General features: G+C 44.2%; 2 protein-coding genes across 2 annotated transcripts; one reads left to right on the top strand and one right to left on the bottom strand.

Annotated features, from left to right (window-relative positions):
* Nucleotides 1-61883: 61883 nt before the first annotated feature.
* GSG1 (germ cell associated 1) lies at nt 61884-79900 on the top strand. Its single transcript, XM_058282821.1, is given in 6 exon segments — nt 61884-62094; nt 74347-74659; nt 75946-75993; nt 77405-77516; nt 79509-79798; nt 79801-79900. Coding segments are annotated over 6 exon segments (843 nt in total). The 5' UTR covers nt 61884-62046; the 3' UTR covers nt 79833-79900.
* An 806-nt stretch (nt 79901-80706) lies between these two features.
* FAM234B (family with sequence similarity 234 member B) lies at nt 80707-115585 on the bottom strand. The gene is made up of 13 exons (XM_058282820.2): nt 115239-115585; nt 103014-103412; nt 100839-100937; nt 98092-98280; nt 96963-97093; nt 93161-93308; nt 92652-92793; nt 91552-91695; nt 91350-91431; nt 88219-88374; nt 85846-85963; nt 83782-84002; nt 80707-83229 (listed from the first exon to the last, which is right to left on the bottom strand). The coding sequence occupies exons 1-13, from the start codon at nt 115273-115275 to the stop codon at nt 83224-83226; spliced, it is 1872 nt and encodes a 623-aa protein (XP_058138803.1). The 5' UTR covers nt 115276-115585; the 3' UTR covers nt 80707-83223.
* Nucleotides 115586-144179: the final 28594 nt, after the last annotated feature.

The following is a 144179-nucleotide window of genomic DNA, read 5'->3' as shown; positions in this document are numbered from 1 at the left end:
TAGAGTTGACAGAAGAATGAATTGAAAACTTGCAAAAATAAATATTGTAGAAATTAAGAAATTTATCCTCCCCTGTGTAACAGAGTTAGACTCATTTATTAATTTCCCTACACATGGCTCTTTTGCCCCTCTTTTTTGAAACTATGATTAGCAATATACTTGATAAATATATGCCCCAGAGACTTAAATCTTTGGTCCATCCATGGGCCATTTGAGCCCTGAATCTCAGGAAAGTTGTAACACCTACTCTGCAGCTCATTGGACTCACCCAGGACAAAAAGAAGAAGATGATAATGGACAATGACCATCCCAAGGAACAGAGAGTGTCTACAACTGCAAGCAAGATAGTTCCATCCATCTGTCCCATGGAATCTAAGCCTCCTCTCAATTAGAAACAGAGTGGGCATCACCATTCCCAAATCCTCAGGATTGGGGAATGAACAATGGACTAGAGTAGACTTACTATTATTCTGTTATAGACATTATTATTCTCGGCAATGGAAGAACTCTTATCATTGATATAAGGACAGTGGCCATCAGAGGTTTAAGGGGAGGGAGATGGAAGAATAGGGATAAAATGGGGCATTTTTAGGACATTGGAATTGTCCTGCATGACATTGCAATGATGCATTACAGACCGTTATATATTTTGTCATAACCTACAAAATTGTGCAGGACAGAGTATAAACTATAATGTAAACTATAATCCATGATTAGTCACAGTGCTTCAATGTGTGTTCATCAATTGTAATAAGTGCACCATACTAAAGAAGGATGCTGTTAATATGGGAAAGTGTGTGAGGAGGAAAGAGGTGGATATATGGGGATCCCCTATATTTTTCATGTAACATAAAAATGTTATGTTACAATCTTCTTTAAAAATTAAAATTATAATTTTAAAAGATGTTATAGAAATGAAACATTATAGAAATTAAAACAAAAACTTTGATGAAGCTACTAAGTATAGCCTTGCTTCCAAAACTGGATAAAACAATAACAGAAAATAATTACAGTATCTATATATATAGATAATTACGTACCTAACATAAATAAGAAATTCCTGCAAAACAACATGAAAAAGATAGGAAATCCAAAAGAAAAAAAATAAGCAAAATATGTAATACAAAATTTAGGGAATGGCTAACAAGTATGAGTCAAATTATGCAACCTCCCTAGAAATCAGAGAAATACAAATTTAAAAGCTGTAATATACTATTCTATACATACCCAATAGACATAATTGGAAAGCTAGATGTGATGGTTAGGCTAATGTTCAACTTGGCCAGGTAATTGTGCCCAGTTGTTCAAGCAAGCACTGAGCTAATTCTAATACAAGGACATTTACGGACATTTAGTCACCCATTGAGTTTACTGCATAGATGACTGATTACATCTACATCAATCGGAGATTTCCATCAGCAATGAGGGATGCTTTATCCAACCATTTGAGTTCCTTAATAGGGGAAGTGATTCCAGCATTCAGAGAGAATTTCTCACCTGGTCTTTGGACAGCCCACATCTCCCAGAAACTCATCAATGACCTTCATTGGACTTTTATCGTAGTCCCTGGTTTGCAGCCTGCCTCCAGTACCTGGACTTGTGCATCCCCATGGTCATGGGAGAGATTCATAAAAGCTCATACTATTGACAAATATCTTGCATTGATTCTGTTTCCCTAGAGAACCCTGACTAATACACCAGATAATACCAAGTTCTGGAGAAGATTTAGGGAAGTAGGCTCAATCATGCTGTTGCAGTACTAAGCTGACACTGCCACTCTGGAAAGCAAGCAGACAGTGCTGAGTGAAAGTAAGTGTTCATATACTTTAAGGCCCAGCAATCCCTCCTGCTAGGTATTTGCCTGGAGAAGGTCTTGAGGAGTCTATAGGGGCACTTGAACAAGGGGACTCTTGCCAGCATTGGAAAGGGTCATATATGAGTTGGGGATAAGGGGCATGGAGAAAAGGTGGCAGGCAGAAGGGGAATGGGAATACAGATTGGGAATGAAAGGGGCAAGGCAAACCAACAAAATGAAACCAGAATGGGCCTTACACAGCCTGCCAAAGCCAGTGAGAACTGTGTTAACTCGGCCTTCTGCATCCGAGGTCACACAAAACAAAAACCACCACATTTACTTACTGCCTGGTATACTATCCTGGGTGTGGAGACTGGGAATTGAAAAACAAATAAGCAACTTCTGCCAAGCTGCTTCACTTGCTTCGACAGGTGATTGTGGAGTCACAGGGACCTCTCCTTTCCTTGGCCCTCTGACAGTCTCACTTCCCTGGCATCTCCATTCACCTGGCCTCGCCCTCTGTGAATAAGCCCCTCCTTGCCCTCTGTCATCTCCAGGCTTGGTTTATCCCAGGGCTGCAAGCCTGTTTCCCACCCAAACCTCATTTCCTTCCACAGAGCTCTTGTGTAGCTGGTTCCTCAGTCTCTGAGTAATCTCTGCCCATTTCACCCAGGAGTCAAATTAGAGCCATGTCAACATCTGTCACCTGCACTCACTCGAGCATCAGCAAGCCATTTCATGGGCCTCTGGCCCATGTGCAGAAGAAGGGCTAAGGCCAAGGAGGCCAGGTCCTGGGTTTTCAGGAGGAAATTTTACTTAAGTAACAGTGACTTCTGTACCTCCTAAGTAATCAAAATGAGCAACTGGACAAAGAGGTTCCACCTCCTACAGATAATACCCAAAAACCATGATTTGTTGAAGTTAATATGGTAATGTGCAGAAGGAAGCACAAAGGTGAACTCTAAAATCTGGTGAAGTTACAAGAGACAGCTCTTCAAAACAGGCCACTGCAGCCCCTTCATTCTTGCATATGTGCTTGCCCCAGAATTCTCTTTAGGACCAAAACCTCAGTTTTTATATTTCCCTTAGATTTCTATCCCATGCATCTGGACTCACATGGTTCCAGAGCTCAGAGACACACACTGCACCTATCTTCTCCACCTCCTTCAACTACCTGGAGTCAGGGCCCCCCACCTCTGGGCTTCTCAAGACTTCATCCAGAACACAAAATGGCCCTGACTCCATTTTAACTTGCTTGTCCATTTACCAAGATGGTCAGTCAGCAGTCCTCATTAAGCCTGTGCTGAGGTCTTATGGAGAAAAACTAAAGAAATAGAAGTTATAGTCCCTGCCCTTCAAGAACATGCAAACCAGTGTCTATGGATTATCTGTTAAATGCAAGCCATTACCCTCAGCACTCTCATATGCATCTCATTTGCTTTTCACAATAACCCCAGGAGGTCAAGTACCATTTTCTCTGTTTTCATACGAGTAAACTGAGCTTGTCAGAGTGTATTACTTTTCTAGGGCCACCTTAACAAAGTACCACAAACAGGATGGTTTAAAAGAACAAAAATGTATTGTCTTGTAGTTCTGGAGGCTAGAAGTCCAAAATCAAGATGTCAGCAGAGTCATGATCCATCTTAAACCTGTAGGGAAGAGTCCTTCCTTGCCCCTTCCTAGCTTCTGGTGCTTGCCGGCCATCCTTCATGTTCCATGGCTTGTAGTTGCATCTGCCTCTGTCTTCACATGACCTCCCCTGTGACCACGTCCAAGTTTTCCCTTCTTAAGAGAATGTCAGTCAGATAGGATTAGGGCCCACCTTAATCTAGCTTGGCCTCATCTTAACTAGTCACACATTCGAAGACTTTATTTCCCAATAAGGCGACATTCATGGGACAGGGGGTTAGGACATGAATGTACCTTTGGGGACACACAATTCAACTGATAACACAGAGGCTGAGGAATTTGCCTAAAGTAACAGCTGGTAAGTGACAACAAGTCCAGGACCTCTAGTTCCAAGTCCACAGCACTTTTCACAATATCATAGTTGCTTTAAGAGAATCCATCTCACTGGGAAACACAGAGCACTGTGCCCTGGAATGGACTCAAAGCATTTTCAAACCAGCATGTCAGCAAGATCAAACATATGTTCAACTTTGAGCTTATGTATTTGGGTCTCTTGTGGACAGTTGGGTTTCATCAGTGAAGGACTCCTAAAGGCAACTTTGGAAATCTAGTTTGAAAGAAAGAGGGAATTATAGTGTGGGCAGAGAAGAGAAAATTAAGTTGGAATAAGCGTCTTCTCTTAAGGTTACTTAGACATTCCTACTGTCATGGAACAAATTTTCCGTTCTGTCTACCAGAGCAAGAATCATGCTTAAACGTGGCAGGGTGAATTCAGGTCAGATATCACAAGAAAATATTTCTGGTGATGAGGTAGTTAAATACCAGACTATTTCATTAAAGGAAGTGGTGAAATGTAGACTTTTTTTCCCTCAGATGACTTTGGCCTCCTCCCGTTGGAGGCAAATATGGAATACACGGGCTCTGGAAGTTTCATCTGAAAATGGCAATTCTGTGGCTGTATGATAACTTTATAGTACTCACAGTTCAGGGCGACCCGTACAACCACAACGTATTGCTCCACCCCAGACCCTCCCAGAGAGCTACTGCAAACTCTTTTCTCGCCTTTCCTCCCTGGCTCCCAGACTCTGACAAGCACAAACCAGAAAGGGCCTGAGTCACCAGGCCACGTGACTGAAAGTGCACACGGGGCCTCGCCAAGCTTGGCACAGCCACATGAAACCGACATCGCCTGTGCCCTGCAAGCCGAGGAGCACTTAGCAGCTACGGGTTTGTGTCTGGAAACATCCCGGGGCTGCCGTTCAGCCTGACCAGCTTTAGAGAAAATGCACATTTGGGAGTGAGTCATTCCAAGGTATGGGCACTTCCGCGGCCCGTGTATGTTGCTCTTGTTCGCCTTGGGGTCTACTGGGCACTGCAGTTCTAGGGTTGCTGAGGGAAGACAGGGAAGTCACTTCCCCCAGGTTTTCACTGCCTTTTACTTTTTTCCACAAAAGAGGATACTTGCAACAGCGTCTCCCCTTCCCTCTTGCTGCTCATCATGGGTCTGCTTGTTTTGGTTTTGTTTGTTTTTTTGCAAATGGCACAAGGGAAGAATCTACCCCAGGAAAGCCATGTCCTTTTACTGGGCCCCCTGATGATTTTACCGCCCCTTCTTTGAGTAGTAAGTCCCCATGCAGGAACTTTTCTCCAGCTGCTCTAATGAGCTCCCTCTTGCTAAGAACCGCAGCCTCGGAGGCTGCTCGAGCCAGTCAGAACCTCAGGACTCCTCCAGGGCAAGCCTTTCATTTTCCAGGGAAGGAAGCCTGAACCCAGAGAAGTGAAGTGACTTGTCCAGGGTCACACATCTGGCCTGTGCCCTTTACCTGGGAGTGGATGAGCACACACCCGAGGTGAAGGGGGAGGAAACAGTCCGTTTTCCTCTCCTGTTTCAAGTAACAGCATTTGCTTAAGATACAGAAGTACAATTTCAGGCCCTCTCCTTCCTCTCCTTCCTCTCTTTGTCCCAACCAGCACCTCCATCAGCCAACACGCACATAAATTGCCTGCTCTATGCCTTCTAAGAACTCACTCCCCCTTTTACTTCCATATGAAGACTTAACCATAATTTAAAAATTGGAAATTGGAGATTTGGTTCCCTCCACCATTAATTCTCTCTAGCAGAAATGTGAATGCCTACTGACCCGTGCACGGAGGCGGCTACCCTGCAAGGGCAGGCCAGAAGGAGGACGCAGGGTTCTTGCCCGTCTCACCTTCCCGTTCCCAGCACCCACCTCCTCGCAACCAAAGGGGATCAGCCACGTGGAGCCAACGTGGGACGCTGAAAAAGCCTGGGTTTCCACATCAGAAGGCCTGCACACCTGTGTAAGCCGCACGGTCACGGTCATCGCACTCAACAGCTGGTGTCTTTAGGGTGGGGACGGCAATGCCTGGTGCTGTGAGGATGAGATGAGAGCATATTTTGGGAAAGCCCTTGTGCAGTTGTTAGGAGGAAGGTAAGGGATTTTCATCACTGCTTCTAGCTGCCCTGGGCCGGCGCAGGCCGTAGAGTTCACGGCCCACGGAAGGGTGTCGGCGCCCGGGCTGGGCCAGAGGCGGCTGGAGATGGGACACGGCGCCTCCTGCACCTGTGTACTCAGGAGGGCGCCTCTCCCCACAGCCCTCGGAGGGGCACGGCCAGGCCAGGCCGCGGCTGGGGCCAGCTGTGAGACCACCCCAGAAGGCACCGTGGTGCTTCTCGGTGTCAGCCCCTCGAGTTGCCTGTGCTTTATTTATTTTTAATTCTCATGGCTTCTCAAGCATATTTTTTTTTAGTAAAATTTTTTGTCTTCTTTTTTTAAAGATGCCTAGATCACAGAAAATGTTACATTTTAAAAAATAAGAGGCTCCCATATACCCCACTGCCCACCCCGTCCCCACTCCTCCCACGTCAACAACCTCTTTCATCATTGTGGCACATTCCTTGCATTTGGTGAATTACATTTTGGAGCGCTGCTGCACCGCATGGATGATGGTTTACATTGTAGCTTACACTCTCCTCCAGCGCATTCAGTGCGTTATGGCAGGATATGTAATATCCTGCATCTGTCCCTGCAATATCATTCAGGACAACTCCAAGTCCCGAAAATGCCCCCACATCACACCTCTTCTTCCCTCTCCCTGCCCTCAGCAACTCCCGGGGCCACTGTCTCCACATCAGTGATACAAAATCAATGATACAATTTCTTCCATTGATACGAATTGAGCAAATCAAGCTGTCTCAGAGAGCTAGAGACTGGACCACAGGCTTACAGGAAATGGGGGGGCCAGAGAGGAAGGTTGTGAGCTGACGCCTATACGGGCGAAATCTATGACAAAGTGGAGGTAAGTAGCTGTGCTGTGTTCTCAAGCATTACAAAGAGCCTGTGTCACAACTGGCCTGGCAGACAGACAGCCTGCTCCACCGTCTCAGCGAGACAGCCTTCTCTAGGGCCCCAGGCTAACCGCACCCCTGGGCTCAGGGCCCTTTTCCATCACTTCCTGAAGCCTCCTCCCTCGAGGAGCAGAGCTGGCCACAGCCACTTCCCCTTCCCCGGCCAACAGCACCTTCGATTTCTCCTCTCCACAAACTTGTTCTCCTCTGCAAATGGGAATGTTCAGACCTCTCCTAATTTGAAAAACGACTCTTGGTGTTTCTTCTGGTAGTCGTCCTGTTTACACTCTGTTTATTTCTATTTCCTTTCTTGTCACACTTGTTAAATCTGTGTTCTGTTCAAGCGGTCTCTTCTTATCCTGAGACTGGTATTTTGTCCCATGACATGCTCTTAGAGAAGCTTTATGCTCCAAGTCACTATGGAATTGTCTCAGGGCCGGTGACCGATTTTGGGTCTTCATTCTTCCTCCGCGATGTTGGCGCTGCACTGGTGGGTTTCTCTTCCCACGCGCCCCCGCGCGGCACGCAACCCTGGCGTCCCCATCTGTCTGCGACTCCCACGTCATTTCGCCAACTCCTCTTCCTCCTTCTCCCTCCTCCATGTGGACGTTTGTCAAGATTTTGTTCTCAGGGCCTCTGCTACTCTGTTTATCTACTCTTGCCCTATTCATTTCATCTGTTCTCTTGAATGGATGGTTACCTCATTCTGAAAACACATCCAAAATCTGAATGGTCATACGTGACTACTCTGGCCTGCAAGTACCTATTGAATGCTGCCCCCTCAGGGTCTTGCAGAGAGTTGATGTATATGAATTTAAACTCATCATCGTCCCGGCTTCCCTGTTTCTGTTAATGATGCAATTTCTCTCTTAATTAATCACAGAAACTAAACTTGGGTCACTCATGAGTCCTCCACCTCACATGTCCTTCCTTAGTCACCAAGTCAAGTCAGTTCCTCTTTCTAGTAACTTTCACAAGCCCCTCACTTTTTTAACATTTACTGATATATATACAATACGATGTGTATATATATATAAAATAAGAATCAGCTTCCGCCACCACGGGGATTGATAAATCCAAATTCTATAAGGCAGGCCACAAGCTAGAAACACCAATGAAGATGAAATTATCATCGTCCCCGGAGAAACTGACGGGCTGAAGAAAGAACAGAAATCCTTTTTTTCTGACTGCTGAAATCTTCATCTTCTCCTTTCCTTCTTACCTATTTTATCCTATTATGTCACCATGCCTATTTCAAGTGATTCATTCTTTCATTCATTTGTTTAACAAAGACTCACTGAGTGGGAAACGGACTGGGCCCAATGGATAGGGCGTCCACCTACCACATGGGAGGTCCGCGGTTCAAAGCCCCGGCCTCCTTGACCCGTGTGCAGCTGGCCCACGTGCAGTGCTGATGCGTGCAAGGGGTGCCGTGCCACGCAGGGGTGTCCCCCACATAGGGAAGCCCCACACGCAAGGAGTGCGCTCCACAAGGAGAGCCGCCCAGCGCAAAAGAAAGTGCAGCCTGCCCAGGAGTGGCCCACACACACAGAAAGATGACACAACAAGATGACACAACAAAAAGAAGCACAGATTCCTGATGCCGCTGATAAGGATAGAAGTGGTCACTGAAGAACGCACAGCGAATGGACACTATAAAAACAACTATATTTGAAATGAGTACCCTGAAAGAGAAGAACACAATTAGGGGTTGAAGTATCAAGCATGAGTAGGTGTTCACTAGACAAATGGAGATGAGAGGGAAAAAGAGTCCCCGATTGACTTGGAGTTGTCCTAAATGATATTGCAGGGTCAGATGCTGGCCTTTATATATCCTGCCAAAACCCACTGAATGTACTGGGGGAGAGTGTGAACTACAGGGTGAACTATTATCTATGTGGTGCAGCAGTGCTCCAAAATGTGTTCACTGAGTGTGATGAGTGTGTCACAATGATGGAGGAGGTTGTTGGGGTAGGAGGAGTGGGGTAGGGGGATGGGGGGTATATAGGAACCTCTTATGTTTTTTACAATGTAATCTTTTTTGTGATGTATGTGTTTTCAAAAAATACAATTTACAAAAATGATGGGTGGGGGGGGATGGGGAGTGGGTTATATGTGAACCTCTTATGTTTTTTTAATGCAACGTTCTATGTGATCTATTAATTTTAATTTTTAAAAAATAATAAAATAAAAGAGTCCCTGACTGATGAACAGTTCATTCTAAGACTCTGGTCAGAAGGAACCTAGTAGGTTCAAGGAAGAGCAAGAGGGTGGGTCAGTGAGGCTGGAGCCACAGGGGCAAGGAGCAAGATGAGGCTGGAGGTAGGAAGAGGACAGGATCGACAATCTCAGGCCTGGCCAACCAGCATAAATTATTTGGTTGGAATCCATCCTAAGAGCAATGAGGAGCCGATGAAGCGCCCTCACTATTGCTCTCTTGCACTGTTACACTAGCCTTCTACTGGAGAGTCTGGACTCCCCTACTCCAATCTGTGCTGCATGTTATCACAAGAATTTTTTTTTACTTTGAAAGAAGCTTTAGATTACAAAAATGTTCCATGGAAAATATAGGGAGATTCCCATATACACCACCCCTCCCTTTCCCTCATGTCCTGCATGGCATTGCAATGACAGATACAGGCCATTATACATTTGGTCAAAACCTATAAAATTGTGTGATATAAAGTGTAAACCATAATGTAAACTATATACCATGGTTAGTAGCAGTGCTTCAACATGTGTTCATCGACTGTAACAAATGTACCACACTAATGAAAGACGTTGTTAATGGGACAAGAATTTTCATGAGGTAACCTCCCAACCTTTCTCTCCAAATTGACTTTCCGAGACCATCTTACACAATTTGTACATCACAGTCAATTAAGATATTGTTTCCTATAATAACCTGTGTTTTTCTGACTCCACACCTTTGCTAGCTTTCTCCACCTTCCTTGTTTTCAGTTGTCCTCTACTACCTCTCTCTACCTAATGCCTGCCCAATACTGAAAGGATCATTTAAATCCAAATTTTTCTGGAAATCATAAGTCCAGACCACTTTAACTTAAAATGACCATCCATTCTCTCAATTCCCATGATACTTTGCCACTTATATATTGCAAGAGTCTGGCCTTTAGAGTTAGAAAGTCTTAGTTTGAATCCTGGTTTTGAGCAAATCACTTAATTCTCAAATCTTGAGATTCCTCATCTATAAAATGGAGAAAACAATTGCACTCGTTTTATAGGGTTGTTGGAAGAATCAAATCAGAATACATTTTTTTTTAAATGATTTTTAAAAAATTTATTTCTCTCCCCTACCCCCCACCCCGCCCCTCTATTGTCTGCTCCCTTTGTCCATTCACTGTGTGTTCTTCTGTGTCTGCTTGCATTCTTTCAGCAGCACTGATAATCTGTGTCTCTTTCATTCGTTGCGTCATCTTGCTAAGTCAGCTCTCCATATGTGCAGCAACTCTCCTGGGCAAGCTGGACTTTTTTCATGTGGGGCGGCTCTCCTTGCAGGGCACACTCCTTGTGCATGGGGCTCCCCTACATGGGGGACACCCCTGCATGGCACAGCACCCCTTGTGCACATCAGCACTGCGTGTGGGCCAGCTCACCACACGGGCCAGGAGGCCGTGGGTTTGAAGCCTGGACCTCCCACATGGTAGGCAGATGCTCTATCAGTTGAGCCAAATCCGCTTCCCCAGAATAGATTTCTAAAGTCTTTAAAATTGTACCTGGTACATAGTGAAAATGGAATCCCTACTATTCACCTTCTCCCTTCACTTTCTCTTATTTTTCTAAGGAAATTGTGGGGTTTTTTTAAAAAGTACCGTGTGTTACTAATCTTCGTATTTCTACACTTTGTGTAGTGCCTGACCTATAATAGATACCCAATCAATAATATTAAATGATTAAAGAATTGCTTAATCAAATGGAATTCAACATTAGAAAATCTTTCAATTAGCATACCGCATTAACAGATTGAATGAGAAAAAACGATCATCTCAATAGATGCAAAATCATCAGTCAAAACTTAAAACATAGTCATGAATAAATCTTAAAAAATAAATATAAAGTTCTTAATCCAAAAAGTATTTCCATGAACTATTATAAATAACATATATGAGGGCAAAATTTTAAGCAATTACATTAAAGTCAGGAACAAGACAAGGATCTTTCTTCTATGGGCATTTCTATTGAGTATTAGAAGTTCTAACCAACGAAATATGACAAGAATTAGAAATAAGAATTGTACAAAGTAAAAAATAATTTTGAGAACTGCTCTTATGGGCAGAGGATAGGATTATCTATAGAAAATCTACATAAAAAACAAATTTCAACGAAATTAATAGAAGCATCCAGCAATGTTATTAGAAACAAAATCAACATATAAAATAGATATAATGTCTATAAATAATTAATAAACAATGAGAAAACTTAATGGAAAAATCCCACTCATCAAATTAACTAAAACTGTAAGATGCCTAGAAATCTATGCATATTATGAGAAATTATAATATTGAGGGGTATATGAAAAGGCCAGAAACAAAACATGTTCATGGATGGAAGACTTAATATTGAAAAAAATGTCAGTTTTCCCTAAATAAAATCAATAGATTGAATGATTTTATTCAAAATATTTGTTTGATCCTAAAATTCCTATGGAAGGGAAACAGGCAAAAAATAGCCAAGACAGTCCTGAAGTAGATAAATAAATGGAAGGGCAGGGTTTAACCTACCAGAGACCATGACTTATTATAAATTATAATTATTAAGACACAGTATATTTGTAAGGGATGGCAAGGGGGCCATGAGCTTTTCCTACTGTCTTTAAAGTTGTGTTTTCTTGACCAGGCACTCACCAAGTTATTGCAACCTTTATCTGGTCTGTGGAGTTTTGAGGGAGATGTTTCTGCCAACTTTTGCTAGTTGTTCAAAGACTCTGTGGCAGAATGACATCCTGGGGTGTCTTACACAGTCATCTTGGTCGACTGGAAATTCTATACACATTTTTAACCTGTGAAAAACAATACTCCGTATAATTTATAGACATATAAACATGTAATAAAAATACAAAAACAGGGAAGTGGATGTGGCTCAACTAGTTGGACACCTGCCTACCACATGGGAGGTTCCGGGTTCATGTTCTGGTGCCTCCTAAAAGAAGACAAGCAGATGCCACCCCTGCCACATGAGAAGATGCCACAAGTCAGCAGATGCCACAGCCCTCGGGGAGCAGATGAGGCTCAGGCCTCTGGGCATTCCCCTCTCATGTGGGAGGTTCTGGGTTTGGTTCCCCATGCATCCTGGAGAAGGTGAGCAAACAATGAGCAGATAGACGAGAGAACCATCTAGGGGGAGGAGGGAATGAATAGAGAAAAATAAAATAAATAAATCTTTAAATATATATATACATAAAAACATGGGTGGGAATGACAATCAGACGCAGAAAGAAGTTCCACAGAGAAGTCAACAATTTCTGTAATGTTTTGCAAAATATGATATAACTTAAGATTTTTAAACTGGTGGTGAGCATCCCCCATATATATTCTTTATTTATTTCTATGAGTTTGACATATTTAATGATAATAAAAAAAAAGTAAAGACCTAGCTGCATACAAATATTCTAGACAAAGGGTTAATACCTTTAATACATAAAGGCTTGTGCAAATAAAGAAAGTACAAAAGATCCACCATAAATGAAAAAAAAACAGCAAATATACAGAAAACACAATAGTTAATACGTGCATGTTTGTAACTGTTATTTGTTAATAAATACAAATACATTTTTTCAAATATATTTTTTAAACTCAAATTTAAAATTAACAGGCATGATGTTCACATATCAGATGAGCAGAAAGATTTTTCTCAGTAATATTACTGGCAAAGGTATGATTCCATGAACACTCATACACAGCTGATAAAAATATAAATTACTATAAATATTCAGGAAAATTACTTTAGGATATGGATAAAAACATTTATAATTTTTGACCTTGTAATTTTACCTCTAGATATCTATCAAAAACAAAAACAGAAGTGTTATAAAGATTTGCACTCACAGATATTCTTTGTTGCATTATTTATAATAGCAGGAAAACAGGAATAATTCAAACATGCAATAATAAGAGAATGATTCAATAAATTATAGATTATTGACTACCCATAAGATGTCATTTATTAAAATGATGTTTATGAAGAATTCTTAAAAATATGGAAAAATAATTGTGATGTAGTATTAAATGACAACATGGCTATAGATCTGTATGTATGGTATTTCCCCAGCTACGTTAATATGAAGAATCCTCATTATACACTTATTTGTTCTCCAGGTCTCCACAGTGGTAAGATTTCATTAAGTCAATGAGAGGGAATTTGGAGGGCTGCACAAATCACATGCAAAACCACTAGCAAATGAGGATCTGAAGAGCTAAACCAGTAAAAAAATTTTGAAAAGAAAAATTTTTTAAGGATGATGACAAGATGGGCTTTGCAAAAGAGAATGATTTGACAAAGTATTATGAGAAGCCATTGAGGAAATTAATGGATACTCCAAATGTTTTTACAAAAATTGATCTCTTCATGATCCTGTTACCAAAAAATCAAGCATTAAGCAAAAGATGTAGTATTAAACTATCTTACATCTTCTTTGGAAAAATTATGTCCTCACTCAAAAAAATCACAGTTTATTGACATTTTCTAAAAACTTATAATAAACTTATTTTTACAATTATTATTACATTTTCAAAATAAAATCGTAATTGACCTTTTTAACTCCTTGTTATATTGTGATTCCCATTTTAATTGATGACCTTCAGATTACCCTTTTCTGGTACATTTATCCTAGGTTAACAAATATTTCCTGTTTACTATGTATAGAATATGAAAAGTAGAACAGCACTGTCCAAAAGGAATATAATGTGACCCACTTGTGTAATTTAAAATTTTGTCAGTGATGGGGAATGCATAGGAGGAGGTTCACTTATAAGGCATATGAAAGAGTTCAAGAGTTCATGGGGCATTGTCACGATGGGTAGAAATCCACACAATAACCAAAAGAATATCAAATTCCCATCCTGGTGAGTTCTGCCACATTCTCTAATGGGAAGGCAAGAATCCACCAAGTACAGGGCCAGTGACTAATAAAGGAGGATGGACTATTGCCAGGCCCTGGATATTGATGACTGTACTTATAAACCTTTTCTTATGAAACTGCAACTTAACCTCACATTATAGGTTGTCTGAGAGTTACCTCCTGAGAGTTTCCTTATTGTTCAAATGTGGCCTCCCTCTAAGCCAAACTCAGCATATAAATACATTATCTTCCCACCTCTACCCCAGCATGGGACATGACTCCCAGGGATGAGCCTCCCTAGCACCAAGGGATTATTACCAAGCACCAACTAGAAATGCAACTGGAAAAAGACCTTGACCAAAGTGGAGAAAGGGTAAAGATAAAAGAGTTTATATGGCTAAGAGACTTCAAAATGAGTCAGGAGGTCATAGCAGAGGTTATGCTTATGCATATCTCAGCAGGATCTCATTGACTGCCACAGTGAATATTGCCTCAAATAGAGGGGCTCCTGAGGATTCTGGAGATATCCAGACACTATAGGCAGGGCTGAAAGTTCAGGAATTTGACAGCCTGTTAGTGGGCCCTACTTTGGAATTTATGCTTCCCAGTGTGACAGAGCTGGCTCAGTTGTGGTTCCCTACACATGACTCTTCTGCCTCTATGAGCCTATAGTTAGTACTAGAGTTGATAGATTTGTATCCAAGCAACTTAAATCTTTGGGCTTTCCATGTACCCAGCCAAGCCCTAAATCTCAACAGATTTGCAACACCTACTCTCCAGTTCATTGGACTCACCCAGGACAACTAACAAGGAAATGATAATGGACAATGACCCATCCAACTGCCTCATGGGATCTAAGCCCCCTCTCAATTACAGGAGTGAACATCATCATCCCAGCATCCTCAAGATTGGAGAATGAACGATGGACTAGAGTAGACTTCTGGTATTCTAGTAAAGACTTACTGTGATTCTAGCATTGAAAGAACTTTTATCATTGATGTGGAGGCAGTGGCTACCAAAGGTTCTGAGGGGAGGGAAAGGTGAAATATAGGTGTAATATGGGAACATTTTTAGGACATTGGAATTGTCCTGAATGATGTTGCATTGACAGATACAGACCATTATATATCTAGTCATAACTTACAAAATTGTGCAGGAAAGAGTTTAAACTATAATGTAAACTATAATCCATGCTTAGTGATAATGCTCCAATATGTGTTCATCAATTGGAACAAATGTACCACACTAATGAAGGAAGTTGTTAATGTGAGAAACTGTGGGAGGGGTAGAAAGTGGGGCATATGTATCATTTTTTATTATCATTTATGCATTTTTATATATTATTTATGTAATCTAAGTTATCTTTAAAAAATAAAAAAATTAATAAAATAAAAGTATCAGGGAGCTACATTAAGAATTTTTAAAGAAATAGGTGAAATTAATTTATATATATAATTTCACTCAAATATCCATAGTTTATATATTCAATATGTAATTGATATGCAAATTATTAGTGAGATATTTTACTTTTACTTTTTTTTTACTAAATCTTTAAAATCCAGGGTGTGTTTTATACAGACCACACATCTCAATTTGGACTGGCCCCATTTCAAGTACTGTAAACTTCAGGTATAGAAGAAAATGCACCAAAGTGTTTTTCAAAATGTGCACAAAATAGTCATATATGAATGGAGGAATTAGATGTGTGAAATTACTTTCAAAATTAAAAAAAATAACTTTGGGATTGAGGTACCCCATATTATTAGTTTTCATGTTCTATTTTTGAAGGGTAATGTTTTACTATATCTTTCATTTATGCCTAAAGTATTTAAATAATGCAATTTGTTGTTTCTATTTATGTCCTTTTCTAGTTGAATTTCATATCCTGCTTTGGCTTTTCTGGATTTTCAGCAAATTACTTCCATCTTTTTCCATGCTTTTCACTGGTAGCCTGGACTACTTCCCACTTCTGAGATCATTTTAAATCAGTGTTTGGCCCTGCCAAGTTAATTCCTTTCTACCCTTCCCCGCTTTCTCATGCATTAAGATAGTTTAATCTTTTATTTCTTATGTTATTAAAAGCATATTGTTTTCTTATAGACCAAGCAGTTCTCCTGGACCTCTTTGTCTTTTGAAAAATTCTTCCCAGGGAACCCTTTAAGCTATTGGACTCTACTTGGTTGATATTCGTTCTTTCGTTCCTACAGATTTCCTCCTTTCTGTTCTTCTTCAGATCATACCTTTTATAAACATACAGTCACTTTCTACCAGGTTGCTAAGTTTAAAGTTTCAAATAGTCATTCCCTAAGCATGAGTATCACATCAAGAGTATGTTCTCACTCCTGTGACTTGATGTCTCCACCAATTGCCAAAAAGAACTATTTCTCCTAAAACAGCCTACAAAAGTCCTAAATATTCTCCTAAAGAGCATCACTTCAATGCTCTTTTCTCTTTTCAAAGAAGATGTAAGAGAAATTGTTGGGCTGCCCCCATTGCTTTCTGTACTGAAAATCTTTGGGTAAATTGTTCAAAGGAAACTGAGGCTCTTGGCTAAGAGATTCTCTGTGCATCATTTTGAGGCTAACTCCTGCTGAATTACACCTTTCTGATGTACTTAAGGTCCCAGAACTGGTTGAGAACAGAGTTGTCAAAATAGGTAGGCTCTAACTAATGTTCAGCTCTTCCCTGGACATTAGGCAACTGGTACCCTAGTGGAAGAAATTACACATTAGAAATTCTTCTAATATAAGAAATTACAATCTTGAGGCTTTGGGGATGGTGGTTCCCACTCTGCTTCTAATTGAGAGGGAGCTAAGAGGGGCAAATAACTATCTTGCCTGCAGTTGCAAACATTCTCTGTTCCTTGGAATGGGTGTTGTGCATCATCATCTCCTTGTTAGTTGTCCTGGGTAAGTCCAGTGAACTGGAGAGTAGGTGTTGCAACTCTGCTGAAATTCAGGGCATAACTGGCACATGGACAGATCAAAGATTTAAGTCTCTGGGATATATATTTATCAAGTATAGTGCTAATTATAGGTTAAAATAAAAGGGGCAGAAGAGCCTTATGTAGGGAAACTATAAATTATCTAACTCTGTTACACTGTGGAGCACAAATTCCAAAGTAAGACCCACTGACAGGCTGCCAAATCCCTGAGCTGTCTGGTCTGGTTATAGTTTCTGGATGTTAGAGATTGTATTTTTAGAACAGGTTTTTTAGAGGAGGAAAAGGGCAAAATAATGACTACAATTCCATTAAAAATTTTTTTTTTAATTTTAAAACTTATCGAGTACCTGCTCTATGCCAATTTGTGCTAGGTACTAAGGAGTGTCCCAGGACAACCAGAGCAATTAGATCTCCATACAAGGCAGACTTCTCCTCCCTGCCTCCTCCATGTGCCATCCCATCACAAGGCCAGAGATCCTCCCCAAAATGAAGACCAAACCAACCTCAGGCAGTTTCCAATCTGGAGGAGCCTTAGATGGTAGGAATGATTCTAGAGCTCATCTGACGCTTCTAGAAGTGACATTAATGTTGGTTTATTGTAAGCTCACCTTGCAATTGTCTCTTACCATTCCAGGATTTGCTCTGTCTTCTCATTAATTTCTAAACGGGCCATTCCTGGGAATATCCCAGACCTGAAGAGAGTGTTTAGGGAGAATGGCCTTGTAGTAGTTAGATATAGTTATGAATTCCAAAAATAGATATTGGATTATGTTTGTAATCTGGTCAATCACTGGGCATGATTGAGTTTTGATTAGGGTTTTGATTGGGTTACATCATTAGGGCATAATAAAAGGCATGACAAAGGACAGAGTTGGAGCTTTTGATGCAAGTGTTCTTAATGCTGGGTTTTTTTGTTTTTGTTTTATTTTGTTTTGTTTGAAGATTTCTTTCTTTCTTTCTTTTTCATTCATTCATTCTTTCTTTCTTTCTTTCCTTTCCCTCCCCCGTTGTCCATTCTCTGTGTGCATTCACTTTGTGTTCTTCTGTAACCTCTTGTATTCTCATCAGGCAGCACTGGGTATCTATGTCTCTTTTTGTTGCATCATCTTGCTGCGTCAGCTCTCTGTGTGTGTGGCACCACTCCTGGGCCAGCTGTGGTTTTGCACGGGGTGGCTCTCCTTGCACAGGGGCCACTCCTTGTGCAGGGGGCACCCTTACACGGGGGCATCCCTGCATGGGCTGGCACTCCATGTGCACAGCAGCACTGCACATAGGCCAGCTCATCACATGAGCCAGGAGGCCCTGGGTATCGAACCCTTGGACCTCCTATATGGTAGGTGGATGCTCTATCTGTTGAGCCACATCTGCTTCTCAATGCTGGGGTTTTGATGTTGGAGTCTGATGCTGAAGTCTTAAGCTTTCCCCAGGGAAAGAGACAGAGCCGTTCACCTAATAGTCTATAGCTGACCTTATGGAGAGAGGCAAAGCCTAGAGAACCTCATAGTTTACACCTGTCCTTGTGGAGAAAATAGGAGCTGAGACCAGAGGAACCCAGGAAGCCTGAAGCCTCACAGCCATTGGCAGCCATCTTGCTCCAACATGTGAAAATAGACTTTGGTGGGGGAAGTAACTTATGCTTTATGGCCTAGTATCTGTAAGCTCCTACCCCAAATAAATACCCTTTATAAAAACCAACCAATTTCTGGTATTTTGCATCAGCACCCTTTTGGCTGACTAATACAGGCCTCCACAACACTACAAAGCATTATTGCAAAAAATGCTGCAGGTTAAAGGAAACCCCAGTGTCTGGGGCTGAAGAAAAGAGTTCTGGAGACAGGAGAAAGCCTGAAACCCAGGTGGAAGAGCAAGTGACTACTGTGTGATATCAGGCGAATTGCTCAGCTTTTCACAGCATCATTTCCACAGCCTTTGAATGATGGGAACAATACTTACGTCACAGGGCCACCTTGATGATTAAATGAGATAAGACACCTGAACATTCTGGAAATGATAAAGTCTGAGCCAGACATTAATTAATATTTACATAATTGTGACAGACTCTCCGGAGAGGCGAGAGCACAGATTGCTTAAGCAGCTGAGGGAGTGAGCTTGAGCTAAATGGGTGAGGTTAGAACTGCTCCTAAGAGAGCCCCTGGAGACCAAGAAAGGAGCAGACTCAGGAAGTTGAAAGGAAACAGCCAAGACAGTTAAGGAAACGGTCCAAAAACTCAAACTCTCCTCTTAACTGGTGGACCTCTGATTACATACTTGGAATCATGTTACACCTAAACTCGACCGAGCTGTCTGTGGTAGAACCACACCCAGGGGCACGAGAAGACAGCCTGAACCCCCGCTGCCCAGCGCTCGGAGGCTGGCGAGCGTGGGGCTCCTGGAGCCATAAACAAGAGGGAGAGGCGGCAGGAGGGGCAGGGAGCTGGCGGCAGCTCGGCCGCGCCCTCCTCTCCTCCCGTCTGAAACCGCACCCCTGGGGCTGGCCGGATGCTGAACCAGAGTCCACAGGAGTTGGGGTGCAAAGTGCCTTTTCCTGGGCAATCGCCCAGGGAAACTCAGTGTTTCTTCTTAGGTTCCAGCCCTGCGTTTCCTTTCCCCTCCTCTTTGTTAATTTTGCAACTTACCTTGTTGCCCCTTTTCAGCACACCAAATAAAACTGCGAGGAGGTAAATGTTGAAAAGTAGGGCTACACCATTGAAATAAAAATAGTCCTGGGGGCCCCATTCCTGGAAAATCCTCGAAATACCAGCTTTTCCCTCATTTATATTTTCCTTCCTGTCAACCTAATGCCGGTGTTTCCAAATTTTACCTCTGAGACATTGTAAAAATTCTGGGCAACTAAAGCAGGAATTATTAATAAACTGCCAGTCGCTTTGGAAATTTAATCCAAGTCAATAATAAAAGGAATAATACTTAATAACTATACACCAGGTATTAAGTTTACCAAAATTCCTATCCATTGCCTTATTTGATATTGAAAGTTATTGTGGATGGCAGACTTGGCCCAGTGGTTAGGGCGTCGTCTACCACATGGGAGGCCCGCGGTTCAAACCCCGGGCCTCCTTGACCCGTGTGCAACTGGCCCATGCGCAGTGCTGATGCGCACAAGGAATGCGGCGCCACGCAGGGGTGTCCCCGCGTAGGGGAGCCCCACGCGCAAGGAGTGCGCCCCATAAGGAGAGCCGCCCAGCGCGAAAGAATGTGCAGCCTGCCCAGGAATGGCGCCGCACACATGGAGAGCTGACACAACAAGATGATGCAACAAAAAGAAACACAGATTCCCGTGCCACTGGCAACAACAGAAGCGACAAAGAAGACGCAGCAAATAGACACAGAGAACAGACAACCGGGGTGGCAGGGGAGAGGAGAGATCTAAATAAATAAATAAATAAATCCTTAAAAAAAAAAGAAAGAAAGAAAGAAAGAAAGCTATTGGGTGTGGTTTGCCAGTTTCCAAGATGGCTGTAAATGATTCTCCCGTCCTGGTCCTCATGCCCTTGGGAAGCCCACTCCCACACTGAGTATGGCTGATGGGTATAACCAATAGGATAGGATATTGCAGAAATAACAGTGGGACCTCCAAGGCTAAGTCGTAGGAGACATTGTCACTTTGCCTCACTTGGTCTTGGGTCACTCACTCTGGAGACACCAGGCTCCCTGTTGTGAAGACACTAAGCAGCCCCATGGAGAAGTCCACACGATGAGGACCGGAGGTCCTAGGTAACAGCTATCAGCAACTTGGAAGTGGATCCTCGGGTCCCTGTCAAACCTTCAGATGACTGCCACCTCCACCAACATCTTATTTTTAATAGCAGCATTATTGAAATATAATTTACATAGCATGCAATTTGCCCATTTATAGTGTACAAATCAGTTTTTTTTAATATTCACAAATATGTACAACCATCACCACAGTCGATTTTAGAACATTTTCATCATCTCACAAAGAAACCCAGTAGCCTTTAGCTATCATCCACCTAACCTCCTACCCTACCCCTAACACTAAGCAACACCAATCTACGTCTGTCTCCACAGATTAGCCTATTCTGCACATTTCGTATAAATGGAATCATCTCATATATGACTTTGTGACTGGTTTCTTCCACTTAGTATTATGGTTCGAGGTTCATCTATGTTGTATGTATCAATTCTTCAATTCTTTTATGTTCAAATAATATTTCATTGCATGTATATACCATTTTGTTTATCCAGTCATCAGTTGAGGAACAGTTGTGTTCTTTTCATATTTTGGTTATTTTAAATAAGATTGCTGTAAACATTTGTTTGCAAGTTTCTGTGTGGACATATGTTATCACTTCTCTTGGGTAGATACCTAGGAGTGGAATTGTTGGGTCATATGGTAACTCTGTGTTTAACTATTTGAGGTGAGGTTTGGCCAAACTGTTTTCCAAGGTGGCTGCCCCATTTTACACTTTCATCAGCAGGTTTTGAGGATTCTGATTTATCCATGTCCTCACCAACATTTGTTATTATCTAACTTTTTGATTCTAGCCATCCTAGTGAGTGTGACACGGTAGCTCATTGTTTTGATTTTCATTTTCCATTTCCCTAATGACTAATGATGTTGAGCATTTTTTCATGTTGACCATTTCTATATGTTCTTTAGAGAAATGTCTGTTTAGATCCTTTGCTCATTTTTTAATTGAGTTATTTGTCTTTTATTATTGAGTTGTAAGTCCTTTATATATTCTACATACAAGTACCTTCTCAGATATATGATTTGCAAATATTTTCTTCTATTCTGTGGGTTGTCTTTGCACTTTCTTAATAGTCCTCTTTGAAGCACACAAGGTTTTTATTTTGATGAAGTTCTTAAAAAAATTTTTTTATCTAATTTTTCTTTTGTTGCTTGTCCTTTTAGTATCATGTTTAATAATTCATTGCCAAATTTGAGGTCACAAAGATTTACCCCCTATGTTTTCTTCTAAGGGTGTTATACTTTTGGCTCTTACATTTAGGTCTCTAATCCATTTTGAGCTATTTTTTGTATCCACCTTCATTCTTTTGCATGTGGCTATCCTGTTGTCCTAGCAACATTTGTTTAAAAAACGACTGTTTTCCCCCATTGAATGTTCTTGGCACTCTTTTTGATAATCAGCTGGCCATAGGCACATGGGTTTCTTTCTGGACACTCAATTTTATTTCACTGATTTCTAAGTCTAACGTTATGGCAGTACCACACTATCTTGATTACTGTTGCTTCATAGTAAATTTTGAAATCAGGAAGTGTGAGTGCTCCAAAGACGTTTTTCTTTTTCAAGATTTATTTAACTATTCAGGTCCCTTGCAATTCCATATGAATTTTTGAATCAGCTTGTCAATTTCTACAAAGAAGCCAGCTTTTTTCTGATAGGGATTGCACTGAATCTAGATCAGTTTGGGGAATACTATCATCTTAACAATATTAAGTCTTCTGATCCATGAGTATGAGTTGCTTTTCCATTCATTTAGATCTTCTTTAAATTCTTTCAACAATGTTTTGTAGGTTTCAGAATATGTTTTTCACTTATTTTATTAAATTTATTACTAAGTATTTTATTCTTTCTCATGCTATATTAAATGTGATAGATTTCTTAATTTCAATTTCACATTGCTTATTGCCAATGTATAGAAATAGTTTATTTTTATATATGATCTTGTATCCTGCAACTTTAATGAACTCACTTGTTAGTTCTAATATAGTTTGTGGATTCCTTAGGATTTTCTAAATATAAGTCCATGTCATTTGTGAATATAGAAGGTCTTACTCCTTTCTTTCCAGTCGGGTGCCTTTCAGTTCTGATTATTGCCAGGTTGCTCTGGCTAGACCCTTTAGTACAATACTGAATAGATGTGGTTAGAGCAGGCAGACATCCATACCTTGTTCCTAATCTTAGGGGAATAAAATCAGTCTTTCATCCTTAAGGATAATGCTATCTGTGGGTATTATCACATCTTTTATCAGGGTGAGGAAGTCCCCTTGTATTCCTAGTCTGTCAAGTGTTTTTTAGAATGAAACAGTGTTAGACTTTGTCAAATCCTTTTTCTATAGATACAATATATTATGTTAATTATTACATATACGTATAATTAATTACATTAACTGATCTGCCAACATCTTGACTTTATCTCCTCATGAAAAATCTTGACCCAGGACCAACTAGCTAATCTGCCCCTGAATTCCTGCCTCACAGAAACCCAGATAACAAATGTTTATTTTTAAGCTGCTAAATTTTAAGGTAATTTGTTATACAGCAATAGATAACTAACACAGCATGGTTATCACCGCTTCATAAATGAAGAAAGTGAGGCTTGGAGTGTTTATCTGCCTTATAACCTAGGTTACAGAGTTAGCAGCGGAAGTGATTTGAGCCAGGCGTTCTGGCTTAAATAGCAGGCCCTCCACCCAGCCAGCCACAAATTCCCACTATATGCAATGACTCAGCCCGTGTTTACTACAAATGGTTGCCTCTTTCATTGGCAGGCCGATCTCATATGGCCAGGCAGGTTGTTTACTGCACTACAGCCACTGGCAGAGGGACGAATGGAGGCTGAAGTCTGACCTGTGCTCAGCCTGCCAAGCCATGCCCTCTGGTTCAGGGTTGCGTCTGCCCAGAGGAAATGGCCCCTTTTTCAAATGTGACCCCAAAGTGTGTCTGATTGCCCGGCAGTATGCCCAGAGTTCTGAGACTGCCCGCCCAATGGAGGCACCTTTTTCTAATTTGCACAAAGACGCAGTATGAGCCTATTGGTTGTTCCAATAGAATAATTGTAAAAGTTTTAATGTTTCATTATCCAATAGTCTCACGTGCCCATCAGGCAAGAATAGCCCACAGGACTAGCCCTGGTCAATTTTAAAAATTTATGTCAAAAGTCTTTGTCCCTCCCAAGCACCCTGTCCTGAGCTCTCCCACCTTTCCTTCCCCCATGCCCCGTCTCCTTCCTAGGAACTTGGTCTTAGGAAGGAGAAGAGCAGGGAAAAGTCCTCACATTATCTGAGCAGCTCCTGTGTGCCAGTAGTTAGCTGGGAATCCTACGTGCTCAATACCACTTAATGCTCCTAATTCTGAGAGGCAGATGTTCATATGCCCACTTTACAGAGAAGGAACCTGCTGAGAGGGGGCACATGATGTATCCAGAGTCACACAGATGGCAAATGGTAGAACCAAGGACCCCCTGCCCCCAGGATCTCTGCTCCACCTAGCACACCTTGCTGTGCCATCGTACGCACCAATCCAAAGGCAGCATTCTGCCGGAAGCATTGACATTCTCGCAGAGAACGCCAGCTACACAAATAACACTCAGGGTCCAAATAAATTAAAATGGTGAACTGATGATCCTGGGAATATGGGCTTATTTGGAGAGTTAAGAACTCCCAACACCCTTCAAAATATACCATCAGGAAGCGGATGTAGCTCAATTGACAGAGTGTCCATCTACCATATAGGAGGTCCAGGATTCAAACCCAGGGCCTTCTGACCTGTGTGATGAGCTGGCCCATGAGCAGTGCTGCTGCGTGCAAGGAGTGCCGCAGAGGGGTGGCCCTCACGCAGGGGAGCCCCATGCTCAAGGAGTGCTCCCCTCAAGGAGAGCCACCCCGTGCGAAAAAAGTGCAGCCCACCTAGGAGTGGCACCACACACATGGAGAGCTGATGCAGAAAGATGACGCAACAAAAAGAGACATGGATTCTCGGTGCCACAGAGAATGCAAGCAGACACAGACGAACACACAGCAAAAGGACACAAGAGAGCAGACAACGGGGGGAGGGGGGAAAAATAAATAAAAATAAATCTTAAAAAAAAACAAAACATACCATATAATAGTTGCAACATGGGGGCATTTTGGGGACACTGGAATTGTCCTGTAGGACATTGCATCAACACATACAGGCCATTATACATTTGTCAAAAACTATAAAATCGTGGGAGGCAAAGTATAAACAGTAATGTAAACTATAGTCCATGATTAGTAGCAATGATTCAATATGTGTTCATCAATTGTAACAAATGTACCACACTCATGAAAGATGTTGTTAATGTGGAAAAGTGTGGGAGGGGGAGCAATTCAGATATATGGGAATCCTCTCTCTCTATATATATATTTTTTAATATATATATATTTTTTTAGATTTATTTTTTATTTATTTCACTCCCCTTCCCTGCCCCCCCCAACCAGTACTCTGCTCTCTATGTCCATTCTCTGTGTGTTCTTCTGTGTCTGCTTATATTCTTGTCAGTGACACCAGGAATCTGCGTCTTTCTGTTGCATCATCTTGCTATGTCAGCTCTCTGTGGGTGCAGCACCATTCCAGGGCAAGCTGGGCTTTTTTCACGTGGGGTGGCTCTCCTTGTGGGGCGCACTCATTGCATGTGGGGCTCCCCTACACGGGGACACCCCTGCGTGTCATGGCACTCCTTGTGCGCATCAGCACTGCGCATGGTCCAGCTCCACACGAGTCAGGAGGCCCTGGGTTTGAACCCTGGACCTCCCATGTGGTAGGCAGATGCTCTATCCATTGAGCCAAATCCGCTTCCCCCTACATTTCTGAGGTAACATTTATGTAGTCTAAAGCTTCTTTTAAAACTAAAAATAAATTTTAAAAATGCATTCATACGTAAGAAAATGTATATATACCATGTGAGTGACACCTGGACCTAAGGGTAGCCTTGGTGACTAGCCTCCAGCGCCTGCTGCTCTCGGAGCTGGTGCACTCTTAGACCTGCAGCAGGGGAGGTTTCCTGGTGCAAGCAGGCAGTCACCCGTCACTCAGCCAGGATGTCCTGAGTGCTTGCTCTGGGCCAGGCACAGAGGCTGCAGAGTGCAACAAGGCAGCTGTGTGCCTGGCCCTCAAGGGGTTGGGGAGATAATGAGCTCCTTCAGCCTGACCTTTCTCCTTTTCACTAGCACACACGCACACGTACACCTACCCCCATAGCTCTCAGGCTCGACGCGGGCAGGGCTTGGTGGTTTAAAAGCAAACATGGCTGACAGCGCTGGCGATGCTTCCAAGAGCGTGAGCAACCCCAGCAGGCCACGGAGGCCTCGAAGCAGCTGCTCAGGGCCCTGAGAAAGAAGCCAGACTGTCACTCCACCCCTGTCCTGCAGGGGAGAGAGAGACATGGTTGACCCCAAGAAGCGAGACAGCATGTGGGAAAACTTGGCTTTAGACTCAGGGATGCCAGCTTATAATTTCCATGATTAGTCAAGGAATCTCAGAAGGTAGGAGAGCAACATGGAGAAAACATCCACTGCCCACCCAAAAGCTTCTCTGCACCTAAAATGTCTGCAAAATTGGGCAACAAAGAAATGCCTTTTCCTTGCAATCTTTTGGTGCCAAGACACTTTCTGGTCCCAGCTATAACCGAACGGATATAGCAGCCAAGAAAAATTAAAATGGAATTTTTGGAACTTAGTCCATGGGTGTGCTGCAAGCTGAAGACAGAAATATTTGGGTTGATGAAAGTGGGGTGTAGGCTTGTTGGCTTTAGGGTCATTTCCATTCTTCAAAACCTTGGCTAGTGTTATAAAGTCAGGGTGGCTTCCAGTCTCCTTGTAAAGTCTAAAGTTCAAAGAGATCTGTCCAAAAACCTCTCCATTCCTGATATATTATAGGGAGAATATTAGCCAACAACCCCTTTTTAAGACGGAATAACTCCATATACTGGAAAACTAGTTTAAAAATTAGAGTTCAAAACTATGGCAAAGAAACATATGCACGAGTACTGACAAGTCTCTAGAGAACAGTCTCTACAGCTGCTACAGAGGGCAAAGAACAGTGGGCAGGAAGTGGGAGTGGGGGGCTAAGCCCTGCACCCGCTTAGCCAGAACAGATCAGCTTTCCCTCTTTCACAAACCAGGGAACTATGAAAGATTAATGATTTTATATGGGGGAAAAGGTTTCAGAGAGAGATGATAGATGATGATAATGAGGGAGATACTAGAGAAATGCATACATACATAGTGATAGATAGATAGATGATAGATAGGTAGATAGATAGATAGATAGATAGATAGATAGATAGATAGATAGATAGATAGATAGATAGATAGATAAAGAGATACAGAGATATGTGCATAGACAAATAAAATGCATAAAACATTTGAAAACCCTGCTGGGGTAGGAATAATGCTGCATGGGATGTTAAGAGACCTGGCTTCTAGTACAATCTTCCTCTACCTCCTGGCATGAGCTTGAACAAGTTATCATAACCTGTGGCTCTCATTTGTTTTCATCCTGCAAGTGCTCGATATGGGCTGAAAGATCTCTAAGGACCTGCACTCTAAAACTAGTGGATTCTCTGAATCCGAGTGAGCACTAGAAGCTCACAGCTGCCTTTAAACAACCAACCGGACCCTCCCTGCATCGCCTCCTCATGCGAAGGTGAGGGTAACCCTGGGAACTCTTAGGTCACCTCTGTGTTAGGAGACCCTTGTGTCACAGAGAGCAGTTTAGAGGTGAAATCTGCACACTGTACTCCAAGGAGGCCTGTCCTGGCTTCTGAGTAGTAACAATAACTCCAGCAATGACAAGAGTGAAAGCAAGCAGTCCCTGAGCGCTCACACGGGCAGGGCCTGGGGCCCAGCATTTTACGTGTTCCCCTGAACAGCCCTAGATATTGGAGAGACTGTCATTCCCCTTTCACAGATGAGGAAACTGGCGTTCAAAGAGGTTAAGTGACTTGTCCAAGGTCGCTCTGCTGCTAACAGCAGCGCAGGAGCCAGGCGATCGGATCCCAGGGTCCCTGTAACCCCTGCACAGTCCACATGGAGTCCAGCTGAAGGCCCTTTTGGCAGCTGAAGACGGCACCTGGGAAGTGTGAGAAGCCAGAAAAGCAAAGCATCTCCTTGTCTAGCACACAGCAGCGACTCAGTAAAAACCAGATTCTAGCAGAGTCGGCTGGACCGACATGGCAGGTTATTAAGGAGCACTTATTCCAAGGAACAGACTGAAAAATAGGTTTAGGAAATGATGAAATCGGGTCACTGACCATCGGCAGAATGAGGGAAAGACAGACGGGTCCCAACAGACCCGTGAAGGAGCAAGGAGCAAGGAGCAAGAGGTACTGCCAAAATCTCGGGCCAAGAGCGCAAGACGGCCTGTCTGCCTTGCTCAACGGATCTGGGCGATCTGAACGGATCTTGCACACTGCTGAATTCCTGGTTTAAGGCCCAAAGGGGACAGTTCCAGGTCGGGTGGCTGAAAAAAGGCTCTGCCTCCACCTGCAGAGGTAACTTCCCCCACCCCTGTCCTCGTGGAATGGGATGGAACACGAGCTATTCTTTACCCACATTGCCCCCTTAACAATTGACAAAATCCTCCAGATAATCCTCTTCCACATGCCCCACAGCCTTTACCTTCTAGTCCAGGATTTCCAGAATCCCAACCTTTCCCTTCAATCCTCTGTCGACACTCGAGCTGAAATCTTCCCTGTGCCTAGCTTTTTTTGAAAAAACCTGCACGTCGTCCTTCTTTCCTCCCTAAGCAAAGAAGGTTGGGAAGCCTTTCCTGGCAAGCAACACAGAAAAGGTCTGGAGAGGCAAGTCTGCAGGGCCGGGAGGGAGCAGGGTAGGGGTGAGCCTGCAGGGCAGGGTTGAGCCTGCAGGGCAGGGAGAGAGCAGGGCAGGGAGGGAGGAGAGCAGGGGTAAGCCTGCAGGGCAGGGAGGGAGCAGGGCAGGGGCGAGCCTGAAGGGCAGAAGTAGCAGGGCAGGGGCAAGCCTGCAAGGTAGGGGTGAGCCTGCAGGGCAGGGGCGAGCCTGCAAGGCAGGGGCGAGTCTGCAGGGCAGAGGTGAACCTGCAGGGCAGGGAGGGAGCAGGGCAGGGTCAAGCCTACAGGGCAGGGAGGGAGCAGGGCAGGGGCGAGCCTGCAGGGCAGGGAAGGAGCAGGGCAGAGGCGAGCCTGCAGGGCAGAGAGGGAGCAGGGCAGGGATGAGCCTGCAGGGCAGGGAGAGAGCAGGGCAGGGGCGATGAAGCCAGCCCAGGAACAGATGGTGTCTGCCATGTGCAAAGCGCTCAACTAATATTTGTTGAATGAATGCATTCCTTTGATGGATAATTATACCTATTCTGAGGATTTGAAGACCTCCAGACCATAGTAGGGACCTGCCAGCAGCCACTGATTTTTTTTAATGAATCCAATGTACATTGTATTAATGACCTTGATAGCTGCTCTCTTTCGTTTTGTTTTTTTCAGCCCAAAAGTTTTGAGATCCTCCACTGGGTGACTCCAATGACTACCCAAACTTACCTCCCTCAGCTTCCCTGAGACCCTCTACCCCAACCAAGCCCCCTCACTCTGGTCTACCCATTGTGTTATCCCACTGCCTTTTATTAAAATTATGTGTTGATCTGTCTGTCTCTCTCACTAAAGGATAAGCTCCAAAAGGCTAGCGTGTTCAGCTTCCTATTTGGCCCTCCAGAGCCACTTTCCACCCTTCTCCACCCTGTCCTGATTCACAGAGGCTGAACTCAGGCTCCCTTGCAACTTCGACTGTCCATTGGTTTGGCCAACAGGAGATACAAACAAGAGATTGGAGGGTGGGGACAAAGAGAAGCCAGCGTATCTATTCCCTCACGCCAGGCCATGCTCTGGGCAGTGGCTGTGTCCTCCTGTCCAATGGCCCTGCTCCCACTGCTCGGCTGTCCAGGTCTCGTAGCCGCTAGTCCTGCCCCGACACTGCCGGCTGGGCGGTGGTGGTAAGGGTTTCCCACCACAGGTAATTCCTGGACCGCACCATCCTTGCCTGGTTCTCTTAACAGGCCCACAGCATGGAAAATGTCCATTCATGAAACCCTCATCCACGTTTTTGTTCATTATGGAAGAGACACTACGCTAGGTGCACATCAGTTTGTGAGCCTATTTCTCCTCTCCCTCCTTTCTAAGACCTGAGTGTTGGACAAAAACGGTGCTCGCTGGGACATGGGGACTGATATGATCACAGGCAGAGAAAGAATTTATTGAGAGACTCTCCCAAGGGAGGGGAATCTGAAGAACAGACTTCAGCCCCCCCACCAGCATGGTGGGGTCTGAAGAGAGACTTCAGCCCACTCCTGGAAAGGGGGAATTTCAATTTATACAGTACATTCCTAAGCAGGGAAATGATAGTTATCGGGAGGGGGGGTTGAGGGTCTGAGTGAGGGGCGGGGACCAATAGGAAGCCCTAGAGGTGAAAATTTTTCCCTGATAATGACTAGAGGATAGTGGATTAGGAGTTGTGGTTTCTTGGAATGCTCCAGGAGCAGCTGTTTCTTTGATCTGTAGGGATTAAAGGGTTTATCTCCCTCTGATAGGGAAGGTCTCCATCTCCCTCTAGTCCCATCTCTATGTGGTTTCTTTGTTTAACCTGTGGGGAAGTGCTGTGCCCTTAGGCTTATGGAGGATGGGGTTAGCCTTTCCCCAATGCATATCAGGGGAAACTGAGCTACAGCTTGTTAATTATTGCAAGCCTCCAACATTCCTAACTCTTTGTTTTTTTATATATATATAGGGGGACCTGGGTATTGGGGTATACAGTACTGGGCAGGATGGGAGGATGAGGGATTTGGGGCATCGGCTCAATTCTGGCTACTTCCTGCTGTCAAGGGGCAGAGAAAAGAAGTTTCCCTCCATCCTGTACAATGGGCTGTGGTTGCAGGTTCTGCAGGGGTTGATATCATTCACACAGCAGAAAGACGCCGTTTATGTATTCCTGGGTTATTGACTTCTGATTCGGCGTATGAATCAGGCAAGAAGATGATTGTGGGTGACATCTTGGATGGCTGTCTGGATAAACTGAGTAATTGCTTGGAAGATGTGTGGACCTGGCTGAGAGGAGGAGAATGAGAGTTAAAATTGTGGTAAGGATAGGAACTAACCATGAAACTTAGGGTAGGCTGTGGGGTTATCGCTTCCAGGAGTTCGAGGAGAAGGAATAATAAGATTATATATTCAGCATTGAACATTAATGACATTCATAGTTGACAGTGCAATCACATGATTTGATGGGCTTATACACAGAGTTTTAGCTGGAATAAAAGACTTTTGATTATAAACTGTGGTTTTGTAACAATGTTTTTGAGTGATTTTTTTTTTTTTAATGGATTTCAGAGTTCCAAAAACTAGAGCTGCAAAGACCAGTACAGTGATCAAAATCACCACACTGAGAAACCCAGCACTAGCCCCTGGCCCACCTCCTACCCAAGTCCTTCCCTTAGCTGGGAGTCTATTGAGAGCAATTAGCATGTCTTTGGGTTTAGGCTTAGCAACCTCTAAAATATAAATATGGCTTCTGGGAGGAGCACATTCTTAACTCAACCATTCTGGAGGTGACTGAGCTCATCAAACATGTTGGAGACAGCGGGTAAAGAGAACAAATTTTGAGAGCCTTCTGTTTAACAGCCACTGTTTAAGAGTTACTACTTTCGTGGCTCCCCGAAGACACAGCACAACAGCTGCTGCTTTGGATTAGGGCAAAAGAGGACCCTGAGGATGAGTGACGAGAAGATATGAAGACCAAATGGAAGGGGTTGTGCCCAAAGAGAAAGGAACTGCCTCATTCACGTACTTGGACAGGGCTGTCTGGCCGCCCATCTCCTTCCTCCTCTCCGACCACTGCTGGAGCTGCCACTTCCTTCCCCACTTCCTCCTCTTTCCCTGCTGCTTCCTTGGTCACCACTATCCAGGGTTCAGAGGAAACTCATGTTCGCTGTTGCTAAGAAGATGCCCGTTTCCCCTTGTGTGGCATCTAGACAGCTGAGGGCCTTGAAACCCCTTGGGATCGAGAAGTGGCTCCGGGAGGGCCCTGTCAGCTCTGCCTGAAATGAGCGAATGTTACGTGCATGAAAGGCCGACAGGGGAGGTGTCCATGGGACGTTGTCAGAAGAACTGGATGGCTAGCATGGGGGCAAGTTGGCGTGACGCCTCCTCTGTGGAGCATTTAACTAAGAACCAGCGATGATGATCAGATCCCACAGCTCAGCCTTGCGGGGGTGTGAGGTGTGGGGCTTAGTGACTCTCTGGAGAGGACCCTGCTGCTGTATGTGATTCTCAGAGGCTTAGGCTACTTTATTATCAGGAGAAGGGGCAGGCAAGCTCGCTGACCCTGATCCCAGGACAGGGCTTGCCTCTTGCTTGTGAGATTTGTGGTAGAAGCTGCGGGTGGCCTGCGATAGTATCTATCTATTCTCACCCAGCCAGCTGGGGTCAGGGTGCCATCTCTTAGCCTCCACTAAGTTCTGGCCAATGTGTTATCAGCAGAAGTGATGCATGGCAACCTCCAGGGAATGTCTTTATAAGACAGTTGTCAGGAGCCCTTTGCACCCTCCTTCACTGTCCCTTCCTTCTTTCTGCTGGTTAGACTGCGAACATGAAGGCTGGAGTTTGAGCAGCCGCTCTTGACTATGAGGTGGAAGTCACCTGCAGAGCATAGCAGGGTATTAAGACCGAAGTGTGGGTTCCTGACACTGTGCTTGACTGACCATGCCTGGACTGCCAAACCCCAGACTTCTTATATTTGAATGGAAAAAAAACCGAGATTTTGTTTAAATCATTATTATTTTGGTTTCTCTGTTTTGTGGATCTGATCTGAACCTAATTGATAAAGCATCCCTCTAGGCTTTATAACATGTAAATTATACTGCAGGAGTTCCTTTGTCCCTTCTGTAATTTCTCCAGAGGTTGTCTAAATATGGCACTTACTTTCTCTTCCTTTCCGAGGTCCCTGAAGATGCTCATGGCATAGTCTAAATGACAAAACAGGTGGTGGAACATCAACTAGGTTCCCTTCCAGGCCACCCTGATTCGTGTGCTCCTGAGAGCCGCTACCCTGAAGTCTCACTATGAAAGAGGAGCATGAGATGCACCGACATGCAGGGCCATCACAGAGACTGCTGGTGACTCAGCGTCTCCAGGTTCTTGGTGATCCCTAGATGAAAAGAGGCTTAGGAAGTAGAAAAACTTCCTTGTTTCAGCTACAAAACAACACTCAATCAGGGCCAGCCTTGTGACCAAGGCAGAGACCGGCATAGCTGGCCATTTCAGCACTTAGCAGTGGAGGGAAGTATGAGTGCAGAGGGGGATGAAGGTGGGCTGGCGGGGACAGATGCAGGGCTCCTGACCATTCTGCTGCCCAGTGTGGCCAGCCATGTCGGGGGCTTTGGTCCCTGCACCTTGTCTGAGGATCCTCTCTTTCCCAACTCTCCCACCTTCTCCGCAACCACTATCCCCACCCAAAAAATATAATTGCCTTCGTTCCCTAAAGAAACCCCGTTCCCTCATGGCTGCAGGTTCCTGCTGTTTCCTGTGTTTAGAAAGCTTTTACCCTCCCCTGGTTCAAGGTCACCACCTCAGGAAAGCTTTCCTAGATTGCACTTTGTACATCCTATTTTAGGGATCAGCCAGCGGTTGCCTCATATGCACAGCTAACATGCATGAATTTAACTGCACATGCTCCGTAAATAGAAGGGAACAAGAAGAAAAGAAAGAGAAATACATCTTTTTATTTTCAACCCCTTCAAAATATACTTTAGTCTCAGGGGAAAAAAAAGAATGCTGTAGCTGAAATGCAAAGGAAAGCAAAGGAAGATACATATAGTTCATGTAAAGGATTTGGGTAGGGGGTGATTTTCTTGACTACTTGTCATTTCACTTTATGTGCTGACTTTGCACTTGAGTCTCTGAAAACAGATGTTACTCTCCTGCACGGCCTCATGTCATGACTTCTCGCCTGTCTCCCCTTCTAGGTTCAGAGTTTCTAAGGGCAGGAACTTGTGCTATGCATTTTGGGATCTACGGAGTTAACAGAGTGCCTGGTACACAGCTGGTGCTCAATAAAGGTTCATCGAAAGAAACGTTGAATGATCCCAGGGCTTCTCAATGCCTACAGCGTAGTTAGGAGCTGAGTAAGGCCACCTCTCCAACCCACCTCTTCAACGTCCTTTTCCAAGTGTTATCTTTGAAGACACCTAAGGCGAAGCCATTCACTTTCCAAAGCAGGCGAAGCCATTCACTTTCCAAAGCAGCAAGCTCACTGCAGACAAGCCCAAAGGCTAGAAAACGAGGGACACTGGAGCCACCGTGGTCAATAAGGAGCTGCCACGGCCACCAGTGGTAATACCCCACTCAGGAGAGCAGAGGCCTTTTCCCATTTCATGAACTACACTGGCCTTCTAGAAGGAGGGCTGAGACGTTAGCCGGGATCAGGGCTCTGCAACCCTCAGGTTTCAAGAAGGGCTCTGAACCAGAAAGCAATGATGGGTTAAAGAGGGAAAACCTTTTGGTGGGGAAATTAACACTTGATTACCCATAGAAATGGGTCAAAGAGAGACAAAGATCTGAAGGTGACAGGCTGTGATGATTGCTAGGCCGTGCCAAGAACATAAGGTGCTGCCAATTGCTGGTGACACCGGGACATGTGTGTGCCTTTGCAAGGCGGAAAATGAGGCCACCCGACAGTATTTATTTTCAATTTCTTTCTTCCTCATCTCCTCCTTCCACTCCAATATATAGGGCAATTTACAATCCTCCCTGTTCATTTTTCCATTAATTCAAGAAATGGTGTTTGAACAAATGCTCTGCCCAGACCATGTGCTGCTAATTTGAGTCAGTGAAGGAAACTCGGTCTCACAGGGAGACAGTGCTGCGGGGGAAACTGTGTCCTCCCAAAAGATAAAGTCAAGTCCGAACCCCTGCTCCCATGAATGTCATCTTATTTAAGTGAGACGAGGGTCTTTGAAGGCGCCACTAGTTGAGAGGACGAGGGTGGGCCTGAATCCAATATGGCTGCCCTTACAGGAAGGCGCCATTTTGGACTGAGAGGCGCTGTGTGAACGTGGAAATAAGAGGGACGGTCCTGTGGAGGTGGAGGAAGGTGGAGGATGGTGTCAGGCCCCAGCAGCTAAGGTGGCCAGGAAGGATTTTCCCCTGGGCCTCAGAGGGCGCGGCCCTGCCGACACACTGATTTTTAACAACAATAATTGCTGTTGTTTTAATAGCTTTAAATGGCATGTGGCACTTTGTTACGCAGACCCAGACAACTAGTACAAGACTAGAGGAAGAAAAGGAGGGATGACAGTGGAGGGGAGGATTCTTGTGTTCAAGGCAGGGAGGGGCCAGAGTCGGCTGAGAGCTTGCTTAGGGCCTGGCCGGGGGGCATTTGGTAGTGGCGTCTTAGCTGGTTGCAGGCGGGTAGGAGTTGGTGTGCGCACATCTCCATAAATTCTGTCTCTCAAAAGGGCAGCCCTGCGAGGATGCAGCATTTAAAAGGTGGGAGTGTTCCAGAGCCAGGGAGCAAAGCCCTGCCTGGAGGCTACTTTGATAAGAGAAGCACTTACCGGTGTTTGTGTTAGTTTGTGTTTGTTATCATTAGCCTGCTGGCCCCCGCAGGGTGAAACTGGTTTAACCATAAACTTCTGAGTGTGCCCCGCATTCCTCAAGGTAAATAAAGTAATCACAGGAAACCCTCAAACCCTTAACCAGAAGAGAGACAAATAAAGTTACTTTTATTCTTCCCTGAACTTTTGTGAAGTCATGAGCAAAATAAGGTGGGCGTAACTTGTCCAAACTCTCCCAGTTTTCGCATCTGATTAATTTCCTTGGAGCTGCGAGTGAGAAGTTCTAGGTCCGAATGGGGAGTTGTTTGCTTAGTTCCTTGTTCTGTGTGTGTGTGTGTGTGTGTGTGTGTGAAATCAAGTGGTAGCTCACGGAGAGGACCAGGCGTTTAGGAATGTACGGCATTATATTGCAGGGGAGCCGCAAAGAAGTTTCCTAAGTCCATTCATTCTTTCATTCATTCCACCTTCCCAAACACTGGGAACGAGGGGTGTAAGGACGCGGAAGACCGCGGTCAGGCGGGGGGCTCGCCCAGGCCTTGCGGGCTGCGGTGCGGCTTCTGGCCCCGGCTGAGTCCAGCCCGCTCTGGCCCGCCGGGCGCACGGTGTCCCCAGGCACAGCCGGCCCGGCCAGGACGCGGCTCACTCAGCAGACCCTCTGCTTGCTCAGGCGCGTCTCACTGCCCTGGCACCCCTGGTGTCCCCGACTCGCTCCCCACACCTGCCACGCCCCGTCCCCAGCCTTTCCAGAAAGGTCCTCAAGGACTCTTGCGTTCCCACAACCAGCCCTTCCAGTTGGGCAGAAATTTCCTGCCTTGGCCATCAAGCAGCGTTTTGTTTTGTTTTAGTTTAAATGCACAACACATTCCCCAGGCAGCCCCACCCTCTGTTCGGAATTCCATTAAATCTATTCATTTTGGACCTTTCATTTCCGGGCACCGGACAGGGGGACTGGGAGACAGGGTGGGGAGAGATGCTGGCAAAATACGGAAATTGGGGGTCCCTGTAGCCCCGCTCCTTTACTCTCTCCCCCCGCAAATGCAGCACCTCCAGTCACCAAGCACCCCAAGGAGCAGCGGTGCATTAGCAGAGCTGGAATGTCTCGGGAGGAGGCGAGGAGAAGGCAGGCATCTGCGTCTTTGGACAATAGCACACGTGCACACCGCTCTCGTGGAAAGCCAGTCACTATGCCCTGCGAATATGATTAATAAATGAGGTATTTATTAGGTCTTGTGGGAACGAGTTGTTCCACATAACTGATTCTTTCAGATTCCTGGAGCTTACAATTTGGGCAGTCAAATAGTTTAAAAAAGGTTAATTGTTACGGAAATCTTTCTAATTATATTGAATCATTCTCTATTTTTCTAAACTAAATTCACCTGACATAACTTAGGAACCACCGTAAGGGCAAGCACCACGTTAGCCTTGTCCATTATTACATATACACCAGTGCCTGGCACACTGACCAGGCCCTCGATATATAGAGAAGAAATAATTATCAACTCCAGTACTGAACTTTGGAATTATGGGGAACCGTCTATTCTTGCCTCTGATAATTATGTATTTTCATTCTATTTGTGCTTTTATAATTCTCGTGACTTCTTCACTGTGAGCTTCCAGCTTCTTCTGTGTCTCAAGGTTCCTCCCTGCCTCATTAAGGTGCTGATTCTAATCTGCTGTAGATTAGAAGTAAGCTTATTAGAATCAGCCTGCAATAGAAGTAAACCGTCTCTAAGAGAGGCTAAGGAGCTCTATATGACTTTTTGGTCCCATGATGGCCATGCAGAGGCCTTTTTTTTGCATCCCTCTGGTTCCTCAGCTGTTGCAGATGACTGTGCCTGCTCTGTGACTAAGCCCCAGAGAAGTCAAGCGTTACCATAAGATCGACAACAGAAACTCATAATAACTAAGGCTCACGTTGGTGAGAACGTCTCGCCATATGTCGTCCGGGAAAAGACTGCCCTGATGATGGAATCTGGCATCTAAATAATCTGGTTCCTCTGCCCTTGTAAGTTAAAGGCTATCGGGGACCCCCTCCAGACTCTGGGAGCTCTGATACAGCAGAAGGCAGCCCCAAACTCAGGTGAGCCTCCTTCCCCCCACCCCACCGCAGTGCGTGCAAATCTTCCACTTGCCAGTGCTTGGTTCTAGCATTCTTTCCCTCCGTGGGTCCAGGAGACTCCAAAATTTATCCCTCAATCAATCCAGCAGGATGGAGAGTTTCCATGAAGTCAGTTAAAATGAGAACCATTCCTTATGTTAAAAGGATTTCTGAAAACAGATGAAAACCAAATGGGTGAGAATCCTGATGTTGAGTTTACCAGAAAATCCTCTAGCCTTCAACAATCGATTCTGTCCATCGCAGAGCTCAGTGAAGACAGCATCGACCTGGCCCCAAATAGGATGGGAGGGAGTAAAGAAAGGGCCTGGGCTTCCAGCCTTGAGGCCACCTCTACCACCACCTCGGGTCCAAAGCAGACTGGCCAGGCCATGCGTTCTCTTCCCCTGCGCGGGCTGGTCAAGGATCAGAGCGCTGTTGTTGGTTACAGAAAGGCAGGCAGGGCCAGGAGGCGCACCCCTGAGTCAGCTGCTGCCTCACTGGCTGCCCCGGGCAGGCTGCTGAGCCCTCTGGCTTGCAGTCGGCCACCTGTAAAGCAAGTGTGAGCATTCCCTTTGTGAGTAGCATGGGGTGAGAATCTGCTAATTGGTGTTGGGAACAGCTTGGCTCTTCGGATAAAAGCATTTACAAGTTTTTGAGCTCTGTTCTTAGCTCAAGTCTGTATAGTTGAATTTTATTGACTATGGCAATGGGCTTCCATAATGTTCCTTTGGAGAACCAATTCTATAAGAGTGTCGTGGTGAATAGGTGCCTTCATAAATCTCTTCCATTTCCCTTTGATTCATTCTCCATTCCTTGGATGATCAACATGAACTCCTCCAACTCCAAAAAAAAAATTCTTGGAAAATTTTAATTCTAAAAGTATGCGGTAAAAACCGGACTTTTCAAATTGTATATTGAATGCAACTGTAAATCTTGTTAGCTTAAAAATCTAATTTTGTGAAAAATCATGTGTTTCAAAGTGAATAGCTACCTTCCAACATTATCTTTTTAAAACAGATTTAGAGAATGAATGTAGCTCAAGTGGTTGGGCGCCTGCTTCCCATGTATGAGGCCTGGGGTTCAATCTCCAATACCTCCTTAAAAAACAAACCCCAAAAACCAGGTTTATTGAGGACTAAATAACATAGAATAAAATAGTGCTTATAGTATACCATTTGAAAAGTTTTGCCATGCATACACACCCATGACATACCCATGAACCATCCCCATAATCAAGATAATGGACATACCCATCACCCCAAAAACTTTCCTTTGTAATTCCTCCCCTTCGCCCCTTCTCTCATATTTCATATTTCCTAGAATTTTATATAAGCAGAATCATAGAGCATGTGTTTTTTTGGTTTGACTTCTTTCACTCAACATAATTATTTTGAGATTCATCCATGCTGTTCAGTGTATGAGTAATTCATTCCATTTTTTTTTAAGATTTATTTCATTTATTTCTCCCCACCCTCTTGCTGTTTGCACTTGCTCTGTTTGTCTTGCTTGTTTCTTTAAGAGGCATCAGGAACCAAGAGGTCCTCGAAACCAAACCCAGAACCTCCAATGTAGAAGGGAGGTGCCTAATCACTTGAAGCACCTCCACTCCCTGCTTTATTGGGTCTTTTAATATGTTTTTCTTCTTGTGTCTCTTGTCGCGTCATCTTGTTGCATCAGCTTGACGTGCCTGCCTGTCAAACCAACTTGCTGTTTTCTTTAGGAGGCACCGGTAACCGAACCAGGGACCTCCCATGTGGTAGACGGGAGCTCTATTGCTTGATCCACATCCTCTTTGCCTAGTTCATTCCTTTTTACTGCTGAATAGTATTCCATTCATACACCATAATTTGTTGTTTCCAATTTGGGACTATTACAAATAAAGCAACATTTGTGTACAAGTCATTGAATTTGAATGGATAAATCCTTTCATCCCCCTCAGGTAAACACTTAAAAGTAGAATGGCTGGGTCGTATGGCACAATATTATCTATTGAGTGTATCCTGGATAAAGTGTTTTGTAGAAAAGCATGCTATATAGGAACTTCTACATACATTTGCCTGGATGCCTTCAAGTGTTTATCATGGAACCAAAATGCATATACTTTTGTCTTCTTTACTTATATTACGAATAATATTAAAGAATTCACTTTAGGGTAACATGGTGCAATTTACAAAACACTTTTGCATATATTATCATAACATATTCTTGCAAGTGATTACTTCTTCTGTTTCTCTGATTCACTCCAACTGATGGTCTCCCTAAACAATAATAGTGTTTCCAAGGTTGAAGGAGGTATTCTAGTTAGGCTCAGAGAATCGCACATCTAGATTTCCTTTGCTCCTTGTTTGTTAAATGGTAATGCTTACCCTAGGTCATTCTACCACGCCAAAGCTGCATTGACTTTGCCTCAAAATGAATCAGCACAGTGGAGGCCAGATCTCCACTGGTTGACTCTTGGCTCTCTTCTTTCTCTCTCCACGCCTGTCTACAGACTCATCAATCACTAATACTGGTGAGCTTACAAATTCATAGCTTACAAATTTCCCATCTTGGCTCCAACTCTTTCAAAGGTAAGTATTGATCAAAAAGAAACAGAAACTACTCTCCTAGAAAAAATTTGAGGAGATACTCTTGGAAACCAAACTTGCATTTTCCCTGTTACATGCCAGACATAAATGCATTCAACTGCTGCAGAAAAGTTTTACTGAGACCCATAGAACCCTCACTCTAAAAAAGTTTTACTGAGACCCATAGAACCCTCACTCTAAAAATCTCACCCTTTCTCTCTTCCAGTCTCTTCTACCCTGTCTCATTCCTGCCTTCTTGTTGCTTTCTTCCTTCATTCTCCTGACTTCCTCTAGTTTTGGAGAGACCTGTCAGTCAAAGACTACAGGAGATAACTAAAAACAGTATATGGCTATAGGGCAACTAGTCTCCCTGTTGAAAATTTAGGTTACATTATTCCATACACAAAAATATAATCTAATATGGATTTTTAAAAATTCAAAATAGAACTCCCAAATCAGTGAAAGAAAATATTGAATTTGTAAGACAATGTTGGAATGAAAGAAGTCTTCCAAGCCAAACACAAAACCCAAAAGCCACAAAGAAAATTATTGACAGATTGGCTATATAAATTTTCCATTCCTATGTTGAAACATACCATAACAAAGTAAAAACATCAGTGTTAGTTTTGGAGAAAATACTTGCAATACACACAAAAAGGAAAAGATTGCTGCTCTTAATATATAAAAAATCTCCCCACATTGAGTGGTACCTTTAAGATTTGTGCATTTCACTGTATGTAAATTTTATCCTCCAAAATTAAAAAAATTGCAAACAAATATTGAATACTAGTTAATGATAAGCATCGTAAGTATTTCGTGTACTGATATTTGCAAGTTACTTTGCAATGTATTTTTAAAAACTAGGTGAATTGATGAATGACTAAAGAGATTATAGAGGAAAGATATGTGATAAAGGAAATATAGCAAAATGTTAATTACAGATACTAGATGCTGGATAAATGGATGTTTATTATATGATTCTTTCAACTTTTTCAGCTTTCAATTTTTCCATATTTTTGAAAATTTTCATGACATGTTAGGAAAGAAGCCCACTAAAATTAATAAGAAAAAAATATAAAACACCTAAAAACAGTAAACAAAGCAAATTAACAGACAATTTGAAATAAAGAAAAACAAATCCCCACCCCAGGCCCCCAAAAAAGAATGCTCAATCTCACTTGAAATCAGAAAAAAAAATTATAAAGCTTGATAATGTCCTACAGAAATACCCATACCTGGGGAAAATATACGTGTAGGGGTATTTATTCCTGTATTATTTGAAATAGAAAACAGGAAAAGAAAAAAAAAGAAAGGAAGAGGGAGGGGAGGGGAGGAGTAAAAAATAAAAAAGAAAAGAAGCCACCAAAACATACCTCCCTGGAGAAATGGTTAAATAAATGATAGTATGCCCATGTTATGGAACATTTTGCATTAGTTTAAAAGAGCAAGATACTTTTATATACATTGACATGAAATATCTATTTTCCAATAAAAGGTCTATTTACCAATAAAAATGAATGTCACAAAATGATTTGTACAATATCTCCACTTAACAACAAAAAAAATATATTAGAACTGAGTGTATGCAAATGCACAGAAACAAAAATGCTCCAAAGCATACACATTTAATCTATGAATTTCATCTCAGGTGAGAATTGTGTGGAGGGAGGAAACAATGGTGTGAGTGAAGGGACACTCAAGCCTTTACTCTGTAGACTTCCCTATCATTTGGACTTTTTACAACAAGCATGCAATACTCTGGTAACTTTTTTTTTTAATACTTAAACTGACCTGAGATGAAAATAATGACTATTAAATAGCCCTAAAACACCCAGCAAAAATTTCAAAATTCAGACAATTATCCACATATTTTTCCTGCCTAATATCAAAACCCTGAAATCTTGCAGACAAAATATCTGGTAATCTTTTATGGAATTGTTTTTACTTTTCATCTGAATGGCTCAGCATTCATGCTATAAGTCAAATGGTCACAAGCCTGTAAATCATGTGAAAGTTCTTTCTTCTCCCAACTGCATCCCCCTAGGGCCTTAACCCAGCTCTGGATGCCTAGTCTGGTCCCAATAGAAGCCTGATTGAGAGAAAAGTGCTCTTAAGCATAATGGACGGCATTCTGCATGAAATGTCAGAGATTAGGTGAGGTCAAAAACGCTGCAAGCCAAAAGAAAAAGTGGCAAAAGAAAGAAGTAAGAAAAAGCAGAAGTTAGGTAGAGGTGGAGGGAGAAGAAGAGAGCAAGGAAAGAGTTTTGATTCCTGGGTCTGCAGCACTCTGACCCATGAAAATTTCAGAAAGAATTCCATCACCTACAGCACGAATCTGCACACGTGCACACCTCTGCTCTGGACTTTTGGAGCCAGATCGAATGGCAAATCATTCTCTTGAAGTCAAGTTTCTGGCTCCACGATGTGTAGAAATGGAAGGAGGAATGGGAGGCACTGAGTCAGGACAGGCACCCAGCGTGCTTCTTGGCCCCCACCCCGACCTCTGAGCATTTTTACAAACATTCTGGCCGTAAGCTAGGAGGGTGCTCAGCCTCTCACTTGCCTGTGGCTTCTCCAGTGGGGATGGACGGCTTGCACTTGGGACCTGCCAAGAACAGCTCAGTGTGAGAGTAAGGATATCATAGAGCCACGGTCAGGCTGCAATGCACGGCGCATGCTTCGCACTGCCTTTGCTGGAGGAGAAACTTGCCCTGCACGTTTGAGGGAGGCAGGGGCTCCCTGCTCACGCATGTCCTCATTTTCACCCTCAGTGCACTCAGCAAACCTGTTTGGGTACCTAATTACTGCCAGGTACTGTGCTTTGCTCTGGAGACACAAAAATGAGTGGCATGAGCCTCTCCCCATGAATCTCAGTGTCAGCTGGGTAAGTCTTTACAATATGATGGATGTTTGTAAAAGGGGCTGCAATGGTACCAAGGCAGTAGTGATCCTCTGCTAGGGAAGTGAAAATGCAGGCCAAGCCTCACAGAAAGCAGCTCTTTGCTGGACTTTAAAACTGAGTAGGAGGCCGGGAACTGGCCAGGCCAACATGGGCTCCCCGTGTGGGTAAGGGACACAGCAAAATCAAGCTTTCTGGAGACATGTGGAAGTGCTCATGTGAATAAACAGAAAGATGTATTCTAAGAGCTCATAATGAGTTAAGCAGGTGACCAGGGCTGGGCAAAGGCAGCTTATGAACGTGAAGCACTTAGCACCAAGAATGGTGTGTTGTAAATGCCCAACCCGTCGTCGTTATGATGATCCTCCTCCATCCACATCATCATCATCACCATCAATAACAGCCTTCCAGAAAGGGGGAACAGCACATCGACCACCTGGAGACAAGGATCCCCATAAAGCTGTTGAAGGTTCAAGATAGATACAGTGAAGAGACAGGTCCTACAGAGCCATAATGTGGACTTGGTCCTGTAGGTAAACAGCAGGACTTCGGGCAGCCTTAGGTGAGGGAACACCTGAGACCAGATTGGTGTTTCAGAAAGATCAGGATGGGAGACAGCCCAAGGCACTGCCACTGTCCAAGAAGTGAGCAAGGCTTCTCAGACCAAGAGGACGGGGAGATGGAGAAGCAGCTGCGGCTGGGAGAATCCGCAGGCTTTAGTGAACCCTTGGATGTCAAAGGTGAGAGAGAACAAGAGGTGTCTAGGGTGGTGAGTGGGTTTCTAGGGTGGGTAAATCAGGATGGTAGTGACACTGGGGACAGGCACAAGTTGGGAGGGGACCGTGGGGTAGGGGGAGACGGCAGGGCCATTGCGTTCCCGTCCCTCAGCACTCCCCGGCTGGCCCTGGGCTGTGGCCTCCTCGAGGGTCAAGCATGCGCAGCACTGAGCACGCCTGCCACTCTGCTAGAGTCTCTAGCTTGCACTATCTCATATAATCCTTCCTACAACCTTAGAAATAGGCATCATTGTTGTTGTTGTTGCTTTACAGATGAGGAAACTAGGCCTTACAAGCCTGCCCAGAGCCGCTCAGTAAGGGGTAGAGCAGAACTCTAAACCCATGTCTCTGGCTGCAAAGCCCACGTCCTCCACGTCAGCTCACTATTGACTCCTGAGGGCCACCACCACCGCCAGCCCTTCCCCCATTCCAGCCCCTACCTGCATGCATAGCTTGGCGAGAGGGCCCACTTGCCCCATTTCCTAAGCAGAGCTGTGCACAGTTCCCTTGTCCTCAGCCGAGGCAGGATGGGGCAGACCTGAAGGCCCCCTAAACCCAGGCAGCTGCCATTGGGGATGACGTTCCAGTTTTGTTAAATGCCACTTCCTATAGGAATGGTCCTTATTGGAAGGGCTGCTACCTCCCTTACCCAGACAGTGTGTGCTTTCTCAGGAACTAAATAAGCTGCATAACAGAGTGGGGTTTTCATTTATATATATATATATAAATATATATTAATATATTAATATATAAATATATATATATATACACATTTACTCAGAGTAAAAATTGTGCCAAAGGGAAACAAAAGATGGATATTTCTTTTCCACAACTGTCATGAAAACTGTCAGGACTCTGCATTTGCTTTCATAAGCAATGTGGAGGAATGGAAATCGCTACAGTTAATGTGCATGGCTTTTAGCATAGCAGTTCCCAAATGTCAGTCCTTGGACTAAGTAGGTCCATGATGACGTGTCGCTGCAAGATGAAATAAGAAAAATAAGAGCAAAGCAATATGCTTGTGTCTATGTAGATATAACATATATTACATAAATATGTAAATATCAGTATAACTTTTTAAATTACCTTTCTTGGGAAGAACTCACCTGAATTCTGAGACTATTAATCTTCCCAATTTTGGAGTATTTTTTAATCTTAAGCAGTAACTCCCAAATTCTAGAACAACTATAGCAGTTAGCAGATCACATCTAGCCACTTAACCAGCATGAATTAAGCATCTACTTTATGCCAGGCTGTGCGGTTGTCACCATGAACAAGACCAGCCAACTGCTGTTCTTACCGAGATTACCTAGAGGGACAGAGGGGAACTGATCATGTCATAAGGAGCACAGGAGCACTGTGAAGGAGGAGCACGGGCTTCACAGCAGCAGGGACAGCAGCCTCGCCCCGCTGAGGAATCTGGGGAAGCTAGCCAAGAAAATGGCACTTAAGCTGAGACCTTGAAGGTGAGCAGTAATTAGCTGAGTAAGTGGCCCTGAAGTGACAGCGATGAATGAGGCAGGCTAGAGGAGCTGAAGGAAGGCCAGTGAGGCTCAAGTGCTGATTAGCAGTTCCATGGCAGGGGCACTTGGCTGGTTTCGGTCTAGGTTGTCTGTGGCTGCAAAGAAAGGTTGCCCCACCTCAGGGTAAGGAGACTCAAACACATGGTCGAGGCCTCTACCAGCTAGCCAGTGCCTGGCTGCCCACTATCAAACACCGTCTGAGAGATAGTAAGTGTAAGATTCTGTCAGCAGCTGGCAAGTTTGGGCAAAGCAGCCACTTTGCTGTCCACACTCTGCCTCATTTTTTTCCTCATGTCTAAAATAAGAGTTGAATTAAATAAGCTCTAAAGTCTCTACTGGGGCTAACATTTCGTGCTGATAAATATATGACAGCACCAATTTATTGAGATTTAAAATCTGAAGTCACCAAGTAAGGTGTAGTATTTGCATCATCCACGATCCTCATCACAGCCCCATGAGGAAGACACAATAGCCACAATTTTATAGATAAGGAGCCTCTGAGCTATTGAACAAAATTTCCGGTCACATACCCAGTAGGTAGCAGATCCAGGATTTAGACCCATTTCTATCTGATTCCGAAGCCCATGCTCTCCATGGGCCCACAGGAACATGAAGTCCCTTGTGATCGTCTAGGATTCAGTTATTGGGGTCTTTGGGCACTCAAAGTCTCTTATGTCCCACTGTTCCCCTCTGCTCGATCAGACTGGCCTGGCTGACCCAGTATCCTCACGTCCCCTAGTGCTTTGCTCGTTGCTGTTCACCCTTGGTCTCCCCATCACCACGCCCTTCTTCCACTGGAATGAAATCAGTAAGCAACTGGACAATGACCCAGCAACACAACACCCTGAGCATGTGAGACCCGCACTTGGGAGCAGATGTTGGAGAGAATGCCTGAAGTCCTACGGGTCTGACCAGCACAGTCTCCCAACATTCAAGGGAGTGACAGGGTGAAGGGCGTGGTCTCCACAGGCAGGGCAGCTCCAGCAAGTGGAGCAAGTACAGAAGTACATCTGGGAGAGAAGACACAAAGAACCAGGCAGTGGGGACAAGGAGTGCCCCATGATGTGGCAGCTAAATTCCTGGGACTGTGAAACTGGACGCAGGACCAAGGCAAGCTTTTCAGCCCAGGGACACAAGGCAAAAACCACCCCAGGAATGGAACCCAAGCTGGGCTTGGCCTCTAGGGACAAAGAAGGATCTCATCACTGGTGTGGGGATGACCCATTTGAGCCAGGCCAGCAAAAAATCTCCTCAAACAGGAAAAGGGGTAGTCCCAGAAGTTGGGACAAACATGAATCTGATGATCTTAGACAGTGCACCAGTGACATCAATGAATTTATCTTGGCCCACGTGAGTTCTAATCCTAGCCCTGAGGCTCACAAGCTGGGTAACCTTGACCAAGTTGTACAGAAACAATTTTCTGGGGTTCTCTCACATTTTTGCTTGTCTTGTGAGAGGGACATTGACTGCATTTTGTTCCAGATTACCTTCTCAATGACATTTGTATAATAAACAGCCTTGGAAGACAGGGATAGTATCATCTTCCTTTGGAATGAAAATCTGGCAGACTTACTGGCCATTATAGAAGATTTTGGTCCCCTAAATTCAAAGTTCCTCACCTGTAATGAAACCCACTGAAGATAAGGGTGGTCATTTGACACATTATGCAACAAATTCTATCCCTTCCTTCTACTACCAATCTCAAAAGGATATTGCAGGCACCATTTAAAAGAGTTCACTATAAATGATAATGTACTACAATATTATAAATAATTATTAATAATATAAACCTTACTCCTTCTTCAAGGCCTAGCTCAGCTCTTCGTCTCCATTATGATTTTTTTAATTGTCCAAAACAGAGTTTAGCCTCAAAATTTACACATGTTGTCAAAAATGTTCATGCTTGTTTCTTGAGTGTTATTCTTAGCTTCTTGATTTTATGTATTTGAGGGCAGAGATCATGTCCTCCATTTGTTATGGATCTGGCATCTACACTTAGCTTTATAATGTGAACACAAAAGATGTGGGTGAACATTTGTAAATAGATTGAGTCTCACATGTCACCATTCTGAATACCTATTACCAAGGCAACTTAAGAAAAGTCAATAGGAAAGAATGTTGATTCTTTTTAATCAGTTTTACTATCTTTACGATACCTGCTTTGTAGCTTGGAGAGGGCAGGCTGCTTAAAACTGTTTATGGAATGGCAAGCCCACTGAACATATCTGAAAGGTTGATTTAGCAGTTAATGAGTTCATCTGGATATTTGCATCAAGTGTTTTATTAAGCACAGGTTTGCACATTTATATATGCAAAGTAGACTGCTATAATTCATATTATCTCTATTCAGAAGCTCGTCATGTAGAACGGGCCATCTGCCCATCCATGGGAAACAGTCAAGGTCAAACCTCAGAAGTCCTATCTGCACCCTGTTCCTGGCATCACTGACCACAAATCATGTCGTCTATTCCAAAAAAGATGTAAATGGAATTAAGGTCTGAGCTATTATAGTCAGCAAGCAGTAACTCTTATGAGCAAAAGCAAAACTAAAGCTGGTAATAGAAATGGTCCTTGTCCTATTACTGTCATTATACACACATGGGCTATCCAAGCAGTTTGCTTCCTCCGAGATACCTGTCCTACGAGGTGGATGGAGATGCCCTGGCCACAGCCTACCAGCTAGGCTCCTTGAGACGTGGTTAACCTAAGAACTCGTTCAGTGACTTATGCTAAAGATACTAAGTCGTTTCTACAGAGTCACCAGTGCAAATCCAAAATGTTACTATGGTAGGGTGGATTAATCTACAAAATAAAATGAATCTATCATTTCACAAACCTCCAAATGAGGTTTTGTACCCCCCAAAGTGCCCAAATGTGTTAGAACCTGACAACATTTCAGCATGGTCACCTCCTCTGAGCATTGCCAAAAATGTTCATGATTGTTTCTTGTTCCTTGTTCTCTCCTACAACAGCCACAGCGTCCCTACTCCTTTATCTTTATGTTCTGATCTAAACTACATACCACCAACCACATTCCTGTACTTGGGTTTTCAAAGAGCCAGAGCTCTCAGGTAAGTGTGCAACCTGTGAAACCAAGTGAAGCTGTGTTTGTAATGTGTCTGATTCAGTGTAAGCCTTCCCTGAATATCAGTTCACTGCTTGCTTGCTTTTTCCCTAAAGAAATCAGAAATTATGGATAAGAAGGTGTCACCAAACCTAAGAGAGCAGTGATGGGGAGAGACTACCGCCAGCCTCACCAAAAGCCATCTCCATCCCTGCCTGCCATGTGTGGAGCACGCAGCAAGAGGAAAACCCTGGCGTCTATTGCTACTGGAGATGGGAACACACACCCTTAAAAGCCTGTGTTGTGGAGAGGTCTGCCCATATCAGCGGACCCTAACCTTTCTGAAAGGTTCAGGTTACTTCTAGGCAGATAACATCTCCGATTGAGAGTATTCACAGGGGTGGTTAGGAAATGAAACTTCTTCCACCAGAGCAGGGCGTCCTTGCAATGCAATTGATTGCTATTGAGGTAGAGGGAGAGCCACGCTTTAGCTGTTCCCAGTTGTGGGAAGAGGGATAAGCTCCAAATCACCCGACTCGCAGTCACTGGTCACACTACCCAGCACTGGGACCAGAGAAGACCTTCTGGGGCTAACATTTCATAATGTTATTGACAAACTCTGCAAAGTTAATTAGAAACCACAAACAATTGACTGATGGTTTCTCCAACCAATACAGTGTCTTTGTTTTTGTTGTTGGTTTCACCTAAGAGGTGAAACTCTGTAAACATGGGCAAATCAAAATGCTCTCCCTATGATTTATGCCTGACAACAGATATCAGATAAGTCAGGGATAAATATCTTTGGACTCTTCAGATGAAAGGCCCAGTTGCCTTCACTGTTTCCGGTGTTACCTTGCAGGAGCCCAGGATCACTGCTCCCTTCCTCTTTTGTCCCATGCTTTCCACTTCCCCCAGCCAAGGAAACAGAGCAGGAGAGAGTGCTCAGGACCAGGCTTTGTCTCTGGTTTGCTATGGGGAAGGGAAGGAGGAATGGAAAGGAGACTCTGGGTTAAGCTTTTCTGGTCCCTGAAAGTTAAAGATCACTTGGAATAAGCTCTCCTCCTCACATTACATGGATGCTGCAGAGAAGGAGCTCGGTTTACGATGGGCTCAATCAGGGTGACCTGCTGAACCTGAAGATGGTAAGGTACTTTGCCTTAATGAATGTTTTGCTTCTTTTATTCAAGAGCCTTGGAATGCTTTAGGATGAAAGGCCCCAGGAACCTGTAAGGAACTAATGACAGGCTTTAGGTGTTATTATCCTCCCACTGAGACACCTGCAGTCTCCAGGGCAGGAGGTGAGTTTTCTGCCTGAAGCACTCACGTGACCATGCAATTTTTGCTGTGCCAGAAAATTTCCCCCAGAGTGACCAACAGCATCAACAAAAACTGACAGGGAGAATAATAACAACCTTAACCACAACAGCCCGGGTTGAGAATTTACCATGTCCCCAGATGCTGTTCTAAATCCTTTTAATTTAATCCTGACAACAAGGGTACGATTTTTTACATTTGACAATGGAGGAAACTGAAGCCCTGAGCGACAAAGTGACTTGATCAAATTGAAACATCCTGTAAGTAGTATAAGACGGGATTGGAATCCGAATAGCCTCATTCTGAAAAACAAACTCTTGACATAGAAAAAGAGACAAAGTCATTGAATCCTGTCCATTTCAGAAAGGGTGCAATCACCTCAGGTGTGGATAGAGCCCCACACTGCTGCCCTCTGTACCTCTGGACTCGTCATCCATGAGTGCAATCCTATTCCCCATGCCCAAGAAATTAGGTGGAGGGGAGCTCGAGTAGCTGAGGAGGGGTCTGCTGAGCCCTGCTCCTCCCGCCACCCAAGAGGGTGCTCAGCTGGGGAAGTTGGAGGTAGAGTAGCATTTAGCTCTTCTGAAAAGAAGAATGACTAAGATGGTGAAGCTGCATCAAATGTGGAGCTCTGAGGGAACTAGAACTGTTTGACCTGGAGAAAAGAAGACTCCAGACAGGAGGACTGTCCTCGAATGAGCAACCTGTTCTTCCGTGAGGAGGGATGAGGCCCCAACGAGGAGCAGTCACACAAAGGAAGAGAAGGTACGTTCAGCTGACATCCAGAACTGTCCAGAGAAGAATGGGCTGCCTCTTGTCCAGCAGCAGGATTTAAGTCCAAGCAGAAGGCCACAAGTCAGAGGCTCCTGTCTGCTGGCCTGTTGTCCTTAGTGACGCACCCTTTCACTCTCAGAAGAGCCCTGGTTTGCCATCTAAATTGCTAGTCACAGGAGAGAGGGAACTCAGTCCCTCAGCTCCCAGATAACTCGGGAATGTTCCAAAACATTCCTAAGCATGTAATTTTTAATTTGCATAAAGGAGATTTTTGAGATAATAATCCTATAATGAGTTGTAGCTACATGGTTTATAAAACTTTTGATCTGCTTTTCCACCATCTCTCATTGTGGTCGTTGAGCATGTTCCCTGAGAGGTTTGCTCCATTTTCCTCTCTGTGCGCTCTGTGCCAGCAGCGGAAACAACCCCAGGAATGCTGTGCTGAGTGGAAAGGCAGGAAAGCACTGTTTCACTTGGAATTCCATGGCATATGACAGGCAGGGTGGAGAAGTGACCGAGCCTTCTGAACAGGGTGTTCTTTGGGGCCTAGGGAACTTGGCGAGGGGATCGAAGCTCAAAGCGAATGGGCGGGAAGGGCAGGAGGAAGAGAAGGGAGCTGGGCTGGTGCCCGGTGTGCTAGGCAGAAAGCAGTGGTCAGGGATGTGTAGCTCTTTCACAGCTTTGCTGTTCTCTTTACTTTTAAGAAACTGCATCACAAACTTAGGGGCCAAAATAATATAATTGCCATTTACGGGGAGGGAGGAATTAAGGGAAAAAGCAGACAAAAAATAGAGACTTGTAAGAGACCTCAGTAAAAGAAAGTCACTCAAGAAGATGAAGTAGGGAATTGGACGTGGCTCAACTGATAGAGCATCCACCTACCCTACGGACGGTCCAGGGTTCGATCCCCAGGGCCTCCTGACCCGTGTGGTAAGCTGGTCCACGTGCAGTGCTGCCACACACAAGGAGTGCTGTCGCCACCACAGGGGCACCCCCATGTAGGGGTACCCCACGTGCAAGGAGTGTGTCCCACAAGGAGAGCTGCCCCACATGAAAAAAGCACAGCCCACCCAGGAGTGGCACAGCACACATGGAGAGGTGGTGCAGCAAGATGGCTCAAAAAAAAAAAGAGATGCAGTTTCCCAGTGCCACCAGATAATGCAAGCAGATGCAGAAAAACACACAGCAAATGGACACAGAGAGCAGACAACAGGGGGAAAGGGAAGAGAAATAAAATAAATCTTTAAAAAACAAAAAGGATGGTGAAGTAAACTATATCTTCATTCACTTTGGGAATACCAGGTCGATGTGCCTCAATTACAGGAATAGAGCAAGAGCTCTCTCAAGCTACTTTCTAGCTTATGATTTTTGATTATTGCAAACAGGAGAGCACTTGGCTGGGAGTCCCCATTTGTCCACACAAAGGTTTTATTTTTTTTTAACTTTTTTTTTTAGATTTATTTATTTATTTCTCTCCCCTTCCGCCCCTCACCCCCCACCCCCGCTGGTTGTCTGTTCTCTGTGTCTATTTGCTGCATCGTCTTTGTCCGCTTCTGTTGTTGTCAGCGGCACAGGAATCTGTGTTTCTTTTTGTTGCATCATCTTGTTGTGTCAGCTCTCCGTGTGTGCAGCACCATTTCTGGGCTGGCTGCACTTTCTTTCGCGCTGGGCGGCTCTCCTTACGGGGTGCACTCCTTGAGCATGGGGCTCCCCTACGCGGAGGACACCCCTGCGTGAGAGGGCACTCCTTGCGCGCATCAGCACTGCGCACGGGCCAGCTGCACACAGGTCAAGGAGGCCCGGGGTTTGAACCGTGGACCTCCCATGTGGTAAACGGATGCCCTAACCACTGGGCCAAGTCCGCCGCCCACACAAAGGTTTTAGAATGGATGTTTCCAAGGCCCCTTCTAACTCTGAAATTCTGTGATTCTATAATTAAAGCTAAAAGGAGCATGTAACTGCCCCTAGAAACATCTTCCTCCAGGTAAAGTATTGAACTGGAGAGAGGAGCTGAAAGGGACTTTGAAATGTTTGTAAAAAGGAATAGCACCAATGAGAAGCATAAGTGGCCAGCCCCAGACCATTCCAGGGGATCAAGTCTCTCTGTCCTTCTCCACGACATTTGTCAATAGGAAGGAGCAAATGCAACCTGGGATGGCCACCTCTCTTCTGGAAATCTCAAGGAGTGAGGCGGTGGGCGGTAATGGTGACAACTGATAGCACCACTCCCCCTAAGGAACCTGGAGAGGTGCAGATTGGAGACCTATGTGGCAGCAACAGCCGACTTTGTCGTTAACTAGTCAAGTTTCAAAGACCACGAACTGGGTGTGCGAGGGGGTCGGTCCCGCCCCATGAGTTAAAGAATCTGGAAGCAGAAATTTGGCAAAATGTGGAGGGGACAGGAGAGGTATCAGGATAGAAATATTCATATAAGACTCTGAAATTACCAGGAAGCCAGAGGAGTTGGGAGTTAGTTACCTTCCCATGGGGAAACCCTTTTCTGGGATCCTTGACAGCACCCTAAACACAAACAGTTGCCCCTAAATGCCTGCCAGTGGCCACGGGGGAGCTCTGCGTAAGCGGTGACTTGTCAGGGCAAGCACATCACTGTTGGGGTGGGGGCACTCCAGAGCTCGTCTCCTTTTGCTCCTGAAGGAGATCGAGTTTTGTGTCTGTTGCTTTGGCATAGGAACAATTTTCAGCCAAGTTTCTGTGTGCTACAGACCCATGACCACTGAGGAGGCAAATCCCCTAAGGCTTCATACAGCCATCCCTCCTGGAGGCCAGTGAAGTACACGATGCTTTGAACTTAGCCGATTGCCATCTCAGACGTAGGGAGCCTCAGATAAAGACCCAGGTCCTTAGCTGAGTAATACCCTAATAGCACCTCACGGTTTATCCTGCTTTCCAGTTCACACAGCTTTTACGTGTGCTATCTCAGCGGATGCTTACAACCACCCCATAAAGTAAATAGAACTGATACTATCACTCCCAGTTCACAAATAAGAAAACTGAAGCTCAAGGTGACCTAATGGCTTATGCAGGCTCCCACACCTAGGGAGTGTCGGAGCACGCACTTTGGTGTCTAAATTAATCAAAGGCAGTCCTTCAAAGGAGAATGAGTCGTGGAGACAGGGGCCACTGGAGGTGCTGAAGGCAGGGAGAGGGAAAAAGAGGTGTGACATGGGAGCATTTTCAGGACTTGGAATTGTCCTGAATGACATTGCAACGACAGATACAGGCCATTATATATCCTGCCATAAGCTACAGAATGGAGTGGAAGAGAGTGTAAGCTACAATGCAGACTATAATCCATGCTAAGTGGCAGTGCTCCAAAATGTGTTCATCAGTTGCAATGGAAGTACCACACTAATGAAAGAAGTTGTTAATGTGGGGAAGGGTGGGATGTGTGGGGCGTGGGGCATATGGGAATCCCTTATTTTTTGTGTGTAACATTTTGCGTAATCTAAGGATCTTTTAAAAAATTAAAAATATATTTTTAAAAAATGACTACAGTTGTCACAAAGGGGGAAAAAAAGGAGAATGAAAGAAGGCATAATCTAATTCTCCTTGCCTTGCTTCAGAATTGACTTTTCATTCACGCCACTCCTGACATCAGCCCCAGGGAGAGAATTGTGTGCATGCTGCTGCTCCCTAAGAGAGAGGTTTATGATTTCCTGGCAAATCATAAACCTCTCTCCTGCACATCGGCCTCCAACACTGCACCCGACTCCCCAGAATCACATTGGGCCGGAAAGTTAATGACAATCCAACTTGCCTCTGGCACCACTTAGCACCTAATATACCTAATATACTAATAGTACTAATACACTCAATCCTCACTGAGATATACAGGGCTTTATGGCCCCAGAGAAAGTGTCGTCTTTATTCTCAAGGAATTCAGTCTTAAGAAGTAGGAGAAGATGCTTATCAAGTTATAAATGGCATAAAAAAGGCTTCACAAAATGCCAGTATTAAGAGGAGCACATGAAATCTAAAAATAGGTAGACAATAACTCCACCAGGGAAAATTTATTAGGGTTTGGTGATAAATCTATGTCTAAAGCTAAGTGCTTGAACAAGCATATACACCTCGGTTACTGTCATTAGTAAATAAAAACATAACATACTTGCATATTTTCAAAGATATGCTTGAACTTCATGAGACCTGTATTTACGATACTACAACTAATGTACTGCACAATTCCTTTGAACCTTTTTTATTCCTTTTATGTCACTTATGATTATTAATAATAATAATAGTTTCCATTAATTAAATGTTTATTCTGTGCCAGGCAATATTAAATGCTTTATATTTGTTACCTCATTTAATTCCCTCAAAGACTCTGTAAAGTTGGTATTCATTTTTCAGATGAGGAAACTGAGACCTAGAGAGATTTTGAATAAACTTGCCCAAAGTCATGTAGTTTATAAATGAAAAAAAAAGGTAGGATTTGAACCAAAATCTAAGTCCTAAGTCCTTAAGAAGTTTTTATTTCCTCGTTTTAGCTTTACAACATCTTTATGAAATAGTAGGAAAGGTTTTATTAACACCATTTTAAAGATGAGAAACTAGTCACCCAAAGTTTCAATGACTTACCTAAGGATTTGGGAGCCAACCCTACAACCCCAGTCTACTCACAACCCATCCCATCGTTGTTCTACAGTACCAGCAACTAGCCTTGAGGCTGAAGTATAAACAGGAGTGCAATTCATATATTTTCTAATTGTTCTCACACTCAAATGTTAAAAATTCTTCCTAGGATAGAAAAAGTAGATGGTTTAGAATCTTCAAAACAAAGCTGAAAATGACCTACATTTGAGAAAATTCCTGCCCTATACTCCTTTCAGAGCCACGTGATGCCACTGGTAATTTGGACATTGAACAACTCCCTTGAGTGCTTATTCATTTTAAAATAGCAGTTACGTCTGGATTCTTTATGACTAGGCAGAGTCCAAACTCCCTCAGAATTACTCTCCACATGTCCTGCCCACTCTCAGCTTGCCTCTGTGGAGAGCCACCTTTGCTGAAACTTTGCCATATTTGTTAGTCACCATTATAAATTCAGGTAATATGTGTGTCTCAACCATGGTCCTCCTCCGTGTACAGAACTCCCATTAGAACTACTGTCCTGTTGGAACTTATCAGAAAGCCACACGTGACCACCAAAAAGTCACACGCTCAGACTCCTTGTTGAAAAAAATGGTGTTAATAGAACTTCAGGGAAACAGACTTGGCCCAGTAGATAGGGGATCCATCTACCACATGGGAGGTCCGCAGTTCAAACCCGGGGCCTCCTTGACCCACGTGCAGCTGGCCCACGCGCAGTGCCGATGCACACAAGGAGTGCCATGCCACGCAGGGGTGTCCCCGCGTAGGGGAGCCCCACGCACAAGGAGTGCGCCCCATAAGGAAAGCCGCCCAGCGCGAAAGAAAGTGCAGCCTGCCCAGGAATGGTGCCACACACACAGAGAGCTGACACAGCAAGATGATGCAACAAAAAAGAAACACAGATTCCCGTGCCGCTGACAACAACAGAGGTGGACAAAGAAGAAGACACAGTAAATAGACACAGAGAACAGACAACTGGGGCGGGGGAGTGGGTAAGGGGAGAGAAATAACTAAATCTTTTTAAAAATTAAAATGAGACAATGAATTTAAAACCCATACATAGTACAGTACCTGGTACAATGGAAGCAATCAATAAATTTTAGCTAGCCAACATTACTATTATTTTTACTGATGAGGAGCTAAGTGTATAAAGTTTAGTTAAGGAGAGGATGACTAATCAGTGCAGGTGTGGATTAAAAGCAAGAACTCTGAACTGGATCCTTTCTCAGTCAAACTATGATTTAAGAAAGAAAAAGACGAGATAGAATGAATCATGTGGTCAATCTGGATCATGCGGCTGCCTGTGATGTGTGAATGGGCCAGGGAAAGAAGGCGAGGTTGGGAAACCCCTACCTTTAGGTATTAGAAGGAGGCAAGGCCTATGTAAAGAATCTCCATGCCCAAAATTAGGTATTAGAAGGAGGCAAGGCCTATGTAAAGAATCTCCATGCCCGAAATTGAGACCTTTGTTCCTTTATGCTCAGTAACACTACATGCTCATTTTTCTATGTTATAAATTAAGAGCAGTAAGGCTCAGAGAGGACACACCTTCTGGAAGGTATGTGAATGAGTTGGGCTTGTATTTTATGGGGAACTTCTTTTTACATGACCGTTATCAACTTTAGTAAGTCTAGCATTGATAGAATAATTTCATCTAATCAACCACCCACATTCCAATTCCCAAAAAATTCCAGTTTCATCCATTGACTCAATAATGTCTTTTACTGTTCAGGTTTGCCATTTAGTCATAATCTGCCATTAGCATAGCCCTAATTTTTCTTCAATTTGGAACATTTCCATAACTTTTCTTTGCCTTACATAACATTGGCATTTGTGAAGACTGTAGTCTAACGTTTTTTGACAGAAAGTTACTCATTTTGGATCTGTTTGATCTCTCGTGTTGGGTGCGGGTCGTGCTGTCTCAGCCCGCACACTACACAAGCAGTGCTGTGTCCTTCTCAGCATTTCACATCTGGAGACACAAAATGTCCATCTGCCCCTCATTGTGATGATAATTTTAAGCTTCTGGACAAGGTGTTACCCAATCTCTCAACTGTATAGTAACTTTTCCCTTGCAATCAATAGACAATCTTTGGGGAGACCCTTCAAGACCATGCAAATAGCCTGCTCCTCATGAAAAATTCCCCTTATATTTAGCACCCATTGATGATTGTGCCTAAACCCATCTTTACTATAACAGTTTCAAAACGCTGAGTGTCCAACCAGCATGCCCTTGTATTGTGTAGAAGGGAAGTAAGAGCTTTACCTCTTTATTTATCTCTGTATCGATTTATCTACCTATTGTTGTCAGTACGGACTCATGGAATCCTTTTTATTCCCAGTGGTTTATAATTCAATACTCTACTTAATTATTTTGGTGCTCAAATTGTACCAGATCTAATGAGTAGGCTCTCCCTCACTGTGCCTCCCATGTCCTTGTTATATGTCCACATCTGTTTCGTTTGTTTTTTAAGATTGATTTATTTATCCCCCTCCGCCCACTCCCTTCCGCTCTAACCGCCCCCCCCCTCCACCCCCATTGTCTGCTTTCTGCTTTCTGTGTCCATTCGCTGTGTGTTCTTTGGTGTCTGCTTGTTTTCTTATTAGGCAGCTCTAGGAACCAATTCCAGAACCTTCTGGAGGGAGAGAAATGTGCTCATTCTCTTGTACCACCTCAGCTCCCTGATCTGCTGCATTTCTTCTTGTCTCTCCTCTATGTCTCTTTTAGTTGCATCATCTTGCTGCACCATCTCTCCACGTGGGCCAGCACTCCTGCGCCAGGCAGGACTCCTGCACAGGGCAGTATTCTACGCAGGCCAGAGCTCAGCACAGGCCAGCACTCTGCACGGGCCAGCTTGCCACATGGGCCAACTTGCCTTCACCAGGAGGCCCTGGGCATCAAACCCTGGACCTCCTATATGGCAGATAGGAGCCCAATTTCTTGAGTCACATCCCCTTCCCTCTACATCTGTTTTGTTTTGTTTTTAGCATTTCTTTACTTTCTGGCCTAACAAGATGTCCCAAGCTCATCTTGTACCTACCTTGCCCCACGTCTGGAATTAGCCATTGCTTTGAGAAGCTGTTTCCTTTTATTGGAAATGGCATTAGAGAACAAGATCTGAGTGCTAAGTATGCTCACTGCTATGGGGAAGTCTGCATCTAGGCACTTTCACTAGACATAGCTAGAAAAACTACACATGTATTTACACATATACTTACAAATATACATGTACACAAATGTATATGAATGCACACCTATTGTTAGGTACCAGCATATATGTGTGTGACTGTGAATGTGTGTATTAGAACTTTAGAGTTCACAATGATTCCTCTCATTCCCATTCACCCTAACAGAGTTCTTTTCTGCCTTCTCCCATTACATATTTTCATTTTCCTTCTTCCACATTGAGAATTCTGAATCTCATTAGCATGAACACATTTCCTCATTTGCCCAATCCCATTATACATCTAAAATAATTTCAAAATTGTTCCATACATCTGCCACAGTAAGCAATGCTGCTAAGAAGAATTCATGAGTTGCTTGCATCTTCCCCCCTCAACCTCACCCAAGTCTGAGGGTAGGTAGTCAGACAGTGTGTTCCTAAGTTATTTGTATTACTTCCTTTTTTTGCTCTTTTCCCCTTCAAAGTGGTTTTAGTATCCATTTGAAATACAGTTGTGTTCATTTGTTTAATTTGCTTTCAGTTTAGATTTTTCTTTCCTTTCCCTTCTTGATGTTTTAATTTTATTTTTAAATCTGTGGAACAGCAGTCATGCTTCCAAAAGTCAAAACTAAACAGAAAAATTATTCTCAGAGTAGTGCCACTTCCTCTTGAATCGCTTCCCCTCCACCCTGCCCCTCCAGTAAATAATCAACTTCTATGTTCCCTGGCTAATCCTCCCTGGTTTCCTTTGCAATAAGCAGATATGTATATGTTTGATTTCCCCTTATTTCTTATACAAAAGGTAACATATTATAGATGCCCTTTTGTACTTTCTTTTCTTTTCTGTTAAGTTGTCCTGGAAATCATTCTATAGCAGAAATTTTTTTTCACAGCTGCATAATATTCCATTGTGTGTCCATCATATTTTACTTAACCATCTCTTATCCTTGGACATTTAGACAGTTTCCAATAATAATAATGCTGCAGTGAATTACTTTGTGCATATATATATTCCTATTTTTGGAAATATATCTTCAAAGCAAATTCCCACAAGTAGCATTTCTGGGGCAAAGGATAAAGGCACACGTCATTTTGTTAGATATTACCAAAATCTCTTTCACAGGAAAAGAGCAACATATGAACAATATATGAGAGTCCCTGTTTCCCCAGAGCTGCCTCAACATAATATATTAGCCAGTTTTTATTTTTTGCCATTCTGACAGATGAGAAATGATATTTCATTTAGTTTTAACTTGCATTACTCTTATTACAAGTGAACTTGAACATATTTTCATGTATTTAGGGTCTATTTTTATCTTTTTGCCCGTTCCTATATTTTGCCTACATTTTTTTTTAACTATTTGTTTTATGGGCAAAGTTGTGAGCTTACAAAACAATCACGCATAATGTGCAGAATTCCCATACATCACCCCTCCACCAACACCTTACATTGTTGCAGAACATTTGTTACAGATTATGAAAGAACATCATCAGACTATTACCACCAACTATGGTCCATAGCATATACTTAGCATATTTTTTCCACACACCCCCTATAATTAACACCATATATTAGTATTGTGCATTTGTTATAGTTCATGAGAGAACACACTCATATTTGTACTGTTAATCACAGTTCATCTTCGACCACATGGTCCACTGTGTTATACAGTCTCATGCCTTGTACATTCTATCCAAAGTGTACACTCAGTAGCTCTCACTTTCACCACAGAATTATGCTCTTTTGCCTGAAATTTTAAAAATTATTTTCCTTTTATTTTTAAAATGTATTCGCATATTATGGATATTAGCCTTCTATCTCTGCTGTATAGTGCAAATATTTTCTCCCACTTTGTGATTTATTTTTTACTTTGCATATGTTAATTTTGTCATGCAGAAGTTTGTTACTTTCAGGGGGGCACTCCTGTGCAGGATAGCATTCCAGTGTGGGCCAGTACTCCGCGGGCCAGCTTGCCCTCACCAGGAGGCCCTGGGTATCGAACCCTGGACCTCCTATATGGTAGACAGGAGCCCAATTGGTTGAGCCACATCCATTTCCCTGTTACTTTTTAATGCATTTAAATGTATCAATCTTATTTTCTATCTGGATTGTCTTAGGTAGAAATCCTTTCTTTACACCCAAGCTGTAGAGGAACTTACTCATATGTTTTCCTAGTACTTGTATAATTTCATTTTTCTAATTCATATCTCTACTCCATTTGTAGTTTATTCCTGTATATAGTTTTAGAAATGGATATAATTTATATTTTTCCAAATGACTATCCAGTTCGTCCCCACGCTCTTTGTCTGTGGTATCTGTTGTAACAGCCCTGGCTAACTAAGACCCTTCTTGACACTTTTAGGTCTGATGTTCCCTCTCAGATATTTACTTAGGTCTCTTAGGTAATTAATAAGATAATAAATATTTTTCAAGCAACTCTTATGTCTTCAGCTCTATATTAATCACCATAAAAGTAAAGAAGTAGCTTATGTCCTCAGCAGCTTAAAATTCCATGAGAGGGAAGCGGATTTGGTTCAACCGACAGAGCGTCCACCTACCACATGGGAGGTCCAGGGTTCAAACCCGGGACCTCCTGACCCCTGTGTTGAGCTGGCCCACATGCAGCGCTGATGCATGCAAGGAGTGCCATGACACGCTGTGGTGTCCCCCGTGTAGGGGAGCCCCACGTGCAAGGAGTGTGCCCCTTAAGGAGAGCCGCCTTGCATGAAAAAAGTGCAGCCTGCCCAGCAGTGGCACCGCACACACGGAGAGCTGATGCAGCAAGATGATGCAACAAAAAAAGAAAGACAGATTCCTGGTGCTACTGACAAAAATGCAAGTGGACACAGAAGAACACACAGTGAATGGACACAGAGAGCAGACAACAGGGTGGGGGGGGAGAAATAAATATATATTTTTTAAATTCCATGGGACAAGCAGAATAGCACACATAAAGCAAAACAAAGTTCAAGACCCACTTAAAGAAATTCCTCCTTGTAGAGGTAGACCACACCTGGTATGCAAGCTTAGAGGAAAGGGAGAGTAATGAGGACTGGAATAACAAGACTTGTGGCTACTGGAGCTGGAATCATGTGCCCTGAAGGTTGTGTAGGATTTGTCACACCTTGGGGTGACAAGGAAGTGGAAGGAATCCCAAAGACCAGAAAACCTGGGTAAAAGCTCAAAGATGAACTGAGCGTGACTTTTTTCAGGGGCCAGATTCTTAACTGGGATATTGTGAGAGTTGTGCTCCGTGTTAATAGTTCCCAAATCCTAGTTATTTGTTCATTAAAATTATGATAGCAAATGTTTAATAGGTTTCCAGATACTAATCCTTTAGGGTGATAATTTCTTTACATCACTACCTTTTTAGGAATAGTCTAGAGCTGTATAGTAGCAGCAATTCGCCCCCAATGAGCCCCTCCAATATGGCTATTGCAACTGAGGGATTGAATTTCTAATGTTAATTAATTTAAATGAAAACGTAAAAACTGAAGCAGTGTAAAGTATTTTTCCATTAAACACATTTTTGTTTTATTAGGACTATATTTTACTGGCATAAGACTGCATAAGATATTATTGTTGTTTTGCAGTGTGTGTCCATTTTATTTTTTTTAATGTGGCTACTAGGAACTTTAAAATTACTTATGTGGCTCGCATTGTATTTGTCTTGGACAGCACTTTGTCTACAGCCTTGCAACTCAAAGTGTGGTCTGCAGATCAGCAGCTTTGGCATCACATGGGGGCCATACCAGGCCTTCAGAATTTGCTTTATACGACAAGTAGAGAAGCACTGATCTATATGACTTCAGAAGACATTCATCAACCTTTGCTAGATACCCCAGGGTGGTCCTTCTGGGGGTAGGGGTGGAGGCAGAGGGAGCAGCAGGGAGGTCCCTGTCTGTCATTGTGATGTCACAGAATAAACCCCATGGGTCAGCCAGCCCCACCCCAGCAGCTCTACTTTATCCTTTCCATCCTCTCCAACCCCCCTACAGTACCTTACCCCTCTGCTGGACAGGAGGGGACCTGATCCATCCTCACACTACTCATTCCACCCAACTGAATAAGACAGGGCAAAAGTGAAACTGAAACTTCTTTGCCTCAGAACTTTATTAGTGAATGAGAAACACCTCTCCACGGATTCACAATGTTTGTGTCACCCAGGAGGTAGGTGGTACCTTGATTTTTGAAATCTCATGGTATTTCTTATATGGGTAAAATGTGTAACATCTTAGTGGAATTGAAAGTTCATATGTTAAATTCTAGGCCAGTGTAGAAGAGCCAGGCATCCCCGTGGTGCGGCTGCAAGGTTGCTCAGTACAGGAACCTGCTGGAACTGGGAAGTGGAGAACAACCTCAGGCTCTTCCTGGCCTGGGAGAAACTGCAGGGATCCTTCCAGAAAAACCCTCTCAGTCAGCAGAGGAGGCCTGAACAGATATCTCTGCTTGTTTAGGGTGGGACCAACATCTGGAAACTGCCTGCCTCCCCTCACAATGGGAGCTGCCAACTTGTCAGCCCAAGGGGTTACTAAAAAAGCAAATACCTGTTCTCATAAATCTTCCTTTCCTTAGGAGAAATAAAAATGAAGTTTACAGATAGCCAGGGAATGACTGTGGAAGTCAAAGAGAGAGCAATGTGGGGTCCTGTTCATTGGCTGAAAGCTAGAGATCTCATCTCAGAAGGAGAGATGATAGGGCCTAAGAGATGTTTCCAAGACTGCGACCAGGCAGAGCTGGCAATTCTGCTGTGGACTCAGCCAACTTCCCTAATTCAGAAGCCCAAAGAATATAGATCATAAATAGGAGACCCCTCAGAAGCAGCTCTGAACGTGATAGAAAAAGCCAATCATAGCTTAAACTGTAGTATTGTTTTTTATTAATGGTTTTCTAGCACTGACATAGAAAGGGAATGCAGGAGAGTTTATTAATATATATCTATGAAGCATAAGGTACGCTTAATCCATTGCCTCATTCTGTATGAGTTCTCACAACCTGGCCTAAATTTTTAAATATTTTTTTAAGGTGAATGTGCCTTCCATCTCTTAGCAGCCTGGGCCGTGAGTCGAGCTCACAATCTTTGGAGGTTTTGGATACTGACCCCACCATTTACTAGCTTTGGGGCTTGAGCAAGTCAAAGGCTCCGGATCTGACCCCTCGCCTGTAGAATGGGGAGGCCGCCCTCTTTGAGGCTGGTTGTGAGGAGCCTAGAAAGGTGCCTGTACCCGGTACCAGCTTCACCTTCCCTACTTTCCCCCTTAAAAGACACTTCCACTGCTCTTTTGAACTTTTCAGCAGAACTGTGAAGGAGGACAACCCTGTCCCTTTATTCACCTGAGGAAACAGTCGCTCAGGGAGGTTATGTCACCTGGCCAAATCCCCAGTCATACAGTAGTGGCCAAAACAGGGATAGGGAGGTTTCATCTCTTGGATCCAGGAACTAAGGCAAAGTCATACCCCAATTTTAGAATAGAAGCAGGGAGCTGTCCCTTTAGCGGGAGGAGGAAGGGACAGGGACCCCTGACTTTGGGGTCCACGGCGACCTAGCGTCTCTTGCCCTTGGCCTCCAGGCCTCGGGGTAAGGAATTGACCAGACCACCCAGTCCCTTCACTCCCCTCCGCCAAGTCCCTCTAGGGCCTCGCGCCGCGCCCCGCCCGGCCCCTCGGTCCTCGGCCGTTCCCGCGCCCTCTGCGGGGGCGCCCCGCGGACGCCGCGCTCCTCGCCGATGGAAGCCACGCCCCCAGCGCCCCGGCCCCGCCCGGCCGGGAAACCCGACCGGCCTGCCGCTCGCGCGAGCCTCGCGGAACAGTTCAAATCACGTTCCCCGCGCGTCGCCACGGCAACGCGCGCCGCTGCTAGGCGACGGGCGTCGTAAGGGGGAGGGGCGGCGGCGGCGGGCGTTCCTCGGCGAGGGAGGGGGCCGCCGGCGGGGACTCGGCAGGACTCCGTCCTCCAGACGGCCGGGGGCGGCCGGCGGAAAAGAGCGCGGGCGAGGGGCGCCCGCCGGCCCCACCCTGGGCTCCCCGCGGGCCGCCCCCGCGCCGCCCCCGGCCGCCCCGTGTCCCCAGGGGCCGCCCGCGGGCGCGTCACCCGCGTGAGCGATTGCCCCACAGGATGTGCAGCTGTGGCTGCCGCCGATTGACTCCAGCTGCTGAGGGCAGGGAAGAAAGGCGGCTTCCTCTCCTGGAAATGACTGCGTTAGCTGAAGCCCTCAAACAATTCCATTAAAAAGCGGAAAAGGAAAGGCTAGAGAGCGCGGGGAGAGGAGAGGCCCCGAAATGCGTCTCTGCCGTCCTCCCCACTGAGGAGAGCGCCAAGTGTTCCCAGAACTCAGGACCCGCGTTAGGAAGTCGGGGTCCGCGTTTATGACGGGAACATTTGGGGTCATGAGCAGAGTTAACGTGATTACGGTTGGAAATAATTATCCTGAAGCTGGGAAATCCCAGAGCTAAGTGTCTTGTAGTGATATTAATATTTTTGGACCCTCAGCAGGGGCGTTTTGGTGGCATTTCTCTTCCCTTCAGGGTTGGGAGACAGGTGCCAAAATGTCCCGTATGCAGACCTTCATTATCTTGGCCAGGGAAGGAGTCAAATGGCCCGTATGGAAGCAAAAAATTGTAACAAGAGCAACAAACTCTCAGAAGGTTCCAGATAAGTCAACCAAAGGGCTCTGATCCAGTAGGGAGCCGCGGAGCTTGGGAAAGGGCACAACGTTTCCTATCTGTCCCTGACTTTCGAGCTATCTGTTTGAATCCTGGTCGCTGTGAACTAAAGATAATAGTCGTCCATGAGATCATTGTTGTTTTCCGAGTCTAGCTCATCCAAAAGCAGAATGTTTCCACAGGTGGGAGGAAATTACTGATGGAGGAGCTATTTGGTGAACCATTGGATGCATCTGTGGAAATGTGTAGGGAGGGTGGCTCCCCTTCTCCCTGCTCTTCCCTTTGTGACTGGGGAGGATTCAATCCCCCTTAGCAGCAGAAGCCAGTTCAAACTTTTCTTTATTCACAACTGATCTTCACCTACAAGCTTCCTTACTATTGATGAGCCTTGTTTCCATTACAAACCTCATTCATTTATTCATCCATCAAGATTAGCGTTGGGCTCTGATGATAGACAATGAATAAAACCTAGCTACCACTCTACGGAGCAACTTAGTCAAGTGAGCATGGCAGGCAAGTCAACCGAGATGAGCTTTATGAGAGGCACACACTAGCGTGTGCAGGAGCAGAGAAGAGGCCCGGGCGGTCAGCAACTGCCAGCGCGTTTACACTGCCACGCAGCCCTTTGTTCTACTGAGTAACAGAAGGGAGTTCATGGAGGCATGGGTCAGGAATCTGGCTCCTGGGGGAAGGACAGAGGTACTACTGCCAGGGAGGGCAAACGAACCTTTGTTGGGGGAAGTTGCCAGTATGAAGTCAGAAAAAAAAAAAAAATCCACTGGATTCCTTAGCTTTGGGATTTGAGGTGGTGTGGTACACAATCTGCTCTAGCTCAGCATTCTTACCCATAGTTTTAATCACCTCTAATCTACAGTGTATCCATCAAACAATACATTGAATTCTTATTTACAAAGAATACGTAGGTATCCCAAGAACACTGTTTCCCTTTCAGCATACTTAGTAAATGTGGCTTCCTAGTGCAGGAAACAGTGGCTTTGCAAGTCCCAACCCTAAGCTTTATGATGTCATAAATGTTAAGTTGCATATATCTGGGAGTAATCCCAAAATGTTAACAGTCCACTGTACCAAAGTTAAATACTGTTTGAAATATGGAATTTTCATGTCTGGCCTGAGTCATTAGCTTCTGAGCCCAGCTTAATGATGTTACTTTGACTAGCAAATTACTTTTTTCTGTTCTAAGAGAGGAAAAGGAAGAAAAAAGTATTAACATACCCAAATTACAATGAAAGGAAGTGAGTGGGATGATGGGCGCTGATTTTTGTGGTCAGTTCGAGAAACTCATGTTTTGTCAAAAAGAGGAAACAAGTTGTGGCATGGGGTCCTCGGAGAGGGGGATCACTAGCAGTCACCCAGCTAGCTGACTGTGCACACAGGCTGCACAGCCGCTTAAGGGGTAGATCCAGGTTTTATGGAAGTCTAAACAATAGAATTTTGGAGGTCCTCTTTAAGAAAAATAACAAAATCACAAGTACAAATTTGGCAATAGGGCCTCGGAATGGACCCAAATAAGCAAGGGACCACGAAGCTGAAGTTTCCTTAGCTTCATTCTAAATCTACCCCTGGATCCCCCTCGTGTTACACAGTAAGACCCTGCCACTCCCATTCCCTTTTCCCTGGAGAAGGCAAACTTCAGGCTGTTAAGGCACAGGGGGTGCGGTTTATGAGCAGAGGCAATAAAAACCAAAGACATCAGGCTGTGCCAAGTAGTGACTCAAGCGGGATATGAGAAGTGTCTCCAAGTATTTGGAGGGTGTAAGTACAGAGAAGGAAAAAGAATTGTTCACTGTTCTGGGGTGGAAGGGGAGCAAGGATACAATTAAGTACAGAAAAATGTGCACAAAACTCATCAGGAAACATTGGCTAAATGTAGTTTCTGATACTATGGAGCTATATTTCCCATGGGAAGTATTTGAGGCTCTATTGAGTCACCGAAAGCTGGAACTGGCAGTAAAAATGTGCTACAGGAAATAATCCCACAAAGACGTCCTCAAGGGAGTGGCTGGATGCCCCCAAAGATCACCCTGAGCCTGAATTCCATAAGGCTGACACATGGCATTCTGTAGATTAGTATTCGGGGAGGAGGCCAAACGAAGAAAAAAAGAACAATCCTGCAGAGAGCAAAACCTCCACCCACATTTTGCTGACTGGTGGCGGAAACCTGTAATTGTAAGAGGAAAACCATGAAGAGACAGCACCACCCAGCGTTGGAATAAAAACCAAGTCGCCAGGAAACCAAACCTGGGACAAGCAGGGCCTAAAACTTCAAGGATTCAACTTGAACTTCAACAGCCAGTGCAACAGTAAAAAGAGATTACAAAATCCCTGCTGCCTTCTCTCAAACCAGAGTGACCTCTGTCTTAATGAATAAAGGGTTGCTTGGATGATTGGGAATTGTGCCTGGACATAAGCACATGTGTATCAAATATGTTAACATCAGTCTAGGTAGTAGAGAGTATATTGGGTGAGAGAGGCCTGATCCAAGGAGACTCATTTACCTAGCATAGGGGCTAATAATTCACTCTGAAGCTGAAGGGGACCTGTCTTTGATTCTGCAAACCAACTGCACAAATAGAGAATGGAGAAAACACAGCCTGGTAGCAAATCTGGAGGAGATCAGGGAGGACAGGGCAGGATATAGAGGGTTTCATGAAATGCAAGAACAATACGACCTCAGTATGGTCAGCCAAGCATCATTTTATGGTATATCAATTCCCTGGGTATATATTAAGCGATTTCCGAAATTACAGATTTTTGGGCCAATCCCCAGAACTGCTTCATAATCTCTCATGGTGGGGCCCAAGAATCTGCATATTTTCCAGAGTGCCAAAGATTATTCTGATGCTCTATCAGAATTGAGAACTACTGCTCTAAAATAAGGGAGAGGGCTCTGCGGAAATTACAATCAAGAGGGGAGAGACAAGTAATTAAAATGGAATATGGAAAATGCTATGAGACATGTACAGTGCCATGAAGACAGAGAAAGGAACTGTTCTGTCTTGGGGAGAAAAAGGGTTCGAAGAATGGGTGGCTTTTATTTATTTATTTTTTGTCTTTATTTTTTTAATGTTACATTAAAAAAACATGAGGTCCCCATATACACCCCATCCGCCTTACTCACTCCTCCCACAACAACAACCTCCTCAATCATCATGAGACATTCACTGCACTTGGTGAATACATCGAGCACTGCTGCACCCCATGGTCGACGGTCCACACCATAGCCCACACTCTACCACAGTCCACACAGTGGGCCATGGGAGGACATACAATGTCCAGCAACTATCCCTGCAGCAACACCCAGGACAACTCCAAACCCCCAAAAACACCCCCACATTCACATCTCCTCCTCCCACTCCCCACCCACAGCAGCCACCATGGCCACCTTCTCCACACCAATGCCACATTTTCTTTGATTATAATCACAATAGTTCATGAATAGAATATCAGTAAGACCACTCCAATCCATACTCTATTCCTCCATCCTGTGAGCCTTAGAATAGTTGTGTGCACTCCACATCTATATCAAGAGGGGGCTTAGATTCCACATGGATGCTGGATGCAATTTTCCCGCTCTAAGGTGTAGGCACTCTTGGCTCCCCGGCGTGGTGCCCAACCTTCTTTACCTCCATGCCAGCTGAGTGGGGTAAGTCCAATAAACCAGAGTGTAGGAGTTGCAAGTCTGTTGAGGCTCAAGGCCTGGCTATCACATGTTCAGCCCAGAGATTCAGGTCCCCTGGATATACATTAAACCCCAGCACCAACTACAGTTCTGGTAAAAGTAACAGAAGAGACTTGTGGACAAAGGTCACATCTAAGTCCAGCTCCATAACACAGAAACACAAACTCCAAAGTAGGGCCAACTGAGATGGCTCTGAACTCTGTCATGACCATAGAACCTGTGGGTCTCTGTAGCCCTCAGAAGAACCAATACCTGGGGTTGTATCTACTTTATCTGTCTCTGGGACTCTGCTCAGGTGTCCATAAGGGCAACCCCTCTGATACCTCCCGGCTCTTTTTGGAGACTCAAAGCCATATAAATTCATTTGTCCTTTCCATTTCCCCCTTTGATTCAGGTCAAAAAGCATTTTTAACTCCTGGTATTATATGTAGACAGATATTCTGCTGGTATGAGTTAGCCCTTTTATTCAAGGTCATTTTCCAGTTACATCATCAGCTGGTACTTGGTAGCAATCCCTCAGTGCCAGGGAGGCTTATCCCTGGGAGTCATGTCCCACCCGGGGGGGGGGGGGGAAGGCAACACATTTACATACTGAGTTTGGCTTTGAGACTGGCCACATTTAAGCAACATGGAGGCTCAAATGAGTGGCTTTTAAAACCAATCTTGAGAGGCAGTTGACCACCAGGTGAAAAGAGCTCAAAGGCTTTCCCAGCAGAAGGAAGAGCATTGCCAGAGGCACAGAGGATAACGTCCTAAGTGTTTAGGGAACCACAGCAGCTGCAGAATTGTTTCCCAGCCTTGTCATCCCAATTAATTTGTATACCTTTGAGGACAGAACAACTTGTTCTTTTAGGTGACCAATGGCAAGAAGACATGCCATTGACCCATTGTTGATTTGTCAAGTTACTTTAAAAAAAAAAAATGTTTTAGGGGAGTGGATGTGTCTCAAGTGGTTGAGCACCTGCCTCCCACATGGGACATCCCAGGTTGGGTTCCCAGTGCCTCCTAAAGAAGACAACAGACAACTAGCAGACATTGAGCAAAAACAAAAGCAGACAAGTACAAACAATGGTCAAAATACATGAGCAAACAGATGAGGGTGACATCTCAGGGAGGATGAAATTTCTTTGAAAAACAAGCCTTTCATTCATTTACCTCAAGGCTAGAGGAGAAATGGGATATAGCCATAGAATTGCTGACCCTAGAATTTACTTCTCTTCTACTCCATCCCTCATCCTCAACCCATCCCCATCCATTTCTTTCCCTCTCTCTTACTCTCTTTCAGCATTCCACATGAAGTGAGGTTAATAATCCTTACTAATGATGCTAACTAAAGGGTAAAACCAAAAGGGCACAAGGAAGTGATTTTGGCTCCTGGTGGCCATGAGGCCAACACTGCAGCTAGTAAAGCTTATTACTTAAAGGGATGAAAAACCCTCCCAAGGGAAGGAGGACTTTTGTAGCAATATCTCTGTAATATTTTCTGTTTCTTCCATAAAATTAAGCTTAATCTATTCACACCAGTTACCTAGGGAATGGCAGTTGGATGGAAACTAAACTAATTTACTTTTTAAAGAAACTTCCTTTATGAATGTCTTTCTTTGTGCTGAATTCCAGATCCCCATAGACAAGCCCTCTTGTGTAATCTCTCAGAACAGCTGGGCCATGATTGCCTAGTCAATTAGTAAATGCCCATTGTGATGGTTTGAAGCTGTAGGGACCCCAGAAATGTATGTTCTTAAAGTTAATCCATTCCTGGGGGTATAGACCCATTGTAAGTAGGATCTTTTGGCAAGTAGGATCTTAGGGTGTGACCCACCTCATTCAGGGTGGGTCTTAATCCTTTTACTGGAGTCCTTTAATAAATAGAGGACAAAAAACCACAGACATAGGGGAAAAAAAGACTCAGAAGGAGAGGTCTTGGAGGCCAGAGACTGGAGTCAGTGGAGCACAGAGGCATGGAAAGAGGCCCCCAAGAGACTGGGTCCACAGAGCAGCTCGAAGATGGAGAAATGAGAGAGATGAGGCCCGGAGCAGAGGGCAGAAGTGGACACCTGCATTTTGCCCTGCCGTGTGCTTGATTGCCCACAGCTGAGCTTGGAGAGAAAGCATCTTTAGATGATGCCACCATGTGCCTCATCACCCACTGTTGCAACTTGGTGAGACAGCATTTCTTGAGGATGCCTTGATTTGACACTTTCACAGCCTTAGAACTGTAAGCATTTAACCTAATACATTTCCAATATAAAAGCCAGCACAGAGGAGCAGATGTAGCTCAGTGGTTGAGTACCTGCCTTGCATGTATGAGGTCCCAGGCTTAATCCCTGCTACCTCCTAAAAATAAAAAATTATTTAAAGCCAACACCTTTTGGGAAACGGACTTTGGCCCAATGGTTGAGGCGTCCGTCTGCCACATGGGAGGTCCGCGGTTCCGGCCCGGGCCTCCTTGACCCGTGTGGAGCTGGCCAGTGCGCAGTGCTGATGCGCGCAGGGGGTGCCCTGCCACGCAGGGGTGTCCCCCGCGTGGGGAAGCCCCACACGCAGGGAGTGCACCCATGGGGAGAGCCGCCCAGCGGGGGGGAGGGAGCAGCCTGCTGAGGAATGGCGCCGCCCACACTTCCCGTGCCGCTGACCACAACAGAAGCGGACAAAGAAACAGGACGCATCGGAAAGACACAGAGAACAGACAACTGGGGGAGGGGAGGGGAATTAAATAAATAAAAATAAATCTTTAAAAATAAATAAATAAATAAATTCATTCTTAAAAAATAAAAAAATAAAGCCAACACCTTTCTGATATATTTCATTGGCAGCCTTTAGAAGATAACACAACCTGCAAGGCAGCATTTAATCACGAGGCACTCTCAAAAGTAATAGGTAGAAGGGGGAGTTGTGGGAGGGAACCTGGAAAGGCAGTTTACATTCTTTCAGTGTTAAACCAGAGGGATTTGGAGTGCAGGTGGCAGTTTGTGGTCCTGAACAGGCTGCAAGACACTGAGCAGGGGCCAAGGTAACCAGGAAATTCTTATTGCCCAGGAAACACTCCATATCTGTTTTGGACCTGTGGTAAGAGGTATGCCTATTTTATCAATTTGTTGCCTTACTTGCTTATGCTAATTCTGAATTTGTTAAATTATTGGAAGAATTATTGAGTTTCAAGTACCCATGTGCTTCCTAATTATCTGAGCCCTGAATGTCAGGGAAGCCACTCTTTGTCCCTTTCCTAGGGGGTAAAATGTCACCTTAGCATGGAGCCTGTCCCCTGGGCAATGATAGAGTTTCCTTCATCAACTGCACCTTAAGGAAACAACTGCAAAAATTCCAATTCAAGAGGTAGCTGGATCCAAGGGGGAAAGGGCATATTTTCATGTCCTAATGAAATATGTGACCAACTGTGGCACCTTAGGTGTTGAAGATAAACCCTGAAAATGAGGTTCTTTGTGTTTGTCCTTGCTAGACACTCCATTTGGAAGGACCCTCTTAACTTCACTTGTCATCCTTTGTTTCTCACATCACCTCTTCCTTGGGGTGGGATTTGTTATTCTTTATTTCTGAATAACCTGGAAATTACTTACTGACACATATAACTTGGAATAAATTGAGTGTAGAGTTAAAATCTGACATGATGTGATAGTAGACACATTTCCATACCAAATATTTTTAAAGTCAAGTTGTTGAAAATGAACCCTGAGATAACAAAATTTAAAATTGCCTAAATTCTTAGTTTAATCTTTATACAGAATGATTAATAATAAAGTTGTTCACCTAGAATACCATTTCCTACTGGAGTAATGGATATAAAAATAATTAGAAAAGATAACTTATAGTAATAGATCAATGGCTAAAACCAAGGGGATTTTCATAACTAAAAGATGAAAACATTCTTTTTTGATGATGGGGCAGTATATGTCTCCTGTATCTGATAATATAAGATCTTTTCTGCTTCTAGATCCTGTGGTTTTGCGTCCTTAGCCAAGGTCACCTAGAGTCTAGCAAGGATGACAATTCTTGGTGGAGTTAATTTGTTGAGTGCTTTTAAAAATTCATATTAGCATATTGCTTACCAGAAGCTGCTTTGTATGTTTTGTATATGGGTTTTTATATACATATGAACTTTGTGTACTTTTGTCATAAATAATATACACTTTGTAGTATACACTGTTTTAGTCTCTGGAAATTCTGAAGAACAAATTTATATTTCTAATATAAAGCTCTCTGTTAAGTGTAGAAAATGTTAAGCTGAGGATGATGAGAGGCGGATTTTATGGCTCTGTCCCATTTAGCTATGGTTTTATTTATGTCTCTTAAGCTAAGCAGGTTTAGATCTGATTAATGCTGATATGAGAGATCCCCTGGAAAGCTCAAAATGGCTTACGCTAAGAAGCAACTGTCAGCAGCTAAGCCTGGGGCTTCTTTTCCGTTCACTATGTATTAATATATAAAAGTATAAACTGCCCCATGACACAAAGTGCAAGATGTCAAATTTCTTCAGTTTTCTGAATCACATTAAATCTGGCTCCAAGCCACCACTCAACAAAGTTGGCAAGTCCCACATTGTCCATTGCTCTAGACAAAACAAAGTGCAGGGACACACAGGAGAGGCAGGGGCTCTGGCCAGAGCCACCAGCTGCTGTCCTTCCTGCTGTTACACACTGCGTCCCCACTGTGAGCCAGCCACTGCTGTCCCTCCAGGCTCCTCTCCACAGACTGAGGTTTTGGCCCTGGACACCTTGCCCTTTGCTCCAGTGCCATGACACTTGAGGCCCAGCGCCGCCCCCCCCCCCCCCACTACACAGCCACCTCCCACTTAAAATGCTGTCATCTCACAGCAGTGGGTGGAAGCTGGGTGCAGATTTCTGCTTCTCTCAGAACCCAGAACCCCAGCTCCTCTCCTAGTTTCAATAGGTCTCACCCCAGTTGGTCCACTGTCCTCTTTCATCCTTAATCCCAAAGTCTCCAACTGCTCCCCTGGGGGTGATCCAGTGTAACATCTGCTGATGAAACATATCCCCCTTTATACTCTGCGGGCAAGTCTGTCTTATGTGGAAAGGTGGATAACTCACTTTGTTTACAGTAACAAATCCCTCACCTCAGTGAGTTGATGCTGCTGCTTTGAAGTCAAGACATCCATCGAAATGAAGACAAAACCAAAAGTAATTACCACAGAGTGTTTTTAGTGCTCTCAATTCCTCTTCTAATCCTTAAATATGGTTAGCCCCAGTGCCTTAATCATATTCTGATTGAGGTTATTATCTGATGCTTACTGAACTCATCCTCAATTTAATAAGCAGTTTATTGTGTGTCTAATGTGCAAAATACAGTGCTAGACACTGCAGAAATGATAAAACATGAAAAAGACATGTTTGCTACCTAATGACATTGATCACAAATAAATCTGAAGAGGACTATCTTCACTCCCATGGAACATGCTGGTTGGAACCTTCCAGAATGAGCCTTAAGGGAAGTGAGTGGCCAGCAGCAGAAATGGTGGTGATACACCTTCACGTCTCTTACTCAGCCCCTGTTGAGCCAAAGGCACCAGCTAGTGGTTGCAGGCAAACTGAGGGCACTGCTCAGAGCATATCCTGGGGGAGAGGGGCCTTACAGCACCAAATACAAAGATATACATACATATTGTCCCTACGGTTTGCCAGCTGGGGGCCATGCAAGAACTATCATCGCCTTTTGAGGCATTTATGGACGATTTGATATGTTCCCATCCTGTTCATCTGACTTCTGCATCCTTCTTTACAGTTTGTCCTCCCTGGCAGATCACCTTGATCCCTACTTCTAGGTGTTGCTGTATATCACTTCCACAATCCAGCTCGTCTCATACAAATCACAGCTCCGTTTCTGTAGGGACCACACAAGGACCAGCTTAAGCATCATGATGATGGCACTTGCTCCAGGCCACACCTGAAGCTACCTGGAGAACAGCCCCAGGTTAAACCTGTCCCTGTTGGAAGAATGCAGGGAGCCACAGGGAAGCCATCTCCAAGGAGGCGCTGCCATCTGGCTCTCCAGCTCTCTTCCCTTCCCCTTGTGTTTCTCTCTTACAGATGGAGCCGAAGGTCCTCCCCGGCCAGTGGACATGCCTACCTGCCCTCCTCAGCGTGCTACCACTCAGCCTCTCCACAGCATCCCTGCTCAGCAAATACCGGCTTGTGGGCGCACAGAAGGTGCCCGAGCCCCTGTGCAGGAAAGGTCTGGCAACCGACTGCCCTGGCGTGCCGATGCCCTTGGATGGGGGCGGCACCAACACATCAGCCCAGGAGGTGGTGCGACACAGCCAGGAGACTGGGCATGAGCTCGTCTCCTTCCGCGCAAGCAGCGGCTTGTGGCTACCCTATGAGGAAATTGTGGAAGAACCAGGTAGCCCATCTTACCCCGATTGCCTGATTTTTGCCCCCCAGGGGTTCTTACGCAGCCAGAGAACCAGTTAGGATTGCTAAGGGCTGCAGCCCCGTCCCCGGCGGGTCCTCTCGGCCACCCAGGCTCACACCTTCCCCTTTACAGGGGTCCCTGCAGGGATCCCTTTGAATCAGCTCTGAAGTCCGTCTGGTTCTTCACCCCCTGCCTCTTTAATAGACTGCCAGCCAAAGGCCTCCCTGGCTTAAAAGAGCATTAACCTTGAGGATTTCCTTGAGACCTGTAGCATTAGAATTTTCCATTCTAGTGAAATGCTAGTGAGATGAATGTTGTAGAAAAAGCCTTAGCTCTGCCCACCTGTGGCCTTATATGAAGAATTTCAATTCTACAGCCTTGGTTTTCTTGTTAGTGAGGTAAAAGGATCAGCGTAGCTCACCTTTAAAGCCCCTTCCTCCATCCCCCTACCAAAAAAAAAAGTGTTCTTTTATTCTAAGTATTATTGTTACAATGAAAAGATGGGACTGAAGCCAGAGGGGCACCTGGGTCATGGAAAGGGGAGCCCTCAACCAGCAGAAGACAGACCCTCCCAGTCTTGTCACCTGGTGCCCACCAGCAAAGCTGCAGTGTCAACAGGTGTCAGTCAACGTGCATCCCGGGTCAGGAGGGGTCAGCGGAGGACACCTCCTCCTCCTCCCTGCCCAGGGCATTCAAGGTCACCCTGTGCCCTGGGAAGAGAGCACCTGGCAGCGATTGTTTTTCTAATGACCAGAATCATGTACAATTAGAGATCGGCTGTTAATACTTCTTCCTATGTGGGCCTAGGGAAAAGGAGATGCAAGAACATCAGTGTGTGTATTTACGTTTATATTTAAATTATTACTGTGCCCTTTAGCACTGCTCCAGCCCCAGTCCTGGAAACAGTTTAGAAGTCAGTCCAGTGGCGCAGCGCCAGCCAACAGATACCAGTTAACGCTCAGATCGTTTAGCTCTTCCTGATACGGTATATGGGAACATTTCCCTGTGTAGGCCCTCAGGGAAACGTCTTCCTCTTCATGATCAGGAATTGCGAGAGAAAGGAAATGTGCATGACAGAGCCTGTGCCATTCATTCACTCATCCACACATTCTTTCCTGCTTTGAAAAAGAGGCATTTATTGGATGTCTTCTATACGCTAGGCAGGCACTGTGCCAGAACGCATGGAGCAGCGCCAGGTGTGGGATGGGGAAGGCCTTCCTCCCGTTGGTCCGAGGAGGCACCGCCGTGAACACTGTGCCTTGGATATGTTTCAGGGGAGAGGCGCCGACCTGCCAGTGAGCCCACACCACCAACCGAGAGAGGTGAGAAAGGACTACTGGAATTTGCCACGTTGCAAGGCCCACGTCACCCCACTCTCCGATTTGGAGGGAAGCGGTTAATGGAGAAGGCTTTCCTCTCCCCACCATCCCTTGGGGATTGTGGCAAGTATGTGGGTTTGATAAAGAATTTAGTTGCCATTGATTTGGGTCTCTCTTGACCTAAACTGTACTGTGATCTCCTGCTTTTCTCTTCTTCTGCACCCCACCGGGCGATGCGGGTTCTTCCCACAGATGACTCTCAGTCATCTGCCGGAATGCGATGAAAGGCGCGGCAGGGAGAGCTCACCAATGGAAAGCCACCAACAGCTCTAGCCTATTCCTTTCCTAGCTGTTGCCAAGTAACCATGTTGAATCGTTTAGGTCCTTTTTCTTTCCAATAATTTTTTATAAAATGAAAGGAAAGAAAAGCAGGAGGGAGGGAGGGAAGAAAAAGAGAAAATACACAAAACATTGTCCCAAAATTAAATAAGAAAAAGGACACAAAAATGATAAGTAACAATTATGTCCTTGCAAGATTTTATGAAAAGTGAATGATGATTTCTTCTCAATCTCCCTAGCAGTATTCATGGTCATCAAGTTGACTTGATTATTTATCGGTCACTGCTTAGACTGGGAGCTGGGAGCTGATTTCAAAGAAGCCCAAGCCAGGCCACGTTCCTAGCTGGTTTCAGCTGTCTCATTCTCCCGTTTCTCTGATGCTCCGGTGCTTTTATAAAAGTTCACCTGTTTGGTTATTTAACTGTCAGAGTTAAGAGTTCTTTCTTTGCTCTGGTTTCTGACAGAAATCCTATGCTTATCACTGGGAGCCCAAATCACCTACATTGGACTGCAATTCATCCGTTTCCTCCTTCTACTAACGGGCTTGCTGTTGACCGGACTGTGGGCTCAAGCTGAGCACCTTGCATGCTCCCTCCTCCTCCTGTCAGGTGAGCGCCTCCCGAGGCAGGGGAGGCTGGTTGTCCTCAGCCACCACCGACGCAGCTAGAGCTCTTGAGTCTCTTATCCCAAGGGAAGGTATTTATACCCAACGGTTAATTTTCAGTTGTGAAATGCACCAGCATTTCCAGACCATCTATGTTAAAGTGAGAGACGCCAAGGTGGGGGGGTATGGGCAGGAAGAAAAGGGAGCAGCAGCTCTCCATGCAGCATGGACCCAGGGTCTTCTGACATGTCTCTGAGACTAAAGTTAGGGGTAATCCAGTGCAAAGATATGCCTTCTAGGAGAAGCCCCCTTTGCAGATAAGTTTCCCTGGAAATGTGGTGGCATATGGGCAATAGAACACCCCAATATAGGCTGCAGTCTGATGCAAAGTGGGAGGTAGCTTCAAATCATACTCAGCATGGCGATGTGAGCCTTTCTCCAGGGGTTTCCTATCCCCCCCCACCCCTGGAGGCCTTCTGGGGATGGTGGCCCATGTGATGTATTTGCAAGTCTTCCGGGCACCTGCCAACTTAAGGCCAGAAGACTGGAGGCCTCATGCTTGGAATTATGGCTGGGCCTTCTAGGAAGTGCTTATGTCTCCTGAACCTTTCTAGTCCCCGCCACCCCCCACCAACCTTTATTAGCGTTTATCCCCTGAACTAGATGCCTGCTCTATGTCCTTTGCCCTTTCTCTTCATTCCTCATTTTAGAAGTCTGTCACCATCAAACAAGCCTGGGCCACCAGATCATATCCGTTCTTTCCCTAGCTTCTGAAGCAGCACAGAGAGGATTCCTCTGGAGTGTGTGTGTGTGTATATCCAGTTGTTTTGCTGACTCAGCTGTAGCAATTGCTTCTTCACCTGATATGTATGTTGCCCTTGGGAAATGAGAATCAATTTGTATGACTTATGGAAGTGAACACGATATTTTCTAGTTATATTTTACGATTCAGAGTACTGCAGGACTGGGAAATGGAGAATTAGCCTTGAAATTTGGATTTAATTCCATTTCCTGTGAATGACTCTCTTCTCCCCTAGTGAAGTACCCTAATTTCTTTCTCCTACCTCCGTTCTTATTCCTCAAACTGTTAGAAACAAAATTTTCCCTACCACAGTCATTCTCTAACCATTAAAGAACGAAAGGGCCAGTATTTTAGATTTTTCTTAAAAACAAAAAAGAGAGAAGCAGCAACCATTACAAAACAAACACATTCAAGCTCAACTTTCCCTTTTTAAGAACTCATTTCCTCTTTCCCTCTTGGGGAGCCTGAATACTCTATTTACTACATAGTTACCAACTTGGACTTAAATTAAACTGCCTGGGATAAATGCTAAATACAGCACTGAAAAGATATGGTGCTGGGCCCTGATTTTCCATCCTAAAGGCAATATGGAAACCTATATAAGCCTTTTTCCCCCAATGTCTTTTATGAGATCCTCTCCTTTTCTCCTGGTTGAATGTCTATTTCAGTCACAGATCTTCGGTCTATTCCATCAGCTGTCGCATCGACTTAGCTCATTCTTCAGACCCACTGTTTCTCATTGTTAGTCTATCTTCAAGCCATTCTTGCCATGACAACTCCTACACTCAGGCTGCCAAACTTCCTCCAGAACAGCCCCAGGCCGAGTCTGCTTACAGACGCCAGAAGGAACATACAGTACCAGCCGCAGCCTGACTTTAACCATCACCTGGCCTCATGGAGTTCCTCTCTAACTTCACAAAACATCCTGTTTTCTCGGCTTCCCAGAGTCACGGGGAGATTTAGGGGGCTGATTTTCCGAGTTTTTAAGAATGTGTTTGATATAGTTCCCTGTTGTCATCATCTTTGTTTTTTTTCTTTCTTCTTCTTGAATCCATCAAGTTTCTCATAATCCCCAGCTTCTCTTCCATCCATTATAAACAACATCATGCCAAGAACCACATTGTTTTCATAATAATCAAATTCCACTAGTGCAACCTATACCTTCAGATTTGTAGTTAATGCTTCTTAAGTAACTCTCAGGGGCTCAACTTTGTGGCTCCTAAGGCTGCTAAGTCCAAAACAGAGGCAGAAAAGGGATGATTCCTCCAGGCATCTGAATGAAGGGAAATCTTTGGCAGGGTCTGTGTGTCTTGGGGGCGGGGGGAGGGTGTGCACTAGGCTATGACCCCTGTATACAGCTGAGCTAAATCTGTGGAATCTTAGGGATTAAACAAAAGTAACTGCACCATGAGAAACAGGAGTTAAAAATACATATCTATGTATATAGTTCATAATAAATAGGCAGACCTGGGATAAAAGTGCATGGCATACCCTGACAATAAATTTAGTAAAAACAAATTCATTAAGCCCTTTGTCTAACTTTTATACTGAAAGTCATTCTCTCTTAATACCAAACATTTAGAATGTACTGTACTCTTGCCCACAATTCTTTATCTGGACATTGTGAAAGGCAGAACACTCAGGTTCCTAAATCCCTAAGTGGCACTGGCTTAATCTACTAGTGAGAAGGGATCACAGAATTTTTCTTTCACCACTGTAAGAAAGACAGGTTTTTACTGTCCAGTTTTTTTGTTCTTGTATGTTTGTCCCTAGCGCTGCCTGGGTTTCCTTCACCTGCTGCATGGAATCCACCTTCAGCAAATATACCAGGATGGTGTTGCAGTTCAAGTGCAAGCATAGTAAGAGCTTCAAAGAAAACCTGAGTTGCCTACGTCACGACTAATATTTCCTTGAGCAGTTGTCATTGGCAGGCCCACCGGGGAGGCCACTGACCAACTACCACCAGTACCAAAATCAGCCTGTCTGCTCCATCTCTGAAGGAGTTGACTTCTACTCAGAGCTACGAAACAAAGGATTTCAACAAGGGACCAGCCGGGAGCTAAAAAACAGACAACTGTAAAGGAAGAACAGTGTTAGGAGTAAGAGGGTTTGGAGCGCATGCTGAACCCTACCTTACATGTTTATCAACAAGTGCCTAAGCCAAATTTGTTTCTTGAGCATGGTTTTTAAAAGCTAAAAATAAGGATATCTTAAAGTACAAGTCCAAAGGGGTCCCTGAGGGCCACTGCGCCCTTTTCCTTCACAGCTCTGTCTAGTGTCATCCACCCCCCAAATCTCGTTTCTCTTTTCTGTGCATTCAGAATTCCCTTCTCTTCTTGACTGACTCTGCTTGTTATGTGCCGGTGCTGGGCTAAAACAATAGATTTTTTTAAAAGGGGGTAAGCGGGGGGGTAAAATAGAGTTCCTGCCCTTACGGGGCTTATAAGTCTGGTCATTTGTTTGGGATTTGTTGGGCAAATTAATGGTTGTTAGATTGTGGCTCACAACACTATGGGTATAGTTGAATTTTGGGGAAGTGACAATGAAAGAGGAAAGACAGAACTCCTGTATACTTTGCTCTCTAGGACTGATGTTCCCCCACTGCCTCTGACAGTGTCCAAATATGTACCCAATGAAAATGTCATTAATTATTATCCTAGAAGCCATTATAAGAGCAGTATAATATGAGGAGACCCCGATAGCATGCAGGGACAGGTCCACTTCCAAAACTGCCTCCAAAAGGTTCTTCCACATAGGATTATGGCTTCTTAGTGGAAAATCAACCTTCCCAGTGAACAGGGCTTGGGCATATACTTCTCTATGGATCCCCACCTTCTCCTCATCCCTTCTGAGAGACTTATACCCTATTTCCTCCATAAAGAATGTCATCCAAGCACTCATCATTTCCCTTTTCCATAAGGGCAAAACAAACCAGCCTTGATGGCTAAGAAAAATGAGAATGGCACACAAGTATGATCCTATACATAATATTTATTTATCCTGTAACATTTCACATTTTAAATAGTGCTTCCTGGCATTATACCCGCTGGTTCTTCAATATGGGCAATGAGGACAGAAATTCACATTTTAGGGAGTTGATGTCACAATACCACACCAGAAGGGTGAGCAGAGACCATATGGAGGATGGTAAAGATGTTTGGGGTAGAAGGGTGTAGGGTTTGTAATGGAAGGAAACAAGAGAGACTGGGAGGAGAGGATGCCCTTGCATTTGAGAAGTCATTACTACTACTAAGGAGTGGCTGTTTTCGTTTTCCTGGCACCCTCATAGTGGGAGTGAGGAAAGGAAGAAACACTTCCTGTCCTGGGTATCTGACTGGGTGGCTGCCTGCAAAGAGAAGGAGGTTTGGAGACACATTTGAAAAAAAAACCCAGCACCCATAGTGGTTAAATGAAGCTTCCTCAATCTTCAGCCACCACATGTACCCTTCTGTTCTGGACATAAGAAGAAACCTAGAGGTAGTACTGGGTCCAACAAGGAGGAGATTCAAAACAATATGGTAAGTTCACAAGCATGTCATGAAGAATTCAGGTTCCTCATATTCTTTGAGTTTTCCCTTACATATTTTCTAGGATTTGCCCAGCAGGAACAGTCTTCTGCCTAAGACAATCTCCCCAAACTAAGACCACAGTAAACCACTTTACATTTTACTCCTCCTAGAATGACTGGCTTCCTGGAAAGCTTCAATATGGTAAAGAACCAGGTTTATGCCTTGCTGGCTGAGCCCAGACTGCAGGATACCACCCAAATTCTGGGTGTTCAATTGGGTATAAATTAGTTCTTAGCATTCTCTACTAGACCGAACTATATTCTAGGACCTTCTACCTAAGTAGATTCAAATCCCAAAAATGGACCTGGAATCATCCCCGTGCTCTAGGGTATCCTCTAGTTTGTTCCCCAAAGTCTGTAATAAGCTGGACCCACACATGATTTCCAAAGTGCTGAAACTACACATAGCTTCAGGGCCTTAAGGCAACAGTACCCAGAAACCTATCTGCCAATCTGCAGGCCAGGCAACATGCCTGCTTGAATCTACAACCACCAACCTCCCGTTAACCATAACGCTTATCAGTGGGCAAGTAACATGTATCTCTATAAATCTGGCTTGGCTGCTATCAAGCCAAAAGAAAGTTTTCTGAAACCTCTTTACTAGTAAAAGCTAAAAGAAAGTATAGTTGACCTGAGTTGCACTTAGGGGACCTACCTCAAAACTATATGAGAAGAAAAGCAGTTTTCCACTAGCTGATGTGGGATTTTCTGCTATATAAACAATGAGCTGGAAGTTTAAAAGAAAAGTAACAAATTTATGTAGAAGGGGCAAGTAAGCACTGGAGATAATTCTAAGGAAGTTAACTATTTACAAGTCATAGTATTTACATAGGAATTTTCTCAAAATACAATGGTTCAAAGGCTCTACAAGGAAGGAGCTATGCAGGGCACAACTGCATACTGCACTCAAGTAGCAAGGGTAAAAGTCCAGAAACAGCTTTGCTCTCATGCAAGCAAAGCAAAAAATCCCTGAATAGAAGAAAAGCAAAGTCAGAGGAGGTAAGGAGGAAGCCCTATTGGAAAAGATGCTAAGAAAGCAGAGGACAGATTAAGGAAGGACAGGGATATCAGCCTCGTTCCTGATTTCCAGTTTTCTTCTAAGTTGGGGACAGCACATACATACACATTTCTGAAGTTACTACAATAAAAAAGACCATAACTGGGAGAACAATCAAAACTACATATGGAATAACATAAGGACTTTGTCAGAGATGGGTTTTTAAACTATGTCTGCTCCCTTTCCGAAAGGAATATGGTTATTGTTATGGCCTCTAAATATATACAATGGATAGTCTGAGGAACAGGATACTTAAGAACAAGATGAGAGTGCTGGATGGCTAGCTCAGTCTCCCACATTAATCTCTCACTGCTGTCCACAATTGGGAAGTCGCCAAGGCACACATAGGGAGAGAATGAGAGAGATGAGTGACCCTCAAAGTCAGAGGTAGGCCATCTGGAAGACTCAGGATGACCAGACAAACTAGATGTATTTAGGGGAAGGGGAGAGGGGGGAATGGATTCCTGAAGCTTAGCAGATAAGGACAGTTAAGGAGGACCACAATATATTTTTTTTTAAAAACACACATGGTATAATGAAAAAAAAATTTCCTAGTTAAAGAACTTCACTGGAATTTCCCAGCAAAAGCTTATAAATTAGACACACAAAAATATACCTAAGACTCACATTTCCCAACTACCCACACAGTGTCTTGACGTAGGGACTGAAAGTGTAGGTGGTATACTCCAGCCAAATGGATCATGCTGCTATCAGAGGAGTCCAACATGCCTTCCAGGGCGCAACAATCACACGGGTGGTCAAATGAGGTTGAGGTCTTCCTTCTCTCCAAAGAAGTGATTTTACATTAATAGGAGACAGTATCCATTCCATCCCCTTCATCTGGAACTGAAGATTCCATCAGACTAGGTCTAGGGAGAAAGGTGGACGTATCAGTGACCTGAGGTTTTTTCATGGTAGAGATTTTCAAAGAAATGGAAACCTAAAGGTCAGAATATTCCTCTAAAAGGAAAGATTCAGGGATCTCCTATATTCCTTAGATAAGCTCTTGAGCTTTTATGGCATGGTAGGCAGTATTAGCAGTTTGAGCAGGATAATTCTTTTTAATATAGAAATGCCACAGGTCCTGAATGATGATAGTATCATGGGCCCCTAAGTACCAAAAGTACCAATAGTACCTCCCCACCTCAGTCAATAGAACACCGAAAAACATGACCCCACATTCCAAACGCCCCTAAGGTAGGTGGTATTTCCAGCTGAGAACAATTTTTAACAGAATGATTTCTTTGGGGTCATGAAGCACCCTAGGGAAATAGTGCTGGTTCCAAAACAACTAGTTCTTAATATCCAGCTACTCAAGAAAGCTCCCACTCTCCCTTCTTTCTACAGAGCAAAGTGGGAGTTAGTTACATTTGCCCTTAACCCACAACAGTAACCAAATATTTCTTGCAGAAGCTATTCACCCGGTAAGGAGAATCAACAAACTTGATCCTGGAGAGGAATCTTCGCAGCTCCCCACGGCCAATCTTGGGGGTGGTCTCCTTTAGCTGGACCATTTGGCCCTCCATCAGTGCCCACCGTAGGCTAAGCTTGCTGACCACCAGGGGTGCTGGATGGCCTTCAGCGTGGAGCCCTGTTATCCTGGTAACATAAAAGGCATCTTTCCAGAGGTCGTTAATTCCAACTGGGGAAGGACAAAAACAACAGTTAACAAGGTCTGAGAGCTTCCAGTAAAAGAAGAGTGGTTTAGTTTAGCAACTAAATTCATTTACTCATTAATTCATACAAGGAATTTATTGAGCACCTAATGCAAGGCCCTGAGCTGAAAGTGGATGCATAGTGGTGAACGACTGGATGCACGAGGCAGCACACTCTTCTCAGTCTTTGCATCTTCTCTGAAGTTATTTCTAAGAAAGCCCCACTCAGGAACTAAGATCATGTGCCATTTATGGCAAGAAATCAGTAGAACACTTAGCCAATCAGCAAAGGAGAGAGCTTGAGAATTCTGCCACTATACATAAGCGATTTACCCAGCCAAAGTTAATCTTACCTCATCTTAAAAATAGTTGCAATAAAAATGGTCTCAAGATTCTTAAGGCAAGTGGATTTGACTCAACGGATAGGGCATCCACCTACCACACAGGAGGTCCAGGGTTCAAACCCAGGGCCTCCTGACCCGTGTGGTGAGCTGGCCCACGAGCAGTGCTGATACGCACAAGGAATGCCATGCCACGCAGGGGTGTCCCCTGCGTAGGGGAGCCCCACACGCAAGGAGCGCGCCCCGTAAGGTGAGCCGCCCAGTGCAAAAAAAGCGCAACCTGCCCAGGAGTGGGACTGCACACATCGAGAGCTGACACAGCAAGATGACTAAACAAAAAGAGACACAGATTCCTGGTGCTGCTGACAAGAATACAAGAGGACACAGAAAAACACAGAGAACGGACACAGCGTAAACAACCTGGGGGGGAGGAGAGAGAATTTTTTAAAAGATTCTTAATTACCAATATGGAATCGTCACTGAATATTTTATTAATATTGAAAAAATAACTTACGTCCAATCACAGGATTTTGCAAGTTGACACCACCCCCCGCCACTCCCCCACCTGCCACCACACAGCCAGTGGAGAGGCCCACCTAGAAGTGCCCATTTAGCTCTTCTTCCCCATGTATCCCAATAAACTGAAAGCCACAAGCACTAGCTTCAACTTCACAGCAAACAGTTGAGTTTGTAAATGGAGAACAAGACCTTAGTGGCAAAAGACTACTGAATGACGGAAAGAAAGGGACCCAAGCCAGTCTGGCCTTTGTCCCCCCAGCAGAAACAGATGCCCTGAGGCCAGCAGCAGGCAAGGAATTTCTGAGGAAGAGGCCATCAGAAAACTTCCAGGCTAGAAGGAAGCAGAGTTTCCTGAAATAAGGGCCCCCAATATATGATCCTAATTTTCCTTTAACAATATTATTCAGATGAATATATAAAATAGATGAGCAATTCCAAAATGTTAACAGTGGTTATACATGGTCATCTACTGGGCGATTTTTCTTTTTTTCTTTTTGCTAGCTCCCATTTCTATGCAACGGGCATGTTTACCTTTACTATTCAAAAAGCTTCTGCTGTTCCTAAACCCACACTCTGCCAAAACAATCTCCCTCTTTTATTAAGTCCCTTCACATCAATTCCCAATCCTAAGCTCCCAGAGGGCCAGGCGTCTAGTCTTATTTCTATTCCCAGCACCTGCCCGGTGCCTGGCAGTGGGATGTTCAATAAGCACCTGCTGCGAGAGTGGCCACGGGACTCCTCAGCGTTCAGCACATTCAGAGGACGGGGGTTTTCACCTTGGCAGCTGCTGCTCCCACCCAGAGACAGCACTGCCCCGGGCCCAAGGGCCACCAGGAGTGGCTGAGCACAAACCCACCGCTGTCATCTGAAAAGCACACCCTTTTCCCTTGGCGGGACAATGGCATCTGCACACACAGCACATACTCTCCCCTCGTCTGGTGCACAGGCTCCCATCACCACTGGGACTTACTCTCTGAAGCTGTCACTGTGCCCGTGGTATTGGCCAGATCCAGAAGAATCGAGGGAAATGCTGGATGCAGGAGGTAAAGGTGGTGAAGGTTGGAAGGCTCAGTTCCTAGGATGATATCCTGGTGATAAGAAGCAAAAAGGAAGAACAAAAGTAACTCTTTATCCCCAAATCTGATGCTTCTCAGATGAAAAGGACGGAAGAGAAAGTAATGGTTACTCATTCCTCTCTGATGCTAAAACCTGATCCCAACTATAAGGATTTGCTTGAAAGATTCCCATATGCAGAAGACATCAAATTTCAGAGAGCTCACAACACTGATCCCTAACTTTACTCAAACCACTGACCATAGCTAAGAAATGCTTTCTCCCTTCTAAAAACAAAAGGAAGAAAGGAAATGTGCAGAAATCAAAGAAACTTTGCTCAGACAGAAGCAAATCAATTATAAAAATTCCAAGTCCTGGGTGTCTGTCTCCAAATTCCCTACAGGGCAGAAGAAGTGCACACTGAAAATACCTTTCTCGGTATGGCTTCCATTGGGAAGACTAGTCAGCAGGTGCACACGTGCACGGCCACAGGGTTGTGAAAGCCCTGAAATACTCCCATCCAGGTTAGTGAATGGTGGCTCTCCTCCACTTCCCAGGTACTTCCTCTGCCCTGGGACCATCTTGAGCCGCCCCTCATAGAAGAGGTGGAATCCCTGAAGGATGGGTATCACCCTGACTCCCATATTCCTAGCACGGGAAGCAGTCTGCTAAGTGAGGGGAAACGTGTGTGGGAAGCTGCGACCTCACACCCACCACATGCCCACAGAGCAGAAGGGGCAGTTTTCCACGTATGATCCCAGGTGTGAGAGGACAGATCTCTGGCTCAGGTTAACACGACAATAAAAAAGCCAAATTCTTTCTGCAGTGTCCACACACCATTTAGCCCAGATTTGCCTTTTTCCAGCCTTCTGCTACATTTAAATACCCATCAGCCCCATGCTACAAGAATGTCTGACTGGGAGGGGGAAGGGTGGGGTATATGGGAATCCCTTATGTTTTCTATGTAAATTTAAAAATTAAAAAATTCAAATGAAAAAAAGAATGATTACCCTAAACAAACATATGCTTCATTTCTCTCTAACCTTTGCCCATCTTATGCCTCCTTGACTGTCTGGTCAGCCCTCTCTACCTATTTCCACACATTAAAACACAGCCCATCCACAGGTCCCCAACCTGAATGCCATCTCTTTTATAAAGGGCTCCTTAATTGCTCCAACAAAATTAATCTCTCCCTCCTTTTGTGCTTCTATCTAAACTTTGTATTTGTACCTCTATTACAGCATTTGTAACTGCTTTGTAGTTATTTACAGAAGTGTACATTGAGAGTCAGCTGGTCCAATCTGTCGTTTTACCATACAAGGAAAGGAAGTGAAAATGTTAGGTAAATTGCCCATTGTGCCTGTTAGGGCATGGCAGCCAGGAATACAATCAAGATTTTAAATAAATCTAATCTTCAAGAGAATAGGTTAGCATCTTCATTTAGTGGATAAAGAACATGAGTCTCAGAAAGATTAATCTGTCCATGAATTCAGGACTCTTCGTCCATCATCTGTGAACCATCTGTCTTCTCTAGATGGGCAGGACTGTTTCGACTTTATCCTTGGGACACTACAGAGAACATACTGCTTGGTACATAGTAGATGCTGAGTCTATATTTATTTAACTGAATTAAATCGGGGGGGGGGAGTCTTACTAAAAACTCCCAGTCCCCTAGTATAGGCAGCACCTTGCCTCTTCAACCCTATTAAAATACTCTCAATGTACCTTCCATAAATAACTACAAAATGGAGGCATGTTACATGCGCGCAGTACAGCATTAGACTTCCCAGAATCTGCCTCATTCTATGCATGCCTTTCTCTCCCATAACTCCCCCAGCTGAAGGCTCCACTATAGCCTATTCAATGTCCCTCCCCAGCCACTCGGCTAATCCCTATGTCCTCACACCCATTTCTGCAGTCTCAGGTTATTCATTTCAAAACCCACCTTACCCCTCCCATGGAACTTTCCCTGCCTGCTCCAGACCAGCCATAACTCTTTCTCCTCTTCAGCAACTATGGCAGGTATGAATTATCTGCACATCTGGACCTGGTACCTTGAGAGGACGTTTTATTTTTATCTAGCCTCCCCCTGCGGGTAGCCAGGAGTTAGGGGCTGCTGTCGGCTTTCACACTGCTGGCTGAAAGGCAAAGGCACGGAGGCTCAGCTCAGGAGGAAGCGAGGTCCCTGCTTTCATGTGAGCATTGTTCTGTACTGCCCAGAACCACTCGGAAGATGGCCATGACCCCCGGGGTCCTGGTGAAGGGAAAGGGGCCTCCCAGGCTCACTCACGGAATTGGGGGATGCAGCTGACAGCCCCTCAGCCCAGAAGAGGAAGACAGACTTCTGGTCTGAAGTCACTGCTGAAGTGGTTGGTGTTTCTTTCATGTGACATGGAACACTGTAACTCCAAGTGATGGAGCCAGAGTCACCGTCCACCACCATCATCTGCAAAAGAGAAGACATGGGGAGTGGGTATAGCCAATCCTTAGAAAAGCAGCAGGACATGAAAACAAACACATAAAAATTTTTTTAAAAATTTTAAATGAGAAAACTAAGTATATTCAAATAATACATGCAATAACAGGTTGCAATTCTTAGCTATAAGCAAATTGGGTGCTCAGAAGGCATTGAAAAATGCTGTGATGGTTAAGCTATTATGTCAACTCAGCCAGGTAATTGTGCCCAGTTGTTTGGTCCAGCAAGCACTGGGCTAACTGTCATACAGGGCATTTATGGGCTTTAGTCACCATTGACTTTTCTGCAGAGGTAAATCATAGATAGCTGATTACAATTACATCAATCAGGGAGATTGCCATCAGCAGTGAGTGACGCTTAACCCAGTCAGTTGAATGCCTTAAGAGGGGAAGTGAGTCCAGCATTGAGAGAGAATTTCCCAGCTCGTCTTTGGACAGCCAACATCTCCCAGAACTTGTCAAGAACCTTCACTGGACTTTCACTGCAGCCCCTGGCTGCAGCCTGCCTTGAAACCTGGACTTGAGCATCCCCACGGCTGCGTGAGAGACTCTTATAGAATCGCATGCTATTGACAGATATCTCTTGTTGACTCTGTTTCCCTAGAGAACCCTGACTAATACAAATGCCAAGGACCAAGACCCCAGTTTCTGCAGCCCTTGTTCCTATTTAACAGTTTGAGTGAGTGTAAACTTCTCGAGTGGTAAGAGGACAGTATAAATCACCTAGTCCACCTCTCACTTTACGGATGATAACCTGGAGGCTGACACAGGTTGTTCAGCGTTCACGGCCACCCTCAGAGATAGAGCGTCCATCTGCAGTAGTGGTACTGACGCCAGAAGCCACAGCAGCACCTTGTTTCCATTTCTTCTCTCCCACAACTGCAGTACTTAGGGAGTAATTATTGAGTGACTACCCTGTCCTAGGCCCTGGGCTAAAAGATGCACGTATTTACCCTAGAGCAGGCTCCAGAACAGGTAAATAAACAAGTGGATAGGTCTGCGCTCCTTAGGTACATCCCTCAAAGGATAATTAAGGGGATCACATGCCCCCAGCCCCGGCAGCAGCACTTCCATCTCCTCTCCACCCCAAAGCCCTCACACCTCACAGTTCTAGAGCGTCTCACTTGGCAAATCCCTAAGAAACTCGCCCTCTACCTCCAGCGCACGCGCCTCAGGCCCTCACTCCTCGGGGCCTCTGCTCCTGCAGCGGAAGGACGGCCCCTGGGGACCCCCGCTTGCTGCTTGCCCTGCTTGTCCAGTCGCTCCCGCTCCCGCTCCCGCCCTGCCCTGGCTTCCTTTGCCCGTTCTCAGACTCGGTCTCACCAAAGGTCTTGGGACCAACCTGGCAGAGACAAACTCTTCTGAGTGAGCAGAGGAGGACACAAAAAGAAACAAAACAAACTAGCAACTCAAGAGTCCCTTTAGCGGTCTTTGGGAGAAAACACCTCATTAAAATATTTCACCCTGTCACACACACATTTTATTTAACTATTGCAATAACTCCATGAAGTCAGGCAATATTATTTCTCTCATTTTATAGATACAGAAACTGAGTCTTGGAGAGATTATACAATGTGTCACGAGTAAGTAATGGAGCCAGGATTAAAAACCCAGGTTCAAAACCCTTAGAATCCCAGTCCTTAACCAATCTACTCTATACTTTCTCCCTTATCCGCCTAGGAATGCCAATGGAAATTCCCACCTCTCCCTGGAATTCTTTTCAAGTACCATCAGACATGGCTTCTTTCTAGAACAGCCCTGCTGGAAGACCCTCCCTGAGGTGGCACTTGTATCATCACGACTGTGCTCTGCTCACAACCCAGTAACACCACTGCCTCCAGCACCTCATCAAATCCTGCAGCCTTGCTCTCCCGGCCCTCCATGAGCTGACGGGAATGCACCTCGGCCCGGCCTTACCTACCATCCAGCAAGCCTCTTGTCTGCTCTAGGTTCTGCACATGCAATTCCTGAGCCACAGGACGTGCTCTTGGCTCCCCGGTCCCCAGCCACCCTTCACTCTCTGCTGCCGGTGTGCTCGCCTCCGCGGCAGCGCGTCCCACGACATGGCAGAGCTATGCGCGTACAGCTACCCGATGGACTGTGAGCTACACAAGAGCAGTGGCTTCGTGTTCATTAATTTTGTGCCTCCAACATCTGCAGAGAACTTGGCACATATCAGAGGTGATGAAGAAGTGTTTGCTGAGTTCTTTTTCTCTATCAGGGAACAGCATATGCCTATGTAATATACAGACACATATTTTACAGCAAAGACAAGCCACAAAATTAGGTCAAATATTTTTTAAAAAAGAAATTTTAAAAATTCTGTACCTGAAAAAAATTAAAGGCGTGAAAATCGTCTAACCAATCACTACATCCTCACAAAATGCAACCTTAGGTTAAATCAGAAAGATCTGTTAACCGTCCTTGCAACATACCACACCTGCTTCTGTCTCAGGACCTCTGCTCTTAGTATCCCTGACCTGGAGTGTCTTCCCTTCTATCCCCTCCTCATAGAAGGACAATTCAACTTCAAAGGCCCTGCTCATATTCTCCAGCTTTATAAAGTCCTCCACCCCAGCCCCAGCCACCACAGATACCCTGACTTCTCTGAAATCCTAGAAGCACATGTGCAATGAAGTGTTTCGTTTATTCATACCTGCCTTTCTCCACCAAGAGACTCCAAAAGCCTCCTATTGCTTAACCGTAAGTTAGTGATCCAGAAGAAAACTCCTGCGCAGGAAGGACGTCAGCTTAGAAAAGCTCCCAAAGATCTATGACAGCACTGAATCGTTCTGCCACCGACTTATGAGTTTTTGCTTTATTCATCCAGCTAGACTTTTGCGTTCTATGAAGAAAGGGCCCATATTTAGGCTCTTTTATTCCTCGCAGTGCCGAGCTCAGGGCTGGACACAAAGGTTTTTACTGATTTGAGTCCCAAAATTTTACCTTTTTCATCCCAACTCCATCCTGTATCTGCAGAAGGAAGTCTAAGGTCTGATCATCAGTGAAATACCCAGGGGTAGGCTGGCTGCAAAGAGGACAGAGCAAGTAACAGTGAATAAGACACTATGAACAAGGACCGCTCGCCCTCCCTTCTCCTGCTCCAGCCTCCGTGGAAAGAGGGCCATAGAAGGAGCATGCTACAAACCTGCGCAGGCCTGGGAGGCTCAGTGTCCAGTAAGGTGTGAGATCTTGCCCCCGAAGCAGGACAAGGCCCTGGCTAGTGGTGATCAGGAGGTTGCTGCAGTTGGAATCTGACGCCTTGACCATCTGGAGCAGCTCAACACCACCACTGAATTGAACAAGATGAACCGTCTGACTTGAGTGAGATTGCGGGGCCATTTATTTTGGCTTTTTCTCTCAGTATACATGTGTTTGAATAGACTCTCCATTTCCCACCATTATCTTATCAAGTGGGGAACTTTATCATTCCAGTTGAATCTCATTTTGGATCCTAAGAAACCAAGGATCCCTAGCTAATTCCATTGTGGTGCCATACATCTCTCATTGCATTCTCTGGGAAAGATGACAAAATCAAGGATAATGGCAGGGACAGCAGACGGAGATCAAAGCCACGACCACTGTCATTGAGCATGGGCAGAAATGCACGGTGTACTCTTCATTGAATTATTTATTTCTTTATATAACTGGGACCAATATGATACTTTGCCTAAGAAAATGCTAGAAAATGATTTGAAATTTCTGGTAGAAAAGAACAAGGACAATTATTACTCAGGCCTGGGCTTAAATGAGTAAAATCCACTGCATATAACAAACTACATCCTTTTAGCTAAGAAGTAAGTAAGAATGAAAAATGAGATCTCAAAGATGCTACCCTTGCTTCTGCCAAAATGACGCCTCAACTAAAAAAATAAATAAATAAAGGAAAAGAGTAGGGCACACACTTCAGCAAAGCTTTGCAAACAGTTGTTTTTTAAAATATGTATCCCTACCTAAAGGTTTCCCAGCCTCACTCTGCCCTGCTCTGACTTGGAACCCTGAACAAATCTCTCTCCTTGAAACCTGTGTGTGAAGTGATCAGCAAACCATAAATAGCAACACATTATGTTACCAAGAGAAGAAAATGTCTCATCACATTAACCAGATGAGAAGATGATACATGAAGGCTGTAATATGTTCCCCCCAAACCTCTGCCCACATACGCACCAGCCCACCCAAACTGAAAGGCTCCATGGCACGTAGTTCACAAGGGATATTGCGTGATGAAGGACAAACCATCTTCCCTACCTGTAAATGTCAATGAGCTCAGACAGGTTGATGGATCTCCGCTTCTCCCATTCTGGCTCTTCCAGCTGCATAGAAGGTGGCACGCTGTCTCGATTTTGGGCCTGGACAAAAATGTCCCGCAGGGCGACAGCTTGGATATTGCCTAGCACCACAGGAAGAACCAACACAGGAAGGTGAATTTAACAGAACCACCCCAGGGGAGGATCTGAATGGGAGACCAGAGCCTGATCAGATGGGTCTGACAAAGTCCTCCCAGACTGGCCCAACATGTGGTGACCGGGGAAGTGAGTAAGCACATGCTGGACAGAAAGTCCTCTCCCTGGAGAAGGCAGCAAGGGGAAGCAGAGTTAACAACCAGTAACAGGTGGGGGGTGGGGGGTGAAGGCTCCCACAAGAGCAGGAGATGAAAGGAGGTGTCAACCACTCCTGAGTGTTCACCCTGCCTCACAAGAGAGGTCTAACCACATGCACCAATGAGGAGCAGCAGCAAAACAAGCCTTGCTTCTTACCAAAGCCAAAGAGGATGTAGACCGCCCCATTGGTGGTGATGTAGACCTGAGGACCAATCAGATTCCCCACTCCCACGATGTTGTACTTCACAGGCCGACCCACTGGACTCCCCGTCCGGCCAGACACCAGCAGAAAGCACAGATCTGGCTGAAGAAGGAAGAGAAGGGCGAGAAGTCATTAGAGGCCCTGTCATTTCCTCTAATCCAATGGCTTCTCCAGTCACTGCCTCCTCATTAGCTAAGGAGTCAGAAACATTTCCCTAAGTTGGAAAGCACAAAGCCAAAGCTGCCTCACTTCATCTCCCTGCAAGTGAGAAAGACAGGCAACTGTCCCATTCCCTCACTAGACATGTGCAAAGGGCATCTGTATTAGTCAACCAAAGGCGTGCTGACGCAAAGGAATTGGTTGGTTTTTATACAGGGTGTTTATTTGGGGTAGGAGCTTACAGATACCAGGCCATAAAGCTTAAGCTACTTCCCTCACCAAAGTCTATTTGGAGCAAGATGGCTGCCAACATCTGCGAGGGTTCAGGCTTCCTGGGTTCCTATGTTCCTGGGACTTGCTTTTCTCTGGGTTCAAGGTTCTTTTCTTCCTGGGGCTGGCTTCTCTTACCTCTGTGAGCTTACTTGCCATAGCTCCAGCTTAAGTCTTCAGCATCAAACTCCAACATCAAAACTCCAACATCAGAAACCCTCAAATCTGTTCTTTGCCATGCCTTTTATCTGTGAGTTCCCACCCACCAAGGGGCATAACTCAATCATGCCCAGGTACAGATCAGATTACAGGCATAATTCAATATCTATTTTTTTAATTCATAACCATATCAAACTGCTACAGCATCTTTATGGTAACTCAGGCAATTTTTCAGAAGCACAACTGTTACAGACTGATCAGTCTCCTAAGGTACTGAATTCTAACCTAGAGCTAAGTATAGGGCAACAGACCCCCAAATCTACACTCCTATACCCAGATACCTCCAGTAATATCTGGTCCCAACTAGAATAAATCCATGGAGTGTTCTCGCATCATGACACTGAACATCTGGCCTGACCACCATCCATCATACTCTCAAGCAGGGGCCAGCAAGTATTTTCTGTGAAGGGCTAGATGGTAAGTATTTTAAGCTCTGTAAGCCAGATGGTCTGCTGTATCTATTCTGCAACTGTAGGAGGAAAGCAGCCATGGGCACATAAACGAACAGTCGTGACTATGCTCCAATAAAACTTTATTCACAAAAACAAGCAGTGGACCAGACTTGGCCTGCAGGCCACAATTTGCCAACCCGGCTTGGCTCTAGAGGATTACCTTTTGGGGAAAGAATACCTAGTTGGGAAATAAAGGGTCTGTATTGATATTGTAACTTCAGTAAAGCTTTTGACAATGTTTACTGTGATTTTCTTATGAATAAGGAAAAGAAATGTCCTTCACAGTACACCCAGAGAAAGGTGCTTAGGGGGTGATGCCAACCCAGAGGGAGGCTTTTAGTGGAACATCACAGCTCCCTGCTATTGCCCCTGCCTATAAAACACACTCATTAATGACTCAAATGAATAGAATTCAATCTTATCGCAAAGCTGAGAGGGATAGACAATATATCATATGACAAACTCAAAATTCAAAAAGGCTGGAAGACAGGTCAAAATCCACAAGATGAAATTTAACAGAAAGTGTGAAGTCCCAAATAATAGGGGCCATTAACTAATTAATAAATTTTTAAATGTGGGTGGTTTGACATTATAAACAAAAAGCCAATCTTAGGCTTCCACAATCTTTGGCTGCATAAATAAAAATACAGCCTCAGGATCAGTTTCCTTATGTTGATATAACTGCTTATACTACAAATAGAATACTGTTTTCAGACCCAGGTGCCACATTTTAAAAGAGATGTGGAGAAACTGGGGTGCAAAGGGAAAGAAGTCAAGAGTGGGGTCTGGACTTCAAGTTGCATGAGGAAAATATTAAGAATTTGGGGGTATGTAGCCTTGAGAGGAGCAGGTAAAGGGACAGGCCAAAGGCTGAAGGACTTTCCTATGGAAAGGGGATTAGATTCATTCAGAATGGCTCTGTGCGACTGATTGAAACATGAACAGAAGCTATCAGAAAACAGATTTCTCATCAATATGACAGAACTTTCCAGAGCTGTCCAAAAATGAAAGACTGTCTCAGAAATTAGTGATATTCCACAGCCTGAGTGCTCAAGGAGAGGATGGGTGCCGATTTGTCTGGAATGCAGTATCGGAGATTATAGCGTAAGTGTGAGAGGTTTGACCACATGGCATTTAAGGTCCCTTCCCACTAATGTTCTAGACCAGATCAGGTCCAGTTCTCCCAAGCCCCCCTTGCCTTAAACCCAGATATAAGAATGTTATCACTCCAAGTCATAGCCCTATTATTTCATGTCTTGTGAAGAGAGTCTTCCATATCTACAGCTTGGAGGAAGCAAAGAGGTTCTTGGCTGCTGGTAAAGTCATCATTAGAAAGAGGAAGCTACTCCTCTAAACCCGTCACCTCTCTGAGGTTTTTCTAGTACTGTCTGTCACTTTTCAGGCAGAATGGAGACTATTCCATATCTGGACACGATTGGGCAACTCACTGGGTAGAAACCAAAAGCATCTGAGAGGTAGCAGTGGGAGAGAAGCCGATTCCTCCAACAGGCCTCCTGCTTTCGGATTGTCCCTGACGGCCTGAACAGCCCCCCTGTAGACACTATTGGCTAATGAGAAGCCAGACGGCGTATTAAGGCCAAGACCTTGGACACCTGTTCAGGTATACATGCACTCCTATGCCTCTGCTGGCCATAATTCCATCAAAAAGCAACTCCACTTTGGGACCTTCAGAGAATCACGGTCTCCTGGAGTTAGTATTATATAATTGAAAGCTTCCCTAGACCCCAGTCTCTTTACTCACAATAGCTGGGATAAAAAAGATTACTTGAGTAACTCCTCAATTCTTGGTTCTGGTCCACTGAGAACAATTGGCTAGTTGGAAAAAAGACCATGTACAATAGCCTTAAAACTGACATAAATTATCACTTGGAGTGATAACATTCTTAAATTCAACAATTTAGATTATTATCTTCTTTCCTCTCACCTTAAAGCAGAAACATGATGTTCTGGCTGGTGTACTTGAACAGTGTTCTTCAAAACTTGAGACTGGTAGAGCACTTTGAATTTATGGTGCTCTTGGCAGAAAACCACAAAATGTTGACAATTTAATTCTATTCTATTTGCAGAATATGTAACTATATTCAATACAAAAGTCACAACAGCAAACACAAGGTCTATTAAAATTATAATAAGATATCAAATGATAAGTTTGTCCAATGTTTTACAGTTAAAATAAAGTTTAAATATACATATAATAGAGTAAAACTATCAACACATTTTACATGGTAGAAAATAGGCTCTTTAAATATGTTAACTCTAATTTTTATAACAATCCTACAAGGAGATATGAACACTCCCACCTTAGATACAAAGAAACCAGAGCTTGGCAACAGTTTATATGGCTAGCTCAAGGCCATGAAGCTTCAGAGTGGTATAGGTGAAATTCAAATGCTGACCTGTCTGGCTCCAAAGCTCCACTATACCACAGGCAATGAAACGGCCATGAGACTGCCAGGAAAAATGAACTCATAATGACAAATTACTCAACGAGTCTCACAAAGAAAACTGACTTAAACCTAAGCCCTAGTAAAAGGAAAGTCTCAAGCAGCATTTCTAACAGGAACACCAGGAGCTGAGATAACCTAAATTGAAGCATTTCCTATAAGAAGCAAGACTCATTCAACGTAGCTCGTACCTGTGATTCCCCGATGGCCAAAACTACAAGATCTCTGATGCCATCTTCATCCAAGTCTGGCAGCACCACAACTGGGGCAGCCAAGGTACCGTTGGATAAGTAGTTTGGGTTTAAAGTCCAAATGGTTTTCCCTGGGGAAGGATAAACAGACTGATCACAATTACAGCTTTCCACCTCTGGACAAGGCAGATGCAGTGTTCTAGCCCAAGAAAGAAAAACTCAGTGGGCTGAACAACAGACTGTAATTCCTACTTACTTTTTCCTTGTTGTTTTATCTTATTAGGGAGGAAGGGGACAGGGGGTATGAGCTGAAATCCTAGAGAATCTGGCAAACAAATCCATGTAATGACTTTACATCTAGAATTTTCAGACATGGAGATGCAAAAGTCTTTCCAAGAAAGAACAGCTCATTTGTGTAAGGAGGCGGAATTGATCTGTCAGAGATTATTACAACTATTGAGGAATCATCCAGGGGCTGTCAACCAGAAGATCAAATCTCTTTCCTTCTACCATATGTTCCCCTAAGTAAGCACCACGGAATTGTAGGAGGTTTTCAAATGACTTCAGTTCTAGAGTTAACTCACAATCAAATTTTTTTCAACCAAAAGCAATCCACCACCAAACTACTACCTCCAAAAGTAGGATTTATTATTTATTCCACTTCTTTAGAATCCATAAACCAAGGTGTTAACTGCTTTTATAACAAGCATATTGGCAGAATGCTTATGAGCCTTTATTTTATCAGATTCTTTCTCGATCCTTTTGGCATGTTTGTCTGAATGCAATAAGAAGATAAAAGGCCAAATCAGCATGCCTCAACAAATCTTTGTTTCCTCACTGGCATATTTTTAAGTCATTAATGCCCAACCTTACACATGGATCCCATGAATACAAATCTGAAGAGACAAACCTCGGCTGACTTTTGTACAAAGAACAGAGACCACGGTAGTTTCCATGTGGATCACTCAGTTTAGTCCCACCCTTTTACCAAACAGGTTGAACCATGCATCTGTTTATTCAATCTACCCAAACTCTTTCTCTTATTTTCCTCGATATCCACCTTCCAAATAGTAAATCAGACTTCCTACCATGTAATAGTGAAGAGAACTGTTCGGCAAATGATCTTTACCTGACGATGCATTGACTGCACTGAGCAGCTTGTGTGTCCCTGTCACAAGGCAGATGGTTTCAGCCACGCTTCCTGGCATCAGGTCCAAACAGGTGACATCTCGGGCCTCCTCCAAGAGGGGAATGGACCAGAGTGTGCTGCCGTTCATCCCCGAAAGGCACACGAGAATCGCTGTTGGCCTTGAGACACCTGGAAGTAAAGGAGAGAGAGAGAGGAAAGGAAAGAATGCAGAGATGACAAGACACAGAGATGGGCAGGAGGCCAGAAAACCAAAAATAAACGGTGGTCAGGTGGCCGCTCACATTTGTATATCCCGCTCTCTTCCACTGCTGGCAATAAGGTTGGAAAACAGAGCGCCCGTCATATCTGCTCAACACACTTTTTTCTGGATGGTGATGGATGACCCCTTTCCCACGAGACCATGACTCCTGTTGGCAGGGACCAGACTCATCTTGTTTAGCACTAGATAGCCAGCACCTTGCACAGTGCTGGCCAAAGAGCAGGCACCAATGCAGAGTTGTTGAATGAACGGATAAACAAATGATCAAACAAATAAAAAGCTCAGTCCCTTTTATGCTCGGCGGCACGGATCTGTGACCCCGCTGGCTGTTGCTATGGGCGCAGCAATTTGGCACAGGGATTAAGGGCACGACCTTCAGGGTCAGACACCCTGGGCTGAGTACCAGTACTACCATTCAGCAGCTGTGGGACTTCGGGGAAGGTCCTTAACCTTACTAAGTCTCCACTTCCTCATCCGTAAAAGGGGACAATACTAGCCTACCTCACAGGATTGCATGGAGGGATATACTGCCTATGCTCTGTATGTGGTATATGTTATGTGCTTACAACAGTGCGTAGCACGTAGGAAGCACCATATGCCAGCCATGTGTTATTTCAACAATCTGTGGCCCAGGCAGGCTGGTGCACATTGTGTCCAAACCTAGGGCCTTAGTATTATGAGGCCTGACACGCAGCAAATGTGAGATAACAAATGACTAAAAACACCTCTAAGTCTAAAAGTGGATGGGCAACTTTGACTTCCAAGACTAATGAGTCATAGGCCAGAAAAAAATGTAACCGAGGCTCGATCACATAAAAAACAACTTCGGGGCTGGAGGTTCTCATAACAGACCTCTGCCTAGACTGCCCGTCCCCACGGCACAGGCCTCAGGAGGGTGTTTCTCAGAACGTCGGAGAGGCACACAGTTTGGAATTCTCTAAAACTTAGCTATAAGTTCATTCCAGGGTCTAAATAATGAAAAAGTAGATACTAGGGCCTCCTCAGCCTCAAGCTAGAGTTCTTGTATCAGTTTACAGACCGCAGTTCCAACCCACGTTAGCGGAGGCTGCAGGATGAACCCAAAGCCCTGTGTACCTTTGCTGAAAATGGAACTCTTTTCTTTTTCAGCTGACTTGTTTAACAGCCAGGGTCGCAGGAAACAGCCCATTCCAACTGAGATAAGCTGTGGAAGCTCATTAGGGACGCCCATTTTGATCTACATAAATTAAAGCCATGGCTGCCCAGAGGGTGGAGGTGAGCTACAGCTTCTGGCCAGGTGTAGCTGCCCCTGTGGCATGTGTTGGTTCCAGCACCTTGCAGCCTCCATCTGTTGAGACCCCTTGCTCACCGTCAACTCTAGTCCTCATAACTACTGTAAGCGGGACGGACTAGCAGGGCAGAGGGGAAGACAGGCATATGAGCTATGCGTGACCCAGGACCGGGAGACTGGGGTCTCTCCACCCCACTGATACCTTATTCTAAGTGTGCCAACCTACTCCATCTCTTTCCACTTGCTTCTCATTGTCTGTTTTATAATAAAATAGACCATGTGTTTCAAAGCAAAAAAAAAAAAAGAGTGAGCAAGAAGTTGTAGAAAGCTTAATAAACAGATTATTGGCAGGAAGCGGATTTGGCTCAACTGATAGAGTGGCCGCCTACCACATGGGAGGTCCAGGGTTCAACCTACCACATGGGAGGTCCAGGGTTCAAACCCAGGGCCTCCTGACCTATGTGGTGAGCTGGCCCGTGCGCAGTGCTGATGTGCGCAAGGAGAGCCCTGCTATGCAGGGGTGTCCCCCTGTGTAGGGGAGCCCCACATGCAAGGAGTGCCCCCTGTAAGGAGAGCCACCCTGTGCAAAAAAAGTGCAGCCTGCCCAGAAGTGGCGCTGCACACACGGAGAGCTGACACAGCAAGATGACGCGACAAAACGAGACATAGAATCCTGGTGCCACTGACAAAAATCCAAGTGGACACAGAAGAACACACAGTGAATGGACACAGAGAGCAGACAATTGGGGGGGGGAGATGGAGAGAAATAAATAAAATAAATGAATCTTTAAAAGAGAGAGAGATTATTGGCAAAGATGTGGTCAGGGTGTAGAGAAACTACAAGAGATAGTACATCCCCAGAACTGTTACCGCTCCTAGGCCCAAAAGGCAAGGGAAGGAAGCAATGACTGGAAGCCAGAAAAGGAACAGCAGGGAAGAGCCATGGTGAAGGCCGTAGCCATCCTGGCAGGGAGGTCAGAAGAAGTCCTCTATTCTATTCTATGAAATGAGCTTCAATTACATGCCGGGACTTTCTGGTAATGCCTTTCACGTAGGACAGTTCCACGGGGACTTCCATGCAGCCCCTGCTCGACAGTCCCCTTGGGAGATAATTCTGATGCCTTCCTTCTCTTAGCTGAGAGCCCCTCCAGTCAGTGAGCTTCTCTGGTAGCATCCTCTAAAAGACAAGTCTTTTACCTGTTGCACTCTCATTCCTGGAAGTCACAAAGGAGAGAAGCACATCACGAAGGCTATTTCCGTTCACATCAGCCAATTCCAATGGAGACAGGTCCCCACCTAATATACATATAAAAAAACAAAAAAGGTGCTCAGCAGGTTATCACAAACCAGTTCTCTGCCCCAGGTCAGAAAGGGAATGGATGCATAGGCTATCAGACCGCTATCCACTCCAGGTGGTGTTTATGTCTTTCCAGTTCTAAGACAAGGGGATAGACACACTTCTCCCCATTCCTTCCGCTAGAGCAATACAGCTAGAAGCCCTGGGCACTATGCATAAAGCAAGCCAAAGAAGACTTGAGAGACGAGGCAGATAAGCTAGGGACTGTGGGACCCCAGAAGTGACAGCATGAGGTTCCCTGGGTTTTCTTTTGGCCCTACATATCCTAGGCAGGGAGCTGGGGAAGCCAGCAACCCAGAAACACCAACAGGTGTGGATGAAAAAGACCCCAGGAAACCTGGCTCTCTCTAGCCAGAGCACCAGGAAGGGGGCAGCCTAGGAAAACCGAAAAGTTTTAGACAGTCACCCCTCTACTTCAGCCCGACGCAAAGAAAAGACTGCAGGCCCTCCCCAGCCCTGCAGCAAGGCTGGGGGAGCAGGGACTTCCACCCTCATTGTAACAAGGTGTCCCTCCTCCTCTGGCCAGGCGGGGAGCCAGGACTTCCGCCCCACCTGGCAGTAACAGGGGATGCCCTCACTTCCCCAGCCAGTGCAGTCTCAGAGAATGCCTGCCCAAGTTTGGCGAGAACTCACACAATGCTAGTGGGAGTGTAAATTGATACAAACATTTTGGAAAATAATGTAAAACAGACTACTAAGAGTGAACGTGAACATACCCTGGGACCCAGGAATTTCCCTCCTAGAGAAATTCTGATAGATTGCATCAGGAAACATGTACAAAAATAGTCTTAGCATCATTATTTTTTTTTAACTGGATGCCATCTAAATGTTCACCAACAGTAAAATGTATAAATAAATCATGGGATATTCATATTCTGGAATATTAGATAGTAGCAAAAATGAATAAATTTTGAATGATCTTCAAAAACATTTTAACAAAATACTGTTGAACAAAAAGAAATTACAGAAAACTATCTGATTAGATAAAACAGGCAAAAGTAAAGAATATATTGTTTAGGGTGATAAACAAGAATATATGTTCAAAATTAAAGAATATATCCTGTAAGGTGATAAAACCTAAAAAAAATAAAGGAAGGATCAATGCAAAATTCAGGCCAGTGCAAACCCCTGGTGTGCAGAGGGGGGTACAACCGGGGGAGGCACACAGGGGCCTTCAGAGGTCTTAACGACGTTCTCGTTTTTAAACCAGGCGGTGGATACACCATCATTTGCTACTAGTATTTACACTGTACGTAAATATTACAATTTCTCATTAAGAAAAAATCAAAAAAGAAGGGAGGAAGAGATACTCTACATGATAGAAACATATCATGAATTACATCCACCCAGTTTTGCCTTAAGAGAAACTGAAAACGAGAACATCAGAAGCTAGTTCAACTGGGATCGGAGAAGTGACGGAGTTATAGAAAACATTTCCAGAATGCAAGGAGGCACGGGGTCTGAGAACTGCCTAGTAATCCAGTTCAGAGAGGCAGGAGTCCTCCGCACTGTTGGTTTAGACGTAATCTCTGCCTGGGCCCAGAGCAAGGTGTTGGAAGAAACCTGCTGGAGGAGCGACAAGCAGCTGGGCCCGCCACCGCCCTAGGCACTGGGGGCAGGAGTGAAAGGGCAGCGGCCCTCTTCCACGGTAGGCCGGGCTTCTAGAAGGAGCAGTGCCCTGGGCTCTGCTCTGCTCTGGCCTGGGGCCCCGTGGATGCCCCTCCTGCAGTCCTGACGGCCCCTGGCAGCTCCGGCTCCGCCGCAGGAACCCAGCCAAGGCAGGCTGTGCCTCCTCGCGTGCAATAAAGACCACGGCCACCCAGACACGACACGGCCAGGAGTCCCAAGGTTTTGGACACGTGCCCCTCCATCGTTTTGTTTTCTAGCCACCTTCACACATACGGGGGGAGGAGCTCTAAGACACACATCCGTTTTTAAGACCCGGAGGAGAATTTCAATGCAATCCGACTGGGCCTGAAGCTTTCCCGGCCGCGGTGGGCAGTCCTCCCGCTCACCTCCCTGGGGGCCCAGGTGGCGGCTCCAGGTGCTGTGCAGGTCCCTTGGGGGGCAGGGGATCAGGAAGGCGCAGACCAGCACCAGGACCATGGAGACCCCCAGCGTGAGCAGGAAGACGGCCGTGCGCAGGTAGGAGGCCACGGAAGGCGCGGCCTTCTGCTCCAGGCCCCCGAGGGGCTCCGCAGAGTAGCCCTCGGGGGTGACCTCGGAGAGATGGGGCTTGGCGGCCCCCGCAGCCTCCGGGTCGGAGTCGGGCTCCGGGGCCTCCCCCAGGGGGCTCTTGCCGTTTTTGACCCCGCCGTTCTTCTGCTGCAGGTTGAGCACCAGGTCGTCCTCGCTCTCATCGCTGTCGGCCTGTGTGAGGGGGTCGTACTCCCCGAGGTCTGGGCTCTTCTTCCCTGAAAAGGCAGAGAGTCAGGGCAGCCGGGAAGGGCAGGGGCTCCCCAAACACTCCGCAACTGGAACGCCCGGGGGCACCCCCCTGGGGGGCACAGAACAGACAGATCTGGGTTTACGAGGAGTTTGGAGCTTGGTGGCTACTTGTAAAATAGATGCCAGCAGAGTGGGGAAGAATGGGGAAGGCGGGATTAGCGTTTTAGAAATACGCGCCTTCGTGAGTTTAAGGAAATGGAAAAAGACAGAAAAATCAGCAACTTTCAAAAGCTTGTGTAATTTTAAAAAATTAAAAATCTCCTCATTTGTTTGAATCTAATGAAAAAGACCATGGCTCTTGCATCAACTTTCCATATGCACATTTCCTTAGATTTGTGAATTCCTCATGTTTTCTGGCAAACTTTTAGAACAAGCCTTCCCAGTATGCTCACTACCTTTCACAGTCCAATATTTGTGACTTCCCAATTGTTTCTAGTAGATGTGGCTCAAGTGATAGAGTTTCTGCCTACCATATGGGAGGACCTGGGTTCGATCCCTGGGGCCTCCTGGTGAAAAAAAAGAAGAGAAAGCGTGCCCATGCAGCAAGCCAGTGCCCTCGCGCGTGCCCACGTGGTGAGCCAGTGCCCTGCGCAAGTGAGTCACACAGCAAGATGATGATGCAACAAAAGAGAAATAAGGGGAGAGTCAAGGTGAAGCGCAACAGAGACCAGGAACTGAGATGGCGCAATTGACGGGGAACCTCTCTCCCCCTCAGAGGTCTCCAGGATCCAATTCTGGTGAATCCTAGAGGAGAGAAAATGAGAAGAGAAGACAACACAGACAGCAAAAACAGCAGGGCAGGAAGAGGGGGGCAGGGGTAAATAAAATAAATCTTTAAAAAAAAAAGTAACTTGGAAAGTTAAGCATTAAATGTCATCTGGAGATGTTTTATCAAAAACAAACTTCTAAGAAATTTCCTGTGACTCTAATTCCCTTGCAGAGCCTCTTTCCATAACCAGTGTTTCCCTCTTAAAATGCTCTTCCGAGCATGTATTCTGGGAGGGTGGCAATCGAGCAGGCATGTAGAAGCACAGGGCTTGTCTTAAGCTGGCGTGCACAGCAGGCATCCTGCTTTTCCTAGGCTCTGCATTTAGAGAAGTGGCTGCCAGGTAAAAAGGAGAAGATGCTAAAGCACACTCCTCTCAAGTCACTCCTTGGGCCTTACTGCCAACAACTGAATGCTTTTTGCTTTAATTTCCTTCTGTAACTAAGTAAAATCCAAAATAATTTCTGTTTTGGGAAATTACCTGGCAAGCTGTTAGTAATAAAAACTCTATTGCTAAATCTTTTGTTTAGAGGAAATAAATATTAAAAAAAAAAAAAAAAAAAGCCTGCCAACTGAAAAGAGAAAAAGAATTCTTAATGCTAATCTCTGCCTCTGTGATGCGTTGCTGTGAGCTTGGTGATTTCATATGTTATATGTCTCAGTTTCTTCAACACATGAAAAGAAATAAAATTTTATGGAAAGAAAATGCAGGATATAAAATCTTCATGTAAAGTTTAGTGTGTGGTACAGAGAAAATCAATAAATGTTGAATTTTTAAAAATTAACATTCACAGAATTATTTTATAGCAAAGTATTTTGCAAAACAAAACAAAATAAACAAAAACAGAAGACACTGAGGAATACAACATTCTATTGACGAGAAAATTCCATTTACTTTCACTTTTAAAGCTATTCATTTCTATGCAATAAATATTGGATTTTATTTTTAAAGGTATAAATCACAAGAAAATAAACTTATTATTAGGACCTCAATTCAAAACAGTACTTCCAGGCTATACTACAGGGTCAGTACAGATTCCGGCTAATATCTTACAATGTATATAACTACTCTATGAACCAAATTATTTTATTAATTAGGGTACACCACTCCCCCACCTTCCTAGATAACTTTCTATATACAATAATTTGGAAACAGTACCATAGGTCATTATAATAATATTAACTCTGATACTTTTAAAGTGGTTTCTTTGGGGGAGCAGATGTAGCTCAGTGGTTGAGTGCCTGCTTTCCATATATGAGGTCCTGGGTTCAATCCCCAGTACCTCCTAAAAAAAAGGTGGGGGGGAGGGGGGTTCTTTGTTTAACTAAAAGAATATAAAGGGGAAAACATACATAGCATCCCCAAATCCTAAGAGTTGGAAAAGACTCTGAAGATCACACAATCCACACCTGCCCCTAATTCAAACATGCAACTCCTTACAAACATCCACCATGCAGTGACACAGAACATGGCTGAACAGCTCCAGTACTGGGGAATCCACTCCCTCCACTCTAGAAAACAGTTCCTTACACTGATTCAAGAATGGGCTTGTGGACCAAAGTCAGCATGTAAATGCATTACCTTTCCCCCAGCATGGGACATGACTCCCAGAGATGAGCCTCTCTGGTGCTGAGGGATTACTACCAATCACTACCTGGTGATACAACTACAAAGAGACCTTGAATAAAAGGGTCAACTCAGACCAGCAGAATATCTCAGCCTACATGTAGGATCACGTGTTAAAAACTGCTTTTTGACCTTGAATAAAAGGGGGAAATAGCAAAGACAAATGAGTTTATATGGTTAAGAGTCTTCAAAAAAGAGCCAGGAGGTCATTAGAGGGATCACGCTTATGCATGCCTCAGCAGGATCCCAGAAAAAGCCAAAGTAGATAGAACCCTAGGTACTGATTCTCCTGAAGGTGAAGGAGACCCACAGAGTATATGATCATGGCAGATGGGTTTCGAGTTCTGTGCCATGTCAGAGGGCCTTACTTTGGAATTTGTGCTACTGAATGTGATGGAGCTGGACTCAGATGTGACCTTTCTACACATGCTCTTCTGTCACTTTTCCTGAACCAGTGGTTGGTGCTAGGGATGGTGTATACTCAGGGGACTTGAATCTCTGGATTGCCCATGTGCCAGCTGGACCCTGAGCCTCAGCAGAATTGCAACTCCTACTCTCTGGTTCATTGGACTTACCCAGGTCAGCTAACAAGGAGGTGAAGATGGTCAACCACCACACCAGGAAATCAAGAGTGCCTACCACTGCAAGCAGGAGAAGCGCATCCATCAGCCGTGTGGGATCTAAGCTCTCTCTTGATCTAGAGGTGGAGTGGACATCGCCATCCCAGGGTTCACAGAATGGAGGAATAAAATATGGATTAGAGTAGACTTACTGATATTCTAATATAAAACTATTATGACTGGTAATAGAAGAAATTGTAGCATTGAGGTGGAGAAAGTGGCCACAGTAGTTACTGAGGGCAGGGACAGGGAAGAAGAGATGTGATGTGGGGGCATTTTTGGGACTTTGAGATGTCCTAAATGATATTGCAGGGTCAGATGCCGGACTTTATATATCCTGCCATAACCCACTGAATGTACTTGGGGAGAGTGTGAACTACAGGGTAAACTATTACCCATGTGGTGCAGCAGTGCTCAAAAATGTGTTTGCCGAGTGCAATGAGTGTGTCACAATGAAGAAGGAGGTTGTTAGTGTGGGAGGAGTGGGGTGGGGAGGTGGGGGGTATACGAGAACCTCTTATGTTTTTTAATGAACATTTTTTGGGATGTACATATCTTCAAAAAAATAAAATTTACAAGGGGAGTGGGTTATATGGGAAACTCATGTTTTTTAATGTAACATTCTTTTATGGTCTATTAACTTTAATAAAATAAAATAAAAAATAAAAGAATGGGCTTGTGGGCCTTTGCCAACTATCTGTCATAGTTTTAATTTCTGGAGCCCTTCTTCCATACATAAGACCTTTGAGTGCTGGAGATAGCAATGGTAGGAGAAGTTAAATGGTATTTAAAAGCTCAGGTCTCTACAGTCAGGGAAACAGAATCAAATCTTGACTCTGCTTCTTATTAACTCTGCAACTGCTGTTAAATTTCTCAACGTTATTAAGCCTCACTTTCCCTATTTATAAAATGGTCTAATAATTGTTCCCACTTCACAGGATAGTAACGAGGATTAAGTTAGAGAACGTATGCATGGGTCTTAGTGCTCTGGTTTATAGCAGCACTCGGTAAATTTTAGCTCCCATTAGTATCCTTATCATTATTATTGCTGGCATTCTGTCTCCCAACTGCCCCATCCAGTCTTCTCATCTCCAGATGAAATGTCCCCACCTCTTTGAAGAAGCATCGTTTCAGGTGTCCTTCCCATCCTGGTCACCCTTCTCTGAACACCAAGTGATATGTAAGTGCTTTCGCAAGTATGGTGCTGGGAACTGCGTACAAACCCCCAGGGCAGGGAGGGCCAAACTGGGTCGCCCTTATTCCAGAGAGCACATTACAACTCAAGTTACCTAAGATCTTGGTAACTTTCTCCGCAGTCTCATCACGCAACTTACTCACCTAAAATTCCCAAGCATTTTCTACACACATGCGTTGTAGTCTGTAATTGTACACCTGGATTTTTAGCATCAAGTGAAAAATTTACAACTGACACCCACTAAATTCAATCTTGCTAGTCAGTTTCCCATCAGCTTGAAACAGCACCTTTGTCAAGTGAAATCATTAATAAACTACTAGCTAACAAACAGTTTAAAGGAAATAAATTTTTATTATATCATATACTATCACAGGTAGAGAGAAAAAGAACTTGGCTGCACATGCTACAGATGTTGTAAAGCCTTTGATAAATCTATAAAAATAATTTTCAAGCATTCTTTGTAAAACAAAGCTGATACTAAATTGGTTCTTTTAAAGAGATTATATGCTTCTAGTTAACAATGGCAAAGGAAGGCATTTCAGTTCTCACTCTCTTCCCTAAAACTGGAGGGGGAGGGAGAAAAATAAAAATCACAAAAAATAGGAAACAGTTATATTCCCAAATCTCAATTTATGAAAAATTGTTGCCAAGTACAGCGAAACTTGTATCAAATTCAAGGAAGCACAGTAAGCATAGGCACCTACTTCTGCAGATCTCCAGCAATGAGTTTGCAGAATTGATGAAGATGATGATGATATGATGCTGACTGCAAGTTTAATATAAAAAAAGTTATTAACAATCCTTGCAGAATAAATGTAAAGATGGAACAAGAACTTGAAAAGGTACCTAGGGCTGAAGGACAGTATCCAGGGAGTTGGTGTTTAAAACAAGCCCAACTTGGCATTTAAAAGGCTCATCTCCATTTTCACAGATCAGGCAACAAAGGTGTATTTGGAACTGAGGGACAATACATTTCAATAACTGGCACAACCACCAAAAAAGGTAAATGCTAAGTAGCACTCTACGGCCCTGGGACAAACAGGCAGACCTCTTGCTGGCCAGGACAGATACCCCCACAAAGGATGTTGGCTGATGGGAAAGGGCTCAGAGTTCTTTTTTTTTTTTTTGTCTTTATTTATTTTTTTCATATTACATTAAAAAAATATGAGGTCCTCATATACCCCCCACCCCCTTCACCCCACTCCTCCCCCCATAACATCAATCTTGTCCATCATCATGAGACATTCATTGCATTTGGTGAATACATCTCTGAGCACCACTACACCTCATGGTCAATGGTCCACATCATAGCCCACACTCTCCCACATTCCACCCAGTGGGCCAAGGGAGGACATACAATGTCTGGTAACTGTCCCTGCAGCACCACCCAGGACAACTCCAAGTCCCGAAAATGCCCCCACATCTCATTTCTTCCTCCCACTCCCTACCCCCAGCAGCCACCATGGCCACTTTCTCCACACCAATGCCACATTTTCCTCAATTACTAATCACAATAGTTCATGAATAGAGTATCAGTAAGTCCACTCTAATCCATACTGTATTCCTCCCTCCTGTGGACCTTGGAATGGTTGTGTCCACTCCACATCTATATCAAGAGGGGTCTTAGATTCCACATGGATGCTGGATGCAATCCTCCTGCTTTCAGTTGTAGGCACTCTTAGCTCCCTGGTATGGTGGTTGACCTTCTTCAACTCCATGTTAGCTGAATGGGGTAAGTCCAATAAAGCAGAGTGTAGGAACTGAAGTCTGTTGAGGCTCAGGGCCTGGCTATCACATGGTCAGTCCAGAGATTCAGGTCCCCTGGGTATATATTAAACCCCAGCATCAACTACAGTTCCAGCAAAAGTAACAGGAGAGGCTTGTGGACAAAGATCACATCTGAGTCCAGCTCCATCACACAGAAACACAAACTCCAAAGTAGGGCCAACTGACATGGCACTGAACTCCATCTGACATGACCATAGAACCTGTGGGTCTCTGCAGCCCTCAGAAGAACCAATACCCAGGGTTGTATCTACTTTATCTGTCTCTGGGACTCTGCTCAGGTGTGCATAAGGGCGAGCCCTCTGATAACCTCCCGGCTCTTTTTGGAGACTCATAGCCATATAAACTCATTTGTCCTTTCCATTTCCCCTTTGATTCTGGTCAAAAAGCCTTCTTAACTCCTGGTATTATATGTAGATTGAGATATTCTGCTGGTCCAAGTTTTATTCAAGGTCATTTTCTAGTTACATCATCAGCTGGTACTTGGTAGTAATCCCTCGGCCCCAGGGAGGCTCATCCCTGGGAGTTATGTCCCACACTGGGGGGAAGGCAATGCATTTACATGCTGAGTTTGGCTTCGAGACTGGCCATATCTGAGCAACACGGAGGCTCTCAGGAAGTAACTCTTAGGCACCCTGCAGCTCTTGGCCTTGTTCTTATTTCAGGTGCACAGGCTCACAAGCATAGTCATTAGTATCAAGGGCTCATTGTTGGACCTTCCTTCTTTTTTGGTCTTTGCCATTGCACTTGGGGGATTGTTGCTGTTCCTTTACAGACTGTGATAGAGCTCCCCTAGCTAGAAACTCAGCACTCCCACGGTTGTTGTTTTTAATTGTATCCACTATGAAAATATCCAAACATTTTTATGTACCCTAGATATATGCTCCGGAGAACTCCCTGCCAACCATGTGTCCCCTGTCAATAACATCCCACACCAGTATTCCTCCCCTGCCATTGTTGAACCTCTCTGTGATCCAAAACTTCTTCAAAAGTGAAGCCCAATATATTGCCAGGTTCCATTAATAGTAAAATGGAATATAGTGATGAGTTTAAAGGTTAGATATAGAATACAAATTAATTTGGAAAAATTAAGGTAAAAATAAATTGGGGAATCAAAAAATTTAAAAATGCAAAAGCTTTGTTTTTGATGTTTTGCCTTCCATCACTGCAATAAGTGTTGCCCTGTATGCAAACTGGCAAGGCAACTACTTCCATCTTTTCCTCGGTGTCTACGTCCTATCTTTTTTTCTTTTTTCTAATTATTAAGCTTATCTTCACAAAAGTTTTAGATCACAGTAATTCATATATACAATATACAGTACTCTGCTGTGGAAAGGTTTTATGTCAGAGCTCATTTTAAATTCTAGCTTCCAACTGCCCCAGCTCACTTCCCTGGGCCCACCCAGTGTCTCATATGTCAGCCAGTAGCTGGCTGGAAAACAAGCCCTGTTTAACTATGGTTAATTCTCAGAAAGGAACCATCATTGGTTCACTAAATATTCAGGAAGTTCAATAAATATTCAGGAAAAAAGTTACAATGAAACACAGTAAATAAAATCAGGTAAAGAATAAATCCTGGATAAATCATAAAAAGAAATGGAAGAAATAATGAATACTTTCCCATGGAATCCAAGAAATTAAAGAAAATGTCTTCTCTGAAATAAGTGCTCATTGAAAAGATACAATATTTCTAAGAGAAAATGATTATTCAATAGAAAAGATGAAAAATAAATAAGCACCCTCAGGAAAATAATGAAAGAAAATAATGAAAAAAATTACAGAAAATAAGTCTTTATTTCCATCAGCAAAAAGGAGAACAGACACTTTTGAAAACAGAGTCAGAATGGCAAGGCTGGAAAAAAATCAAACAAACCGAAATGGAAATCATAATAATTACCAGCAGTTACCAAGTACTTACACGCTTCCAAGCCTTTTTAATGTCTTATCTCAGTAAATCTTTGTAGCTCTTTTCGGTAGATCCATACTTGTTTCCATTTTAAAGATGAAGAAACTGAGGCATGGAAGTTTAAGTAGCTGGAGCATAGTTAAACAGCACATGATAGTGCAAGGATTCAAAGCCAGGGAGGCTGGCGTCAATGCTGGTTCTCTTTTTGACTACCTATGTGTCTCCCATGGAGAAGAACAAGGGTTTTAAAAGGGCTAGAAAGTAAGTGATGGATATAGAGAATAATGGTGATCCAATACATGCATAACTGAAGAAAAGAAAGAAGTAAAGAAGAGAACAAAGACAATGAACCAAAAACAATATTAGAATACCAAAAAAAAAAAAAAAAAGGTTCCTGCAATGAAGCAAGACCCAAAACTACAGAATTATAGAATACACTGATTTCCAAGAAAAACTGATACAAAATCATCAATATCGATGCATATCCCACTAAAAGCACTGGAGTACAAGAACAAAGAAAGAACCATATGAGTAGCCAGGAGAGAGCAAAAACAATCAAGTCAGTCACTAAAGACAGGAATTAAAACCAGGCAGACTTCTCCAGGATATACACAGTAGTAAAAGATAGTGGAGTAATATCTACAATGCCCTTTTGAGAAAGAACACAGGGTGCAAATTCTAAGCTTTCTGACCCAACCATGATTATCTTTGAAGTATAAGGCTATTATACCCTTGAGATTTTCTTTAAAAGATTGGAAAAAAAAAAAAAAAAGATCATAAATGATTAGGGCCAGTTATTGACCAAACTCTTGGAAAGGACATTTACTTTTACAAAATTAATATATACTTTTCAGATAGTACAAAGACAAATCTCAGCTTAATCACAACAGACTGCAAGTTTTGATTAGGGAATTCCTAAATAAATTTACTTCTAGCTACTCACAGAAATACAACGAGAGTGAAGTATATAAAGTACACAGACATGCCTAAAGTCAGACTCAAGCTAAATAAAGAGCTAGATAACAAATCCATGCTTTATAACTCAGGGTACTTCAGCATTCTCTGCTGTTTTCTGCTACCACCCAGATTTTCAATCACTCAAATATTTTCATTTATATTTTCAAAATATAAATGAGCTTTCCATTAGTATTGCTTATTCTTAGGAAGGCTGAGGATACTGGTTAAATAGCATTCCTAACTATAGTTAGTAATATTTTAAAGATGCTCTTTCAAAGTTTGTAATAAATGTTTCACAACAATGCAAGGTATTGATAGTGGGGTGATACAGGGGAGCCCTGTATGATGATATGCATGTTTTTTTGTAGGTTCACAACTTTTACTATACACTATTGTTTATGTATGTTCACGTATGAATGATATACTTCAATAAAAAAAAATTTTAATGAAAAAAAAAAACAGCATTCCCAAAATGGTACAGAGGAAAACATAAATAGGAAAGAAAGAGTTGTACCATCCCCAAATGTTTTCAGGAAAAATACTTTCCTAAAACATATACTATACTATACTCTCTAATAAAACTAAAGTAAATAATTCATATCATGGATTAGTTTATCCAGGGGCACATATTCATTCTAATTTACATGTAATAAACCATTGTAATAATATTATGCTTTGATATTCCCTTCAGTGTTTGAACTTCAAACTTTAAAATGGCCTTTAAAAAAAAAATAGATACTTACGAGATAAGCTGTCCTACAAGCTTTATGGATGTCACATTGTCCTTCTGTTACTGATTAGCCTCATTCTATGCCTGTGTGCCAAACATCTTTCTACGCTGCGCTTAGTGAAAGGGTACGAGATAGTAAAATACATTCCCAGCGACTGCTCTTCCATCATGAAGTTGCTGAGATCTGGCCTTGGCTCACTATTACATTAGTCCACTATTACGTTCAGGTATCACATTCTTAGATGATCACAGTGCTGCTGCTAATAATAATAATAGTAATACTTATTAACTATTAACATGTGTCAGAGGTTAATAAACCTTTGAAATACATCCATTTCTTTTAATATTCCAAATAACCCTACAAGGTAAATGAGTAATGGTGGTGTGTGTGGCATGTGGTAAATATCCCATAATAATATTATTATTACAAATGAGTAAAGTAAAATCTAAAGAGATTAAGAAATAATCAGAAAGCTGGCGGTCCTCCCAGGCCCGTCTCACGCTCTTAGCCAACACTCTCTCCTGCCTCCCTACGCATAAAAACAGCGAGGAAGTTAACTAAGGTAACATGACACGTAGCCCAAACAGGCCGGCAGCAACACAGCCTCAATTACAGGGTATCCAAGAAAAGCTTTAAGAAAACAGCTTCTACCTAATATAAAAGCCAAAAAGTGTGTTTGCAGGGAGAGGAGAAAGGGAGAGGCAAGAAAAAGCATGAGGGGGTGGGGGGAACCCAGCATTACATAAAAGAGCATCTGGCTATTATATCCGGGGCTTAAAAGTATCAAGACACACCTGAGTGCTCAGGGACAAGCCGCCCTCCAAACACAGGCCCAGGAAGACATTGGAATGCTTTATCCCCGTCAGCTGACCAAGCTACTGTAACTAAATATTCCAAGGAGTAATAAGTACCGCAGCCACGGACGTGCGGATGCAAAAGAGCTCAAGAGCTTCTAAAGCAAGATGTTCTTGCATTTTCATCCTCACAGAATAACAATTACCTATGCTGAAATAAAACAAGGAACTGAAAAGAAAAAAGGAAGTTAAATATGCCTCACATCCCATTAATCCCTTGTGGAGCACAAAGTATGCATAAGATAACTCTCTTCAAAGTTAATAAATTTTGCAGATAAAGGAACATGTCCCTGATTCAATTCCAATGTTACGTATGCATTTCCCGATAGATATTATCAGCATTTCCTCCAGTGAGCCCATGATCTATCTGAGGTCATGAAGTCTGGGGACAGATACGCAATTTCATATCCAACCCAGTGTCACCCAATGCACAAGGCTTGCTTCAATGTATCAGATTGAAAACTCCCTCGAAATATGGGCCCTGGATTCCCGCTCAGCCTCTGCATCCAGCAGACAGCCACCTAACCCTTCCAACGACGTAGTGAAAGCAACTGCTTTTCCCACCAACATATGTTCAGAGTTCAATGTTTAAAATTTGTTTGGGTAGGATAAACAGTGTAATTCTATTAAAATAGAGGTTTCCAGTAGCACAGTCCCTTCTGTAGTTTTAGAGAAAAAAGAAAGAGAAGAAAAAAAAAAAACAACTTAAGCTGCTGCCCAAAGTCCTGAATTAGCTCTGGGAGTTGTCATCACCACACGTGCCTCCTTAAAGGAAAGTCCATAAATTATCTGCAACGCGCAGGTGCCAAATCACTTCCCCGGGAAATCCTTAGCCTGGACAGACGGCAGCTGACCAAATGAAACTAAAAGTCCAGGATCTAGAGTCAAAAAGACACGTGGAATGCAAGAGCAGGCTTTGTCCACACTGCTTGTGTCGCCAGGGTCCAGTCAATCGGCCAGAGGACTCTCATTTGGCTCTTCGATAAAACAGGACGAGAAATACCTGTTCCACCTTCCCCTCGGCTGCGTCACTGTTACCATTAAAGGGAGAAGGTGCTTCACGGGGGGTCACTAAGCCCCCCTGCGGCCCCTGCCCCCTGCCCGGGTCCAACCTGGCTGCAGGCGCCGGCGCCCACCCCCAGGCCGGCGCCTCGTCCGCGGGGCTGGGAAGGATGCTCGGCGCACCCGCCCTCCGCTCGGGACGCGGCCACACGCGCCGACATCCGCCGGGGTCCCGCCGGCCGAAGCCGCCCGCCCCGCGCTCCTCCAACGGCTTCGCTCCCAGAGCCCCGCCTCCCTGTCCCCGGGGGCCCAGCGGGGACGCGGTGGTCGCGAGCCGGCGACCCCTTACCCGGGAGCTTGAGCGCCCTGGACAGCACGGTCGCCATGGCGGAGGCCCCAGTGCGCGTGCGCGTGCGCGCCGCCACCTGCCGGGAAGTGTAGTTCCGGGCGCGGCGCTCGGGGCCGGGCTGGGGGCGGCCGGGGCAGGGCGGTTCTGCCACCCCCTCCCTCGGCAAGCTACCTGGCTAACCTCGACCCCGCTTTCCTCCTCAGGAAAATGGGGGAAATTCTAAGTGCCCCGTAGGCTTGCCGTGGGAATGGAATGAAACGACGGGTCCTGGGGAGGCGCGGGTGTTGGGGCGCCGGGCCCCGGGGACCTGGGGCCTCCCCTGCTGTCTGGGTCGTCCTGGGCAAGTCACTGGGTACGTCTGAGCTTCAGCATTAATTCGTAAGTGGGGACAGTCCTACTTAGTTCACAGGCTTGCTGTGACACAAATTATTTAATTGTTCAAAACACATAGCTCACAGAAGGCCCCTCATAAATATGTTTCTTTCCTATTTCTTAGGTAAAGGTTGACCTTTCCCGACGCTCTAATCTTCATTTCTTGTTACCCTTTCTTTCCGGGACTCAGCCTCGCAGCTTCTAGCCTGAAGCATCTCATGTGCTTCTGCCCCCATTTGTCAAGAGATCAGCATTTTAGTAGGGAGGGAAGCTAAGGATGTTATATTATCTAGGAACCGGAATGACTTAGGGACCTTCTAGTCCCACTCTCCTTGTTTCATTGAAGAGAAATCTGAAATCCAAAAAAAGTGAAGTGACTTCTTAGTGTCAGAAAAAAATCTCCATGATACTTCTTACTTCCCAGGCAGCTTCATTCCCAGAGAAAACTAGATAGGACTATTGTGTGGGTGTAATCTATGAGGCGCTTCGCAGCCCTTTCCCAATGAAAAAAATGTCACCGACTCTAAGAGCAGAGACTCAGGAGCTGGACTGCCTGAGTTGAAATCCCAGCTCCGCCACTTCCCAGCTGTGAGAACTTGGACCAGTTGTTTAATCTCTAATCACCTCAATTTCCTCTTGCCCAGATGGGGATAAAATAGTTCCTTTTCCATAGAATTGTTATCAAGATTAAACAAATTTATATATATGCAAAGCCCTTCGAACAGTGCCTGGCATATAGTAAGTGCTTTATAAGTGCTAGCTCTTCCTTTAATTGATTTTTTTTTTGAAGATTTATTTATTTATTCCTACCACCACCCCCCTTGTTGTTTTGCACTCGCTGTCTGCTGTCTGTGTCCATTCACTGTGTGTTCTGTGTCTGCTTGACTTCTCTTTAGGTGGCACACAGGAACAGATCCTGGGACCTTCTGGAGTAGAGGAGAGGTGCTCAATCTCTTGTGCCACCTCAGCCCTGGTCTGCAGCATCTCATTGTCTCTCCTCTGTGTCTCTTTTCATTGGGTCATTTTGCTGCACCAGCTCTCTGTGCAGGCCAGCACTCTGCATGGACCAGCTCTCCATGTGGGCCAGCTCACCATGCAGGCCAGTTTATCTTCACCAGGAGGCCCCAGGAATTGAACCCTGGACCTCCTATATGGTAAAGAGGAGCCTAATCACTTGAGCCACATCCACTTCCCAATTAATATTTTAATATATTAAAAAAAATAAAAACATATTTTACATCTCTGTAGGTCAGGCAAGAAGACCCAACACTGCAAGTCACAATAAACCAACAGTAACTTGCCTGGTATCAGAGTAACTAATTGGAACACATTCTTGAGATATGAAGCCTGAGAAAAATAACCTTTAAGTATGAGCTGAATACAGGAAATATCAGCGTTAATTGTAAAGCACAGGAACTTGAATTTCTAGGAGAGCTGCAAGTGGACTGGAAGAGATAGGTTACAAAGGGTAGGAGGAAGAGAGAAACTGTCCTTGGAGAGAGTATCTTTAGTGATAAAGTATATTCCAAGAGTGTCTCTCCCTATATGATCAAAGTAAAATAAAATTGCACATTTTAAAGTTTGATTGAAAACTTTGCTTAACACTGTAAGGTCACCCAACTGCATTATGTGTGTGTAGATAAGCGTGAGTGTATACACAGCCAGTAGCTGTGACATCTCCAGCCCCTCAGATGTCTATGCCTAATCTTCATGGCTTTTCCACTCTCCTCATAATCTCCCCAGCTTTGCTTGAATGATTTCCAGGGGAAGCAAATGCTGAGCAAATCCCTCCCTGGCTTCCTGGCTTCCCTCTGCCTTGTCTTGCTTGAATCTCTGGAGCCTTGCTCCCATCCCACCACATTTTTTTTCCACTTTAAGAGGAAATACAGTTTAAAGCAGTGTTTCTCAATTTAATGAACTTTTCTTTCAATTAAAAAAAAAATTCAAAATGGAATCCAAATGAATCAAGATCCTTGTTGGAAGTGGATGTGACTCAACCAGTCCGGCACCTGCCTACCATGTGGGAGGTCCCAGGTTCAGTCCTGATGCCTCCTAAAGAAGACAAGCAGACATCCACACCCGCCACAAGGAGAGCTGGAAGCTGGCACCACAGCAGCCTGCAGGAAGCGCGTGTGGCTTAGCCTGCTGGCATTCCTCTGTCATGTGAGGGGTCCCAGGTTCGGTTCCCAGGGGCTCCTGGAGAAGACAGCAAACAATGAGCAGACAGACAAAGAGAACCCTTTCAAGGAGGGCAGATACATTTTAAAAAATAAATAAATCTTTTTAAAAAGATCCTTGCCTTTTTACATAGAGAAAACCTGTGCATACCTCTGAAGTTACCTGGCAGTATGTGGGTGTCTTCACTGCCGAAACACCCACTGATGTCACTGTGGAAAATGTAAATGTCCAATGGTCCCTAACTTCCCAATTTGTCCCCCTTTGAAGTAAAACAAAGTCAGTGGGGAATGAAAACCATCGACAGCCTTAACCCACCTGACTGCTATGCCTGCTATAAAGAGAAGAAATTATTTATCCAAAAGTTACAATTGAAACCAGAAGAGCACCTTCTATTTCTCCTAGTCTTGACCTGGACTGGGAGTATCCCCCAACCTTCCCAGTCCCAATACCTGATAGAGGGAACCCATATGTGCTGGTTCTTTCTATCTTTGTGACAGCCCAAGAAATGCTTGAAATCTCCAAGTGTCCTACAGCTGCTCATGGCCAAATCTGGTCATCTCATACGCATCATCCCCTGGGCATGGTGGCGGCCAGTGCTGGTACCGGACCTCCTTCCACGTTTCTCCACTTCCTCCTAGAACTGGTACCACTGTGCCCACTGGAAGAGGCCACCCCTCCGCCTTGGTATCACTGGGACTGCCAGTCCCTATGGTCACCCCTGTCTCCTTTTCAAAGCTGCTACTGAGAGGCTGCTGTGCTGCCAGCAGTGGAGCAGGAGACAAGTCTCTGGAGAGAAGAGGCAGCGGCCCGCAAGGCCTGGCTGGAATTCCAGCAGGCGGGACACTGGCAAGCAGCGGGTGGGCCGGTGGCCCTCTCCGCCCTTCCTCATCCTCTCGCCAGTGCCCTTGAGTGCGCTCCGTTTTTGCGCTGATGGGCATTTCTTGTTTGTGAGCGCACCAAGGAGGTCCAGTGGTGGGCAACGCTGACTCCCGAGGGTCTCCAGTAGCATAAAAGGGTCTGGGACTGCGGGCGCCTCTGGAAGATGTGTAGGAAGAAGAGGGAGAGAGATGAGAATCAGAGTGTAGGAGGTGTCCTGAGCGACTCGGAGGGGGATTTGGGCACAGTACTTGCCTCAAGTCATTTCTAAGTGGGAAGGAAGTGCCCCCACCTCCCCCCGTGTATTCCTTACTGTTTTTCTCAATTATTGATTTTCTCTGAAACAAAGACAAGGAATCTTTAGATTTTGAGTACTGCAATGAGCTGAACTTTTATACCTTTAATGCGAACCTTTTGTGAATGATTAAAACATTCACCACTGGAAAAAAAAAATGCTACTGATATTAACATCTGGTGGTATTAACATATATTAGTTGTTTCAAAGAAAAATGAAAAATGGTCTTATACATGCAATTTTACCTATATTCATATTTCACATGCCATATTACTGTGCTATACATTCCCATGTTACATTTTTTAGCTTTCCTTTTAGCAATATGCATGACCTTAGACTTTCCCTTTCAACCACTGTCATACCCATATAATAGTACCGCTAATTACAAACATTATGTTGTGCTTTCACCTTTTCTATTCATTTGTATTTCATTTGGTTTTTTGTCTGTTTTTGGGGGGGGTTATTATTATTATTATTGGAATAATGAAAATATTCTAAGGATGATCGAAGTGATGAATGCACAACTATTATACCAAATATCATTGATTGTACACTTTGGATGAATTGTATGCTTTATTAATATGTAGCAATAAAATTGATTTGTTTAAAAAAAGAAAAACGCTTCTGCTTTCCGTGTCTCCCTCCAGTCAGTGCCACCTCATATTTTAGTGCTGTGCAGGGCAATGGCAAATAGGGGGGCTGCCTCTCTTCTTTTTATGTTACGCTTTATTAGAAAGACATCAACACTATGTTGTAGCAGAGAAAAGTTGGGTGTCCGCGGTATTGAAGGGCAGGACATGAGAAGCTGAGAAGGAAGATTTATTAACAGCCAGCCAGGCTCGGCAGACTCCTGTCCTAATAAAAAAAAATGAGCCCTGAATACGATTTTTGGGTTCCTTTTATACAGAGGATGTAGGAGTGGGGAGTCAAATGGTGCTTATATGCAAAAGGACCTTTTTTTGTTTGTTTCTTAGAGTTTCAAGTGTTTTATCTGAGGACCAGATATGTCTTGCATTAACACATATCCCCCACATTCCAGGCAAGCTTGAATTAGCACATATAGTTTGCACCCTCCCTGAATATCCAAAGCCTATAGAGCTTATACCTCTCAGTTGGCTTTCCGGAAACCAGGCATACTTGGATATAGAATAAGTTTGAATCTATGCACAGGCCATATTACTATGCTGCTTATTATTCAAGGCCACATCAAGTGTTTTTATGAAACAGGGCTTTTCATTTTCACTTGGTCAATCAATCAGGGCAGGCTATTCACAAACAACCTTAAAATTCCAGAGGCTCAGCAGAAGTTCGTTTTTGCTTATGTCACAGGGTGGGGCAGGGGTAGGCAGTATTGGTACCCTCTTCCTCCCAGCCTCCTGCCATCCAGCGCTTCTTACTTCCTCAGGGCCCTGGAATCTTCCATGGGGTCATTTGCATCCGGGATCATGCAGCAAGAGGGCCAGGCCTGGAGGAGGTGTAGGCGATTTCTGCCCACATTTATTTGGCCAGAACTCAGGCACAGAAGTTGTGTGCCAGGCAACTGTGGACGCAGCAAGAAAAGGAAACAAGTCTGATGAGCACTTAGCCAATCTCTGCTACACGGGTCAACCCACCTCTTTACAGGCTACACTCTTGAGCCCTCACTGCGGGGGAGGGTGGTCATACACTGCTCCACTTAGAACTGCCTTTCTCCTCTAGCCACCAACGCTTCATTCCTAAACTGAGTCCTGACTCAGGGACTTTCCATTGTCCTTAAGGTGATTCCCTCCAGGAGGCGCCCCTTCCCCTGCAGGTAGATCATGCAGGCATTCCCATCTGAACTGCACAGGTGGAGCCATCTCAGGCTCAGAGCAGCACCCTCTGCTCCACTGGTGCCAAAGGGAGAAGCAAAAAGCATAAGTAATTTTCACAAGACTTGCATGCTACTTTATTAGAATTGTAGTTGGTGCTGGGGTTTAAGATATATTTAGGGGATTTAAATCTCTGGACTGATAATATGACACCCAGGCCCAGAGCCTCAACAGACTTCAGCTCCTACACTTTGATTTATTGGACTTACCCCACTCAGCTAACATGGAGTTGAAGAACGTCAACCACCACACCATGGAGCCTAGAGTGTCTACAACTGAAAGCAGGAGGATTGCATCCAATATCCATGTGGAATCTAAGCCCCCACTTGACATAGATGTGCAATGGACACAACCAAACCAATGTCCACAGAGAAAATGTGGAATAGGTGTGGGAAGGGTAGCCATGGTGGCTGCTGGGTTTGGGGAATGGGAGGAAGGGATGAGATGTGGAGGCATTTTCAGGACGTGGAGTTGTCCTGGGTGGTGCTTCACGGACAATTACGGGACATTGTAGATCCCCCCAGGGCCCACTGGATGGAACATGGGAGAGTGTGGGCTATGATGTGGACCATTGACTATGGGGTACAGTGATGCTCAGAGATGTACTTCCCAGGTGCAATGGATGTGTCAGGATGATGGGAGAGAGTGTTGCTGTGGGGGGAGTGGGGGGTGGGGGCGGTGGGGTTGAATGGGACCTTATATTTTTTTAATGTAATTTTTAAAAATAAATTAAAAAAAAAAAAAAAGCATAAGTAAGTACGAGGTCCTGAAAGCAGAAAACCCAATAGCAAAGAGCAATAAGAGCCGTGAGATGGAGGACAGCAAGAGTTGCCCAGCAGAGACTGCTGCGGGCGTGAAATGCAAATATCAAGGAACCTGTGAAATAAGACTTGCATTTGGCTCAGGACTTACAAAAGGGTCTATACAAGTGGCGGATTCACGTCTCACTGCAGAGCGCTCAACTATGATCAGGAGCTGCCTGGCTTGTCATGAAGACAGACATGTTTATACCCCCAGAGCATCTTTTATTAACACTCCAGCTCAGAATCCTACAGACTTCCAGCTTGCACAGCTCTCTAGAAGCTAGACAATAAAATGCTTTCCAGGCCCTGAGATTTAAACAAAGGCTTGTTTATAGCACGTCTGGGGCTGGAACGTCCATGCCTTTCCATGGGCACTTCTCACCCACAGGTGCAGGCATTATTTTGGACCCTTGCCAGCCCTGGTCCGACACTTGGCCGCTTCACCGTTTGAAACCCCCAAGGGACCAATCACAGTGATTCGTCCAGTTTTGCCAAAGACTCGTGGGATGGCAGGAGGGGCCGCAGGACTCAGAGCGAGCACACGGCCCGTGTGCTACAAGGAGTCTCATCTTCACCTGCGGCCCCTCGCAGACCCCGCGCGGTTTCTCACAGAGCCTGGACGCAGCTTTAGAGGCCTTCACCCAGCTCTCCGGGGGCCACTCCCATCGATTTGATTTGGCTTAGAATCTGAAATCCCCAGCTCACTTTCCGCATTGCGACCAGACTAAGAACCCCTTTAAGACGGTACCCGATTCACCTAACAGAGCTGACGTGTGGCCAGCATTTGCCCAAATTCCTGGGGGGTCCCATGGGATCCATTAGGCAGGTCCTGACTGAACACACGTTCTTAGCCTTGATCTGCGTCCCTGTGGGTGTGAACTTACTGTTATAGGACCTTTCGAAGATGTTCTTTTTAGTTATGCTGTGGCCAACGGAAGCAGAGTGGGCCTTAATCCAGACTACTAAAGGCCTTATGAGAGAACCCAGAAGTCACAGGAGTTGCAAAAGGAGAGGATGTTGCCACCTGCCTGGGAGCTGGAGGCACCAGGGAACCCTAGAGATGACTAGCAGCAGGAGCCGGCATCAGAGCTGGACTCTGAGCAGACACGAGCCTTGCCCACACTTGATTTTAGACTTCCGCTAGCCCCAAAACCCTGAGCCAATAAATTCCTGTAATTCTCCCAACCCATGTTGTGGTAACTATCATAGCAAGCTCTGGCAAAATAAGAGAGGACCTATGCAGAACCAGTTTTTAGTATTTTAGAAAACACCCCTGGTTGAGTTGTTTTAGTTCTACACTTACGCTCAGTAAGTCCCAAGAAATGTTCTACAAGTTAATAAATCAGGGCTCCACTGTTGTATAAGTGAAATATTAGAAGACTTCATTTTTCTGTTCTTCCTAGTGTATTTATCATAACCTGTATGTTGTACTGATTTAAGTGTATGTCTATCTATACCTTATTAAAACACACACTAAATGTTGAGTTGCTAAAGAATGGACGTGAGATTGTGTGTCTTTTTAGGCCTACGCAATGCATAGTATATAGCAGTGGAAGTTTTATTGGATAAACTTGAACTCATGAGTGAATGACTATCACATTATGAGAGAAGAATAAAATAAATTTAGAAATAAGCCAAAAGAAGGAAAAGGGAGCTTTATAATTAATACAACTTTTTTTTCCCTACTTTTGCATTCCTTGATTCATGTAGTCCAAATGTTCAAGTTCTCTCGCTGCTCTTCACGCCAGTGCTCGGCTCATGCACCCACCCTGCGTGACTTCTGGAGCCCAGTTCTCTGCGTGTTTCTCTGAGGATCCCTCAGTAGTGCTCACATGTTCCTCGTATGTGTCACCATGTCAGTTTCCTGCTTTCCCTCCAGTCAGGTGCACCCAGCTTTTCTGATTGTTACCCTACATCTGATCATCTCGTCTCTGTCTCAGCACAGAATGGGAACCTCGATAGCAAGTGCCTCGCTCCTGGAGTCCACTGGCTCTGTCCTTCTCTAGGGGCCTCGCCCGCCCATTCCTTTCCAGGGAGCTGGATATAAAGTAGTGAACAAAACCAGCCAGAGCCTTGTCGCCAGTGGCCTTGCAACTAGCGTGGGAGATAGACATGAAGTATCTAAAGAGACTAAGAGGTAGAGCGTCCGCCTACCATATGGAGGGTCCAGGGTTCGATACCCAGGACCTCCTGACCCGTGTGGTGAGCTGGCCCATGTGCAGTGCTGCCGTGCGCAAGGAGTGCCCTGCCATGCAGGGGTGTCCCTATGCACAAGAGTGCACCCCACAAAGAGAGCCACCCTGCACGAAAAAAGGGCAGCCTGCCCAGGAGTGGCACCGCACGCCCGGAGAGCTGATGCAGCAGGATGATGCAACAAAAAAAGAGACACACATTCCGGGTGCCACTGACAAGAATGCAAGCAGATACAGAAGAACACACAGCAAATGGATACAGAGAGCAGGCAGCAGGGGGGAAAGGGAAATAAATAAATAAAATAAAATCTTAAAAAAAAATAGAGAGAGAGAGAGACTAAGAGGTACATTATCACAAATTGGGACAAGCACTGTGAAGGATGAGAACATCCTTCATGTTCTCAGAGGACCAGGAGAGCATCACAGGGAGAACGTAGATGAGGTTGGCGAGTGAGGAAACAGCCCTCTGACAAACTGCAGGCTGGGCTGAGACCTGAAGGATGGGTAGAAGTTGGCTGGGGGAAGGCTGAGGAGCGACAAGGGCAAGGCCGAGTGTGAAACGAGCCTGGCTGTGTGGAGGAAGGTCAACGTGCCTGCAGGATAGCTGCAAAGAGGGGGTGGCGAGAAGCAAGCGGGGGCAGGAGCCAGATCCCACAGGGCTCTTGAAAGCCTCGATGAAGGGTTTGGATGTTCTTCTAGAGCAACAGGAAGGCACTGAAGGACTTTAATCAAAAAGGTGAAATGATTCAAGTGGCCTACTCTGTGGAGAATAAACTGGAGGAAAACAAGAATGGAGACAGGGAGACCAGTTACAAGGAGGGCCTGATGGGTTACGTCACTCCGACTCTGGCTCTCAGGCACAGCGCATGCACAAATTTTGACTTTTTTACTGCTTTCCTGCTCCGACAAGAAGGGATGTATGGGTGCTGTTTCTTTTCCTCTTATACGAACTGTCAACCCTTCCAGGACTCACGTCTTCTCCTGTGAGCCTGACTGTGAATAAGACAGAGCCATCTGTACCCAGCCTGACACTGGCGCTCCCGCAGTCATCTCTCGTGTAGGGACCACAGCGCATGCAGACACTGAGCTCCCTGCCTCCCGCCTGCCCTGAGCGAGGCCAGTGGCTACATGGACCATGGCCTCAGATGACAGCCCAACGCACAACGTCTGGGAATAACTTCTTTCCCTCTGTATTCATCTAACAGGAGGGGAAGGTAAACAGCCATCGTAGGAGGTAGACGATCTAAAAATAAATTCCCCCTAAGACACAAGCATATTAAATAGTATCCATTATTCTCATTCTCACACAAGTACCACTTGCAACTTTCTTAGTTGAAGTACATTGCTATAATATAACTTTTTGAATGGCCTAAGAATTTGCTCTTATTTTGCCTTATAATCTTGCCTCCTAGATAATCTACTAAAACCTGACCACCACTTACTTCTGGCCAGCCTTCTGGGTTTGTCAACATGGAGTTTAAGTGACAGCACTTGAGCGGGTGCTTAGTTCATTTCTCAGATATTTATGAGGCTCTGAGAAGAGCAGTACAATGCAGAGCCAAAGGGATGCCTGGGTGTAGCCACAAACTGTGCAGAGGCAAACAAATCTCCTCCACCTTTTCCACCACAAATTTTTTCATTCATTTTTTTTTTCCTTTTCTTTTCTCTTCTTTTTTCCTCCTAAGAGCTTGTCTTTAAAGCACTAAAGGCTCTGGGATGTTTTTCAGGAAACTATGTATTTAAAGCTATTTAAAAAATTTTTTCTACTCCTTAAAATTTCATTCATTTCTCTCCTTTCTACTCCTTTATATCTCCTTTTATATATTATCCTTTTATATCTTAGTCAAGACATGGGAATTTTATTCTCTCATCAGAGTAACTACTTTTTCTTCCCTTACCCCAGTCTTTAAGACTAAGGGTCTGTTGTTTCAAGATGATACTTCACATAAAGGTATTCCCTCTTTCCTAATACAGGTAGTCCCAATTTATTTCTTTTTCTCACTGAGTCATAAAAACCTGAGTTCTGTGCTTTGCCTGGGAGATTTTGCATGTAGCTTGTCTTTGCTCCTCTTACCCAGTCTTGAAGACCAGCACTGGTCTTATTTGAGATTTTTATAATAGGTTTTTACATTTTCCACCTCACTCTGGGGGGAGCACTTATTCCCCAATCCTTAGGTGTAGGGATTTCCACGAAAGCATCATGAAATGATGAAAAAAAGTGAGTTTTCTGATTGGTGAGTCCAAAGGAAGGAAGAAAGCCATGCTCAGCACAGCTGCTCCCCTTTGGGAGTCATTCATTCATTTTTGAAAGTATTCATTCAGCAAATACAGGTGGTTCTCATTATTTGCAGTAGTTTTGTTTTATAAAAGTGCCACGAACACTGCACTAGGGAATACTGAATCATTGCTCCTGAGGGAAATACAGGGTAAGGCTCCTGGGAGCCTGTGGGTCACAGCATTTCCATCAACTCAACAGTATCGCAACCTTTATTTAAAATGCACTGTTGATTCACTAACACTGCACGCACAGCCAGCACACCGTAACTCATGCCTGGACAAAGCTTATCTAACACATGGATCTTCTCCACAAAGCTTGTCACAGCCTCCTTGCACTTAGGACACGGGACAGCACTTTAGCACTACATTTGGAGGCCATTAAACAGTGAAGTCACCAACAAAAATGTACAAAAATGCAAAAATCCTGGCACCAACTCTACTGTGGAAAGGACACTTGGACAGGATGAGAGCAGGAACAGGCAGGCAGAGCACGGCATTACTCTACCTTGGGTGGGCACGTGAACATCAGGCTCTTCACATTGTTCACCACTGTGTGCAAGTCCATAAATGACCAGGAAAGTGAAAGTAAATTTTAGCAAGTAGAATACCAAATCCATGAACAATGATGATGTTTTTTTTCTGTTTTCTTTTAACTTTTTAAATCTTTTTTTTGTAAAGAAACGTAGATCACACAAAATGTTACATTAAAAAATATAAGAGGTTCCCATATACCTGACTCCCCACTCACGCCTCACCCCTCCCACATCAACAACCTCTTTCATCAGTGTGGCACATTCATTGCATTTGATAAATACATTTTGGAGCATGGCTACACAGCGTGGATTATAGTTTGTGCTGTAGTTTACACTCTCTCCCAGTCCATTCAGTGGGTTATGGCAGGATATATGATGTCCCGCATCTGTCCCTGCAGTATCATTCAGGACAATGCCAAGTCCCGAAAATGCCCCCAAAGCACACCTGTTTTTCCCTCTCCCTGCCTTCAGCATAGATGCTTGCAGCAATGCTGAGGGCTTGACACTCTAGTCTGTCCTCCCCTATTGGGAGCCACCCATGCTCTCGAGAGACACCCTCCCCTCTGTTTTAGAACCTCAGCCCCCACTCCACCCCAGGATGGGGGTATAACACCTTCCGCTCATTGTATGGGTCTCCATCCACTGATATAACACGCTAAGACATGATGAGCACTGAATACTCCCTAGAAGCCGGCCACAGGTGCACCTTGGGCCAGATTCTTCCCCCACCCCCCACCCCTGTCAAACACCTTAAATCAGTAACTCTTCCTTATTATATTTTCTAAAGAGTTTTCTCAACATTGTAATTTCACCATGTACCTGACAATTTCCCATGTTCATCTGCCGTCCCCTAAACCTCCCCCTATTCCATGGGCCATCTGACCCATCCTCCCAACCTTAGCCCCCCTCAAGCCTGCAAAGCCCCATCCAATAATATCCCTATGCCCCCATCTTATCCCTTCACTGCAAAAATACTTATCTCCACTCTATCATACATTTCCCCCGTGTGGGCGTTGGCTCACAACCCTTCTCTCCCCTCCTGTTTCCTGTAAGCCTATCTTCCAGTCTCTAGCTCTTTGAGACAGCTTGATTTGCTTAATTCATAGCAGAGAGGCCATGTAGTATTTGTCCTTCAATGCCTGGCTTGCCTCACTCAACATAAGGTCCTCAAGATTGAGGATGACATTTTAATGACCACTGCTTTTCAGGTCGTATTCTAGATGATGGGGTTATAAGACCAAACAAAACAGATGAAAATCCTTGCCGACAAGGTACGTTTGTGGGAGCAGTGGGGCCAGGCTGGGATGAAGAGAGGTAAATAATAAATAAGTAAACTGTATGCTATGTCAAGTGGTGATAAGTGTAATGGGGAAAATAGAATAGAGAAAAGGATACGAAGTATGGAAGTTACAGGGGCGTGGGGGTATCTAATTTTAAATAGGATGGTTGGGGACCTCAGGAAGAGGGTCTGAACAAAGATCTTATGGAGGCAAGAGAGCAATCCCTGCAGCTCTGCCAGAGAAGAGCACTGCAGGCAGCAGGAGGGGTGGGTGGAAATTCTCTAGGCAGAAGCATGCCTGGCCTGTCTGAGGACTAGCTGGAAGATTGCTGGAAAGTGTGGTCCCAGGGAGAGGGTAATAGGAAATGTGGTGGAAGCGGATTTGGCCCAACAGATAGAGTATCTGCCTACCACATGGGAGGTCCGCGGTTCAAACCTCAGGCCTCCTTGACCCGTGTGGAGCTGGCCCATGCGCAGTGCTGATGCGCGCAGAGTGCCATGACGCAGGAGTGTCCCCCACGTAGGGGAGCCCCATGCACAAGGAGTGTGCCCCGTAAGGAGAGCCGCCCAGTGTGAAAGAAAGCACAGCCTGCCCAAGAATGGCGCCACACACATGGAGAGCTGACACAACAAGATGACGCAACAAAAAAAGAGACAGAGATTTCGGGTGCTGCTGACAAGAATACAAGCAGACACAGAAGAATACACAGCAAATGGACACAGAAAGCAGATAATTGGGAGAGCGGGGAAGGGGAGAGAAATAAATTAGAAATAAATATTTTTTAAAAATTTTTTTAAGAAATAGGAGATGTGGTGAGACATGGCCAGAGCAGAAATAGAGTATGTTGAGCCTGTAGGTGTAAGTAAAGGCTTTGGCTTTAGTCTATGTTAAATATGAAGCCTTTGAAAGGTTTTGGGTAGAGGAGTGCTGATTTGACTGAGATCTTCAAGGGATCCCTTTGGGTCACTTTGGGGAACAGCCTGTGGGGGAGGTAGGATGAGGGATAGCTTTGGGCTAAAGCAGTAATCCAGACAAGAATCTGAAGCAGGCTAGCAAGATAGGAAATTAGTAGACAGACCTGGAACCTGACAAAGAGTCCATGTGGACATCAGCAACCCCCAAGACGGCTGCTGGAGGACCCCCGCCCCCAGGATTCTGCCATCCAGAACTAAGACTTCTTCCTGGGAGCAAGGAAAAGCCCCGGATGTTCCCCAGGGACTTTATCATTGGATCCTCACTAAGGGATTGATGGGTGGGGTAACCAGTCAAAACAGCCAACAGCTGGAGCCCCCTCCCCTGCCGTTAGCAAAGGGGTGGAATAATGAAGAGTTTAAAAGCCAGAGGCACAGCCTGAGCCCTGCACTCTCGCCTTGCTCGCTTGCCTGCGGACCCGTTCTGTCCTCTGTGCGCTGCTTTCACCATTTTTCCTCTGCCATGTGGCCAGGCAAGTAAATCTGGGGATTTATCATCTATAATGGGGAATTGTAGCTGGTAAATCAGCCCTCTTCATCCCTTTTCACCCCCTTCCTCTCTACCTGGGACCCCTGATCTGTTATTTTCTTCCATTTCTCTTTCCTTCCTACCTGAATAAATTACTGACCTAACTCATCCGACGTGCTCTCGGAATTCATTTCTGCAGCATAGCCAAGAACCTGGAGAGAATCTGGTAACAAATCCATGGTGGCTAAGAGCAGGGCAGTGGCAGTGGAGGTGATAAGTGGCAGGATCCTCGATTTATTTTGAAGGTAGAGCCCACAGGGTCTGCTGATGAATTGAATATGAGGCATAAATGCAAGAGGAATCAAGGTCAACTTGGAGGCTTTTGACCTGGGCAACTGGCAGATTGGAAACTGGGAAGGCTGAGAGAGGAGCGGGATGCAAATGGGAGATCAGGAGTTTGGTTTTGGGTGCGGCAAAGATGCAACTGAACAGCCGGGTGGAAATGTGGAGCAGGCAGGTGGACATGAGAGAATGGAGCTCAGGGCAAAGTCGCAGCTGGAGTTGTAAATTTGGTAGTCTTTAGCGTGTAGCCCATGTTTAAAATCAGGAAACTGAATGAGATCACCAAAGGAGAGAGTATAAAGAGGGGAGGTGTGTGGTGCCAGAAAGTGAGTCTGCAGCATTTCAGTGTTCATAGTTCAAGGAGAAGAGGAAGAGCCAGCAAAGGACACCAATGGGAGTAGCTAGTGAAGTAGGAGGATAACCAGGAGAGGTGGTTGCCTGGACGTGAAAAGTGTTCACCATTGTCAATGCTGCAGAGAGATAACGGAAGAAAAGGTTAGGAAATGACTGCCTGCTTTCAGAAAGCATGCATTTTTGTCTGCTCTCTGCTGTGGCTTAAGGAACCTTCAGTTGTCCAGCCGTGCTGGCCTGGGTAAACCTCTAATTCAAAGATAAAGAATCAGCAAGCCTTTTTGTCACAGATCTAAGCCATGTCATCCGGCCTGGCTTTCTTTAAGTGGTAAAGCAGATATTTTTATCTCCCGCTGCCCATCCCCTCTATCTCAAATCAAACAAAGATGGACAAGGAAGATAATTATTAATTTATTGGGCCCCCTAAACCTGTAGCAATTATAAAAATTCTCCTTGTGTATCTCCGCTTGATAGGTGTAAAATTTATTCTCTTATATAGTAAATTTTCCCAATAATACTGTTTTCTCTTCTTTGTATCTGTTGCGGGAAGTTGTTCTTCTCTAGTCCAACTTTAAAAATCTACCACGGTAGTACTTGCAGCCGCCATGTGGGACCAGAGGGAGAGCCTAATCCAGCCAAGCAGGAATCCAAAGATGGGAAGCAGCTGGGATCAAGAGACAATTACTCATAAATTCTGGTTCTTAAACAAGGTGCTGTAAGATTCATAAACCTCTTGCCAAGCCAGGCTGCACATCTGACCACGGCAGCAGAGCGTGGCTCTTCCACGACTTCAACATGAGAAGCCCCTCTTTATTGAGAAATCAGGCTTGCCCGTTTTCACGTTTCTGCAAGGACAGGCATGAGCTTGCCCCTCGGTGGCCCAAACGGAAGGGGATGTGACCGTATATCTCAGTATAACATCCACTCTGAGCAAAGTAACACACGGAGTGGAAAACACCCCCACTCCCTGGAACAGCCCCAAGGTCATGCTGCAGACGCCCCATGTCATCCCCGTTCTGACAGACAAAGAAACAGGAGTCCAGGCCCAGGTCCACAGGGCGTTTTTGGGAAAGGACCTTCAAGCAGAGGGCAGGAGCCCTGGGGCCGTACCTGCGGGGAACTGAGGTGGGAAGGGGTGGGAACTCTGATGGCTTTGCCCCTTGGTGTCTGAAATTTCCATCTCAAAGTTTAAAAAATCAAAATACAGTCTGAGAAAGGGGCGCATGCCCTGATTTAGAAGAGCCTCAAAATAAAACCAAGGAGGATCTCTTAGGAAGATAACATTGCAAGAAGCTACTTTTCTATGAAATTAGATACATTTATTTTTTATTCTTTCTTCTATCTTGGAGTTAAGATGTGGATATTTTTTAGGAGGCACCAGAAACCAAACCTGGGATCTCCCAGGTGGAAAAGAGGCGCTCATTTGCTTGAGCCACATTCGCTCCCTGCTTTGTTGTCTCTCTCATTGTGTTTCATCTTTGTGTCTCCTTGTTGCATCAGCGCGCCATACCAGCTTGCTGTCTTGGTCATCTTCTCCAGGAGGCTCAGGGAACCAAACCTGGAACCTCCCATGTGGCAGGTGGGAACTCAATCACTTGAGCCACATCCACTTCCCTATTCTTGAGTTACATGCAGCTATTTTCTTATTGCCATCACAGACACCTTATTTTCATCCCCATCCCCCACCTTCCTACCCCCAGGCCTTGAGAACCTAAAGTTTTGTTCTTTCATTCAGGAGATAGTATGAGAAATTACTTTCCCATTTCGGTGGAAAACTTTTTTTTCATATTGCTTTATATACCTTGGCCTTAAAATTCTGAAACTCTGTTGTCTTATTCTGGAGGTTTTGCATAAAGCTTTCTCTTTCATTAATGTAGATTTATTGACAAGCAGATTTCTGATAGAGGACATTTCAAACATTAACTTCTTTAAGAAAACCTTTTTCCTAAGCAATAAATTCTGATGACAGATGTATCTTATTGGGAAAACAAGTGTGCATTCTTTCTTCTTTACCTTGAAACTTGAGCTAGAAATATTAGACACTGAAGAATTCCATTACCCTTTGGCTTTATGCTATATAATTCTTCCCAAGTGGAGTAACACTTTAACTTTTGATCTATTTTTCATTAATTAGTACCCAGATTTTAAAATATGAATCTCCTTGATGATACATCATCTCTTCCAATTCCTGGTACATGATAAACTACGTGTTCTTAAGTTTTAATTTAAATGAAGGCAAAAATTAGGCAAAAGTTTGGTTCAGAATGGAATGATAAAAAACGTCTGTAATCTTAACCCCACTCGGAATATTTGCCTTGGCTATTGTTCGCTTACCAAGTTTAACTGCATGTCTTCTAAGTCAATGTGGAATGACTGTTCCAGAAAGGACAGTGTGTCCTCAGACTCAGGCAGCAGGGGCCCCTGTCCTGGGCCATGCGCCTCAGGGAGCCCCGTGCTTTGGAGCAACTTCCTTCAGAGGCCCTAAGTCTCTCCAGTGTCAAAGCCAAGGTGGGAAGCTGTGGCACCCAGAAGCAGCCGACCCCTGCTGGCTTCCGGTTCTCTTCTTAGGGACGTCTCCGCCCTAGGTGTCCCCACCCTGCCCGTGAATTCTGCAATATATTTGTAAATGAAATTGTTTCTATTGATGAGGTGCTGCAAAAAATCTCTCTCCAGGGTTTGCGCCACCCAGCCCCCTCCCCAGTGCCAGCCCTGCTGAAGAGGGTGTGTGAGTTTGTGGTTGTTTCTTTTAAGAACACTGGATCTCGGTGTTGGAAGGGACATCAGCCATCTGCCAACCTAACTCCCCACTGGGCAGGAATGGCTGCTGTAATCCTCAGGCATTTCGCCCCGCGTGGGCATCCTCAGCTCCACAGAGCTCACGACCGCAGCAGACAGGCACTGCGGGATAACTTTGACTGCTCTCCTTCCCCCCCCCAGCAATGCCAAGGGGGTCTTTGGAAATTTTGCTCAAAGCTATTTCCTCCTTTCTATCAGAAAAAGTTTTCCCTTCTTTCCTTTGTCTTAACTATGTGAAACGTTGTCCTCTGACGCGAGAAGTTTCCTTTGACGTGCATTTTTCCTTCAGCGACCAGTCTTATGTTCCTGGGAGAGAAGGCTCTTTATAGTTATTTCCTCCTTCCTGTCAGAGATGGTTTCTCTTAATGCAGTGACTTGGGAGTCTGTAAATTTTTAGATATGTGCTCTAAACTGAGAAAATTTCCATTTCCACTAGTTGAGGCTTAAAGACAAAATTTCACTTTTTTTTTTTTTAGAGAAGAGAATGTACCTGGAGCTACACTGGCCGATGCCAGAACAGAAGCTTTCTCCTCATTTCTCTTTCTGTGTTGGCCTTAAAGACCTGAAGTTTTGTTTTCAACGCTAAGAGCAAAGCTCTTTTCTTCCTCACTAAGTCAGTTTTAAATAAGAGGGAACATCTTTGAGAAAGGATTTTTGCATGAAGGTTTCAGCTTTCCCAAAAAATCCCTTTCAAACTCTTTTTTTAAATCCTCCCCCCTTGTGGCTTTTTGCTTGCTGTCTGCTTTCTGTGTCCATTCCCTGTGCATTCCTGTGTCTGTATTTATTTTTTTATTTACTTTCCCCTCCTTGTGGCTTGCTTGCTGTCTGCTCTGTGTCCATTCACTGCACGTTCTTCTGCGTTGTTTTTTTTTTTGCTTGTCTCCCTTTTTGTTGTGTCACCTTGCTGAGTCAGTTCTCCGTGGCACTTGCAGGCCAGTGGCTCTCTGCAGTGTGCGGGCGAGACTGCCTTCACAGAGAGGCCCTGGGATGTGAACCCAGGACCTCCCATATGGTAGACGGGAGCCCAACTGTTGAGCCACAGCTGCTTCCCTCAAACTCTTTTTTTAAACCTTAATTTTTATCCTGAATGTCTGTTCTCTTATCTAATAAATTGTTGGATACATTTTCTTGCACTCCTCAGTTTTAAGTATCAGATGTAAAAGAGTCTATTTTCTTCTGTTACAAATGCCTTCCTTTTTGTGCCTTAGTCTTATAGCTCTGTGGATTTGTTTCCTCTTTGTGTGAATGAATGACAATACAAACTGGCAATTTATAGAAGAAATATACAGCGGGGATCAGTAACCAAGTACTACTCACTCAGATTACTTTTTATAATGTTTTCATTTTAAAAGGGAAAAAGACAGTATGATTCATTTCAATTTCATCTTTTGGGGTGTATTTTTCAATGAAAGAAAAACATAATTTATTAATATAAATATAAAGTGAACTTTAGCTATCTAAAATAATGACAGGGAAACAAATGTGGCTCGAGGGATTGGGCTCCCATCTACCATACAGGAGGTCCAGGGTTTGATTCCTGGGGCCTCCTGGTGAAAGGCAAGCTGGCCCACATGGAGTGCTGGCCCACATGGAGTGCTGGCCCGCACACAAGTGCTGGCCTGTGTGGAGAGCTGGCACGGCAAGATGATGCAACAAAAAGAAACACAGAGGAGAGACGTAAGAGATGCAGCAGACCAGGGAGCTGAGTTGGCACAAGAGACTGAGCGCCTCTCTCCCACTCGGGAAGGTGCCAGGATCAGTTACCAGTGCTGCCCAAAGAGAAGACAAGCAGACACAGAAGAACGCACAGGGAGCAGACAGCGAGCACAAAACAATGAATTGGGGGGGTAGAAATAAATAACTCTTTAAAAATAATAATAATGGTGGCATAATCTAACTGTATTAATATGGGAACATGCCATCATAAGCTTCAGAAATATATGCATATAATGATTCCATGCATGTGATGTGTGTGTAATGGATATTAAATGTTTATTTAAAAGTCTGGAAAGATAAATATAAAACTATTCAAGAGAGATAATCTCTGTAAGATATGCTGGTTGCTTCTGTGAAAAGAAATAAAACAAAATAGAGTTACCACGGCTAAGAGACTGAAAATGGAGCCAGGAGGCCATTCAGGAAGTTCCTTCTGCAGGTCTCAGCCAGGTCTCAGGAACTGCCAGCTTATGTGTTGCCCCAGGCAACAACCTTGCCGGAAGCCCTGAGGCCATCGGAACATCATAAAACAACCACAAAATAAAGAAATCAGTGAACTGTCCAACCTGAAGGACATTTGGAACGCCCCAGATATCCACCAATCATAAACAACTTATGTAATCCTCTTTTTCTTTAAAAACCCTTACCTGGAAGGCTCAGGACAGAGTGTATAGTATCTAAGAAAGAGGGTGAATATGAAAAAAAAAATTGCAAGTGATTTTTTAAAAATGGAAGAATGAATTAAAATGTAGTGAAAATTGGTTCCCTGTAGAGGAGGGAGAAAGCAGGATGGACGGGAGCAAGTTAGAAGCTTAACTTCTCTGAAGATACTTTGCTTTATAACAGGGATTCTTAACCAGGAGTCCGTGAGCTTGGATTAAAATTTTAAAAAAAAACAACATTCTTGTGGGGACGTTTTGGTGCGGGCGGGTGTGATCTATTTATTAAATAATACACGGTATAATGTGGATTTAGTAAGGGGTCCATGGTTTTCACCTGCCTGACAAAGGGGTCCATGGAACAAAAAAGGTTAAGAACCCCTGCCTTATAGCTTTTAACTTAGGAACTATGTAAGTATTTTCCATAATTATAAAAGCAAATTTAAGTGCTAAAGAGATTCTTTAACCCTCTGTTAATTAAAGTTGTATGAGTAAAAATAAATAAATAAATAAAAGCAAATTAAATCAAGATGGAAAAATATCGATCACTAAAAAGTGAAATCAAAATATTAAATATATCCAGTTAATGGCTTATCAGTTTAAAGAAGTATTAATTCAATAACTTCAAAGCACAATAATTTGACTGTATCTTCCTAATGGGATATATTGTAAGGAAAAAGAGAATTACAAAGAAATCTTAAATTATATTTAGGGGTCACATTTTTGGTAAAAATATTGGTATTTTGTTAGTTTTAAATACTATATGCACTTATATAAAGCAAATGGCTATTTGTTACTATATTTGAAACTATTATAAATACACATAGAAAGTGCTAAAGTAAATACATGATTGTGCTAATGAGTAAGAGTTTAAAAATACAAATATAAAATCAAAGTTAAGTAAAAAGAAACTATAATATTTTATGTTAATTGGGAATATGAGTATTAATGCATGATGTATTTTCCTTTTTCAAAAAAGAATCCATATTTCCAAGATTTGTCCAGGGAAAAGTCCTAGAAGCAAGAACCAACCCAAGAGCACTGAGGACCCCTAGTGCCCAGATAGAGACCTCTCGATAGCATTTCCCACTAAAAGGAAACTGCTCTTTGGGAAAATGGATGATTCCATGTTTGCATCAGGAACGAGCCTAAAATACTAGAAAATAAGGAAGCTGTGAATGTCCACTGGCGTCATGTTGAAAGGCCACAGGAACCAATTTGAAGGGGCTTCCAATGGTCAAAACTGGAACGCTTTGAAGGGGCTCCCAGTAGCTGAAGATGGAGCATCATCAATAAAAATGATTGCAGTAGAGTGAAACGTGTAAGATGTGTTAAAATTCCCAAGTTCAGAGGTTCACAATGACATTTTAAAAATATTTTTCTTTGTTTTTAAAGGAGCTTTGTATTACATACATGTTACATAGAAAGTATAGGGCATTCCCATAAATCCCACCCCTTCCCCTCCCACACTTTTCCCCATTAACAACATCATTCATTAGTGTGGTGCATTTGTTACAATTGATGAACACATACTGAAGCATTGCTACTAACTGTGGTCTATAGTTTACATTATATTTTATACTTTGCACCACACAATTTTATAGGTTTTGGCAAAATGTATAAGTCTGGTATCCATCATTGTAATATCACACAGAATGATTCCCATGTCTCAAAAATGTCCCATGTTACACCTACTCTTCCCTCTCCCTCCCCTCAGAACCTCTGTTGACACTGTCTTTATATCAATGTTACAAGTTCTTCCATTATTAGAATAATAATGTCTACCTGTGTCCATAGTTGCATCCCTCTTTGTGTTTGTTCATTCCTCCATCTTGAGGATTTGGGGATGGTGAAGCCCACTCTGCTTCCGATTGAGAAGGGACTTAGATCCCATGGGCAGATGGTTGGAACTGTCTTGCTTGCAGCTGAAGATACTCTGCTTCTTGGATTGGGTGTTGTCCATCATCATCCTATTGTTAGCTGTCCTGGGTGAGTCTGACGAACTATAGAGTAGGTGTTGATTGCAACTGTGTGGAGATTCAGGGCTCACCAGTCACAATGACAGGGTTTTTTTTTTTTAAGATCTATTTTATTTATTTATTTCTCCCCAACCCCTTGTTTTTTCACTTGCTGTGTCTGTTCATTTTCCTTGTTTCTTTAGGAGGCGCCAGAACTGACCTGGGACCTCTGATGTGGGAGGGAGGTGTCTAATCGCTTGGGCCACCTCTGCTTCCTGCTTTGTTGCATCTTTCATTGTGTTTTTCCTTCCTGTGTCTCTTGTTGTGTCATCTTATTGCATCAGGTCGTCAGGCCCACCCGTCGCATCAGCTTGCTGGCTTCTATAGGAGGCACTGGGATTCAAACCAGCGACCTCCCATGTGGTAGGTGGGAGCCCAGTCGCCTGAGCCACATCCACTTCCCTGCAATGACAGTTGAACTGGAAATTTGAGGGAGTTAATACACCACGAGACAACCCTTGGCTGGCAACACCTAGGAGTCAGGGATAAATATTCCCTTCTTCACCTTCAAGCAGACAATTCTTAGCTGCATTCTACACGACTCCCTAGAGGGTCACTAACAGGATTGATCTCTCCACAGTGGTGATCAGCAGTGAGGTGTCCTTGGATTATCTTTTCCTCCTTTCCTGCTTTGCTCTACCTTCCCCTATTCCTTGGGGGGTAGGGAGGGAGTTCATTTCCCAAGAACAACCACCTTCATGCAAGCCCTTGTCTCAGGCTCTGTGTTTTTGAAGAACATAAGCTAAAAGAATTGGTAGCAGAAGTAACCTTAAAAAGCAGATCCTCAGAGTGAGATTCTGGAAGGAGTCACTAACTGGTCAGACCTAGGTAAGGAATCCATTGCCAGTGATAAGTGGGACAGAGATGATCATCAAGACTATGGAGTTGTCTGGCTTTTGTTCATGGCTTTAGTAGTCTTGAAGAAAAGAAAAAATAAGGTGGGCACAGGTTAACCAGACAATTCAAGACAGACAGTGAAAGCCAGAAAGCCTCCATGATGGGGCTTAAAGAGTTCCTTGTCCTTTATAGTCACCGGACAGATTGTGCTGAAAATCAAGCCCAGGATTTAATGCCACGGTAACAGAGACCAAAAGATACTGAATGACAGTCTCAACAGGCATCTGATGTCAAGGTCAGGGACCTGATAGAGTAACAGTGAGAATTAGAGACATGAGTGCATGAGCCTGCCATCCTTGAACCCCTGTTTTAGTTTCCTAGCTGCTCAAAGCAAGTACCATGAAATGGTTCAGCTTAAACAATGAGACTTTATTTGCTCAGTTAGAGTCCAGGAAAACATCCAAATCAAGGCATCATTAAAGGTGATGCTTTCTTTTGCCGACAATCCTTGACTCCTCGGTCACATGGCAAGGCACATGGCGACATATGTTGGTCTCTCCCATCTCTTCTGGGTTTCCTTGATTTCAGCTTCTTGCTTCCATGGCTTTCTTTCTGTCTGAATTTCATTCCATTATAAAGGACTCTAATAATAGGATTAAGACCCATCCTAAATGTAGTGGGTCATACCATGAAGTAGTCTCATCAAAAGGTCATCCTTGGGGAAGCAGATGTGGCTCAAGTGATTGAGTGCCTGCCTACCACATAGAAGGTCCTGGGTTTGGTTCCCAGTGCCTCCTAAAGAGAGGCACACAGAGAGCACACAGCAGATGGACACAGAGAGCACACAGCGAACACAAGCAATAAGGGGGGAGGGAAAAAAATAAATCTTTAAAAAATAATAAAGTATATATTTTTTAAAAAGCTCCTACTTGGAGCAGATGTAGCTCAGTGGTTGAGTGCCTACTTTCCATGTACAACATCCTTGGTTTAATCCCTGGACCCTCCTAAATAAATACATACATACATAAATAAATAAATAAATAAAGGTCCTACATACTAACATAGTGATTTCGGTGGTGGATAAAGATTATGGTTAATAATATAAACAAATGTTCTTTTATAAAGTGTTAAGAATATGGTGAAAAAATAAAATAAATTAAAGAAAAAATACAATAATACATAGGAAAATTAGGATTAATGTAATTTATGGCTGCTAGTTACATTGTAATATTTTTGCAGCAATGGAAAAGAAGGTAATATATCACTTCTAAGGAACAACAATAGGTAGGTATAAGGGGGTATGGGATTTTTCCTCCTGGAGTAATGAAAACATTCTAAAGTTGACTGAGGTGATGACAGCACTATTCTGTGATGAAAATGTAAGAGCCACTGACTAAACATGTTGAATGGATTATACAAAACATGGGGCTGTATGACACAAGGAATACAGTGGTGGAAGATAGACTGTGTTAACAGAACAAACAAGAGAACGTGCTCTCATGAACTACAACAAATGTATAATACTAATCCGGGGGGGTGATAAACAGGTGGGTTGGGCTTAAAATATACCCCGTGTAAGATATGGGCTATAGTTAGTTCATGGTTTGTAACGATGTTTCACAACAATGCAAGGTGGTGGTGGTGGGGTGATGTATGGGAGCCCTATATGATGATATGCAGGTTTGTTTTGTAAATTCACAACTTTTAGTATACACTTCTTGTTTATGTATGTTCATGGATGAATGATAAACTTCAATAAAATTTTATTTGAAAAAAAGATCCTACTTACAATGTCTCCATACCCTCAGGAATGGATTAAATTTAAGAACATGTTTTTCTTGTGTACACCACAAGCCCTAAGATGCCTCTTGATCCTTCAGATTGGAAAAAGCAGCTAGAGGAGAGCAGCCTCCATTCAACTGGAGACCCTGAGGCCTCACCAGAGGCAGGCGCCTCACAAAATGGTGCTCGTCCTCCAGATCTGGCTCCATCTTCCCTCATCGCCTCTAAACTAATGACTAGAGACAGGTCACAGCGCAGCCCAAGTGGGGGTTTTGTCCTGTGGGAGCATGTAGTATACACACCCAAAGAATGTAAAGACCTGGCCAACGTGTATCAGCATGGGATGTGGGTGTGGGTGCAGCTTCAGCAGCAGATACTGACATGGGCGTACCCTTTCAAAATGTGGGGTTTAATATCCTGACAAGGATGCTTGGAGTCAGTGCTAAAATTCTGTTGGGATAACTCCTTGAAGCCTGCACACATTAATGGTCTAGCACAAGATAGAGCTGCTGGAACTGCCATGACAGAGTGGTGAGAAAGGTGGAAGTACGTTCAGGGGAGTAGAAATGTTAGAAGGGTTTATTATGTGAATCAGAGAACATACCACCTGAATAGTTTCCCCAGGAGACCCAGGCATTAAGAAACAGCACTAGTGATGGGTCCCCAGCGTCTCGGAGTTCAGCAGTAGTAGTGTACTACAGTACACAGCAAGAGATTCTCCCACGGAATTGAACTCTGTATTCAAATCTCAAATATCAGAGAATTTGTGGCCATCTTTAAAACCATCACACTGAAGGCATCTTCAAAAGGCAGATTCCAACTTTTGAACTTAAAAAAATTTTTTTAAAAGAACAGACTATTAAAAATATATAACACTGATAGCATTCTCCAATATAGTTATAATATAAAAACAAGACCAAAACTCAAAAACATTTTACCACCTGGAAATTTTTTTAATTCTATCTTTTATAATTTTGGGGTAGCATAAGAGAAATTATAACAGAGATTGCCAAATATCTGGAAAATAATGATTATGAAAACACTACATATTGGCATCTATAGGATACAACTAAAGTAAAGCTTAGTGGAAAATTAGAGCCTAAAATATGTATATTAACATAAAAAATTTTAAATAATTAACTGGTACAATCTATATGGGGCTTCCAGTTTCACTACCCAAGGGTGGAAGTCGTTACTTCCACCTTTAAAACAAGAAGAAATTGGACAAACTAAAACTGAATGCCTTTTGCTAAATCCATCACAGATCTGAGTTAGCAGGACACACTGCTACCCTGAAATCTGGAGACACAGGAAAATCAGAAAGTCACAGCCAAGTCAGTCAAGCTCTGCTTACCTAGAGCAGAAACTATCAGAACCAGATACCAATAGGAACATGTAAGCTGTAATTCTGATGGGTTTTGGAAGCTTGAGTGTGGACCAGCATGAGAACTCCTGAGAGCCACCATCTTGGGGAATGCCTCACACTGTCATGGGTTTTAGCTCTAGGAGCCCCACCATGTTCTAAGGTGTAAATTCAAGAATGATATTCTCATAGCTCTAGCAGGGAAAGGGGGAAAGAAATTGTGAAAAATTTCCAGCGCCTTCTCCATAACAAAAATCATTTTCTAGAAGTAAAGACATTCCCAGAGCTTTGTCCCAGAATTGAGGAGGAAGGCCATTCTTTCACTCCAGACCTCTCAAGCACTCCTGCCTCCCACCAGAGGGATGCAGGAGCTTAGACAGGGGAAACACGTGAGGGTCACTGGCCAGAGACACAGGCCCATTTGAAAAACTGATATTTAATGACAATTAGAGAATGTCCCACATGTACCTCACCACCTCACCAACAGGGTTCCAATATAATTGTGGTAGATTTCAGCTGAAAGAACTGCAAAACACAGATACTTTATGAGGAGGAGAACTTAGGGAAGCCCAAAAAAATGTTAAAAGATTTTCTTCAAGCAGGAGGAAATGATGAGATCAGAAACGTGGATATTGGAAAGGAAGAGAATCAGAGAATAAATAAAAGTAAAAAAATAAATCAGGGAAGCAGACGGCGCTTAACTGATAGAGCATCCACCTACCATATGGAGGGTCCAGGGTTCGCTACCCAGGGCCTCCTGACCCATGTGGTGAGCTGGCCCACGCACAGTGATGATACCTGCGAGGAGTGCCATGCCATGCAGGGGTGTCCCCCACATAGGGGAACCCCACGCGCAAGGAGTGCACCCTGCAAGGAGAGCTGCTCTGCGTGAAAAAAGTGCAGCCTGCCCAGGAGTGGTGCCGCACACATGGCAAGCTGACACAGCAAGATGACGCAACAAAAAAGAGACGCAGTTTCCCAGTGCCGCTGACAAGAATGCAGTCAGACGCAGAAGAACACACAACGAATGGACACAGAGAGCAAACAATGGGGGGAAGGGGAGAGAAATAAATAAAATAAATCTTTTAAAAAAATCAATTTTCTTATTCTTGGTTGATCTAAAAGATAACTGTTTAAAGTAATAACAGTAACAATGTGTTGGGTGATTATGATACATGGATTACATAACACTACATAATCCATGAAATTAACCAGAGTGGCTCTGTCTCTCTTAAATAAATTAAATCAGTGATTAACAATTTTCCAAAAAAAGAAATCAACAGGGCCAGAGCCTTCCATTGATGAATTCTATTAACCTATATGGAAAATAACCTGGCAATGTTAATGAAAATTAAAAATTTATCCTTCAGATTCACTTACACATGTGGGAAATGACATACATAGGAGGTCATTCATTGCAGTATTGTTCCCATTAGCAAGAGATTGAAAACAGTGTAAATGTCTATCATAGACTATTTGTTTAGTAAATTATAGCACGTCTATTCATGAGAATATATGCAGCTGTAGAAAAAAATGGGGACATTCTTCATATACCAATAGGGAATGATTTCTAAGAAATATTGGCACATGAGCAAAACAAGATACAGAAAGCATGAGTATAATATGCTACCATTTGTGTAGTAAGTGAGTGGGGAGAAGAATTTTATGTAATGTTTCCTTGCCTATGCACAGAAAATCTCTAGAAAAACACCTATGAAAGGGTAAAAATGCACACTGGTAGGGAAGAGAACTGGCTGTCTGGGAGACAGGGCTGGGAGGGAAAAGCTTTACTGCCTATCTTTCAGTAAGCTTTGAGTTTTTGGAACATGTGAATGCATTTTTTACTTAAAAAAAAAATGCATGCAATTTTTAAAAAGTTAACAGATTCACTGTCACTCCCTCCCAGAGATTCTGATTTGGGGCCCAGGAATCTGAATTTTTAACAGGCTTGACAAGTGATTCTGGTGCAGGAGGTGCAAGGAGCAGGCTGTGAGGAACGCTGGTCCACAGGTCCACACCCAAGAGTGTCTTAAGAGAAGTGCCACAGGGAACGAGGGTCAAGGATGACATCCACCTGTCGGTCCCAACAGAATGCGAAAACTGTTAACATGGTCCTGAATAAAATGGAAGTGTAATTGCCCAAAATAAAGGACAATACAGCTCTCTACAAGTAATTAGGAACTAGTTCCTTCTGCCATTTGAACTGCAATTTTAATATAACCATGTCATCAAAAAAGAAATAGCTGATGTTACAACTGAGTTATGGGTATGTCAGTAAAGTTCCTCTCTTATGGTTCCTCTTTTTCTCCAAAATTGCTGATTATGATCAACCTCTAAATGTCAAATAATCATATTTTACACAGCTTTTTCCTTCTCACTCTTTTAGTGTATCTTCCTTCTAAAGAATGTACTTGGTTGGGTCGCTCTCTCTTCTCTCTCAAAGAAGGAAGACACTTTATGTTGGACAGTCAAGGAGGGACTTCCTAAAGAGATGCTATGAGGCCTGAATGATGAGAAGGAGCTAATCAAGTAAGGAACAGCAAATGCAAAGACCCTGACGGAGAGGACATCTGGCTCGTCTGAAGAAGGCAAAGGAGACCAGCCTGGCTGGAACATAGCAAACTAGGAGGAAGGCACGAAATATTATTATGTCAAGAAGTAGGCTGTGGTGTGTGTGTGTGTGTGTGTGTGTGTGTGTGTGAATACATATTACAGTTCTTTCTACACTGTTTGAGAGTGGGTTGCATATGTCCTCTTATCCCTGTACTACTTCAATGCGTATTTCCTAAAAACAAGGATATTCTCTTAACGTCCACAATACTGATATCAATTTCAGGAACTTTAACATTGACACATTTCTTTCATCTGATCTATGGTCCTTATTCCAATTGAAATAATTATTCTAGAAATGATTTTTATACCATTTGTTTTCCTAGTACTGAGTCAAGTCCATAATCATAGATAGCATTTAGTTGTCACGT

Source organism: Dasypus novemcinctus, chromosome 20, assembly GCF_030445035.2.
Source record: "Dasypus novemcinctus isolate mDasNov1 chromosome 20, mDasNov1.1.hap2, whole genome shotgun sequence".
Lineage (NCBI taxonomy): Eukaryota > Metazoa > Chordata > Mammalia > Cingulata > Dasypodidae > Dasypus > Dasypus novemcinctus.
This window is presented reverse-complemented; position numbering and strand designations above follow the sequence as displayed.

Bases quoted from the DNA above. Each gene is read 5' to 3' on its own strand.
- FAM234B (XM_058282820.2), bottom strand. From the start codon at position 115,275: ATGGCGACCGTGCTGTCCAGGGCGCTCAAGCTCCCGG. The intron at 93,309-96,962 runs GTACGAGCTACG...TTCCTTCTTCAG, and splicing joins TGGCCATCGGGGAATCACAG to CCAGATCTGTGCTTTCTGCT. The intron at 91,696-92,651 runs GTAGGGAAGATG...TGTTCAATTCAG, and splicing joins GAGCTCATTGACATTTACAG to TGGTGGTGTTGAGCTGCTCC.